The 144,179-nt window shown below is 39.2% G+C and overlaps 5 protein-coding genes across 8 annotated transcripts; 2 read left to right on the top strand and 3 right to left on the bottom strand.

The window, feature by feature from the left end:
• Window positions 1–650: 650 nt before the first annotated feature.
• Window positions 651–5,844, top strand: AGR2 (anterior gradient 2, protein disulphide isomerase family member). Its single transcript, XM_066318323.1, has 8 exons — window positions 651–695; window positions 2,375–2,512; window positions 2,817–2,880; window positions 2,953–3,005; window positions 3,912–3,985; window positions 4,363–4,426; window positions 4,841–4,924; window positions 5,522–5,844. The coding sequence occupies exons 2-8, from the start codon at window positions 2,383–2,385 to the stop codon at window positions 5,569–5,571; spliced, it is 519 nt and encodes a 172-aa protein (XP_066174420.1). The 5' UTR covers window positions 651–695; window positions 2,375–2,382; the 3' UTR covers window positions 5,572–5,844.
• A 4,600-nt stretch (window positions 5,845–10,444) lies between these two features.
• On the bottom strand, window positions 10,445–26,949 carry TSPAN13 (tetraspanin 13). The gene is made up of 6 exons (XM_066318308.1): window positions 26,829–26,949; window positions 14,800–14,967; window positions 13,667–13,747; window positions 12,742–12,855; window positions 12,298–12,408; window positions 10,445–11,150 (listed from the first exon to the last, which is right to left on the bottom strand). Exons 1-6 carry the CDS (start codon window positions 26,889–26,891, stop codon window positions 11,076–11,078), a joined length of 612 nt encoding a protein of 203 aa, XP_066174405.1. The 5' UTR covers window positions 26,892–26,949; the 3' UTR covers window positions 10,445–11,075.
• Window positions 26,950–45,335: 18,386 nt separating this feature from the next.
• BZW2 (basic leucine zipper and W2 domains 2) lies at window positions 45,336–102,620 on the bottom strand. 3 transcript variants are annotated; one of them, XM_066318274.1, is made up of 12 exons: window positions 102,602–102,620; window positions 82,199–82,263; window positions 76,037–76,213; window positions 74,872–74,975; window positions 71,706–71,771; window positions 64,801–64,936; window positions 60,732–60,841; window positions 58,744–58,914; window positions 58,207–58,353; window positions 53,920–54,058; window positions 47,518–47,640; window positions 45,336–45,795 (listed from the first exon to the last, which is right to left on the bottom strand). In XM_066318274.1, the coding sequence occupies exons 2-12, from the start codon at window positions 82,254–82,256 to the stop codon at window positions 45,767–45,769; spliced, it is 1,260 nt and encodes a 419-aa protein (XP_066174371.1). In that variant the 5' UTR covers window positions 82,257–82,263; window positions 102,602–102,620; the 3' UTR covers window positions 45,336–45,766. The 3 variants fall into 3 exon arrangements, with proteins under 3 accessions (XP_066174371.1, XP_066174380.1, XP_066174362.1); XM_066318283.1 differs by lacking the exon at window positions 102,602–102,620 and adding an exon at window positions 102,143–102,245; XM_066318265.1 differs by lacking the exon at window positions 102,602–102,620 and adding an exon at window positions 101,554–101,774.
• On the top strand, window positions 102,475–126,235 carry ANKMY2 (ankyrin repeat and MYND domain containing 2). Of its 2 annotated transcripts, none has more exons than XM_066318243.1 (10): window positions 102,475–102,685; window positions 105,907–105,971; window positions 113,300–113,438; window positions 115,261–115,359; window positions 117,422–117,582; window positions 118,699–118,913; window positions 120,029–120,164; window positions 121,843–121,971; window positions 122,386–122,527; window positions 124,725–126,235. In XM_066318243.1, exons 1-10 carry the CDS (start codon window positions 102,475–102,477, stop codon window positions 124,946–124,948), a joined length of 1,521 nt encoding a protein of 506 aa, XP_066174340.1. In that variant the 3' UTR covers window positions 124,949–126,235. The 2 variants fall into 2 exon arrangements, with proteins under 2 accessions (XP_066174340.1, XP_066174348.1); XM_066318251.1 differs by lacking the exon at window positions 124,725–126,235 and adding an exon at window positions 123,632–123,767 and having other exon boundaries at window positions 102,522–102,685.
• Window positions 126,236–126,971: 736 nt separating this feature from the next.
• On the bottom strand, window positions 126,972–143,488 carry LRRC72 (leucine rich repeat containing 72). The gene is made up of 8 exons (XM_066318296.1): window positions 143,418–143,488; window positions 139,854–139,923; window positions 137,678–137,759; window positions 136,899–137,012; window positions 132,103–132,192; window positions 130,025–130,186; window positions 128,804–128,831; window positions 126,972–127,336 (listed from the first exon to the last, which is right to left on the bottom strand). Exons 1-8 carry the CDS (start codon window positions 143,447–143,449, stop codon window positions 127,171–127,173), a joined length of 744 nt encoding a protein of 247 aa, XP_066174393.1. The 5' UTR covers window positions 143,450–143,488; the 3' UTR covers window positions 126,972–127,170.
• Between the last annotated feature and the right edge of the window lie 691 nt (window positions 143,489–144,179).

The following is a 144,179-nucleotide window of genomic DNA, read 5'->3' as shown; positions in this document are numbered from 1 at the left end:
TAAGGCAATTTGGGTTTATGTTGTAGTTAAAAATAAATGTCTACACCACCAATTAATCAAGGAAATTGAATTAAATGTTGGCTTAGATCTCTGCTTATGGACACAGGGTTTTTATTGTAGCTTCCAAATATGTTTTTGTGGAGACCTTTATAACTTTTTTTTTAGGTCTGATTACAATTCTATGTGCTGTTATACGTGAATGTGTGCACAAATATCTGTATAATGTGCATAGTTGTTTAACTAATTAACATCCACAATTCTGAGTCATCAATTTAACTTTTTCTAAGGAGTAAAAGAACAGCAACCCATACTGATTTTCCAACCAATCAAAAAAAGACAAATCACTCTTCAGGCAAATCAGGAGTCTTGACTTAAGCTTACCTGTACTTGGATCTTTGCCAATCTTTTAAAATCACCTTTCAAGAAATATCCCAAAAGTCTACAGAAATGTGCGTAAGCTTTGGATACATTATCTGACAGGAGACAGTAATGTTACTTAATTACAAAATAAACTCTGAACGTTTTGGTGGGGAAAAACTGGAAAAGTTTAGCTCTTTGAAAGTAGCATTCAAATTCAAAGCTTGTGGGTGGAGTTGGGGTGTGAAGGTGCATAAATAGGCAGTAGGAGCAGCAGCATTCACACTGAAACCAGGAACACCTTCCCATCCTGGCAGGGGCCTGGGCGAGTAAACAAGGTAAGGCACTGCACACTCCCTGCTGCAGGAGGTACCCGGGGGAGCTGTGAGACGAGCTAGCTGGGGATGGGGAGTCTGGTCACTGGAAAGAAAAGGCTGCCGCAAAGCAGGCACAGCAAAATGTCTAGAGAAATATTGGCTTTACAGGCTTAAAAAAAAAATAAAAATTAAAAAAAAAAAAATAAAAAAGCCAACCAGAACAAACAGAAGAGGGGTTATTGAGGGGTTATTTTGGAAAGCTTTTCAAAGGTGCACAGTCTTCCAGTGGCAAGGTTTGAAGGAGCAGATTTAACATACCTCTGTCTTTGCTTTCTGCATGTTGCCTCCACAACCTGATCTTCAGTGTGCCTGATCTTCAGTTTCCTGGTTGTCTCATAATTTTTTATTTTATTCTTTTTCTTTTGAAAGAAACATTACTTCCTCTATACAGCTGTAGCCAAAACAAGTCTTGAGGCAACCCTGACAATCCAGAGTTTAATTGAACTTCATGCCATTTTCCTCCTTACCAAGGAGACTTCTCTTGGAGCAGAAATGCAAAAGTTGTACGTCATACCACTGAAGCAGGGACTCTTTGGATGTTTGAGCTCTGTTGGACATCCCAGTAGCAAAAAGTATTGTATCACTCGTGGAAACTCAGCTAATATCTCCTCCTGCAGTTCCTACCTGGAAAAACACTTCTGTTTAGTTTTTATTGTCTGAACTTTAAAAACAGTCAGCCTGTTGTGGTGAGGGTTGTTTTGTGGGCTTGGTTTTTCTTTTTCTTTTTTTTTCTCTTTACTTTTTTTAATGGATCTCTTTTCAATGTTCTGTACTGCTTTTAGAGCATCTTAAATTTTCTTTTTGTACCCATTATACTGGTTCTAGTTTCTAGGAGGAAATGTAATGAGAAAATATATGGTCATGTTGCTGAAATGATTTTTCCCTTCAGCTGAAATGCTGAGGAGCTTTCCACCAGACCTGTCTCATCTCCAAGCCCCAGCCAGCATGGCTCAGGAAAAGTTCTTTGTTGTGTGCTGCTTCTACTCTCAAACTCCATTTCAGTTTTAACTGGGCCACACATCAGCTCCTCCCAAATCTTCCTGTTATACATTCTGCTGGGTTTAAGGGTTAGATTATATTTTTAAGGGAAAACACAGGATTGAAAGCTTCAACACCATTAAGCTGTGTATGTGCTAATGTTCACTATAAAGCCTAGCTTAAACATTCTGAGTTCTCATTTGAGTCGCTCCCACAGCAAAATGGGGGAAGAGCTGAGACAAATTAACGTTTTAGCACCTGTGGCTGGGTTACTCTAGCACTGAGAAATCAAAATAGAACTGTGAACTTATTAGGACTTGCAAGGACTTTTGGAATTGCTGTAACCCAGTTATTTTACTGAGCATGTTCAATATACGTAGAAAGAAGAGGGAGAAATTCACCGACGTGCCCATCCTAAAAGGGCCATAGCCCAATGGCTTGAACAGGGCAGTGGGGAGCAGGCGGGTCCCTCAGGGCGGTTTGCTGAGCAAACCTCACCTTCCGTGCCTGGAGCTGCTCCTTCCAGCCCTGACTCACCCCGCTGCATATTTGTGACTTGACCCGCTGCTTTACCGACCCTGTCCTTGTCTGCGGCCGGCCTCAGCGCCAGCGCCCACCTGGGAGGCGCCACACTGACCGGGGCTTTCTCTCACCCCTGCTAGGAGCAGCCATGGAGAAGAGTTTCGTGTCCATGCTCTTGCTGCTCATTGCCATCTCCTGTGCTCTGGCAAAGGATACAGGCAAGAAGGATTCAAAGGACACTACTGCTAAGCCAAAACTGCCTCAGACGCTCTCCAGAGGTAAAAAACAAACAATTGAAAAAAATAAAAAAACCCTCCACCATTTTTTTTAAAGCGCAATCTTGTGAATATTTCATCTACTATGCTGTTCGAAAAAATTAATTTTCTTGCAACTCATTCTGCAAAACCTTTTCTAGTATTTCCTTGCACCCTTTTCTCCTTCGTTGCTGATTTCCAGCGCCCTGGCAGCGGGTTTGCTCCAAGCCCCTCCCGGCAGAGGCGGCAGGGGCAGGACTCGCCCCGGGCTCCCAGCCCCGCTGGCCGGGCGCTGTCTGAGGGTGTGTGTGCCCTGTCCCTCCCACAGGCTGGGGAGACCAGCTCATCTGGACACAGACCTACGAGGAGGCGCTTTTCCGGGCCAAGCACAGGTACCCGCCCCGCCGCGCCCACCCCCAGCCCCCCGCGCCTCCCCGGTCCTAACCAGGGCTCTTCTTTTCCAGCCAGAAACCCCTGATGATCATCCACCACCTGGAAGACTGCCCACACAGCCAAGGTAATCCTTTTGCACTCGGGAGGGAAAAAAAAAGAAATAAATCTTGTTTTAATTTTCTGTAAAAACGCTGCTTTAAAAAAATCAGCCACCGTTCTGCTTTAAACCTTAGTGAAATACTAGCTTGCACTAGCATGGGGAGTGTTCTTCAAGTTACTGTACCACAAAGGTGTTTTCCAATGTGTAGAAATAAAATAAAAATGGTAATTCAGTGTTGCATGATACAGAAATGAGCACAGGTCAGTAGGGTTTGACCACTGACAAATCTGAATTTGGTTCACAGCACAGTCAGCCAAGATCAATAGGAAGACCAGTAGCAACAAATAACAATTTCTTGGAAAGACCATATTCAGCTCTTGATATCATCAGTGATTGAGACTGAACCCAGCCAGGGACTAAATCAATCCAGGCTGAAACTGAGCTATTCCAGGATTTCTGGTAACTGTTTATCTGAGGGCTCTCCTTCCTGCAAGTCAATCCACAGGCAAGATCTTTGCATCCATCCATAGCTCCAGTAACTCCAGAAGGCTCTACTTGTACAAGTATTTAAACCCTTCCAAACATTTTAGTCTGAAGCCCTACATGCTTAAGATCTGGGGCCAGAAACCACAATAGCAGAACAGGAGCTCTGAAGGGTCAAATGCTCAAATTCAAACCTAAGCAGACACATTTGAGAGCCAGCTGTACTTTCTGAAGGAAGAGGGGACATTTTGCAGTGTTGTAATTACTCTTTAATGCAGAATATAAATGAATGGATCATGTCCTAATGGAATGAACTGAAAATCTGTTTGCAGCAGCTGTAAACTGGAAATTCTAATTTTGTTTTATCAGTTTGCTTGAATTACTTTTTGGAGGACAATGTATTTCAAGGGCATCCATCCATTTCTTTCTCATTTGTTTCTACTCTAGCCCTGAAGAAGGTCTTTGCTGAACACAAAGATATACAGAAACTGGCTGAAAAATTCATTCTCCTGAACCTTGTGGTAAGTTTCCCAGTTATACTTAGTTAAGTGAAAGTGACAAAGTTCTGAATTTAATTATGGCTTCTCTAACTGAGTTTAATAGCTGAGGTTGGCTAGGAAAATGGCCACTGCTGAAGTGTAAGAGATTTCTTAGTAAGACTTTTTCATTTGTACCTATCACAAACACAGAATGTGAGGAAATGTAAAGTTTAATAATAACATGAACTGTTACCAACTTGCAATTCCAGATGTCAAAAAAGTGCATCCCATATGGTCAATCTCTTAAACTGAAATATGTAGTATTTGAGCTGTATTTCATAATACAAAATATAGCGAAGGAAAAAAATATTTATGTAACATGCCCTCCTTGACTAGGGACCTTCTCTGTTTTCTTTAAGTATGAAACCACAGACAAGAATCTTGCACCTGATGGCCAGTACGTCCCTCGGGTTTTGTTCATAGGTGAGTACTTCAAGCATCAAAGCTGATCTCGGAGCCCCTGCTGCATCATGCATCTCAAATCCTCAGGCTGATTAACAGGAATTTATTTCATGAGAAGTATAAAGTTCGAGTTGGTTTTGTGGATCAAATAATGACTCAATCCCACTCAGCTCCCCAGGTCCAGCATTGCTCCCTCAATGGCTGATCCCACAGCCACTGGAATAGGTAGCTCATCCCATTCCTAATAAACCTGCAAACACAACACTTAAAACTGAAACATCAGCAACCCTGTTAGAATAATCTCTTAGTCAGCAGAAGCAGACATGTCTCAGAGAAACATTTAGGAAGCAAGCAGGAGTGCAGAAAGCTTTATTTCCTTTGATTTCCTTCTGCTTGAAGGTTCACCTCAAATTCTCTCACCCTTTTTTCCCCCAGATCCTTCCCTGACTGTGAGAGCAGATATTACCGGAAGATACTCAAACCGTCTCTACGCATATGAGCCCTCTGACATTTCACTGCGTAAGTAGAGTGTTCCGACACATTCTGGAAATATTCTGAACGCGCTCACATTTTTCATGCGACAAGGAATAACACCAGGCATTACAGATTCTTGCCATCAGTACTTTCTGAGAGACATTTAACTGGGATTAAAATTAAACAGGATGCTAGACTTAAACCCAGAGAGATGAAGGAAATGATGGCAGAGCCCTGGAGCCTTAAGCATCCATCTGTTTTAAAAGCAAGAATACGTCAGTAGGAACTTGCATAATTCAGCAGCGTTCACTGCAAGCAGTGGTGAGAACTCATACATGGGTCCCAAACAGGGCAGGTCAGGAAACCTTCTGGGAGCAGGGAATGATGTTTGCTACAGCCATCCCTCACTATTGCACATCTCCAGTCTCTGCCCATGTGTTGGCATTAATGAATGTTCTCACCAGTAAAAATTAAACCCATGATGTTCACAAATTGCTTGGAAGAGCAAGCACATCTGAATCCCTATAGCAATAGGCATGTGATTAAAAGCTTTAATAATAATGACATTTTCTCTGCAGCATTTTTGGTTGCTGGCAGAGGAAGTTGCAGCAAAAATAACATGCATGAATATTTCATTTCTAGTGTATTCAAATATGCAGAAAGCGCTGAAGCTCCTGAAGACTGAACTGTAAGAAGAAGAAAGCCCTTAAATATTATGAAGTCTTATCTTCCATCTCTTCTCCACACCTTGATACTGGTGAAGAGACTATTTAGAGTGATATTTAGTGATGTGTAGTGATGGTTTCTATGCATAAACACTACAGTTTTACATTAGCACTTTTGTACTGGGAAGCATTTTTAAAAGCTGGAGGCTTTTATTTTAAGGCGTACAGAAGAATACTGTATGATTCAACTGTAAAAATGATTTTTTTAAAAATAAATTCATTTCAAGTGTTTACATACAAGACATTGCTGTTTTTTCTTATCTTCACCTAGCACTATTAGAGATAGTAAAATCACCATCTTGCTTGAGAGAACAGCTTGCATTTTACATTCAAGCACTTTGGAAGGAAGAAGGCTGTTGTGGATCAATCCCAGCCAGCAGCCTAGCCCTACAGAGCCACTTGCTCTCTCACTCCACTCCAGTGAGATGGGAGAGGGAATCAAAGTAAGAAAACTCATGAGTTCAGATAGTGACAGTTTAATAGGTAAAGCAAAAGATCTGTGCACAAGCAGAGCAAAACACAGGATTAATTCACTGCTTCCCACAGGCTGGCAGGTGTTCAGCCACCTCCAGGAGTGCAGGGCCTGCCAAATGTAATGGTTTGTCTTGGGAAGACAAACACCACCACTCCAAATGTGCCCCCTTTCCTCCTTCTTCCCCCAGTTTGGATGATGAGGATGGCATACCCTCTTATTCAGCTGGCGTCAGCTGTCTCAGCTTTGTCCCCTCCCCACTTCTGCAGCCCAGCTCTACTTGCTGGCAGGGCAGTGGGAGGGAGCAGCAATATGTGTCAGCAATCACAGAAAACAACCTTGTTATCAGCACCGTTCTGGCTGCAAATCCAAAGCACAGTACCACACAAGCTACTGTGATGAGAATCAACTTTACTCAGCCAAACCCAGCAGAGGAAAGCAGCTTTTTATCTCCAGTTTCAGCAGCTAGCTAAGCTCCCTATTACTCAGCCTAATTTATCTCCAATTATTTTCTAGTAGCACTAGCCTTTGTGGAGCTTTCATTAGCAGCCCTTTCTTTATAGCCAAGATAGCAAGAAGTGAAAATCTTTCACCGAAAGGTACTTGAGACTAGAGGATGGGATTATTTACATACATAGTTTGCATTGTTTTTCTTTTGAACTGGCTGTATTCTGAAGTGATTTAAGATATAACTTCTTCCCTTAAAAGGTCCCCGCTCACATCAGATTTCAGAAAAGCCCTGAGATGATTTGTAAAGGGATACCAGACTGACTATGTGGCTGGTTTCACTATTGCTTATTTTTGAGCCCAAAGAGACAAGAGAAGTCAGAACTAAAACAAATGCTGCAGCTGAACACCATGAGAGTGTACATTACATAAAAATTAAAGCAAAAAGGAGGATTTCCAGCCTCAAATATCTGCTGTCTCTAAACTCAGCAGCAGCATCAGTGAGAAACGCTTTGGCCAGGACCATGCCTTTATTGTTTCCTCAGCTCTTTGGCAATAACAGCATCTTCAGCACTTCTATTACCATTACTGTCACTAACAGTCATGGTACAAGAGGAAAATGCTTGAGAGGGCAGGACAGGTGAGGGAAGCAAGGGTTTCAGCTCAAGGGAATCTCTCAGCAAAATCAGAAGGGAGGTACTTGCTAATAGGTCTTTGGTAAGCTGTGTGAACCTTGCCTACCAGAAAACCTCAAGAGGTACCTGGAAAGGGTCCCAGTCATGGAATTCAGCATTCCTTCAGCACTTCAGTTAGATGTTACTTTCTATTGCAGCATCCAGAAGACAGAGGAAAAAGTGGTACCATGAGGGGAAGAAATAGTCTCTAGAATCATGTACCAGTCAAAGAAAGCAAAAAATGTGGTTGTATCACTTAGCAGAGGGATAGCATAGAGGGGGGCCAAAGCAGCTGGTTATCAGAATCATCTTTGCCTATTCATCCCAAAGTGTACTTGAGCTACATATAGAAGGTCAAAGCTTGCTAGAGCTATGTAACATAAAGGCTGTCTGTGGTATCACGTTAAAATGCTGTTTTTGTAACACTATGGAAGTAGCATCACTTTCTTAAGCAGAGCTACTGATGCTATGTCACATCCAATAATGCATATAATGTCTACTAATGTCTACTAATGTACATGCCTAGATGTAAATACACAAGTTAGTCCAGCCTGCAAGTATCAAGAAATATTTCTGAAACTGAAATTCTTCTTTTTTGCACTCAAGGCTATGCTTTTCTCATCTACTTTCCACTTTAACCAAATTTGTAAGAATCTTAATACATAAAATCCTGCTCTTTCAATTCTCTTCTCTAAATACAGATTTTTTTAGGATTACAGAAGCATCAAGCCAAGTTGAGATACCTAAAAAAAGCCTCTATTTCTTTGAAAAACCTGGGAAATCTTTGCTAAAATACATATGATTGTTAGATAACCCAAAGTACACAGGGTGGATAATGGGGTTTTAAGAATTCCAGTAGCATTCAGACAATCTTCTAATTAATTACATCTAAAATAGTAATGCAAGTTAAAAACATTAACACATTCCTATTCACTTGTCAGCTACAGCTTTTAAGGTGTGTTTTTACAGATATCACTTCAAGTTATCCAAGCTTTCCCTTTTCTAATAGTTACTTTCATGTGAAAGGTGGAAGATACAATGCAGTAGTACCAGGACATTGGTCAATATTTGGATTCACTTTCTCACATAGATGGAAAATAATTAGATTGTTTTGTAGCCAATTATTTTTATATGATGAAAATGTGTATGTGTTTTGAAAGAAGACATCTTTCTACATTTTTCCAGAATAACCAACTTGAAGAAAGCATTTCAACAAACTAAGGCCAAAAGTAAGGAGTAAGAATGTTCCAAGTGAAATTACTCCACTGCTTTGACACTGTGCTGCTGTAAATAGCTTCTAGAAAATCCAGTTACAATGAAGTCCAAACCTCACATCAGGTGAAAATTAAAATGCATCTCTAGAAAACAACAACAAAAAAATCATTGTGTGGTGAAAATGTTTTTCAAGAAGAGAAAGCAACAAAGTTCAATGAAAACCCACCAAGAATATGTATAAATAACTTTTTTAAGTGCTCTAGTTCGGCACGTCAGAATAGTATGGCATTTTTTTTTTGATACTCACATGTCATACTTTCTCTGAGGCAACATTCTTCACCTTTCAAAATCAAAGTCAAACTCGTTGTGTTTTACTGCCCCCTTCAGAATCAGACTTGGAAGGCAAATCCACACCTCTGACTGGGGATTTCAGTGTTAGTGTGGGTGGATGGGTTTGTTTAACCACAATCCCAAAGAGGTGATATATTTTCAATATGGTAAGTAAACTTTAATCATTCCATACAATCCACTGATCTGTCTTTTGACTAGTAAAACAAACTCACATTATGAGACATGAGAGTTTTGGAAATGGTAGTATTTTCAGTATTTTTGCACTGGTGCACATTTACACTCCAGTATAATCTACCATATTTATGAAACCAGATCCACCCAAAACTAGGCACTACAAAAACAACCAGGAAATAAGACAAAATTGAAGAAGCAATGTGGTATTATTTTAAGCTTCATTAACCCTCTCCATATGATAACTTCTTGTTACATTACAACTGTAATGCACAAAACACAGGGCCTGTCTAAACCTGGAAAATGATCTGTTCCTAAAGGCAGCCATGAGATCATCACTGCCCTCTTGACACATATTGGGAATGGTGGAGAGCAACTGGGGCAAACAGGACAGCAACTGGAGAAGAAAAGCACTGTGTATACATTTTATTTGACTTCAGCAGGCCTGAAGGCTCTTCAGGTGTTTCAGCACATGAATGGTTCTTACCCTGGATCTCCAGGTATGTGCTTGAGCCAGACACAGCAGCTGGGCAGGCACAGCAGCTCCCAGAGCAGCTCCAGAAGGTGCTGAACACAGATGCTGAAACCTCAGCTACAGCTAAAGAGATGGAGTTCTGTAGCAAGTTCATGACAGCCCTCTGCTTTCAGTTTCTGCTCTTCTCTTTCAAAACGTCAAGATAATTCCTTCTCCAGGAGCACTCAGCCCATGAAGTCTGAAAGTGCTTTGATGGACATGTTTCAATTTCTTTTCACCTCCTCTGCAGGACTAAGGAGGGATCTCTCTAGTAAAGGGTGACTCTATGAGCATCTGTCTCTGCTTCCAGACTTCCTTTTCACCTTGCTCAGATGCCGTACTCCTTGGCAGAGGCCCCTAATACTTTTCCCCTTTTCTTCCTGTAGACTTGTCTTTCAGGCTACCGCAACTGCCTACCCTGCCAGCAACAGCAAGTGAGTGAAGAATGAATGAAGAAAAGGTGCAGTGCAGATGTGCAATTTAGTATGATTAGAAACAAATGGAACATTATGCACCTTGGCTATGCTGTTGGGTATATGTCTGCTGTTTCAGCTGATGCAACACTTGTTTTATAGGCAGCAAGAGGGACCCATGCTTTCCTTCAGCTCAGACAATACTTTCTATATAGATATCATACCATTCTAACTTGAATTCTTTGTTTTCAGAAAACAAACTACTGAAAACTAAATTTTTTGTTGCTGTTTTTCTTTTTTTTTTTTTTACATGTCATTCAATTTCTCATTAAATCAAGACTGTTATCTGGATGACACAGAAATATACACTGCTGAGTTATTACAACAATGACTTTACACCATCTAAAAAAAATAGCTGTACAACAACTTTCCAGACATCAAGTTTCTTACATCAGAGATGACAGACACTGATTGTGCAAATACCAAACCTCATTCACTTTTCAAGGGAAAAAAGTTTCAAGTTAATCAGCTGCAGATTACATTCTCCTGGTTTTCTTCATTCATTGTTCTCATAATGACAATATTCATTAACATTGCTTTTATTCTCAACAAAATTCAAAAGCTACCAGAAAACTAAAACAAACAGGGAAAGGGAGGGGTGAAGACTACAGTAGTCATTAACATACACTTATGTGCACTACAGAAAATAACATCTCTAGCTTCTATTTTTACCTTAACAGGAAAGTGGGAGACAAAAAAATTTACTAGAGTACATCCTAAAACCTATGTAAATCATACCCAACCATCCACCATAAATTTGTATCATTTTAATGAGAATTCATGTGAATTTTTGTAATCAATGAATACAGCAGAAAATACCTCTGGGTTGTTTGGGTTTTTTTACATCAGATAACCCAGTAGCGCTATAAAATTCATTGTATAGAGTTCACCACATCAATTAACAAAGTCTTAACCAGCAGTTCAACTCTCCCAGCTACTGAGTGCACCCATCTACTTTAAGATAGAGATTCTTAGAAGAAAAATAGTAGAAATTAAATATGAAAACTACACCTTGCTTACAGAAATTTCTTACAGGACTTGAGTTTTATTTTAGGTACATGTAGAATACCTATTATGGAGAAATACCAAACTATGGAGAATCAGTATTTTTAAGTAGAGGGTGCAGAGAGAAGATTTAGTCCTTTACAAACTTATCAAATAAATGCACTAGGGTTTGCACGGGGATCCTTTTGGTTCCTGTATCTGTAAGTCAGCCAGACTCCCAGAATCTGAAAATAAAAACCAAATATATTATTAAACAGAGGGCCTCCATCCCAATCCTAGTTTTACAAAATTTGTTTTAAACATATAATCATGACAATGAATTTCCAGTATACAAGTTTAGGATATTTTACTGTTGCTAAAATTGTACAACCGCATTCCACCTTTCTTAATTAGAAAAATTAAGAGAACGCTCTTCTGAGAAAAATCATAACCTAGCAACAGAGAGAAAAACAAAAGAAAACTCACAAAACTACAAACAAAAGCCAAATCCATATTCAAAATGCAATAAAATTTTTCCCACTGTTATAACAAAAGTTAAATTATTCTTCTCCCCTTCCCAAATAAAGGTGCTTTCAGTAGAATAATAAAAAAATCCTCCAAATAGTTTCATTTTATTGACTATACAGCTTGAAAATTCTTGTGCATTTTCAAATCTTGCCATTCCCCCAGCTACCTTCCCCACTCCCAGCACCTTCACATTCTTAGCTGAAATGGTTGAGGTCAGCTCCATTCTGTTTAAGTTGCCGCATCTCTCTGGTTGCTGTCATATGTACGAACCTTCTAAAAACTGCACTAAGAGGCAGGAAGAGCATTTTCACATGCTCTGCTTTGGGATTAGAAAATACCTGCTCTGATGACTTTATACTCCAATCAATAAAGCAAGTTATGCATCTCATGGTACTAAAGCAAAGGGCCAAAAGACCTTTTTAATTTTAACCTAGTGTTTAAAATACAGTTCACTCCTCATGCAACTATCTTTGCACTACAGGTGGCACCAAAAAAACCCCTCAAAGACCTTAAGTGTGCTGGAGTGGGCAATAGGTGGGAAGAAGAGGGAACAAGGTAAAGTAACAGCACACTTTTTATTACTGTTGGAGGATGGTACACTCGAATAGCTAACTTTCTGAAAAGCCTGAACTTCGCAGCACCACATTTTAATGCTGATGTTTGTTGTCTAAATAACAAAATTGCAAGAAAAGTCTTCCAACAGCCTTAAGCAAGCTCATAGCTTTGAAAAATTTGGTCTACTTTATTATTTAACTCCTGAGACTGGACTGAGGTTTCCTACAATAAACCCTCTAAAACTGTGTTTCACAAAACAAAGCTTTAAAAGTGGGGAAAAAGCACTCAATTTTCCAACCACCCACTCACCTCTGTGAAACTGAAGAAGAGTCCTATCCCTCCGACAAATCTCAGCACCATTCCAGAATATTCTTCCATTATCGGTGCACATGGTCTACAGTGGAGAGTTCTAAGACAATCCTGCAGCAGACACAGAGAATCGCTTTCCATTTGCTGAATGACACTTGGTTGTTTGAAAGCATCTAGTTTGCTCTAGGAAAGACTGCTACCCAGGGACAAAACTCCAGCAGTTTTAAAGGACTCCAAGAGAGGACGTATACATCAATGACAATGGAGTACAAACTTTGCAGGGGGGCCTGTAATTGTCTTTCCAGTAAGTTAAGAGCAAAGCTCAGTATCACTGTAACAGGTACTTTACACACCTGTTAAAATGCTGCTTTCTGAAACTATGAAAACATTTTTGGACAAAGGCAGTGTGAAAAAGTGATGGATTTTCACACTTGAGGAACTTACAGCGGCGCAGGTTTCATTCGCGTAAAATACTCTGAATCCACAACAATTCAGATTTCTCTCGATATCTGTTCTTGCGCTGTTGGTGTTACTCCATCCCACCTCTAGGAGTTCACTCTAGAAGCCATAAGCAAATAAAAATTACATTAACTGAACTCTTTTACACTGCAAGCCAATATACAAAATCAAGTTGATAATGCCCTAACTGAAGCCTTCAGATCTTGATGCTTAACAGGAGAATATCAATGTACTTAAGAATGACTGGAGTGTCCAAAGAGGCTGTGTAGCTAATGAAACAACAGCACCTAACAGCAACACATTCACGGATATAATTCCTTTCCTTCCTTTATTTTTGCTTAACCCAAGATCACTAGTAAAGGGACATGTCACTAATCTAGCTGTGATTGCCCAGGCTATGCACAAAAAACACCCATACAATTATTTAGTCAGTGTGCCCTTACCCCCTTCTTATGCAGTAAGAACTGGTCTCCATTCCACATAGTAGACTGTTGTACTTTCACACATAACTGCCTAATGTAGTTATGACCAGTTATGCAAGAACAATTCAGTGACTTTATCAAATTTACACCATGATTACTGTTTATTTCATCACCTTATCTGAAATTGCTGAATACAAGATACATTCAAGATATCATACCGCTACACCTGTGACCATAAACCTAGAAAGGAAGTTTAAAAACAAATAAATTTTAAAAAAATTAATTTAGGACCCAAATGTATTTCTTTCTAGCTACTAGAGCCAAGCACTGATCAAGGTCTAGTCTTTAATAAATAGGACAATGCTGATTTTCTTAAAATATGCTCCCCCATTTTATGGAGGACTAAATACAAATACATGTGCCTGTGTACATTTATATTTATAGTGTTATGCTATAGATTAACTGAGAAGTCAGGAAACTTTTCTTACCTGCTGTTCCTCATTTAGTGCCAAACACGCACAGGAGACAGAAAACTGGACAATAAAGACTAGCAGAAGAATAATCATGTACTGGAAACAATCAATAGTTAAGGATATCCTCTCAAATTAATTTTGCTTTTATAACATATACACCTAATGGCATTCCTTATTTTACTGGGTAACAGTAAGTCCTTTAAAATAAAAGAACTATTGAAGCAAATTCTGACTGGATGTGTTCACTGGATGTGTGTAAATAATGTTCTCAAAACCAAATCATCATGTATTATCTCTTTTTGGCTACTACTATACAAAGCTGGTATTTCCGGGTTAGGTATTTCTTGCCTAGCAAGAAAATATGAGAAGAGAGGTTAACAAAAGGAGCTTTGAGAGAAAACTCTCCAGCCATTTTCTCCAACTTTAGGGACCCAAGTAATTTCAATATACTTCACTTAAATAAAGTAGTAGAGAAAATATTTTTCTGGGTATTGCATATTCAGATTACTTTTTTCCAATGGCAGAGTATTGTAACTAACTACAAAAATAGCGTTACCATAGATTAAATATTTAAAAAAAAGGTAAGAATTTGCTCTTCGAACACAACCTCACACACTTCTACATCTGAAAATGGTATAAAACAAAAAGAATAGAGTTTGATACTAAAGATCATGTTTTGAAAGTTGGGGAGTACTTTCAGAATTTGGCTGCTGTGTTCAGAGGTGGATACTTCACACAATTAAGCTGTTTGTAAAGGGGAGGTCAGTTCTTATTCACAGACCACGAAAGTTAAACATTAATAGTTCACCTACATTAGCTCCGTGTAGGGCTGAGCATACAGTAAGAGGCACCTGTGACACAGTGAAAAACCACTTTATCATAAAAAGCTCTCAAAGAATTAAAATAGTCTTATTTTTAAAAAGAGACGTGAATACTTCTATCTTGAGAGCACAAACAATGGAGGGGAAAAAGGAAACTGAAATGAAGTTAAATGGGAAGGAAGTCTAATTTTGACTGCACTTGACTAAAGTAAGATTATGAATTTCTGTCCTGTTTCTGAAGCACCTCCTCCAGCACTCAGCTGACAGAGGAGGTTGTTTACATGGCTGGAACCAGGCTGCAATCAATGTAATGCATCAGAAGGATACAAAGAATAGCAATACTTGATGATGTTTCACCGCACCAATCAATCCCACTAAGGCAATAAAGAAGAGGAAGACTCCTACTGCAATTACCACTCCAACAACTCTGAAACTAGAGATGAGGCCAAAGCCAATTCCCCATGCTGCAATTCCGATCAGCAGCAGGCTCACCAGCTGGAGGGAAGAGAAAACACAAAGTTAGACTGCATATTAAAACAGACTCACACACAAATAATTTTTTTACATTAAAGTTGTTTTTAGAAAGGTACAGTTTTCCTTTCTGGTGCAAAGAGAAGAAATACAACCCTAAACAAACCAATCCTTCACATCACTGTATAGGTAATTTCAACTGCAGATGTTTTGAGGCTTAACATATTCTTCCACACTGTCACTGTGGAACTGTTACAACTAAACTACCTGAAAGTCAAGCCATGCTGTACTATCAATGACAGACTAGAGACTGAACTGTAGATCATAACAAAATTGACAAATAAGCTAAAAATAATCAGCTTTAATTCAGAGTGGAATAACAACAAAAATTTCTGATGTTTTGTGAAACTCTAGCTGTGCATTTAAAGAAAATAGAATATATTTTCAGAGCTGCACAGCTCTGAACATGTAAAAAAGGCCACTTTGCCATAACTTACTGTAATTAATTCAGTAGTTAATTACAGTTAAAGCTGTATTAATTCATTAAAGTAGTTTCTACATATTTGAACATGTAATGCAACAGTTAACATGGTCACACAAAAATACATTTCGGATCTGAATTTCAATTTCTGGTCTGCAATTATGCAGTAAAACAAAAAAGGCATCCTGTATCCTCTGCATATTTCTTCAAGAAAATAGCTCCACTATTAGGTGAATCCCATTTTGATACCCAAAAACACTTGTTTCCTTCTTTTTAAACATGGTATTCAGGGAAGGCAGGCAGGAATCTGTCCCAGTTACTTCATAGAGATTTATTGTTTATATAGGCAGGAAGCTCCAGCCTTTCCTGTTTCCACACCAAAAAAACATAACCTTGAGAAAAAGCAATTCCAACATGAAATGCTGCAGAGAAATCTGTAATGAAGTCCAGCAGGAGAGAAGCAGCAGACAAAGCCAACCCAGACGTCCAAGGCACAAGACGCCCAAGACTCTCTGGTTTGAAACAGACCTATGTGTAACATCACTCATTACATTTTCTGTTAAATGACACCAATTCAACATGCAAGTTTTAACTTTCCAAAACTCTAATCTCACCAAAAAATACCAAGCTGTATACCTATTAAAAAAAAATCCAAACCAAAAATATAAAACAGTAGGCACTTAGTCTAGTCCAACTTCTTGGCTTTGTTCAACAGCAGGTATAGAGCTTGCACTTACACTTGCTCACCATTTCCATTCAAACAAGGCACATTATCATGACATTTTACTGCTTACTCAGAGACAAGAAAGATTAAAAAAAAAAAAAAGGTAATTTCCAACTTATCATTTTAGTATACTTACCCTATATAGCTGGGAATTCTTGTTGGTTTTAATGCCAAATACATTTGTATATTTTTTCCATTTAAGTACGTTCTAGAGGACTAATCTATGTAATTCAACTTTTGAAACATGGAAATCTAAGATAAAATCAAGACAGCTAATAAAACACTAGATATGCTCATCAAGATCAAAACACTGCAGGTGGATTTTTTTTTTGTGTGTTCACATACGAATACATCTTAAAAACCTTTTTACCAAAAGCCAGTAATCCACACAAGAAATTTAGGAGCCTGCAAGAAAAGCAGGATATTTGTCATACCTTCACTTCTCTCTTAACACATAAAGAGACAAAAAAAGATATGAAATTCAAAGGAATTGTTCAATACCAGCAGTTCTAGGATGATTTCACATTTGTCTTTGTTTCTCTTTAACAAAAAGCCTAAATAATCACATTTATTTAAAACCAAAAAAGCAGACGAAGGTGTAATGAATGAAATTTACAGAGAGGATTGAAGAAAAAACAAAATAAAACACTTTGGCTCTAACACCAACAAATTTTCTAAATCCCTGCTGCACAAGGCTATAAATTTCCTGATATCAGTACATTAAAAATTAGCCTTGCTAATCAGACAGTTTATTTCAACATCTACCTTTTCTAATCCATGCCCATTCACTTTATTTTACTGTCTCATTCCACTGGAAAGATTTATTTTTCCATGTAAGTATCAGAAGCAAATAATGAAAGAAACACCATAGCCCAATTTCCAATCAAAAAGTGCTGTCTGTCATCCCAGGCTCTGCATCAGCTTCTAACCCTGACCTCACACTGCCAGTACACAGGTCTTTAAAAAAAAATATCTCACAAGCTATGACAAATTTTAATTTATTTCATAAAGAAGAGCAGATGAAACTTTGTTTCTAATGATTTTCACCAATACTTTTCTGTCTGAGGGCAAATCTTTCACCAATTTGCCTCCAGGATACCAAAATGTGTGTTCTCTTCGCTCATTTCGTAAGAGGTCCAAAAGCATTAGATGAAATTAGTTTGTTCTCAAAATGCTGAAATCAAAACAAGAGACAAAATCTGTGCCTCTAAGACCTACTGGATAAACACAGTCTGTGAGTTGCAGGGTACCAGTTTTTTCTTACTGCCATTACTTATCTCATCTTACATAAATCTGATGATATATGCATAAAATTAGTTGCATGATGCTAGAAGTGTCCTGACATCCCGGCACAAAAAGCTTTTCTGGTAGAAACAGGCACATGTTGAATCTACAAAAGGTCTAGTTTTCAATCAAGTGGGGAAAAAAAATCCTCCCTGGATTTTAAACCCATTATTGAACTCCAGATATTCAGGAAATAACAGAAGATAGTTTAGTTTCCCATTTGATCACATTCAGGTTTTAGATTATCAATCTCATTTTTAAGTGTTACCTCTGTAATATTAAGGGTCTGTTTTCTTTCACTTGACGAAGTTGTCCACTGTCCAATTCCTCAAAACATCTGGAAATTCAGTGGGATCACAGATCCATGCTACTGGGCCCTGGCTGACAAACTATGAAAATGCTGTATCCAATCAGACAGATCCATCATCTGGATCAAAATCATTACAGGCTACTAGTATCTTGCCACTTGAAATCATGGAAAATTGACTCTCTTTCAAAACTGAAATGGAGACTACAGCTTTACTAACCACTCCAGAAACTGATTTAGTTTTAAGTTTCTCTCTCCTCCACATGTTTATTGAAAGATGAAATTACCATTATTCCTTCATATTCAGGTTTGGCACGGACTATCTGAATGAGAGGAATAACTCTATTTAGTTTTTTAGTGCTAAAATGCCAAAAACTAAAGTAAATGCACACTACTACAAAAAGGAAAAATAACTCAAGCTGTTTTGAGAAGATTTACAAATCTGTAAAACAATGCAAGGCTCATAGTGTTATGTACTGTTTAGCCACTAGAAATGACCACTTAATGGTGCTTATTCCAGTGTTTTTAGATGAAAAAATTTAAATGCAGTATTTCTAAAATTGAAGCTGTTATGGCTTTATAGTATAATGTCCTCGAAACAAAATTAGTGACCCTAACCACTTCAAATGAATAACATGAACATTCTAAACACACAAGCTTTATCTACATGCAAAAAGGCCATGTGTTTCTATTTCTGTTAAATAAAGAACGGACTCTCTACAGAACTTCTGAATGTCACATTTTATTTAACTGAGACCACATTTCACAGCAGCAGAAGTCTCCCGAAGTAAACAGTGTCATCCTTGGAAGACTGAGTCATCTGTGAAACTTCATTTTACCTATACAAATTTATGTACAAAAAGCAAGCTTAACTTAGTAATACTTCAAATATCTGCCTGATGTATGCACCAGAAATATCCAAAATCAAAGTCGAGATTTAGTGATTAGGGCTAATCCAGTTTCCCACCGAAGGCTTGGAGAAATGGCCTGTTAAACTGAATGGCCAAAGGCCAGACTGCTGAACTTGAAGGGCAGTAACTGATGGCTCAGCATCCAGCTGATAAGCATCAGCAGGTAAGCACCACCACAAAGGATACTGGATACTGATACTGGAGCCAATATCACACAGTATCTTCATCAACAACCTGATTATAACACAAAATGAATCCTCAAAAAATCTGTGGATGATACTAAACAAGGAAGAGTGGTTGACTTCCCAAAAAGAGATCTAACTCAGATATACCTTCATAAACCTGAGGAATAAGTCAACCATTGGAACCTTGCAAAGTGGAAAAACTGTGCTCCTGGGTGCTTCAATGAAGCCTATGATGGGACCAGTTAAACAACAGCCTTACTGAGATAGATATGGAGATCAAACTATTTGTCAGGTTGAATACAAGCCAGGTGTCAGTTCTCACTGTAAACAGGGAAAGCCAAGAGGAGTGCAACCAAAGGAAACACAATGCTGGTGAGACTGAAGCTCAAAACACTGTGTTGTATTTCAAGTCCCCCAGGTGGAAAAGGAATTTGAGAACCTGGTACCAGAGTCAGTAAAATGGCATGGAGCCTTGAGAACGTGAGGTTTGAGAAGAGGTGATGGATCTGGGTTTCTTTAGTGTGACAAAGAGGCTGTCCAGGGATAATCACATACTAACTAAAGCTGAAGGCACATTGCATAAACATGGGCAAACTCTTCTGGGTATCACAAGTAACAGCTTGGGAGGTTCAGACTGGACATTGGAAAATGCATCTGCAAGGTGGTTTGGTGATGATCTCAGGGTTTTCCAAGACCCCACAGACCAAGCCACAGACAGCAAGCTACTGTCATCCATAATCCCACTCTGAGCAGGCGCCTGGATTGATTAGCCCCAAAAATGCTTTCCAACCAAACTTTACAGCCAGCGCTTTGACCATGCCACTCTCTCCACACCAAAAATCAAAGTCTTAACAGGTAACTAAGAGATGGATTTAGCACTGACCAAGGAAGGACTTTTCTGCACCATCTAGCTCACTACATAGCTTCTAAACTGTCTATCAGCAAAACACTTTCTTACAAGCAGTAAGAAAGTCTCTCAAAAAAAGAGCAACAGATGACTCTTCAGAAGTACTTAAAAACACGAGCACAAGTCTTGTTCTCAAGAGTGATTTAAAAGGTCACATTCACTTAAGGCATGTTCACATAAAAGCCAACAAGCATTACAAGCAAAGAATTTGTAATAACCTTGAACTGGAGTAATTTGAGTACAGAATGATGCCATAAGCACACACTGCCCACAAACCAGAAAAACAATACAAAGCTGTGGAAAGTGTATACATGTGAACGGGTGACAGTATTTTGTATTTAATATCTTCACTTACTATATATTATCTTCTCCACCAATTCAAGCCCTAGCTACTTTACTTAAAAGGCACACACACAAATACAGGCTTAGATTAAGTAAATATATAAACTAGTAATTTTGAAATTAAGTAAATGCTTTACCAGAACAAACCTTTAGGTAGCACAAATCCTAAGTGAAGACCAATGTTTTCCCTATGAGATAAGAGCATTTCTATTTTGGAGTAAAAAATATTTTTAAAAAAATCAAGCATGCTGTCAAGTAGACAAAACATTACTCCAATGTCAGTATCTGTATAGGGAAAAATTTAGGGAAGACTTCAGTTCAAGATCAGTGGAAGAGATCAGACTCCAATTTAGGCAACTTCCCTTTTTTTATATACATATATATACACACATTTGAACTTCACAGATGTTCCAAAAATAACAGTTTCTCTGGCAAATCTCTTAATTTGCTCTCTTCTTTAAATCAAAGTTCTCTAGTGCACTTAGCTGCTCATTTTCCTCATTCCTGTATTGGAAAAAATGCATTTCTTTCCACAAGGACTACCCCTTCTGTACTTATGTGCAAGTTTATAGTCTACATTACAAAAAAGAAAAAAAAAGATACTGACAACCTATTTCTCTATACAATGCCATGAGAAACAATTCAAATGCTTAAACCACTTCCTCCTACCCACAAAAGCAAGCCACCAGCAAATCTGCTGTCTCAACTAACTGGCAACATTTTGGTATTTCAGCTAGCTTGGACTGCTGGCTAGGAAGGAAGTCATACAGAGAAGCTGGTATTCCCACTGCTTCCTTTTTGCCTCAGTACAAACAGAAGTTGGTAAAAACTACATTTCAGAATTTAAATTTCACAAACTACTGACTTATCATTCCCAGGCAAAGAGACTATATAGCATTTATACTCATATCAGCAAGGGAAATGTTTACAGAATAGCTGTCATGGTGGATATGGAACAGGAACTAAAACTAGAAAGATTACACAAATGATGAAATACATCCTCCCTAACCACTCTTTCTGCATTTAAAGTTCATATTCTACTACTTTTAAGGGTGCTTTAAAATTTAAATGTCAAGTGGCATATATACTGAAGGTAGAGGTATCCACCACTCTCCTCTTCAACTTCAGCAACCATTTCTGCACAGCCACAGAGAATCTAGAAGAAAATTCTGATTCCTGGCACTTCATTTAAAAAAACCACATTAAAACAACAGGTGGTACATAGTGGTGTAACCATAACCTTCAGCAAGTTAAAACAAAGCTAAATTGGTTTCTATCACAGCTGTAGGCTACACAACCTGTAAGTAACTTTATTTCCTTAAAGGATTACTTCAGCTTTATTGAGAGCAAAGGAAAGCTCTGGGTACCTCCAGAGAATTTCTAACAGAAAGCAAAATCTTCCACTTTTACATGACTTACTTAAATGGAGAGTGATCAGTTATCTTATTACTGAAGAGCCTTGAGACACCTAGTGTGGAACAAGCAATTTACGTGAAAGGCAGCACTCCTGACTCCTATCACAAAAGCCTGTTCTTTCAGTTTCAGGCCTCGTAAAGAGTTATTCACCTTATTGGCCATGTAACAAACTACTTACACACTAAAATGTCAGTTAGATTTAGCCCCTGCTTAATACTCTCTGGTCTTTGGAAATGGAAGCTTTCTGCTGTGCAGCAGGAACGATTATGTTCTAAAATGTTTACTTTTACTTGCATGTTTGTTCACTGTTTTTTAAGAGGTTATGAAATGCTTTCAACAAAGCCTGGTGAGCCCACAGATCCTTCTTCCACACATGGTATCTCCTTCAGCACAAAAACAAGAGCACAAAACCCCACAACTAATGATGTAAGCTAGAAGGCTCCTACAGGGCATTCAAAGATGTTCTCAATAATTGTGCTGGTTTTGAAGAACCCACCTGCACCACCAGGATAGCCGAAAAGATCAGCAGTATCAGAACACAGCATGTTTCACATACCCTCCTCCTCTGTGCCCTGTCATTCTCCTGCTGTTTCCCTAAGGCTGCCTTCCTAGCTCCAAATGCCACTGCACACTGTGCACAAGACAATGAAAAACCAAAACCCACTCCTGGCTGGTCTATGGACCCAGCATGAGCCTCAATTCTGACCGACCACCACCAAGCTGACACTTTGGCTATAAACTGACACACAGTATAGCCAAGGGCCTTTCCAAGCCCTAGAAAAACATCTTTAAATATCTGCCTGTACTTTTGCTGTACTCTTCTGTGTTCTCAAGCGTGCGCATAGAAACCTTCCCAAAATGCCAATGAAAACAAAAAGGCCACAAGATGGACATGACCAACATTACCTTCCTTGACTAATACCTGGGAGCTTCTGTACCAGTTTTATTTACATGTCAAGACTAGACAGACCAGCTTATATTGCCAATGTTCTTGAGAGCAACAGAAAGGGCTCCAAGGCAACCCATCCCATTTGCTGAGCATGCAGTCGTGGCAATGAGGGGGACCAGCACAGAACAGGCTGCTGCTGAGGCAAACTCTTGATGCTGCACAGCTAAATGCTGACAGCAGCCTGTCACACAGGGCAAGCAGCGGGTTATTTGCCTCTTACAGCTGAAAACAAACCACAGCAGAGCTGCACTCAAGAGATTGCAGGCTCACTCACCAATGTGAAAGAAACTGCCACCTGAGGCAAGAACTGTGCTTCTCTAACTCCTGCCTGCTTGTACCTGGCTCTGCGTAGCCACTACTCCAGTCAGGAAACATTAGAGAACATGAAGACACGTTCTCTTTGCTGATGAATATCCAAATGTTCACCCTGCCTCTAAAACCAAGTTTCCCCTATGCAGCAAAAAGATGAAGCAGACAGATTTGCATGGAAGATGCAACATTCCTCTGCATCAGGAACTCTGAAAGTAAGACAAACATTATTATAAAACACCTCAGTATTTAAAAACTCTCTTAAAATCTTCAAGGCCAGGTTGGCTGAGGCGTTGAACAACCTGGTCCAGTGGTAGGTGTCCACGTCCATGGCAGAGGGGTTGGACTTACCATTATTTTGAAGGTCCCTTCCAACCCAAATCATTCTAGGATACCAAGCACACACTGTCCAAATCTGAGAATTTCTATACTTATCTTTGCATACTTCCATAATACAGGGAAAACAAGTTTGATAAAGAGGGCAGAAAGTCCAAATGCACCTTCAATAATTATAGCACCCAGAGAACAAGAAACAGTGATAGGAAAAACAAAACAAGCCCCAAACACTCTTTCAAACACAATGCTTTGAAAATGAAGGCAAAAACTGAGACACTTAATAGGCAACCAAAAAAAGAGGTTGAGAGAATGAAGTAACACAATAAAATTAATTATTTTGATATGGTACTTTCTAGTGTTACAAGTAAGTCTGGATGCATTTATGGAATAAGCTTTGTGCTACTAAAAAAATACACACTTCTAATGGAAAAGGTATTATACGTTTTAACTGAAATCAAATGGCTGCTCTAGGTGTAAGAAAAACATAAAGCCTGCTCATCAAAATGTGAGATGTTTACATGCTGCCAACAAACATTTCATGTTTCCTACTGCAGCAATAATTAAGTAGTTGCTTGGGTGACAAAACCAGCACACACCACCCAAATGAACTCTTAGCTTTTTTTTTTTTAATTTGGAATATTTAATCTGGTGGCTCACCTACCACCTCAGCCTTTCACTGCTAGTTAGGAACTTCCCTTTCCTCTCCAAAAATCAGATTTGAACAAAGATATTGACTGTTTGCACTCCAACACAAACATTAAAGCCTTCCTCGGAAGCTTAAGTTTTAAGCTGCAGACACATCCCTGAATTTGGATTAATTCTGTGGACAGGCACTTTAAATAGTTTGTACGGATTCACCATTTGATGGGAAATGTAAATATGACTGACTAAATAAAAACTAAATAAGCCAGATACCCAAAATTAGTATTTTAAAGGTTCTCGTATTCAGCTCTTCCATGCAAGTCTTCATTCTGACAATATACATAATCATATACCCAGAGTCAATAAATAGTCTCCATTATTTTTTTCTACTCTTCCTCTACCCATAAGGAACCATACTGATGTCAGCAAGACTCAGCATAGATGCCAGAATTACTCATATAAAATAGATTGAAAAATAGAATCAGGGCCTAAGGACATTAACTTAGTCAGGAGAACAACCAAAAGTCATCAGCAAAGTAACATCTGAAAAGAACATTAAGTGAGCAATTAGGTTACTGGGTTTCTGGTTTCTTGCCTTAAACCAGTAACTAATTTATTACTGCCAGGACATATATTTTTCTTGGTGTACTACTACAAGAACTCAAAAAAGACAGTACTAAAAAATAAAAACAATAAATTAAGCTCCAATACAATATTTTATCTTGGAGTGTTTTAATGAAAGGCGGAACACAAACTGAAACCTCCAATATACAATTTTCAGGGTTAATTCATGTCATATAGAACACATCAGTGCTAGCTACAAAAATATCCAAGAAGTGTTACCTATCCATTCTTACTACCACTACTCCCTTCTCACCACTTACTTTTTATTAGTGAGTCAACACTATTTAAAAGAGATGATTATTAAGTTATTGCTCTGATTGTCTTCTGTATTTTTTTTCCAGCTGGGAGAAAGTAAGTCCATCATTCACTGTGCTGCTCCAACTCTTGTATTTCAGGTTTCTGTCTAACCAAGAAATGCAGAAGCCCACACATTTTACTGCATCAACTCCACCAGGCAAACTAAGCACCTTAAGTGTTATTTTTCCAACAATGGATTTAAAAGCATTACATCTTGTAACTTGTCTATAATTAATAAACAATACTAGCAATAACAATTGGATATTCTTGTAACTATCATTTAAAGACATCATTCCTTCCCTTCAGCAAAAACATATGTTCTATACAGGTCAAGTGACAGAAGACCAAGTGACACCCACAAAGTAAAGTCTACTCAAGGAGACACCAGAGCAGAGATTAAGTTTGTAAATACACTATACAGGTACCACAGTCCAAAAGTTCAACCCACCCTTGCTGAGGCCAGATATGCTCAAAAAGACCTACCAAATTCATTACATTTGGTTAATATATGGCTATATGACTGTAGAAATAAATGACAGAGTCATTAGGAAAAAAACCTGCTGTCCACATGACATCACAATAAGATTTGTGCATCCATCTGAGAATGGTTCAGATTTCTCTCACTCTTCTGTCACGCAAGGAATAATAGCAATATTAACAAAAGAAGTCTTGCATTAACTGAAAAGTGAAATTGGGATGGGATAATGCACCCATAACTCACCTTCTGGGACAGGAAAATCCCAGGAAAAGTTGACCACAATAATCTTCTGGCATCCCTTTCAACCTGAGCTACTTTATGATTCTAACTTAGCTCCATCATGGTACTCTACATACTTAACTTCCCTTCAACTACAGATACCAAACACCTATCTGCTCCCCTCTGTTCTGGCTATGTGTGGCCCAACAACATGAGGCATCACAGGGATCCAGGCTGACTTTCACAGTGGCAGCTGGGCTGCCTAAGCATGCTCCAGACTTTTTCAGGGACATATTTCACTCCTCAAGCTCCTCCAAGGACAGAGACCAAGTAATAGTGCAGCCTTTCCTATATAAAGGTTTCTCTTTTGCTCTTTTCTGAGGAAAGGGGTTGGATTGGGTCACCTTGTACACCCAAGAATATAGAATCAACCAACTCTAGCTTCAGCAGTGGTGCTTCCACATCCCTTCGTGCTCCATCCTGATGAGCACCATCAGGTCCAGTTACGGCCAGCTACTGTTTGTTCTGATGAACAGCGTTAGACCTGCTTGTTCTCCCGTCTTGCCTTCAGCAAAAAGCATGGCTACAACTGCCCACAAGCACTGGCTGACCCCAACTTCAGTCTGCTGAAAGTCACTCCCAAGCACAGTTGTTAACTTGAAATATTAGAGGACAATCTTCTACCTCCCCAGATATGCTGCGAGAGGAAGCCATTACACTTACTCCCGTTTCTTGCTATTTCTGAGCCCTTTAAAAATGGATAGTGAGGAAAAACATTCCCGTAGCTACACCACAATGGGAGATTTTATTCTTCTCTGTTGAATACTAGACCTCCAACATGCTGGAACAAAATCAGGCACCTGCCTGGAGCTCCCCAGCGAAGTCATTTATTTCAGTTTAACACCCTACTTTTTTCCCCCTGCTCACCTATGTCCCCACCACCCCGGGCAGCCCGACTCGGTAACTCCCTGGTGCAGCCCAGGGAACACCGGGGGTGCGGGGGGCCTCGTCATTGACCGAACTGCACTGATTTGGGCGCTGATCTTTGGCTGAAGAATAACAAAACAAACCCCTCCCTGCTTCACGCCTGGATTGATGCAGCGCCCTTTCGAGACGGAGAGAAAGGGCACCGGCGGGCCGGGCCCCGGGGCCGTTCGCTCCAGGAGATGGGCCAGCAGCCGCCGCCCCGGGCGAGCAGCGCTCCGGGACCGCCCTGGATTTTGATCCCGAGCAGCCACGTCCGCGCGGTGACAAAGCCCGGCCTCGCCGCTGTCACCTCCCCACCCCTCCCACCCCGTCCTCCCGAGCCGGAAGCCGCGACCGCCCGGCGGCCGCAGCGCGGACCCCCCCACCCCGCGGCCACATCCCGCCGGGGAGCGCCGCCACCTCCCCTGGCCGCCCCAGCGCGGCGCAGCCCAGCCGGCGGCGGGACGAGGCAGAGCCCGCGGGCGGGCCGAGCGCGGCGGGCACGCACCGTGTAGAGCAGGTTGAGGGCGCAGAGGCAGTTCTTGGAGCAGGCGAAGCCGCCGCACGCCATCGCTCCGCCGCCACCGCCGCCCCGCGCGGCAGCCGCTCCGCCAGGAGGCCGCGGCCCCGCCCCCGGCCGCGCGCGGGTGCGGCCGCAGCAGGTGAGCGGCGCCCGCTGATTGGCCGCCGCGGGGCGCAAAGGTAAATGGATGCAAATGACGGCTGTGACGTCGGCGCCGTCAGCCGCTGTCCGGCGGCTCGCGCTGTGCGGGCGGGTCCCGTTCCGCCGGCCCCGTTCCCCTCCTCTGTTTCTGTTTCCCCTCCTCTGTTTCCCGTTTCTCCGTTGCCGACGGCACGAGACCCGTTCCCCCTTCCCGGCTGCTGTGACGGCACGGTCCCGGGCCTCGGCCCCGCCCGCCGGACTCCGCCGCGGCACCGTTCTGTTCCCGCACGAGCGGCGGCGCCTGGCCGGTGACGGCGCGCCCTGTAATCCATAGCCTGTGTAATCCCTAGCAAAACATCCAGGCATTTACTTGCACAGACCGTGAAGGCATTCGGAGTGCAGGTAGTTTTACCGGAGCTTCATAGATTCATCTAGGTTAGAAGAGGCCATCAAGTTCAACCATGAACCCAGCACTGCTGCTGTCCTCTTTTTTCTATTTTTAAAGTATTTTATTGATTAAGGTATTTTTACTAAGTCATCGTTCTACTGCTCCTCCTTACATATTTCTGTATTTCCTTAGTATGAGGGTTAAATATTTTCAATTACAATTATTCTGCTTTACAAAACCTGTATCAATAATTTCCTGCTAGTTCAGGAGCTAGTTTTTATTAAATATTCGTCCTTGGTTTGAATGGTGTCCTGGTTCACTACAACCATCCGAAATCCTGTCTGTCTTCACAGTCCCCGTGGGCTGCAGCCTGCCCAATGATGCTTTGTGATAAATACAACAGATCTAATATCTGCCAGCTATTCCTGCGTGGACACGTGTTGAGGGATTAATGTCCAAGATAGTTCCTTATCTTTTTTCCTGGGCTTCACAAAGAGAAAGTGTGCTTGTTCCTCTCTTGCGATGCGTGTAAGGATACATGGCATAGTTCACTTTGTTACAGTAGTTTTACTTTTTCAGGTTTTGGTGCAGGAGAACTTGTGATGATCATTTCCTAGCAAGCAAAGGAAGCTGCATCTATTTTCTGATGAATTCATGACAAACCTTAACAGGAACTTGTCATCAAAACAGTTCAGGGAGGAAATTCCAAAAGCAATTTTTTTTTCTGTAATTTGGCTGGCCTTCATCTGCTTAGGAAGCCTCAGCAGGCAAATAATCCTTGCCAGCAGTGATATGTTGAACAGCAGCACGCTTTGTCTTTCCTAGTCTGTCACTCAGGTTTTTTCTTTTTCGTTTTAAACACTTTTCCCATGCTCTTTGCTATTTTACTAGACTTCTCCAATTAAATACAATACACAGGTTTTTTCTCAATCAATAGCAAAGACTTGTTGCTTTTCTATTGAGGTATTTCTACCTTTCAGCTGCTAGATGGACAACAGGTCCAAATTCTGCAATGTAATTCTGCAATGTTTGTGACCACAAATTAAATCTGGATGCTCAACAGCTGCTGAAACTATGTTTGTTTGTTTCTAAACTTGACATTCCTGCTGCTGTAGCTTTGTGAAGTGACAGCAAGTGTAAAAAATGTGTTGATTTTTTTTTCTCTAATAATTAAACTGGTTTAATGTTGTGACTAATTTGCCCTATTGGGAATGCAGGTTTTACTGACTGGAGCTACTGCCTTTACTGGGCTGTCCTTCTAATCCTTTGGGCCCAACTCTAGCAGAGCATAAACCCAGTATAAAGTAATTTGATTCAGTGTAATTTTTCTAGGAGCTTATAATTTTATTGTAAAGACTGCTATCAGAAATTGTCCACTTGATAGAAAAGTGTATTTTGGATGTATGCCCTTTCCTGAACACAAGCAACCATCAGCGTATCAAATGTTTTTGTTGGATTTTGTTGCAAATGCTAACATCTAAAGTTACTGTGCCATTGTTGCTTTGACTATGGTGCTGAATTATTCAATACAATCATCCACTGCCCTTCTTTTTAGAAGATCTCTTTCACTATTAATTATTAAAAGCTGTGCCTCCACTTTCTTAATTAATGCTGGTGTTTCTTACTAAAGGACCCAGCTCCTACAGCCTGTCATGGGTGGGAAATACCTTTTACACACTGCTTCATGTTCAGGTAGGCATCTAACCATGCATGCAACATGGTTCATACCCACCTCTGACCATAAACTCTGGGGCATAGTTCAGATGATGTAAGCACTCAAAGGCTTCATTAAATAAATAGATCTATGACAAATGTAGCAAGGGTCCTTCCTCCATCCCCCTTCCAATTTTGTTCACGAGCTATAGTGAAAACATGGAATAATATAGTTTGGATTTAAAATAACACTTTTGGTGATACAGCAGCTGGCTGTGCTGATGTGGATAAATTCTGATGGTGGTCAGGAGTGTGTGTGTGCTCCCATTTCACATCAGGTTTCAGCACTTAGTTTTGTATTCTGACTAGAACTAAATTGGCTCAATTCTTTTAAATGGCTAATTATGACTTGCTAGTTATGAAAAGACTCTCCTGCAGCTGGAGGGAAATCTGCCCCTCTTTGTAGGGAAAATATAGATTGTGATACTTCCATATTTTTTTTAAGATTGTTTAAGTACCTGGTCCAAGTGAGGATCCTAGGTATTTGTCTTCTCAGCTTTTGTATTTATAGGGGATAAATTCTGGACTCCCATCTGTTACACAAATCCAGAGCTGCTGGACATAACCAAGAGCAGAATAGGCCTTTTCCTTTTCTTTCCCTCCTTTTTTCTTTCTGGTGCTTATTCTCTGCTTCCCTGCACAGTCTTTGTTCTCCTGCCCTTCAATGGTGTGTTTCAATGGCACTGCTGGCAGCAGGAGGAGCTACAAACAGTGTGAATTAGTTTTTCTTTCATGGGAAACTGCCGTGGAAGGAGAGTACACTGGGCACTTGTAATGCTGCTGACGTGCACTTACAAGACAGTACAAAAAGTAAATGCTTCTGCAAAGGGAGAGGGGAGTGGAAACAGTTACGGGGGCTCAATGCTGGCACACTCCTTACTAGTCGAAAAAGCTTAAAATGAAGCTGTTTGGGTGGTTTACTGTTCATTTCCCAGTAAACTCATATCAGCTGGATTGTTTTCCAGAGAATTGCTTCATGAAGCCTTTTACTCTAACACACTAAATGAAAACTCAGCTTATAGGCAAATCTGTTCTATTTCTGTAGGCTGTGGCCTCACATGAGTGCTGCTGGTTTCTGTTACCTATTATGTGCCTGAAATCTAAAGGTCTGTGTCACTTCTGAGGCACAAATTTGAAAAGTGAAGGCTCAAGTATGTACAAAGTTCTCCTAAAGTCTATGCTATTGTCTTAAAATTAAGACAGTGTGACCTTTTTTGTTACTCTCTATTATTATGGAGTGCCTAAAATGTTGTGAGTGAAACATTGTTTGCAGAAATTGATTTTTATCGCTTTATTTTTCCCAAGTTTACAATAAGTCATTGACAGCACTTTAGGTATTTCATTTCACTCTTTACCTTGTTAAGTCATTTTTCTTCTCCTCTTTTGTATAAAGTCTCTCATGCACATCAAAGTCAGGGAGCGGGGAAATAGGGTTTAAGGAAACCAGGTGTTTCCAGGAGTAGTATTTATTGTGTACAGATGACATATTTAGATATTAGTCCTGAGGTGAATAGTGTATACGTACAACAAGACAAGGTTTCAGCTGGCTTTACTTGTAGTAAATAAAGTGCTTATCTTTCCTTGGCAGTTGACCATTAAAGCATGTTCCCATGCCAGTTAAGTATGCCTGAAGTTTGGTGACGACCATAGAATCTGTCAACAAAGTTTGTGAAGTAAAATCCCCTTTATCATCAATGGTGTTTCTCCATGGATGTAGTTTCCAATGTCATTTCTTGTGTCACTGGGCAGGAAAATCTGAGTCATCTCAATCACCTGAACTGCCCCAGCTATTGAGTCACATCAATTAGTCACCTCAGATGCCAGTAACCTGTGACTGAACATACAGAATCAATTAAACATACACTTTAAATGTTATCTGCTGTAACAATCAAGATTTTTTTCCCCCCTCAAATTCAACACAAATGTCCTGTGGACATACCCCAGTTATTTCCTGATGTGTTAGTAATGAATTGGCTGTGCTGTGGCATTTGCTTGCAGTCATGAAATCCTCCCTGCTTCCTGGAACAAAACCAGGTCCCAGCAGTGCTATTGCACTTGTGCCATTCCATTGCCAACCTTAAAGAAACCCTTTCTGGCACTTGGCAGTGAGGAATGGCACGAGTGGGCGTAGCTGTTGTATGGATCTTTTGCTGTCTTACAGGCTGACACACAAGGTGTTGGTGGTGCTGTTTCTTGTCAATGATCATTATGAGTCAGACACAGTATAGAGGCGAGCCTGGTACACAGAATAAATTTATCTGTGTTCTTTGGATCAGAGAGTCTTCTCTGCAGAGAAAAAAAAATACAAAACTGTTTGGCATTTTTATTTATTTCTTTAGTGAAGTGGAGCATTGTAGATAGAGAAAGGGAATTTGGGACAGGAAAATAGGTCGTTAAAGTACTGTGGCTAGAGCAACCCACAACTAGGTCAGAAATTAGCTCCTCCAAAGGCACAAAGACGTAGCTCCTGTTCATTTTAATAAATCTAACAAGTGGTTACAAAGGAAATAATGGTTTGTTCATTTATTCTCTTGGAGAGACAGCTAACAAGTGTAGTCTTTGACAAACTTTCTGACCAAAATCCAAATGGCATAAAGCTCTTGGATTGAGCCTGGGAAGCTAAATTGCTATTAGGAAACTACCTAGAATGGAGACTTACTCAAGCAGAAGCAGCTACAGGCAAGTGCAAAACTGTTGTCCTTGATGGAGCAGCTGTATGCCCAGCCTCACTTTTTGAGCCATTCTTTGTGATTCCCACCAGATATACCATGCAGTGGTGAAAATAACATTGGAGTGTAACAATAACATGTCTCCTTGTTAACTCAGTTGATGCCCGTGTCTTTTGAATTGTCTCATGAATAGCGCTTGCCAGAGAAGATAGGCTTGGTGAAATTTGTCCCTCTAAAGTTTGTAGACAGGTGAAGGGGGGAAAAGAAGCAAAACAACACAATAAAGAACTTAAATAGCCCCAGAACACAGACCTTAAAGGGCAAGTGTATTTCAGAGGCCAGCCTGCTAAAACTAGTAAGATGCAAATACTTGTAAGTTCAGAAGCTATGTCTTGGGATTTCTAAAGATCTTAACTGTAAGAATCACCTTTCATCACATTTAAAATCCATTCTGAATTAAGCAGATAGAGGATTAGGATAAAGACAGTTTGTTACATTTACTGTAATAAAGAAACAACCAGAAGCTGAAAATAGCAGTATAATGGTATTTTGAATAGTAGTACATAAAAGGCTTGACCGAAAGCCAGTCCTGCTGTTCAGGACCAGGATTCAGAAATGTTCTGAAATTGGGTTGCTTTTAGTTAAGCCTGGAAGAGAAAAAGTCAGAATTCTAGATCCTGGAAGTGAAGTGGTCCATGGCTTCCTTCAGACAAATCCAAACTTACTTGGCCTGTTATGTAAAAGGCACTTGAGTGTCTCTAGAGAGGTGGATAACCAGCAGGAAAGTAGAGGAAAGCCTCTTGGAGACTGTGTTTATCATACTTTGTTTCCATGGGAAGGGAATCATGGCAACAGGCTGGTACCTGACCCAGTGCCACATCTGTTCTTCAGGTCTGAAATAAAGCCAGCAAACTTCAACGGCAAATATAAGTTAATGACTCTGTGATTAACAGGGCATTTTAATGCTTGTGGACTAACACTGGGCTGTAAGCCTTGGGAGAGTAAATGGCTTTCAGATCAATTGCAGCTTGTATTTGGTTTATGTTATGTCTGCTGTGAGTTCTCATTAACATTGCATCCAGAAGGATTCCTATTTATCACATTCAGGTGGAAACTGTCATGAATGTTTAAAGTTAGCCCTTTTTAGCTATAAGGGTATAGATATATATCTTGTAAGTTTTGTTTCCATTCATAACTTTGTACGGGTTTGTCACAAATGTTTATGTATCTTACAAGTTCATTGCCATTTGTAACTTTGTACAGGTTGTTACTGCAAGTTTTGTATAGTTGTGATTGCAAGTTTGTATAATTGTCACTACAAGTTCTGAATAGTTAGGAGTGTAAGAAGTTACAGTTGAAGGGTTGCTGGTGTATTTACAATGCTGATACCAGAGAGAGAGAGAGAGAAGGGAAAGGGGCAATCTTTCTTCCTCCACAGAAGGCTCCAAATCAGAACATCACTCCGGACCATGACTGGTGGACACAACTGACCAACCATTCAAAGGCGGGAAAGATTGGTCCAGAAGAGCTCCTGCCAATCCTGTCGAGGATCCTGAATCCACCAAGCAAGAAGAGGACAGAGGATATAAAGAGAGAATGAGGGGCTGAGGGGGGCCTTTTCCCTGAGGAATACTGTTTCCTGGAGGGGGAAGAGCCCCTATAGAACTATACGTATTTTGTTACTCTGGCTTGTTGTAAAGGGTTCGGGACTAGCCTGATCCTTTTGCTGTTCTAGTAGTCATTTTGTTACAATAAATGATTGGCCATTTTTTATTAACACCAGATCTACAGCCTCGTTTATAACAGAAACCATCACCCCTTCAAGGGAACATACATATACCATCTCCTGAATGCTCTTCCAGGTGATTCCTTGAGAGAGTTCCAAGAAATTCTAAGAAGCAGAAATCCTAAGTCTTTATAAATACATAGCACAGCAGAAGAGGATGGTTTGACCAGGACCTTATATGGTGAAATTGTAAGGGTGGGAGGAAAAGCTGGGTGTCGCGAAGGAAGTTTGAGCACCAAGGTTCTGATGTGAGTTGATTTGCTAAGTGGCCAGCACCAGGTGTGTGTGTTGGCTGTGTCACTGTTCTTCCTGTGCATGTGAGCTGTGTGATGATGCTGTGTTGTGCCCCTCACAGAACCATGGAGAACACAGGTTATAGAGGACTCCTGGGGTTTGTCTGATTCAACATTCAGCTTAAAAGCCAAAGCAGTTTTCCCAGAGACATTCAGTCAAATTTTGAATGTCTCTAAGGATGAAGGGCAACACCAACTTGTCCCAGTTGTTGAGTACTCTCACTCTAAAAACTTTTCCTTTATCAGAATTAACCTTGTTGCAACTTGTGGCCATTGTCTTGCTCTTTTGCTACCTTAAATGAGAAGTTTGGCTCTGACTTCATTCTAACTCCTTTCTGGAGGTAGAAGAGTCTTCCACTTTCTGGAGCGGAAGACTGCAGCAAGATCTACCCCCAGACTTCTTCTGTGTAGACTAAATAAACACAATCCCATTGTCATTCCTACGTCATTTTCCAGGAGCCAGCACAGTAATTTTTTTTCCTTGTGATATCATGACTGGTACTTTCCTTTGATATCCTGCTAAAGAACAGAAGAGACAGAGAGATAGAAACATTTCATCCAAATCAGCAAACCCCCAGTGAAACAAATTCACAGGGCAAAGAGAAAGGCAGAATGCCAAGTTGTGGTGTACCTGTTATTTTCTTCTGTGATTTCTGTAAAGCACAGTCAGTGTTCTCACCCTGCTGTATTAACGTGGCTTGGCTGTGGTAAAGTTATCTTCTGTGCTCCTTTGGTTCGGTAAGAACTTTTCAGAAGCAGGCAGTTTGGTCATGAGCACAACCTTGAAATCATGAACAGTAAATGGCTCAAAATTCCAAAGTTAAGTTTAAAGAACCCTGTTTCTTTCCTAATACCAAATCTTAAACAAGTGTCATAACTAATTTAAATACCTGACATACATTTTGAAGCAGTTGAAAATGCTATATGCCTCTAGCCAGTCATCTTTCTTTAATATAGCTCATTAGAATAGCCTAGCTTCTTTTCTTGCAAACAGAAGACCTATAGCTGTGAGCTGCCAGTAATGTGAATTCAGCACTCCTGAGCACGCATGAGGAGCATATAGAAAAAGCTATGTCTCTTTAGTTAGGAGAACAACCTGCTGCTGCCAGCCAGTTCTGCTGCATCACCACCATCATCTGTGTGCAAGCTGGGAAGCAATTTCATCATGTGGTCTTTTCCCTTGATGGCACTAAAAGCATACCAGGTCCTCACATAAAAATTTAAAGCAAGAAGAGTGCTCAGGACTGTGTTCATTTATAAGAACAGCTCTTTTTTTTCCAGGAGTCTTCTACTGGAAGCAGATGACACTAACAGCAGAATGGGTATCCAGTACATGGAAATAGAAGAAACAAACCTTGTTTGTTACGTGAAGTGTCAGATGGCAACCCAGAGTTTGACAGTGAAACCCTGAAGTCTCATGCTTATTCTGAATTCTCTGCTTTGCTCTTGAGCTATATAAATCCAGCTCCAGTACAGTGGCAGACATATCACTGTGAAAATCAGCCTGTTTGTATTGGTGTGGAGTGCATTTCTGGCCTTATGTAAGCTAAGCAGTATATAGGCTTACACATTTAAACTTAGTTTCCTGTTTTATCCTACAAGTTAGCTGCTTATGGAGTCTACTGTCACTGCTTTTTGCTATCAGTGCCCAAACATCTGCATTAGGGACATTACACAAGCTGACAGACACTGGTATCTGCAATAAGTATATAATCCCTTAAGTACACAGGAATTTTCTGTCAGTCGAATTGTCTTTGTACAATTTCTCCAGAAGAAAGATAAAGCTGATAGGTCACCGCTTATCTTTTGCTGAAGTTTCTTCTTGGCGTCACAAGATTTATCTCTTTTTACCCTCTGGCTTCCCAGGCTGCAATCCCAGTTTAGGGTTTGCCCTTTTGAAACTGTGGGTTTGTATCAGTGCTGATCAGAGCAGCCATCAGTTGAAAAAGGTTCTATATTAATTAGCCAGGTATTAGCTTTGGTTTGTTCTTTTTTTTTTTTTTATATGCAGTTGTTTTTTGCTATACAGCTTACACTGACAAAGAGAAGTGTTCTGCCAATGTGCTAATACAATTTCCATTTAATTGTGTACTTTATATAGGCTAAGAACCTTTCTGCAAGAGTGTAAGAGAAGCAAACAGTTAGGAAAAAAGGAAGAATAAAGTGAGTTTTATACTGTTCTATTTTTTTTTTTAAGGAAGTAACTGAAGAATCCAAAAATTGAGTATTTGCAGTTACTATGCTTTACAGAATGTACACTGAAATCTATGCAAATCCAAAGGTAAATCTGAATTAATTCTGCAGACAATTTTAAATGATGGTGGATTTTCAAGTTTAAAATAAATACTTTCCTTCTTAGTATCAGCTGGAAGGTGTTTTTTACACCATCTTGTGTTTTATTTCCACCTTCTATGTATGAGTGAGAGATGGCAGCTTGAGAAGCTGCCAGCCTGTTGCCACAGGAGTGGCTTTTCTCCTAGAGGTATATTGAAACTTTTTGGCATGGTTTCTCTAGAGCAGCCCAAGTCATGGCAGCTGGCAGCACTCTTGGTGCTGCTTCCTTGTTGATGCCACTGAGACAGACACAGCAGCTGACAAAGCAATAACTGGGGTGTTGATGGAAAACAAGGCTATTATTTTAAATATGAAGCAATCTTTTTAGAGGATCTAGCTTTAAATTAATATGTACTCTGAATAAAGTGCTCTTGAAGGCTACTTTTCCCCAGGAAATATTTCTTCCCATGATTTAGGGAGAGCAAGCAGTCATGTTAGGAGTGGAGAGATCTGGAGCACTGGCACCTCTGGGTGCACTGTGGTGCTGCCTTGCACCTGTTCAGTGGGATTACTGGCATGAGGGATTAAAGATTGCTATCAGGTATTACAAGTGATGATAGAAGCAGGCTGTGGAACAGACTTTATGGCCCTCTTCTCAGCAGCAGCAGGCCAGGGCTTGTTTCTAGTCTCCATTCTGGCTATGGGTGCAAAATTTTTCTTTGAGAAACCTAGGAATGGACTAGAGGTCTCTTACTTGTTTCTCATTACCGTACCTATGCTGGGGCTGAGACAGCACCGCTTCAGCCTGCTAAGTCTCTGCTGTCAGAACTCATCCAGCATTTACAGGCATCTTAATTTCTTCCTTAAGTGTCATCTCCATTTCTGAGTCAAATGACAGTAAGGTCACAGGTCTGACAGAACAAAGAAGAAGATCCCTTAAAAGATTTACTCCCAATGCTGGGTAAATCCTTAACTACTAAGACAGTTCTTCATTTCATTATTTTATTTGACACTCTTGTGTCAAAGGCATGTGCCCTTGACTAATCAAATGCCGCACTAACCAAGGCACCTCTGCCTTTGGGGAGTAGAGCACACTTAATATTTTTATTCAGCAGTCAGGTTTTTTTTCCCAGTGCTTTATCACTTTATCTGTTTATTATTATTTTCCTGAGCTGGGTGGTTTCTTGGGGTATTTGCCTCTGAAAAATATTATTCTGTCCATTACAGACTAACACAGCAGTAAAAAGTGGTTGGTGAGAGGTGTATATATCAGTAATATAATGATACTGTCTCCAAACACCTTCTCCAAACAGGAGGGTGTCTCTGGCTGTGATGAGAGAATCTTGTTCATCTTGGAAGTTATCTGGATTCTTCCATTTTATGGGCTGGACTAAGGCCCCTCGGGAATTCAGAATATCTCTGGGTTTCTGGTATTTTGAGCGACTTCTGGTGAGAAAAGTTAACATGAATTTCAGTATGGAAACAAAATTCCAGCTTAAATGTCATCTGCAGCATGATTCAGACCTCTCACTGCTGCAGGACTGGCAGGTTGTTGCTCTGCTGTCTGTTACGTTTGTAGAAGGCCATGCTTTTGTGATTTTCCTCTAGTTTTCATTCAGGTTCCTATCTATACTATTAAAATTGTCCCTAGTGGATTCTTCCTTTGATATGGGCAGATTCTGTCCTATTGCTTCCTCTCTGAGGATTAGTGTTCCCCAGAAGACCACACTTTTTCTCTGTGCTTTTCTCATTTTAAAACCCCAGGGTTGCTCTACAGCATCAGCACCATCATATGTCTCTCTTCAGTCAGTTGCCCATACAGCTTTCAGACCTCTCCCACACCCTGTTGAAGCCATTTGGAGTTTGGGGTCATGAGAACCAGTTGCTTTAGGACTTCTCTGGTAAATATATCCATGTCTTTGATTTATCCATGATGATTCTTCTTGCCTACATCTGATTCTTGCATTTCATCTATCCTACTCAAGTTTACTAATGCATAAACCTAAAGTTGCACACAGGCAGGGCATAAATAAGTTTGGGTTTTTAGTACTTGAAGGGAGGATAGTTTTATTCAGTTTAAATAAATCATCCAGAGGTGTGCCTTATCATCTGAGCTGCATTTTGCCTGAAGTTTAAAGGATTACCATGAGCTGCTGTTTCAAATAAGTTCCTTAAAAAAGGAATAAGTTGCTGTAATAGTCACTAAATTATAACTTAATATTACACAAGTGCTACAAAAATCACGAAAATTATAGCTGGTTATTATAAAAATACCAAAACTCACCCCCACAAACCAAAAAAAAGGTAAAGAGAACTGTGGATGTGATTATGCAAAAAGTGTTGTTAAAAGCTGAAATAGAAAAAAAATAGAAATAAAGCTGTCTGCTCATCAGTAAAAGGGATCTGGTCTGACTATAAGAGGGGCAACACATGGGAGTGTTACATAAGTGCTGTTTTGTGCAAGAAGAGACAACACATAACCTTGAATGATGCAGGTATTCTGAATTCTCTTTCTGTCCTGTTTTTTGTGTCCTATACTTCTCTTGGGACTGCTACTTCTCTCTCTCTCTGTCCTCTCTTTCTCTCTCCTCTCTGTCTTTGGAGCATTTGCTGGCATTTCCCCTGACAAGCTACTGGCCTATTTGGGAATCTCTTGGGACTGCATCCCTACAAATCTGGCTGCTGTGATTATTTCAGTACTCATCGCACATTTCCCTGAGGAGCAGCGGAACTGTGCCAGATGTGGTTCATGGGCTTTGCTTCCCCTGGGCCCGGCAGGGAGGCTTTGTGCCAGCTGGAGGGACACCAAGAGGGGGCTGGAGCAGTGGCATTGGGGCCTGCCTTAGCCCCTGGGAAAGGGGGATCCCTTTTCCTTCCTGCAAAGGAGGGGCTGCAGGACGTGTCTCTGCACAGGCTCTTCAGCAGCGTGGGAGAGCAGACAGCTCTGACTGCAGGTCCAGAAGTTTAGCTGAGTGTGACAAAATGCTTTCCCAGTCTTTCTGGAAATCTGAGCCAACCTGTGAGGTTGAGGAAGGTGAGAAACCACAGTAAGTGAGAGGTGATCTGTCAGGGAGCAGAAGACATTTCCATGTTGTATTTATTGAATTATGTGTGGTTTGTGATGGAGAGAGAAATCAGGAGTTTCTTAGCTGGGCACATGATGAGATACCCTTTGATTAGAAATCAGCATTAATGGGTTCTTCTGTAACAGCTTTACAGGTTCAGTTTTCTGTATTCACTGATTTCTTAAACTCAAGGCAAAATGCAGAAGATACAATGAATAATAATAAAAAAGGTTGTTTCTATTAATCCCAGAGTATCATCGGTCTTGACAAAATCACAGAAAACTGGGGTTTATTTTCAAAAGGTGGGAAAAGTATAATTTTCCAGGTCCTCCACTGCTTCCATTTCCTGACACCAGAAAAATTTATGGTAGTGAAAGTAGAGGGTCATCTATCCCCAGGCTCTTTCATGAGATGTCTTTGCCTTGCTGTTATCCCAAGGGTCTGGATTGTAGGGACTGAAAGGAACAGAGGTGATGTAGGGATGGGCAGCAAGCCTCATGATAAGTTCACCTTCTCTGTCATCAGTAAAAGAGAGATTCTGTGACAATTTTTTAAACTTTTCTTTCACTGACTGTCCCACTTATTCCACAAACTGTGAATGATCTGCCTTCTCATTTCCCTTTAGAATCTCCTTCAGTATCACAGATACCATCTATTTTCTCTCAGGTGGTCTTACTGATACAGATCTAACTAAATTTTAGATCAGTTTTTCTCAGTTGGTTTTTATTTTTTCAAGGCTGCTCCTGCTATTTTGGACCTGGAGAAGGAAATGTAGTTGAAAGCTTATTGATTTTTTTTCCCAGCTAGACTACTGGGTTTAATAACATAGGTCTGGCTAAAAACCTTGTTTTGATCATATCCTGGGATACATCAACAATACTGTTTTGTTATTTCTTCTAGCATAATTTAGGGCTGTCAGTGCTATGCAAATATCACAACAATAAGTAGTAATGATACAGAGAGTGTAACATTAACCCATTTCATCAAGGAAAAATTAACAGAAAAATCTCAGGCAACTGATGCACTTTGAAAAATTGCCACACAAATGTATCTTCTTGCTATGAAGTTGCCATAGTACAGTCTTTTTTTTTTTTTTTTTTAACTGTAATTTTTTAACTTTAATTTTTTTTAAATTCTTGGGTGTTTCTAAATCAGCAACATTTGGTGTTCAGGGTGTGTTTCTCCCTGCTGCTGACGTTCCAGAGCAGTTTGCAGTTTCCCTGCAGTCCTGCGGGGTGCAGGGTGCTGAGCAGCATGGAAGCAGACACTCGGATCTTGTCACACCATCAGCAGAAGAGCTGTGGTGAGCGTAGGACACAGTAAGCAGCTGTTAACACTAAACTCTTATATGAGACACTAGGGCTGAGGCAATTGAGTTTCTGGCAGCCATGGGAGGGACAGATCCAAGTACCAAAATGTTACCTGTCAGGCTGCAGCTGCTCCAGCACTGGCCTCTTCCCTTGTGCTTGGCATATACAGCTCAGCAATGCCTCTCCCACGGGCAGGCGACACGTCCTGTATGTCTGCAAAACACAGCCATGCTTGCTGAGCACCGAGACTGACAGGTGCGTTTCTCTCCTGCATCCGTGTGGGAGAGGCAGCGGGAAAACAAGCACGTACCCTTCCCTCTCCTAATCCGGATCTCCCCAGATGAGTGCTCAGGACACTGTCCTCCCAGCACAGCCTCTGGGCCCCGGGCAGCAGAGAGCCGTGGTGAGCTGAGACTCCAACCTGCACCGCTCCTGTGGAGTTTCCTGGGGTTCTGTAAGCTCAGGACTTCTTTCTCATCGGGGAACAACGTTGGTGAACTAGAAAGGAGCACCTGAACCCCCTGCTAGTGTGTGATGTGACGTGAGCTACCAGGCCTCCGTGGGAGGAAACTGAGGCTGTCACCGTGGTGTTAATCAGATTCCTGCCAGGAAAAAATAGCAAGTGAGCTATTTTAGTCCTCCAGGACACCAGTGCAGTGGATCTGTGACATGGACCAAATATAGGTTACATGCAGAGCCCAGGAGTGCTCGCCTGCCTGAATTATGTTTTCTGCAGTTGTTGGCATAACTTCCCCTCCTGCGATTTGTTTTCATTTGCATGAAGCTGTAAAGGCCCATGTCGCTCGTAAGGAGCAAGAATTAATTTTTGCTTGTATCATAGCAAAAACAAAACCAAAAGTTTGGTGGAAAAGTGGAAGAAGTCAACCCTTGCTTTTTTTCCCCTTCAAAATCAAAAGATGTGGCTTTTTTTTTTTTTTTTTAATATGTACTTACGTAATTTGCCCTAATTTTTGTTCTTAATAACCAGCACAGCTCAGTGAGAGCTGAATCGTTGCTGCAATTAAACCATGTAACGTTATTTGTGGCTCTTTTTGAGAAAGGACTGGTTTGTCACAGCCCACAAGACTTATATTTTAGATAATCACCATTTTCATGTGCAAATGTGACTTTAAAGGTAGTTATTCTTGTCCATGAACCTGACAAGAGCTTAAAAGCCTTTGAGATGCCAAAAGAGACCTGTTAGAACTACCAGGCAGTTTAGTGGTGCCTCAGTTAAGGGCATGCTTGAGAGCAACAGGTTTTATTCTCCAAACGCTGTTTAGAATAACCTGGCACAAGTGATTCACCATGTGCCCCCCATCTGCAACCACTTAGGCTGAACCCACTGGTTCTGGTAGGTCACATTTTGAAGAAGGGGTTCAAAGCAGAAATCAGAGTTCAGCAACCCTGCACCCTTACATTAGCAAACGTAAGGGATTGGGCCTTTTCTTGCCCCGTGGCTTGCCTTGAAGTGCTGGCTTGTCATTGCTGAAGTGCACAAGCTGCCCCGAAATAAAGCTGTGCTGCGCAAATACAGACACGAAGAAGCTTTTTTCTTGCTGCTAGTGAAATACCAAAGCTGCTTGTTGGTGCCCTGACCCAGGCACCAGCCCTGGGGAGCTGTGCTGGGAGCAGGAACCTCACGAAGAGCTGCCCCAGACACCCCCAGCCCGAGTGTTACCTGGAGTGTTACCTGGGAGGAAGGGCCTCCAACATTCCTCAGTCCATCAGTCCCTCAGTGCTGCTCACTCTGTGCATGGGTGCTTGTTCTGATCAGAGCTCTGCCTCTTAAACTGTGGATTATGACAGCATTGTAGGAAAACATGACTCTCACACCCACCCATTTATGAGGCATTGTTTAACACTACCTTGTCACTAAATGGACTGGGGAGGGGGAAGGCTTTTAAAGACTTGAGAAAATGGCTCTATATTGCTTGAAGAGCCACTTTAGTGGAAAAATCTTAATTGTGCACACACACAAGACCACCTACATATCCCTCCATCTCCCAAGTATGGTCATAAAGTGGACCCTGGGATCTTGTAGGGGATCTCACCTGGCAGATACTGGTTTCTCTGGGTGTTAAATGCTTTCCTTGCTCTTCCTTGCAGCCTACAGCTGCCACAGGGATGAGGTTGGGGAGTTTTCCATCACTCCTTTTGGCACGGGTCTGGCTGCTGAGTTTGGGATGAAGCAGAAAGGGGGGAAGCTGGCACAGCAGGTCATCACCTACTTGGGGGTAAATCTTTATCAGCCAAAGCATAGTAATGGTGAAGCAGGGTTGCTGTTGAAAACAATGCAGGGAGTGTCAGCTCGACGATGGTTTGTGATCTGTGGGATTACAGACTGCAGTGGGCTGGAAACTCCCTTTGCACAGGGCTCGACATAGTTAGACAAGCCTGCAATGCTATTAAGCAGTTGGAACAGCAAGAAATAGGAACTGTGTCAGCCCCTTTCAGATTCATAACCAGCCCTTTATCCAACCTCACTGTTGCATCCCAAGGATGATGTGGTCTCTCTCCTGGAGTGCACTTGTACACCAGAGGAATGTTTTAAAGAAATATAACTGGCTTTCTTAGTTAAAACCTCAGCATGATTTCAGAAGGGAGAGGCCAAAACAGAAGAATCACCTTCAAATTCAGCAATCTCCATTTTAAAATGCACCCTATTGCAATTTATTGTAAAGTAAAAGATGCATAGTTCTGACATTAAGATTGCAGTTTCAAAATTGAATGCAATATATTATATAAAGCACATTTTCTATGAAGTATCTTTTTATTTTTACAAGACACATGATTCCATATTTAAAACATGTACTTGCTTGCTGACTGTAGCTTTCATTTCTCTAGCAGAGAAACACTAATTCAGGAGCTGTGTTGAAGAAATGCCTTGGGTTGGGAACATTTTTAACTGAAATGCAGACACTCTGAAGGCTTCAAGGGAAGGGCACTTTGCCTGAAGGGAGTCACATCAAAAGCTCTGCCCAGCTTCTAATCTACAGGTTTCCTGAAAAACCTTATCATTACACACTTTTGTACTGACATTCAGTCTGATGCAAACCAGATCTACTTGTATTTGTGCTCCTACCTAGTTCAGTTACCGGCATAATATATGCAAAATGCTAGATGAAAAAAACACACATGTATGTTCCCATCTAAACTGATCTCAGAGATTAAGTGGGAAAACCTGAAAACTAGATTCAGAAACTGTTAGTGCCTAATAATTCTCCTACAGGAGGGCAGGCTGAGGGGCTCGCAGGAGCTACACATTAGGCATGATAAGAACACAGAAGATGTAGGGCTTTGGGCATTGTGTGACTGAAAAGTGAACAACTCCTGTCAGCCCAGAGTGCAACTCCTCACCCTGCTCCAAATCACAAGTCTCAACTTGGCCAGCAGCCCTGTGCTAAAAACACCCATTTCTCTCTCCAACACAATGTCTATAAATGGAGCTAGGACAACTGTGTCAGCAATCACAGAGTATCTCAGCTTGGCGGGGACCTGAAACAATCATCAGGTGCAGCTTGGGTGCCTGGCTTAGAAGCACCTGGACTCCAGTGCAGTGGATCCACTCAGCTTTACCTGTACCTGCAGTGTGCTGGGGGTACAGTTGCAGCAGGCACCCCAGAGCTGCTGCCTTTAGTCTCACAGTGCCTCTTGCAGCTGATGATTTTTGTCTCCAGCAGATGGCCCAGCCAGCCCACAGCCAGCCGTGCCTGGCTCTCCCTGGCAGTCTCACTGCAGGGAAATGGAATTGTGATCTCTGCCTATTACTTGAGATTGGCACCTTCAAAATCAACCTAAGTTTAAGATTATAGTGGGGTTTTGTACACCAAACTAAATATCCTTTAGTATCTCAGGAAACAGCAATTTTGAATTTAAGACGTTTTTAGCAATAGTGGCTGCATATCAATGACTCATTACTACCACACCACAGCTGCAGAGTTTTGTGTATGTGTTTTCATGCCCAGCAAATTTATTTTCTGTAATAACAAGGACAAAATGGCAAGTATGCAGCTAATGCATCAGTTCTGCTTTTTAATATGACTGACTCTGTTCTTCTCAAACTTACTGGAAACATCATCATGACATATTTCCCCTTCCAAAAGATCTATACCAGTTAGGAAAATAAATGCTGTAATAGATGGAAAGCTGGCACTCAACAGCACTTGATTTCCACTTGCTATTAGTTGCTTACAGTAAAGCTAGATACATACCGAGACACAACACACTCATATCATCTGTGGTTTGGTTTATATGAACTGTTGACTTTCCCTCAGAAAAACCTGTATTATCTGCTATCATATTGGTTTCTAATTACAAAATACACTGCTTCATTAATTGATTATGCTGTCCACTTTTCCCCTGTAAGAATATATGCCTGGCTTTTCTAAACCTGATGCAAATAAATTTCAGATTTCACACGTAATGACTTCTAGTCATGCATGTTTTGAAGCTAGTTCTTCTAAAATAAGACAATTTCTCTTTCGAAATTCAGCAATCACCAATAACTGAGTGTAGTTCAAACTGAGTAGAGCATATTATTCTATATACCATTTGCCTAAACTGTACCTGCAAAATTGGGACTCCACAGACTTGTTCCTGTACATTTTCTTTGAATTAAGGAACAGAATGAATCAATATTTGCTATGGAATATGGCTAATCTGTCCAAAGTTGTATGTAGGGATAGGAATAAAGATTTGACAGTGATCCCTATAACAGTTAACTACAGCTGCTGGTTTTTTGGGGAAGAAGTATGAAAATGGTCTGTTGGCATTGTTACGTAATTTTTACTTGCCAAAGTTTTTATGATTCTTCAAGCCAGAACTTTACATACACACTAATACCACAAAACTAAGATATAAAAGCCATTTATTCAAAAAAATGTGGTGGTGTCAAATCACATACACAAGCCAATATTGAGCTACAAACACAGACCAAACAGTTCTATAAACAGAAATTGGAGTGTTCATATACCATAGTACCTGAAAAAGACCGTTAATAAAAAGGAGTCCATAAGTATTATTTCATGTCACTTTTTCTATATGGCTCCTTGCTGAATGTCTTTGCCTAAGTTAGTGTACACTGAGCCAGAGGTAGAGTCCCAAGTAATGCATCTAATGCCTCAGGGCTCCATTAAAAACCTTTATTCTTCTAAACAAAAGGAAAGTCTAGTCTATAATTTTCTGTATGACACTGAAGTAAAGCCTCTTTGCTTGAACAGTACGGCATTCCCAAGCGCATTTGGCATTAACCTAGATTGAGACTGTGCTTTGTGGAACCACCTCAGTTCTCCTCCCCTTCGGACTCCGACTCTACAAGAGAAGAGAAGAGAATAAAACACTTCACGTAGGTTGCACAAGGACACTGATGTCAGTAATTCTGTAAAAAACAAGTTATCTTTCCAAAATGAAAATGAAAATTTTTACCACACCTCGTAGTTCCTTGGAAAGGTTGGCACATCAAACAGAGCAAGAAAGAAACACATAGCTTCAGGAGATGAAGGTTTACTCTGCTGCTCTCCATGGTGGAGCTCTTAATTTATGGATCTGTTATTAAAATTTTCACCATGTTGCTATGAATGATTCTGGTCCTCATCTACAGAGCCACACAATGTGTACCTGAGCTGAGTTTAATAAAGGATCAGCATTATTTACTCATGCTTCTAATCTCTATGAGTAGACTGTACTGCTCTCATCCAGGAAGCACCCTCAAAACTATTTGCTTTGCAAGTATCAATCAGCATCACCATCCAGCCTATGTAGAAAGGCTAAGTGGTGTTACCTTACAGGAGGTACGAAACATGTACAAACCAAATTTTTAAATTATTTTTATAGCATAGATAAAGTTCATTTAATAATAGAAGCAGAAGAGGTAGGAAGTAACCTAGAAGCAGGAATACACATGCTGGTTTTGTAACCTAAAACTACTTTGCATCATATTGTATTTCTGTGTTCACCTGACAGGAAAGGGCTCACTGCCAACAAATATTACACCACAGATCAGATTTCTGAGAGCAAACATGGTCTGCGTGTTCTTACAGAAACATTTTGTCTCCGTTTGTACTGGACTTTGTAATTAAGGACATCTGGCAGAGGGGACATGCAGGAAAGGATAAAAATAAAGAGCAGCCGAGGCATACAAGCAGAAAATTAAAAAGGGGAGGAAAAAAAAAAGCAGCTTAATTAGACCAAGCTTGCCCATCCAAAATTTCAAGTGTGAAAGCAGTTGAAAAAAAAAGTTTAATTAGACCAAGCTTGCCCGTCCAAAATCTCAAGTGTGAAAGCAGCTGCCATTTTTACACTGCTACCTGAACATGTGAGTTGCTGCTAAGATTTATCTGGTCCTTGTCACTAGTACATATTCCCGCCAAGTTTATAAAATTAATTATATTAAATGGATGCAAATGAACCCTAATAATGCTATCCCTACCTATTACACATGGATTTATCTTCCCAAGTGATGAGGAATTCTTTTTCCATGGAAAAAAAGATAACTTACTTATTAAGTAGAAGTATTTTCCTATCAAGAACATGAGGAGAACCAAGTTAGGGATTAAAGAAACCAGTTCCCCTTCTAAATAACAATTTTAAAGCAGCAAATACAGATCACATAACGTTAACCTGACCATTCAGCTAAAGCCAGTTTCAAGAGCCAGGGCACAGGCAAGCTCATACTATGTGCATTAAACATGACAATAACTAAAAAGGTAGTGAGACAGAAAATTGTGTGGCTGCAGGTGTTAGCACCAAGGCAACTTCATGCTGTCATCAGTGCAGAGTTCCTGCCTGCAGAAGCTAGAAGAGTTTATCTATAGACAAGTGGCACCCAATGAATAAAGGACTTCACAGGAACACCATAATCACTAACAAAGCAGCAACTGTTGTTAAGTTTAGGCATGCCAGAAAGCAACAGAGATGGTCATGCCTGCTGGTTTGTATTTTGAGTCCTGAATCTTCAGATCCTAGTAAAACTAAAACATGAAAAAAAAAAAGTTTTGTAAAGAGATTACCATAGTTCTTCAAATGAACCCATACCTTCTTCAGCGTTTTGCAGCCACTCCACAAATTTCTTCATCTGGTCAAGGAAAACACTTTTGCCTTTAGCAACATGTGCTTCTTTATACCACTTGAGGATAGCTTCTTCACTCAGAACATCAGCTGAAATATAGATCAGTGTTTGTAAAAAAACAATGTATTTTTTAGAGATTGGCAGATTTTGAAAGATATTTTAAAGGCTGAATAAAGCTAATATGACTGCAGTGAAACAAACTTTGCATGATCTATATTAGGCTACAAATAGAGAATATTTGATGCATATAATGGGTTCCAGATGCAATAAAATGTGTAATGTATTAGGCCTAAAATAAAGTATCAAACATTGTGCTTCTGTCAAGAAGAGTTCTTTACTCATCTGTTTTAAATATACCACATAAGATTGCTGGATAAAAGAAATATAATAATCAGCCTGCACATCTTGGAAGTTACCACAATAAGAATTACCATGATTTTCTTGCTGTTGTATCGCAGAATTGTGATACAATTCTAAAACTCTGAAGTGACAGATATCTCCTGACTGAACACTTAAAAAACAGCCAGTAGGGATTTTTTGCAATAATTTTCCCCTAAAGTTTTTATACTGTTTTTAGCTACTAAGTTTTAAGGTCACTATTCAGACCATCCATTTAATTGGCTTGGATGGACAGCACATTTGACATTTTTATGTCAAGCATCAGAAAAAAAATAGTTATCAGTTAGGACATGTGAGGCTGAGTGCAATTCAGAATAAAGAAATACTAATAAATAGCAAGGACACTTATTGTTACCAACATATGCAAATTTAGGTCTAGCAACAGGCCTCTAGCTCCAGGACAAAGCTCCTGTGATCCAGCCAAGCCAAGTATCTCAGTAATTGATGGCTGTAGAGGCAAAATTTGGGATCCACAATGGCATTTTGGCAGTTATGTAATACAAGAGGCAAGAACAAACAACAACAACAAAAAAATCAAACTGTATTTGTTCTATAAAAAGACTAAAGACAGCTTTCTACACCTCATTAAAATTTCCATTCTTTTTGTCTTTGAACAAACTACCCTCCCTGCTCAAAATCAACACATTTATGTACTTCATTGCTTCCCTGAGCTTCTTGGTGCCATCCCACCCACTGGGTATTTGCTTGCCAAGGCACCGACCCTGACCATCACCTTCTGCTTCAGCCTAAAGTTAGAGCAGATGTGGAAGGGAAGAAGACAAACTGAAATAAATGACACTAAAACCCCAAAGCATCTGATCAAATGAGACAGAGGAGACACATTTCACATATGCTGTTGAATAACAAACAGATGGAAGCAACCAGGGATACGTTTGAACTTAATCAAAACTATTCCAAGACATTCAACAGTAACTGAATATGAAATCTCCCTGAAAATTAGGGATTTAGTAAGTGCATGTGACTGGCAATTACCTTGTCTATCAGGTACATTTCCAAATTAAAGCCTGTTCGGCAGTTTACTGCAGCTGACAGTAATGCTGAGAAAATGCAGGGAAAACAGGACTGAGCCAGCTCCAGGCTTTTTTCCTTACATATTGTGCTTAGGGAAATTACAAGAGGCACAAAAATCCACCATCTTCCTGAAATCACAGCCTGTCACAATGAACATTTTCTCCAATGTTACAGAAATGCTGGAGACAAGAAAGAGGTTTTGAACATGTGCATTAAGTACTAGCTTACAGTCCTTAGCAGCAGCTCAAAGGCATTACAGTATTTAATGAATCTGGATTTTAATTTAGCATATCTGAAAATATTTTATGTGGACTCATGAACCTGCAGTTTAATGTTGAAGTGCATGTGAAAAGATTACATTTACCTTGAAGTCCTGAAGTTCACCAACTACATCTGAAAAATTACTCAGGGTATGACACATAACAACAGGCAAAGAAAATCAGGAGAGATTTCAGGAAAAAAAACAGCAACCGAAAAAAAAACCCAAGAAGAGCAGCTCTGTCCCCAGCTCAAGCTCTGGGGCTCTGTGGGCATTCACAAGTATGAAGCTGTTGTACAGAAGCGCTGAAGCCTGTTGCTGCATGACAGGTCACATTATGATACTGTACAAGGAAGCACCTCCAGGTAGGCACATAGCTCAGTTTAAAGTAATAGGGCTTAAGTCTGGTTTTTTTTTATTTGAAGCCTGTAAGCTCAATGGTTTTGCTTTGGGGGAAGTCCAATTTCTCCCTCCCTTCCCAAAACCCCAGTCTAATAAAAGCAGCAAGTCTCACTGTGTGCCTCAAAGATTAAAACATTTGCAAGGCTGGAAGATGAAAAATTTGCCTGTATTTAACTCCATGGCAATAAACCTCCTACCCTAACAGAGGAGAACAAAATGCCCTGAACTACAAAAAGGACAACTGCAATGCCCTTTTAATTTCTAAGAAATATTATGTGCAATACAGTCATGCCTCCAGTGCTCATAAGGGATGGCATTCTCCCACCAGCACAAAGATGCTCAATTCAACAATCATGCAGGATAGCGTGTAGTTAATCAGACCTCTAAGTTGCTTTGAAGCAGTGGGAAGGGAAAATGGAAGGAGGATGAAGGGAATGACTCATTTTGTGTATATATAGTTATTCCTCATTAAAGCTGATTATAGATATATTTTAATGGCTGGAGCTGAGCACTGCAGTTTGTGGGCGTGTGCACATCATTCTCACTGCAGTCCCAGGTGATGTCAGCCCCGGAGAGCTGCTTTTCCTGCAGGTGCAGCCAACTGCCACTCAAACCACCCACGGCCAGAGCCTCCAGGGACGTCCCTCATGAAAGGGAGAAGCTGCAGAGCAGAGAGACTGAACAGCCCAGAGCCCAGCCTCTTTTCTTCAGGGTTCACTGGAGAGTTACTTGAAGTTCAGGTCTCAGCTTTGCACTCAATCACCCGGTTCAAATGAATTTTTGCTTTTAACTCAAACCACATAGCCACAGGCAGTAAAGGGAAAAGCACACCCTGGCAGCTGCCAACACAGTCAATCAATCTGAAAAATTCAACTTTATTGCAGCTAACTCAGCTGGGAGAACAGAGCCTTCAGACAAGGGTTCTTTCAATGCAAGGAATGTCCCCCACAGTACAGTTAAGGCCTTGCTGGTTTGTTTTGGGTTTTTCCCAGGAAAATTTTGCATCAAGTACCACAAAAACTACTTGCATAATGAAGATATTTAAAGATAATTGTGATCCATCAAAAAACAAAACCCCTGTATGAAGTGAAACTTGAAGATTCCATTCTTCTAATTGTTTCCTGCAGAGTTTGAGAACCTCTGTCAGTCTGCATCATTTGGTTGCTGTATCTGCAAAAGAATATCTCTGAGGCCAATTATGCCTCAAACCAGAGCTGTACATCACATGTACTTGCAATCAGCTATTTCTTCTTGTACTTTTAAAATGTTGTCTTGAATTCTAATGAAAAAAGTACACAGAGGCTTTGTGTTTGCTGTTCAAAGGGTGAAATTCTGATCCTCATTAAAGGAAGGATCATTAATTTCAACAGTGTCATGATTTCACATCTGAAATTTCAAGGACGGACACAAACTAAAAGAAAGGGGATCAATAGCTGAATATGATATACAGCATCTATTCCAATAACAACAGTGCTAATTTTACCAACAGTTAAGGGACACACTGCAACACAGAAGGAACTAACAAACAACATACATTTTACAATGCTAGCAAGGAAACCAGCAAACTTACTGAGTGCCACTCAGAATTCAGCAAATCTTATTCTGCAACTGGCTTTTAGATCTTGGTCAAAATGCAGCTGTCAGATTAAAAACTGTACTGGCTTTAAATGAAAAGCAAAGAAGCAAGATCATAGCCAGGGATCAGTATAGAACTGGACAGCTTATTTTTCACTATATTGTCTCAGAAACACAAGGGTAGAGTATTAATATTAATAATGATGTCCAGAAGCTTTAACCAACTACAGGACCACTTTTGCAAATTATACCGACAAGCTGGTAAGTAGCTGCTGCTACTTAAGGGAAAATAGGGCTTGGGTTTACATTGGGGAAAAAATGGATGCTCCTTGTTTAGAGACAGAATAATAAATAAAAAAATCAGCACCACAGACTTTCAAGGTCTTCTAGGTGCTAATGAGCCCCAGCTGTCAACATGTTCAGGTATTTCCAGATAATTCACAAGAAAGTAATCCAAGGGCTATTTTGTGATGGGAATATGGAAAGCATTGAGATGCAAGATGTTGGACATGCTGATGAGAGTAGTCATAGAACTAAATTAGTCAAAGCGTGACTGGCATTAGGTGTCTATCATCATCACTGCTGACTATTTTTATGCCCAGGAAGCACCCCCTCATAATGAGTAACAAGCAACAAACTGTCCACATTCATACTGGTACAAAGCTGCATTTTTATCTGCCCATTCACAGTAATTCAGATACCTTTATTTGTCACTAGATGAAGTTCATCAGGGACCCTAAAACCTCTCCAGATCTTGTGCATGTTACACTTAACAACAGAAAGGGGAACAAAGGTGTCTGCTGTTCCCTCACCACTGACACAGCCAGTAACAGCTTTAGGGGGCTTTTTTCCTCAGCTATTGGGAAACAGAAGATATGCTGTCATTGGGAAGTTATCTAAATAAAGTGTATGTCTCTAAAAAGACTTGATGGTTTGTTTTTAGTAGATAGATATGAACTGGGGAGAAGGAGAGGGTGAAATCTACCAGCACTGAAACAAAGAAGAGGCAGGCAGCATGGCACTGGACAAGCCACACCATGAACCATAAAAGCTCAGTATAGTCATGTAGAAGTAACAGGAATTGAAGGCCTAGTCCTCCCAGAATCTTCCCTGGTTGACAAAGCAGCATGTCCTCACCTAATGGACACTGTTTAACTCCAAAGCTCCCAAAATCAGATGGAGCTGATGCTCCCTGTATCCAGCATCCAGAAGGGCTCTATGGCAGTAGCTCTAAGGTCAGGCAAGCAGTTGGCAGTAGGTCTGTCAAACAGGGCAGATTCAGCTTCAGCCTAAACGGGGCCAGGGAGGGCTGGTAGCTGTGCTGCCCCATGACTGCATCAGATGGCAGAGGCAGGTGCTGCAGCATGCCCACCCCAGATTTTCCAAGCAGGAATGCAGGCATAGCAAATATTGGACAGACCATAAGGTAGCTCCAAACACTCCTCTAGACATCCTGTGAATCCTAAATAGTATTGTGGCACCTGTAGTGCTGAGGCTGAAGTCTTCTCAGTGCTCCAAACAGGCCTACCCAAGTAATCTGAAGTGTCAGAACAAGAGCACATGGGGTGAGCCAAGTAGATGGGAACTAGGTTCTTCAAGCATGTTAAGTTTAATGTACAATTCAGTGACTTATTTTCTTTTTAATTTTTAAATGCTTCGGCATGTCAGGTTTGCTCTTGCAGGCTAACACAGTAATGAATCTACAAAAATTCTGAAGGCAATCCTACACAAGACTATTTCTGGTTCGACCATCAGTTATGCTCTGAGTACACAGCAATTACGCCTCTCATTCACCATGTCCGGAGCAAATGTTCTTTCCAAAGAAAACTGAATCAAGTGATTGCTGCAGCTTACAGCTTCAAGTTGTTCTACAGTCATTAATGGTATTTACAAATTGTAGAATTTGAGGGCAGAAGGACAAGGTGCATTACTTTTTCATTCATCATTGAGGCCATGCTATATTGAAAGGATAGAAATAAATCCACATGACTCACTTCCTTCTGCAACCATGAAATTATTTTAACAGTTGGAACTCATTTGCCTTGAACACGTACCTGGACTCAACAGGGTGAACAAAGATTAGCATTAGGTTTCTACTCCTGCTGATTTTTCTCCTTCAACTATTTATACCCAGAACGTCAGAACAAACTGTTTGGCACCCACCCATCACACACGGTGCAAGACCATTAGTCTCTATGACAACCTGATCAGAATAAACTTGTGAAGAAGTCAATTTCACAATAAAAATGAAATCCATCAAAACTATGGCACCTGCAGAAATTTGGCAGGAAAAGAAGAATAAGAAAAGCTCCTTCGGGTAGAGAGTGAGTAAAAAAACCCACCAACTCCAAATGCCTGAAAAATCTGCCTGCTAAGAGGGTTTGCACTTTCAAGGTTTCCTAAAAACCAAGCTCTGAAATCTGCCAGAAATTTATAGAAATGTCTTCCTAAACTGCACTTGAAGTGACTGGACAGTGCTTGATCCTGCTCATGCTTCTTGAATATGAGATGAAAGCAACAGAGGGAGAGAAGGGCTTGTTTTGGCTTTTCCTGCTGCCACATACTCCTTTGAACTATTAAGGTATTCCAGTTCAACATCAACACAGTCTTTTCATATGCACTACCTGGTGAAACATCATAGGAGAGTGGCTGACACTGAGAATCCAAGCAGAGAATACAACAGTGGATTATTCACTATTACCTTTATAAAAGAGTACCACTATCTTCTGAAAGGCTTTCATGAAGTGAATGTTGTCATAACAGTACTCCTGCACTTTCTGGAGTAGGATCAACTCTGACTGGCCTTGAGTGCTGAACACAGCAAGCAGGGGGGCATATTGCTGGAAAGAAGAGAGGGTAAAAGTCAAAATGCATGTCAGTATACTCAAAAATAAATAAGCTTTTTTAGAATAAACATAATGAACTTCATCCTTGAAAATGTTTCACTGAAACTTTAGATTTACTTGCACACTGCACATCCTAAAACATCTACAATGCATATACACAGATATCCACGATTTTTTGTAGCATGTCCTGCATGCTGTAAACTAAAATTCAGTACCACTTAGTTACTGAATTCTGTAAAATCAATTTATTAAGCCCACAATCTGGCATTACTTCTGTCATACATTTCACAATGCAGTATTCTGTTCATGCAGGAGTGATGCTTTACAGATGTTCATAACGTAAGACATCCCAGGATGAAATACATGAAAAAAAATCTCTAGTTTCACAGGGGTTTTAGAAGTCCCAGGAAACTGAAATAAAGTAAATTATTCCAAGTTAACTATGATCAACTGTCCTTATTTTTTCTCATTACCACAATCAAGAACATCATGACACTCTGGTAAATGGCAACATTTTCCAAGCACAGTATTAACTGCTAATGTTACTCTGACAAGACAGTAGTGGTACATTTTATTGTCTTTTCCTGGAGTTAATGAATATAATAAAAAATAAAGCAAAAACTTACTTGTTATGCAATTTTCCACTCTTATTTCAGATCTTAAAACTAAAACTTACACTGAAGAACCACCTCTTTCCTTAAAACCCAGCGTTTATATCCATATCTCTCCAATTTCATCTTAGCCTGTGATAAGTCTAGCTAAGACTGCAATCTTAAATTTAAGGTAATATTATGAAGATTTTTCAGAGATGAAGTTAAATTACCTTTGATCTTCAGAGACCCTAGCCAAATACACACTGCATGTTACTATTTCATCTGCTCTTGCACTAATCAGCACAGCCTGTCTTCCAAGCCTTCAGTAACCCCAGTTTGGGATTCTCCAGCTGGATTTGCAATGACCTGATATCACAGAGTTCTGGTCTGAGTGACCAAGGCTGCTGCTGGTCTGAGTCAGGTGACAAACCACCCATCACCACAGCACTGATGGGCATGTTTAAAAATACACTTCAGCACCTCTCTGCAAGGGGCTAAATCCTGACACTTTTACCCAGTATGGTCCATGGAAATAATTACTAAAACACACAAAAATCAACTGAAATTTGACAGGTTGTTCCAAAATGTGTTTTGCAATAATTATCAGCTATTTAAAAGAGCACGAATTCACAATAGCAACAAGCAGCTCAGCAGGCTGATCGTATTTAGTACTTTTGGAAGAAACTCCCTTAAAACAGCTAGATAATAGCTAACACCAGAGGCCAAGTTTTTCCATCCTGATAGGTATAGCCACATTAGAAACAACATCAGTGCTTTGATAAGAGCACTGAAAATCTTGTGCAGGCTGTAAGTAGCTCTTTTTCCCTTTTTAGCCCTTGTAGCATCTAGCTGGTATCTTGGCAAACTGCAGGGAGGCAGGGCAATATACAGTGCAGTTTATATAATACCCTCAGCAGAACTCACCCCCATACACATGTTTGTGAAGTGCTGCTGTATATGAACATTGATAACTTCTAATAAAAATCCTATGTTTTCAGTTTGGAAGTAAATTGTCTTAATTTTGCTACATCTGACTTTACCCCCTTCACGTTCCTCCCTCACTTCTCAACTGGTACAGGCTCATAGTTATGAGTTTCACAAATGTCTGACTTAGGAACCTTCTTTTCTTTGCTGGCTGAGCAAGTGGCATTATTTTCCATTTGCATCATGTTAGGACGCAGGGGTTCAGCACCCACACTGCTCTAAAGCTTACCAGAGCCTTGCCTCCAGTGAGAATAGTCTGGAAGATTCTCCTCACTCATGCAGAACATCTCTTCTCTGCACTGGAGGCAGCCTAGGCACTAAGCCCCCGTGTCACAGTGAGGTTACTGGGACAATGAGGAGCTTATTCTGTGAGATGCAGGGTTGAACAGCTTGCCCTGTCTCCTCCTGAGGTCAGCTCCTGCTGGTGCTGCCATATGGATGGCACACATGACTTTTACTGCACTGCCTGAGTATGCTGGTTCATGGCTGCCCGCCTCAACCCTGCCATTAGGTAGCTACCCACCCAGCAAGGATTTTTGAGACTTGTAAACTAGGTCAATACCTTGTGTTCTGACACAACTTTTCAGGGGTGCCCTGTGTACAACTTATGGGAACAATCTGGTAAGTTAGAGACTGGTATTGAGATGTCAAAGCTCTGGCAACGTGCTTTGTGAAAGTTACCTGTCAGCTAGAGCTATACAAGAATAAATCCCACCATCTGACATGTCACACATCAAGTATGTATTTATACACATCCCAATAACAGCACCAGGTCAAGGCAACTCCCTGACTGTTTCCTGGGACATTGACACACAGGAGGGCACAGTACTGAGCTTTGTATCATCCTAACACTGTTAATCCACTTTCTAGAGTTAGCTCATACATTGAGCTAGCTGAGAGCCCTAAGAGAAGGATCCAAGATCTGTCTCCACCTGTTCTAAGAGGAAGGATGTGAAAAATTCTGTTTCATTTTTGAAGACCAAACTGTGAACTGTATCAAAGTCTAAACTGCTATTTTTATTGCTTCTATTAAAATCTTACCCCCTGAGTGCAAATAGTAAATATCCCATACAAGTTTTTCTCACTTTTAGAAAGTGGATGTACCTAGAAAGATGCCTATCTTATATAGGCAGGACGCCTTACCTAATTCATTGGGGATACATACATAGCTAGATGGATTGGGTCAGTGAGATGCATAGGACTAAACATCCAGTCAAACAGGATTTGTACAAAACCAGCTATGTTTCTCTTTTCCCAGAGTTCAAATATTCCAGAAAGTGTTTGTTAATTTGCCCTGCAGTACTAAACAATAAATCTCAATGGATACTTTGTTACAACTCAAAGAGAGATAATCAAATTTTACATCAAAAGAACAAGAAAAACAATGTCTCTCCTCCTTCTGGAAACTATCCTGTCCTTCTCCTGCTATTTGAGCCACTTGAGAAAACTTGAAGGCGGTCAGTCTTACCAAAGACTACACAATATCCCAAGTGACTACATTTCTAGGACTACTGATTGGGAAACTAAATTCAGACAAAAGGACAGCTACAGCAGGAGCTAAACCAACACGGGAACACCCAAGTATCGAGTGACACCCAATATGAAGAAATATCTACTTTACCATAAAGAATGTTTACCCAGACTGTTTCTGTTCCGAGGCAAACCTTGGAAGCCCTGGCTATGAGGGAGTATTCTCCTGGTCATAGATTACCAGCTTAAAAGGACTAAGTCTGCTGAAAAGCCTTTGCTGTCAGATCCAGTGTCTTGCACTGCACAGTGACTTCAGACTTAGACGAGGAACACAAATGATGGCAGTGATTGATGCCTCTGCATTGGTTTTGTGCTTCTTTTCTATCCCAAGTCCTTTAGAGTTTTTGTATCAACATGCAATGGTGGTACTGCAATATTGCAGCCTGTCTTACTATTCATTCAGTTCCCTCATCCTCAAGGACAGTAGCTGGATCAGAGAGCAACCACACTGTATGTACACACAGCCCCAAACCAGCTCCTGGCTTATCACTTGACAAGTCACTGAGTGTTCAGCTACCACAGCCAACATCAGCAACAACCGATTCACAGATTCTGGCCTCAGCATTCCTGCCTGGATCTATCCAGGCCTCTGCACAGCCAGCACAGGTGCTGCCTTATCATGCTCCCAAAACGTCTTTGCTTCTGGCAAAGACATTGCAACAGCAGTTCCTGCAGGCTTACTAGTCAGGTTTACTAGTCAAGTCTGAGTAGGCTGAGCTCCAGGAGTTGCGTAGCCCTGTCTCAGTGCAAGGAGCCTCTCAGGGATCTGTCACCCTGGGAAAGCACAAGGAAGAGGTGCTCAGACTGACCACCTTGGCTCACCCTGGCACTGTGGGACTCAGAGCACTCAGTGATCTGAACTCAGTTTTGCATCCATTTGACTGAAGTCAGACTACACAAGACTTGATATCCTCAGCATCAACCTTCTAAAACCTAAATCTCTTGGATTTAAACAGGTAAAAACTTGACAGCCAAAGAAGGCATTCAGTGAATTCTTGAAGACAGCTTTCTTCTTGTCTTCACCCATGTAGGTACCTTCAGATGTTTGAGGGCCTGCTCTGCAACCAGCTCCTCTTTCTTGTTCCATTCTACAGCATTCATGACACAGGTCCAAAGGAGACCAATCACTGCTGGCTCTGGCAGCTCATTTCTTTTCATTTCCTCTTTTACATAAAGTACTACCTGCAGAAGGAAATAAGCGACATTTCCAGTGAACCACAAATGATGCTGACTTTCTAAATACTTGCAGTCATTTACAACACAATGGCGTAGAAGTATTAAGAAATAAAATTAGAACAAGATTTTGTCCCTCTTCTCTAGCCTAACAGTTAATGCAGTTAAAGAAAATACATTTTCAAGGATAAATGACGGAGAACCTCCCCATCCCCCAGATAACTACACTTGGAAATCCAGAGGATATTTGGTTGCTTTGTCTTAAGCACATGGTGACCTGAGGGATAAATAAAAATAGTTTAAAGAAAAACAGAGGCGATCTGTTCCTCTCTACCTAATGTTGATTTAAATCTTTGATTATGATTCAATAAACAGAAAGTTGTAAAAAACCACTTTTACCTCCTTAATTGGGCATTCCTGAGAGAGACGTTCTTGTAGTTCTTTTTGAAGTTCTTTACGAGTCCCCAGAGACTGCTGAACTCTAAGGAAATCTGAGAGCTCTTTTAGACCTGCTTCAGTAAAATACTTGGCAAAATGGTCCACATTCTGCCGGTTGGCTGGAAATAGTTCCTAAAAAGACAGGAATGCTCTTGGTTAAATAATCAACTATGACTCTTGACAGAATGGAAAGAACATTTTTTAAGAATGAACAGTAGGAATAACCTGCTACTTCACTTAAAACACTGCTTGTATCCTGGAAAACACTGGAAAAGTCAACACTTCATTCATATTGCAGTGTTTCACTGCAGTGGAGGGAAAAAATTATGTCCAGTTACACAAATAATCTAACACTCACTCCATATGAAGTGCATGTACTTATGAGTAGCCATGAGCCACACATCGCTCAAAACAGTCCTAAGAGGAACCATACTTTTTCCAGATTCCAAGAGTCTTGTAGGGAAAGTACAAAGGAATGATGGCAAAACCATTATAGGCAAAGCACATTTATCACACTCTCCCAGCACATCCCCACGTTTAAGAAAAACACATTCAATAATACGTAAGTGGCCCAGGCATGCTGGCCTACCACTAACGCATCATTTAACAAAAATCACAATTTCCACTATGTACTGTTAACATTAACTCCTGTAGACATTCCTAATTATAAGGCACCATCATTTTATGGAGGTTCAGCTACTTAGAAAAGTTAAAATTATTATTAAAAATCACTATAGCAAATGCCCCATCTTGGAAAGCATTCAATGGCATTTGCTTACTGTCCATTCTGGGTGTCTTAACAATGATCTATGATCCTGGGATCAATAACCCTTCTTTTTAACAAAGAAGCTAGAGACTGTCCATCTATTTACTTACTGACTAATGAAATTAAGAAGAAACTTTCATAAAGGCATCTATGCTAGGCAACACCATCTGATACTTTACAGTTGTTTAATAGAGCAGAGTAATGAGAGCAAACAGCTGAAAGTTTAAGTCAGTCAAGCTTGAAATAGAAATAAGATGCACTTTTCTTCCCTGCCCTCTCCCCACAATAAACAGTGTAATTAGCCATTTCCCAGCTTAATGGCAAATTATTTATGACTTGGACACTTAAAATCAAGCACAAATTGAAGAGATGGAGGAGCATGGGAGGCTCCTTACTTTTGAAAGATACTTGCTTAATTATATATCACTGAGGTAGAAACAGGAAATACTGCTGAGTCTCCAGGCAGTGCTACACGGGACGTGTATTTGACTGCATTATCACAGCAGCAATCTTTCTGAGGATTGAAAAGCCCCAAATGATCTTCAGAAACACACTGGGAGAAAACGGCACATGAAATTGCTGCATATGCATATATTCTCTGAACACCTTACCAGGAACCAGACTACAGGTTCTGAGTCCTAAGGCTGAAAGCACCCTGCACTGTACCTACTAGGTCTGCTGTAACCACTGCAGGACCATTTATGCTACCTAGATTGTTACTGCTGCAGAAAATTACCTTACTATTCATTTACTATACTATTAAACACTGCTGCTTCAGAAACTTACATTCCAATCATAATTCCTTATACTTTATATACCATTTACAAAAGGAAAATGTGTTTAAAGAAACAGAGCTTCTCACAACCATTTGCTGGTATGTTTTGTTAGCAGTAGTTAGAAAAGAAAACCCCATTTACTTAATTCTCAAGCCTCATTTATACAGTCTCTCAGGAGGCATCTGACTACAGGAAAAAGAGACAGAATGTAAAAACGTGATACTTAATATTCCTGAACCTGTATCAATGCTACAGCCGTAACAATATTGCTGTGTTTCAAAACATTTTAGAAACGCTAACAGAGTCTGAGGGGGAGTTAACATGCTTACAGCAAACTACCATCTGCATTTCATTTCCTTCTTTTTCCCTGGGAGAGATAAAGATTATTGAAAATATATTGTACTTACTAGCAATCTCTTATCGAGGTTGGCTTTTCTCAAAGCAGAGGTAACAGAATTGGCATCTTTCTCTGCCATCCATGCTTTAAAAAGCTTTACAGCGAAAGAGGCTGCAATCCCTATTAGAGAAAAGCACAAAACATGTTTCAGCAATTTTCAACATAAATTAGAGTTGACGATAAGAAGTTCAAGGTTACAAAAAAGTTACAAGACTGTGGAATGAAAATACATTTATGACAACAGAAACAAACACATAGAGCTAAAATGCCTATTTTTTTCTTTAATGCAAAATTAGTCTTCTGAATTATGCTAGATTGTTTGAAAAGCTTTTCATTTGGCATTGCCCATCACCATTCAGTTGCTCAAAGATTTTCTTTGCAATTATTTTCCCTACATTCCCAATTCACAGACTGAGTGAATGCAAAAGGAAAAATTATGCATTAAATGGATAGGAAACAAAGGCACAAAACAATAAAGGATAATCAAGAACAAGAACTAAGAAAACATATCTTCAATTTTTTAGCAAATTCTGGAATAGGGTTAAATAACTTTGGACCTTCAAGGTGACTGATTGTACTATGTCCTCTAGGAGCCATTTAGTAGCCAGTTGTACCAGGCATGAACACTATTTTAAGTGAAAAAACTCCTTCCTTGAGGCACAACTTAGTATTGTGTGTATTAAATCAAACAAACTCTACCTCCACTAGCTGTGGATTTCCCAGAGGAGTTAATAAACCATTAAGTTCACACCTTCTATTTCCTACAGCTGCACCACCACCACAACTGCTCCAGATTCTCCACTGCAAGTGCAGGGAGCTGAAGGAAGCTGAAAGGCCTCAGAAACGGAGCTCATCATTGAGGAAGGTCGCCTGTAGGTCAGTTATGATTCTCCATACTACACTGATACCAACATCAGGGCTACTGAAGGTAGTGATGATAATGCATAATGAAAAGCACAATGCCATGCTACAGCTGGCCACTGTAGTTTTCTGTCTCACCTCCAGATAGTCCAGAAGCTCTTAGAACTACATGGAACCTACTGGTGAGAAGGAGCTTCATCACTCTTAGCCACTTTATAGATATTCATTATTTTTATTTCTAGCATACTTTCACTAAATGCGTCACCAAACAAGAACAGAAGAGATTATTCCTAGACCACTGTAAAATTCACTGACAGTCTTTACACATCTTGACTGTTATGGCAGTTTTGGCAAGCTTATTTCAGGAGCTCAGTCATAAGACATGATCCTTAGATAAGTACTTGTACAGAACCAGGGATGCACAATGCCATGCCAAGACATGCCTGCAAATACTTCTTTGGGCTTGTTTTACATTTTGGACATGATGCAGCAATCTTAAGTGCTGCAAGCAGACTAATCAAGATTCACAAAGCCTGGTCAACCAGTAGGTGACTAAGGCATAACTTCCACCTGCAAACACACTTCAGCATATCCATGTTCTTATGTGATCAATACCAAAATTTAATGGAATGCTCTCTGTCACCAAGCATTGTCCCAGTACACATATCCTAGATAAAATTTGTAGTTTTAGCTTAAAACAAAGTAAGTTTTATGCCAGTCTTAGTATTAGAGGGTATGCTGTTTTCAGCTGGGTAGAGTTAATTTTTTTCACAGTGGCAGTATTGGGCTGTATTTTGGATTTATGCTGAATAGAGGGTTGATTATACAGACATTTTTGTTATTGCTGAGCAGGGCTTACACAGAGCCAAGACCTTTTCTTGGCTTGAAACCTTGAGACCTTGTCCAACTGCCACTCTGGCAAGGAAGTTGGGAGGAGACACAGCCAGGTGACTCCAACAGACCACAGGGATATTCCAGACTGTATGACATCATGCTCAGTATATGAAGTGAGGGGAAGAAGCAAGAAGGGGGGAATATTTTAAACGGCAGCTTTTGTCACCCTAAGTACCCATTATGTGTGATGCAGCCCTGCTCTCCTGGAGGTGGCAGAACATCTCCATGGGAAGCAGTGAACTAATGCATTGTTTTGCTTTGTGTGTGCAACTTCTGCTTTCCCCATTAAACTGTCTTTATCTCAACCCATGAATTCTCCTGCTTTTGCTCTTCCCATTCTCTCCTCATCCTGCTGGTGTGGGAGTGAGCCAGAGGCTGTGTGGGGCTTGCCTGCAGGCTGGGATTACACCATGACAGAGGTGGGTTGTTCCATGGCTTCACTACCCACATATTTCAAACTTCTCATTTACAGCCCAAATTTATCACTGGCCTGTGCCTATACTCTATGCATGTGCTGCCATTCTTTTGTTTTAAATAGCTCTTCTCTTTTTATTTGCTTTGGGCTTTTTCCCCCTTATTCGCAGAAAGTAATTCTAGCCATTTATATTCTTGACTAATCCCATTAGCTGCTTTTTGCATTTCCACTACTTTGCCAGCACAGTGGACAAGAAGGATACACTCAACCCTGACAAGATTCCATCACCACCTAGACCTTTCTCTGTCTCTCCTACAAGTACGTCAGCAATCTATGAAAGAATATTTTGTCTTCTATCTATATATAACAGTGAAAGTAATGACAACACTGAAATAAGGTAATCTAAAATTAAAGCAGGTATTTGCACTCAAACTTGATACATCTCCTATCTACCCAACTTCTCTTATCTCACTTTCAGCCATCTCTTAGCCAGTGTTACAAGTCCCATGCTGATCAACAACTCCCTCAGCTTACCTAATTGTTTCCTCATGTATTTTAACTTCACCGCCTGCAGCATTTTTTTTGTAAATCAAAGAAATCTTTGAGTTTATTCATGTATGATCTACTTCTTTTGCCTTGCTATGTCCTCCATTTTTAAACTATCTTTGCATCTTCAATTATTCTTGCATAAAATATTTACTCCAGGATACTGACTGAACAATCTTTTCTCAAATGCTGTCACAGGTGCATTTTTAGTATATACAAACCAAGAACTAGAAGTATATATAAGCTCTGACAAATTTTAGGGCTCCTAGAAACATAAGTTCATAATGCAAATAAGAATTGTATTCTTAAAATGCTGATTTAAAATATAAGTTTCTATGATTTTTAAAAACTTGGGTTTTCCAATGCCTCTTGTCTTCACATAACTAGGACGAATTTTATTTAAACACATTGCAGACAATCACCCTAAAAACATGGATTAGTGCTTTTGTTTGAGATGTTTCCTAGTTTAATTTTGATTCCAAAAGCTGTGAGTGATGACAGAGCAAAGCTGCAGCTGTGCCTTTTCTTTCTGCAGCATTTAGAAAACAAATGTAATGGTTAGCATGCTGCAAATAAGAATATGAAGTTAGAATAATTTTTTTAAATGAAAATTAGAATACATTTTAGCTAATTCATAACTCAAACAAAATCAAAAAAAGGTCATGAAAACTAAAACTGCCAGCATCCTTGTAATCATGCCAGGTAGTCAGAACTCTCAGAGAAAGTGTTGAGCAAGCAGTTGCAAAATCAGGACTCCATGGTAGACAGCTATAAATATAAAACAAAAATCCTTTTATAAAAGTAATCTCAAAAACTCATTGTACCTTAAGACTGAAAGAACTCGTTTACTCATCATATAATAAACACAAATTCATGAGAATGTTTATCAGTCACTGATCACTACTAGTATGAAGGCAAAATGAGGGATTGATTTTTCTCCTGTAATATCCCACTGGCCTGCATGGGATCACTATCCCACTTCTCACTCACAAGACATTAGCAACACTTGAAGAAATGCCAGCAGATCTATCTCAGGAATAGATATACTTCACACCTCTATAGTACCACAATAATACATTAATTCTACAATTTTGCACACACAAGTATGACTTCCAAAAAACCATAAATCCTTTGGGGTTTGTTTTTGTTTTGTGGCTTTTTTTCTGTCTGATTGGCATCTTACAAGATTTCACAAAGTATGTTAGGCACTGCTGTCCGTATATGCTTCTGCTTTAAAATACTGATTTCTGTTGTACAGTCACAAGTTTCCAACTTTCATTTTATTGCAACATGCATCATACATTGCAATAAAATACATCTCCTTTAGAAAAGCTAAGAGAAGAAAAAATACATGGAAAATTACCTTCTTTGACTATATTGTCAGTGAAGAGGCTTGTTAAAATTGTAGCAGGAAGAGTCCCATTGGCTAACAGGATGCCAGAAAGCATTGCCAGTTTTGTCTGCTCCGTCTCAGTAAAGGCTTTAAGAAACAACAGGAGCTGTTGGCCAGACAAGGAAAAAGAGTATTTATTTGAGACATAGGTAGACAATAGACAGAAATTACTAACAGTTTTATTTCTTGCTTCTTGAGAAGCCTCAATGCAAATTACAGCAATTACATCAAAATCTATCTAGAAGCATGACAGTGCCATTTTACTGACCCTTTGTAATTTCACTTTCTCTAAGAACACAAGACAGTACCTGAAGGGAGCCTACAAACAAGATGTAGAGAGATTATTTACAAGAGCAGCTACTGACAGGAAAGAGGGAAATGGCTTCAAACTGAAACAAAGTTGCTTTAGATTAGATATTAGAAAGAAATCTTTACTGTGAGGATGGCAAGGCTTTGGGATAGGTTGCCCAGAGAAGCTGTGGATATCCTACCCTTGACAGTGTTCAAGGCCAGGTTAGATGGAGCTCTGAGCAACCTGGTCTAGTAAAAGACCCCATGGCAGGGGGTTTGGAGTTAGAAGATCTTTAAGACCCCTTCCAACCCAAAACATTCTATCATTCTGTGATTCTCTGGGGATATGGCCTTAGTCAGGTATAAAACACTTGTCTTCTCCAAATATATATATATATATACATACATACATATATATATATATATACAAATATATATATATACACACATATGTATAAAGGTAAAAGTACTTGCCACAGGCTTAAGACACACAGAAATTACAGGATCACAGACAGGAGCCTGCCTATTCACATCTTCAGACTTCCAGCTAAGCAACACAGTGTTGCAGTTTGTTTTCTAGCTTTTGAAAACTATTGCTCATGCAAACAATAAAAGGATGGGAAATTTTCATGGTTTTCTTTTAGGGAAAGGAATATAGCACAACTACAACAGATTTTTTACTGGCTAAAATAAGAAATATATTTCAAGTTCAGACATTCTTGATAAAGTTGACAAAGGACAGACAGGAACACAGGCTGATTTAAGACCTTGCCAGTACTAATTACAAGAGAAAACAAACATCTTGAGAAAAAAATACAAATCTCACCATCTTGGAAGATCTGAACTACATATAGACCTTTTAATTCTAAAACTGGCAATTAAGTCTGTTAAGGCAATTAAAATTTTAAAATTTTACTTTCACATGTTAAAATTATTGACTTGAGAGCATATTGATGAAGCACATTATGCCCTTTTCCCTTTATATCAGAAAAAAAAAGTTATGCAGAATCAGATTTTGTCAATGACATTATTGCTAACAATAATGTTTTCTTAATGTGTGGTTAATGAGTAATAATATGGGTGATGGGATAAAAGATGAGACAATAAAGGACAGCTTCATTCAATGCAAAAAGCTGCTGATTCCATCAAATGCTAGCTTACAAATTTACCATTACCTCAGAAGAATGGGGAAAAAAAAGTACTGCAAATACAATTTTCTGCAGTAAAGAGTACTCATTTTTTTCTTCATAAGGAAGAACAAATGGCACCCCTTCAAAAGGATGTCGTGACCTTCTGCTGTCAGGACACCCTTTTTTTCTTTTCTAAATGAGCAACAAATGCAATCAAAGCAAAACAGTTTGTTTTGATAGAAAATTCTCACCAGTTTTGCACATTGAGGGTATTTCTCAATTACCAGATTCCACTCCTACAAAGGGACAGAATATAATACATGTCTCTGTTCTTGTTTGTTACCATGGGCAGTGAAAGATCTTCTCTGAGATATCTAAGCAGCTTATCAACAACTGTAAAGCTTTCTGAATGCAGTGATGTTCTAAAAATCCAGGTACCTAATGAAGTTATTAAATCTCATGCAGTGTTTTATGAATGTTCTGCTCTGCATCAGTGAACAGAACTGAAAAAAACCTCATTCATACGGTAGTACTTACATAATAACATCAGCTTTAAATTACAGCTTACACAGGACTGAATGACTCAGCCACAGACAAATCACTCAGAATTTTTTTCAGTGGGCTTCAGCCAAAAGACTGCAACATACACTTTCAGCTTAAAAGAACAATTATGAAACTACCAAATCTCAAGGTGTAATTTTATTTCAGCAAACTGTGACTCAACCACAAAACGCATGAAAATCTGGGATGCAGAAGAATGGAGTTATTATTTCTAAATATATGAATGAGAAACAAATAGTGTGCTGTATTCCCAAATGCAGCAACTAACTGGTGTGTATAATGGTGTAGGGAAAGGAACTCCAGGGCTACATTTAATAGAAAACAGAGTACTTTTGCAGAATTTCAATATAATCCTAGTGCAATCCTAGTGTTTACTGGAAGCCTGTGGATTAAAGCTTTCTTTCTCAATAATACCGTACTAAAATTAAAATCTGCACAAGAAAAAAAATCAGAATTAGACCTCTTTTTTGGAAGTACTGAGACTGTTAATAAAGAGGAAACAGAATCAGATTTCTGTGTACCCCACTTAAATATTTTTTCTTTTGCTTCTATATAAACAATAGATGAGGGTTTTGATTAGAAAGTGGTCGCGCTGACCACTTTAACATTACAGGCTAGGTTTTGACATACTTCTGAGCTCTAACCTCCATCCTTTTATCAGTAATGTGGAGATCATGAACAGTTATACCCATTCATGTTAAAATGAACAGTTATGTCCCATTCATGTTAAATTTGAGCCAGGAAAGCAAGAACCCAGCTGCAAAGCCAAAATTATAGCTGCAGTCCAAGATGAAGACAGATTCCATGAGAGGGACACCCAAAAATTCATCAACTCTAATTTTGAGAAATCTGTATTTGTTCAAATATTTTGGAAGGTCTGAAACCACGTCTGTGGAGTTTGCAGCCTCATCTTCTTCCTCTTCCTCTGAAACATGCTCCTTGCAAGGCTCTCAGAATTTATGTGGTTACTGGTGTTCTTGAACTGCATCCCACTGCAGCATGTATGAAACAGTACCCTCATCTTCTACACATCCCTCTCTACATAAAGTACTGTTGGTGCTACTAGCCCAATTTTTGTTTTACTAGTATTTTTCAAAAGCAGCTCAAATCTAGACTAGTCCTTTCCTGCTGTTTAAGGACACTATTCTATACTTGCCAGCAATTTAAAAATATAGTTTAGGGGGAAACTGGGTGATAGGAAACCCCAAAACCTCTCATAAACCCGTTTTAAAAATGATAAAAGAGAACCTAAATTTCAGTTCAAAGTTGTTACTTCAGATTTCTATTGCTGATTAATTTAAGCACTCTTCTTTTACCATCACAATTACAAACCTCAGTAGGGAAGTCACAAAACGTCCAAGACACTTCAGAATAGTTCCCAACCACCCACAGAACATTCCCCAAGCTAATGCCTCCCTGCTGTCAGCCAAGCACAGACATTACTGCTTTTGCTAGACACAAACTGCTTCCAGGCATAAAAAGGGCAGCTCTGGCTTACAATTTTGTATTGCTATGGTATCTGTAAGAAATCTCAACTATTTAAGCAGAAATTCAGAATACCTAATAAGCACCAGACCAGACCTAATGTGATGTTCTGCATTGTTTTTGTCATTAAAGTCTTTTAAGCACAATTTCTGGGCAGAGAAGATGTGCACAAGCAAACATTAAAAAACACTAAAAATGTGTGCATCATTAAAAAAGAAAACGTAAGATAAATAAGTGTTTCTGATAACCTCTTGTGATCCAGAAATCTTAAATGGTGAAAATTTAGGAACTCTACCCACACAGGGAGTGTCGCATTGTTTTATATCTTCATTATCTGAACTGGTCTGTTGCTGATAGTTTGTCACATCTGCAGACAGCACTGAATTGTCAGCAATGGAGAAGGCAGCTAATATAGCAACAGATATCTGCTGACTGAGTCTTGCCTTTCGCTTAGCTGACTTAAAGCATTTCTGCTAATTCCCTATTCAATCTCAGAATGTTATTCTCTCATTTCCTAATTCCTAGCTTAATTTAAAGTCTTTCATCAGGAAATAGCAGATGTCCCAACATCTCCCAGCACTTCAGACATCCTCTCATGACTCAGTAATATTTACCACAGTTAAGACAAAAAAAAATTATCTGTACTTTATCCTGCTTTTGGTATTAAGAAGTTCATATAGAAAATTACCTAAACATGTAAACATACTAGACAGATAACAACTGCATTCTTCATCCACAGAAATACATGGAGAAAGACAAACATATTTGGAATCTAGAATTTTTGAAATATCTATGAATTTGAGCGTGGCCTATGTCAGTACATTGGGCCATGCTCATATGAACTTAAGCTGCCTACATCCAAACACAGAAAGTGAGCAATGCATCTAAACATCTTTGTCTTCTGTTGAAATTGCTTGCACAAAACAATTTAGATGTAAAACTTTAGATATATGGTTTGCTTATGCCATGAGAAAAATGAGTAACTGGCAATTCTGAGGAGAGAGAGTTAAGAAATAAAACAACTGAAAGCTAGAAGCAGACAAAAAGCGGAAAGGAGGTAGAAAATAATGTCCTAATGACAAAGTTGTGATCTAAACGACATAAAGCAAATACTTATGCAAATACTGCTATCTAAGATAATCTCTCTTGAAAGAAAAGTCCCACTGACACCATCTGCTTCTTTAGTGTGAAACTGCTAGTACTGCCTTGGCTTTTTTGGCATGCCTTTTTCTACAGGAAGAGCTAATTTTCCCCCAAGTGCTCTATCTGCCTAATGAGTGCCAGAAACATCACTTCCATTGCTTGGGACCATGACCCAAAAAACCACCAAACAACCCCCCCGCCAAAAAACCCAAAAAACCACCCCCCACCCCCCCAACCCCCCCCCCCAAAAAAAACCAAAAACAAACAACAAAACACCCAACCAAAAATCAATGAGTCACTCTCTTACTTATCTAACCAACTAACTGCAGCAGTCTTTGGTCTAGCAGAAACACCTTCTGGAAATACAAATGTATCTATCTTCTGGCCCTCCATGGGCAGCTACTCCTGTACAAATTACAGCATGCAGGGATTAAAGGATTAAGTGGTTAAAAACCCTGCAGCCTCATAAAATGAGAAAACAGTCACTTTGTGGGTTCACACAAGCAGGGGGAGGGGGAATATAAGCCAAAGGCACCTACAAGTAGTCCCCAAGGATTTTAAGGGCAATGGGAGGTGCATTACAAGGCCCAAACACCCTCACAGCCACCATTCTATTTCCTATTTTCTAAATCTCTAAAAACTGGATTAACTGAGGAGAAGGATAGACACTGCATCCCCAGGAGCCACACCAAGATTCACACCAGCACCATGGGTGGTGATGGAAGGGCAGATGGAAAGATTTCCCCAACAGCCTAGGACCACTGTGCAAACCTCACCTCATGATTTGTCATACAAGATGTAATCTGACGCTGAAAACTATCCAAAAAGCACATACATAAAATTAAAGTTTCCAGCCTGCAAGATGAACAAGCCTGCTCTGATCCTACACTGGCACGGCTAGGATGTTTCCAACGGCTTTCAGTGAGTAGCTTGGCTCCAGTCACACTGCACCTCAAATGACAGCTTTCTCTCAAGCTGGCACGTGCCTAAACTTTACGTCAGAGGCACCTGCTCCTTTACTAAGAGTTAAATTATTATGTATTAGCCATAGTCTCCTCTTGTCACTAAGAGCACAAAGTGAATTTTTGGAAGCCTAAGAGGATGCAAAGCCAAGCAAGTTACAGAGATGAGCAGAGGCGGCTTGAATTGACATGGCATTTGATTAATATGCTGAGCACTCTCTGAAACTTGAATGCTGTGAGTCAGCGCTTCTCATGTCAGTGATTACAGTAATTAACAGCAGGAACATTAGATTTGTGTGGGGATAGAGGTAAATTTAGGTCTTTAGAATGATGTACTGAGTAATCAGCATCAGTTGATAGGCATGCTGGCCACAAGTATAAAAATAATTTCCTGTATTAGCAAGAATGTATAAATGAGAGCCAAATTAATTCAGGCACAAGAAGTGTTGGTGAGGTATCAAGCTACAAATTTGCCCTCATTTGACCCTTACAGCAACCTTTCTAATGTTTAAATAATATGGAAATGCATTTTTATGTTTAACAAACACGATACTTTACTCATGGGGGCAGGTTTTGCCACTACCAGCATGCCTGTTAAGTTACATGATAGTACAGTGTTTATTATTCATTCAGGCTGTTAGAAAAAGATATTTACATTTGTTACTAGGAACTCAGAATAGACAAAATCAATCTGTACACTGCTTTTCAAACATTTTTACCCTGGCTTTTCCTATCTCCTGAGAATTCAGTATCACAAAACAGTATCCACAAATAGCCACTAGAGTCTAATGGGCAAATGCTGAGCACTGTGCCACTGATGAGCACCTTCTCTTACACATATCTGTGGCCTCAAACACAAAAAACTTGTGGTTAGGACTCATTCCACAGTGCAGGAGTGGTTTAATACTCATACATCAAGAGACATTCTGCACAGCAGATCTGCATTTATTTTTTGGAAAAAACAGAGTTATGTTCTATTTGCAGGACAGTAATACCACTTCTCATTAAGAGGTATATCTCAAAGTGTACCAAACCTCTGCACAAAAAAGTCTGTAATAAGAAAGGGAGTTTGGCCGGAGTGACCAAAGGAACCATTAATTCAGAAATACTCTACATAAGTGCTTCCTGCAGTATTCCCAAAGAGCTGAATTTGCAGAGGAAAGCTGCCTCCTGTAGATTCCACCCCTTTTCCAGTAGAGCTAATAAATAAAATATCTAACAGCACCACATATGTATATATATAATTATATTAGAAATACAGTAAAAATATTAGCATTCCAGTAAAGACTGCTATCAACATTACCTTTTTGATTTCATCTTCAAATGCTTTCTCCAGATATTTGTATCTCCTGATAAGTTTATTGAAGACCTAAAGATAAACACAGATTAATTTTATAAGTGTAACAATTACAGCCATCTTTCTTTACAAAAAAGAAAGTAAAAGGAAATAAGCAGCTTGCAGAATGATATTTCTCTAGTGTTGCCACATGGAGAGCATGAAACACCCTTCTCTCAATTCTGTGATTCTTGCTTCGTTGAGCAATGCTTGCATCGGAGAATTCATTGCAGCTTGAATCTTTTCGTATTTCTCAACAGATTTCCTTCTCTACTTTTCACCCTATCCACAGATAAAAGGGAGAGGAGGAGAAGGAGAATAACTGCACCCTTCCCCCAGTAAGGCAGCACTGGGGAAGCTCTCAGCTGTAGGCTGATGGAGTGAGGCAGTCAGGATGCTGGGCATCTTCAATGGAGGCAGTATCTTGGCAAATCAACTAACATAAATGTTTACAACAAAACACACTGTTGTCAAAGAAAGAGGAAGAACATTTGCCAAAGCTTCTACAACAATTATGTTATTGGAACCACTCGTTCTGCAGTTTTGATCGGTTGTTTCCCATCATGTGACCACATTTTATGAAACCAGAAGCAGGACAGGTGCAGAGTTCATTCAAGGTCAAGAAGGAAGAGATAAGAAATTAAATAAACAAATCATCGCTTGCACTGCTGTACAAAGGCACAAAGCATATGACTCACTGTCACAGGTAAAAAGGCTTATGTGGGGAACAAATGACATTATTGCCACACTGGATGGGGGAGGAAGGGAAATTAGGTTTAGAAAGCTTCAATTCACTTTCCAGAATATAAAATACAACCTAACTGGTAGTATTTTGGCTCAGAAAAAGAAGAAAATCAAGTGTGGTTATGCTGAGAAGTAGAGACACACAGGATCCTAGTAAAATATAAGATGAAAATGTAAGATTCTTGTTAATATTTCAAAACAAAATTCTGCATATTTTTTAAGCCACTGTAAATGACAGAAACATGACTTCATATGCAAATCATCTGCTAAAATATCAGTACTAACTTCAGTCTTTTGACTTGAAGACTCTTGACTTCTAATTATTTCCATAACTAAATCCACAATAAACCAGCCACGCTACTGGTTCATTTGGGAGACAGAGTAAGAAATTACCTTCTAGGTATCTTCTAGATAAAACGAGATCTAAATACTATTTTAGACTAACTCCACATTTGCATAATGCAGTAAGAGCTCTATTTTTCATTATGCATGAAAAAATGGCAAGATCAATAAAAAAGACACATCTCTTCAGGCATTAATTACAAAATGTTGATTTATTTTGGTGGCTTTTGGTTTGAAGTGCAGAGACTCCACAGAAAATCCCACTCTTCAAAACCCTGAAGCCAAGCCTTCCTTTCCATCTTCCAATATGCAATATTTTACTTTAAATTTCTCCTTGGAGGACTGGCACTGCCAATTTTTGTCCAAAAGATCATTAAAATACTGGAATTCAAGAAGACTGAATCAACGCCTTTACTGATAACAGAGATTTTCCTGAAGCAGAGTACCCTGTTTTTAAGAGATGCTAAGGCTGATGCATAAGAAATACTGACTCCCTTTCCAAAAACAAGTATATTTCATTAATTTAGATTATTAAAGATGTTTTTTAAAGGAGCTTTCTGCTATTAAGCAAACATTTTTTACCAATGCAGAATGTGATCCCAGCACTATTTAAATCAACCATGCACCTTTCCAGGAACTTATCACCCTAGACACCTTAGCAGGGAAAGCAGCTTTTTATGCTTTTAGTTGCAGTCTCCAGCATTCCATTAGTACCCAGCAATTTAAAAAGATTAATACATACTTAATTAACAATAGAGTTTTGACATATGGGAGTTGCAAGAGTATTGCATTTTTATGCAATCCTACTGGTATCCAGAACTGCATGGTGGCCTTGAATTTTCCATAGAATTCTTACTGTACTTTCTCATATAATTACTACCTTCCATTAAGGAGTTATGCAAAGTAAGCTTTTTTTCAAGAATGTCTTAGGGTTCACCGGTTTTTTGTATTAACTTCACATAGCCCTATTTATGCAAGCCTTATTCCTGCAGGAAGAAATTATACATCCCATATGTAGGAGAAATGAAAGCCTCTGGAATATATGCCCAACTCCTTACTAGTTATGCAACTAAAGGTTGGAGGCGTGAGCTTTATATTTTTTGTCATTCATGCACTTCACAAAATTGGAAAATACCTTTAGAATCACAGAGTCCAACTGTTAACCCAGCAGTGCCAAGTGCCACTAAACCATGGCCCTAGGCTACCATGTCTACAGATCTCTTAAATACCTCCAAGACTGGTGACTCCACCATTTTTCTAGGCAACCTACTACAATGTTTGACAACTCTTTCAGTGAATAAATTTTTCCTAATATCCATCTAAACCTCACCTGGCACAACTTGAGGCCATCTCCTCTCATTCTGTCACTTGTTACATGGGAAAAGAGACCAACCCCCATCTGGCCACAGCCCCCTTTCAGGGAATTACAGAGAGCAATAAGGCCTCCCCCGAGCCCCCTTTCCTCCAGGCTGAACATCCCCAGCTCCCTCAGCTCTCCTCACAGTGCTTGTGCTTCAGACCTTCTCCAGCTCCCTTGCCCTTCTCTGGACAATCTCCACCACCTCAGTGTCTTTCTTGTAGTGAGGCCCTCAAAACTGAACACAGGATTTGAGGTGTGGTCTCACCAGTGCTGAGTACAGGGAAATGTACACTGCCCTGGTCCTGCTGGCCACACCATTGCTTATAAAAGCTCAATTTCTGATACAGTTCATGTGTTTCTCAAAATATGGTCATGTAAATATTTCAGCCTGCACACAGAAAAGGTCAACAAATTTAATAAGGGTGGTATCTAAAAAGAGACTCAACCAAACAGACTGTGATAAGCAAGACTGCTTTTTGTAACGAAAGCATTGTCAACTGTGATCAGATTGTTTTAGACATCCTATTTTCTTACCTAAAATGTGTACATTAGGGTAGATTAATGATTAACTGGATTTTCAATTGGTCTGTAGCTAGCCTAGTGCAGCTTAGACAGTCTGCAGATGTTCCACTATAATCTCTTTTGACACATAAATGGAAAAGAGTAATCAGCTATGCCTTTACTGACCTGAGCATAATTTCGGATGGCATCATGATCTTCATCTGCAAAAAATACACAGTGGTTGGTCATCTTGGTCTTGTCATTGTCATCTATGCGTGTCCCTCCAGGAGCTGTAAGAAAGCAGAAAAAAAATGCAAGGAATTATTTCCTACTTTAAGGAATATGAGATTTAATAAGTCTAGTAAGTCTTACATTAATATCACTGAGGCAAAAGGCCACAGTTACAGTTAGCAGGGAAGAGGGAGAAACAGAGACAGACCAAGCTTCGCTAAGATGTGGTGGCACCTGACAGAAGAGACACCTGGCTGATATGCTGCACCATAGATCACACCGTCCTCACAGGACTGAGCGATTCAGTTCACCCTAAGGAATCTCCAGTGGTCTGGAGAGCACTGAGAGTGATCAAATAAATATGGGTTGAAGCACAACCCTTACCCATTATTTTAACTCTTAATAATGTAAATCCTTTCCAAAGAGAAAAGTATTAGCACTGTCTAAGTAATTGGAGTACTTGGAACACCCTGCTAACCCCTCTAATACTCACCAGGCTCATGTAAACATTCAAAACACCGGCTTATTTTTTTCCTAGGTATTTCCACAGCTGCTCATTCCTGCATTACCTCTTACAAAAGTCTTACAAAACCATCTTTTCTTCTTAAATACCAAAGAGCAGGAAGGAGGTCTCAGAGCAACGTGATCAGTAAAAGATAACTTACTCAAAATAAAGAGGAAAGTGAAAAGTATGTTTTTGCCAGAAGCTGCCACTGATATCTGGCAGAAATATCCCATGAACATCCACAGAGCACACCTCACTATCCTTCCCTGAACTACCTTTTGTTGCAACATCTACAAAGCAAGATTTGCAGCAGCTCTTAACCTGGAGTGCACCTTTTTATGCTAATAAATCCTTCCGTTTCCCCTAGTTAGCACCTCTCTCATTCTCTTTGCTGTTGCAATTATATGCTGGTTTAGCTCAGACTGAAGGCTTCTCAAAGCAGTATCCAGAAAGTACTGAGGTGTTACTGCATTACAAATAACAAACAGTGATATGAGATGCAAGCAGTGAAACTGTAATACAGGTTATAATTTCCACTATAGAAGAAAATAGCATCTTAAAAGGAGCAAGCAAGGCTGATCCTTAGAATTCTCTGTCAGATACTCTGCAAGTTACCTAACATGCTGCCAGCTACCAAAATATCAAAGAGTGTGTCAGCATAGCGGCGATAATCAAGTCGTGAGCCTGCTGCATCCAGAAACTTGGCTATAGCCTCCAAGTCATTCCCAGCTTCATTGAGGCCTTGGACAATTGTATCCCTGAAGACTGTGGGTTCAAATTTCTCCTTTTCATCTGAAACACAGAGAAAGAAGAAGGAGAGAGAGTGTCAGTTTTAAAACTTGTTAAAATCCTGTATCAGTCAGCAATTGAAAGGACCATGGCACCTAATATACTCTTCTCATTCTGGTCAACACACCAAAAGTGTGTCTGACTTGTATAATTTCTGGGAATTCTGCAGTGTTTACTCTTGCTTCCCCTCTTCTCCTCATCTCCCAACACCAAAACACACACAAACATACAGGAATAAATAAACGGAGGAAAAGCAACTATTGAAACTGTTTTCAAACTTCATACTCTTTTCTTGCTGAGGATATTATCCCATGCGTGTAGCACTGTGCATTGCTAAATTTGAGAGCAGAATAAAGGGAATGCCAAGCTATAATATCTCACTGTATGAACATTTCACTTTTCATATCTTGCTATTTTTATTTTAGTAACTATGGTCACATAACTAAAATGCTTTCAAAAAGACCAGTCTTCAGGGAAAAAAGGAGATTGAGTTATTAATAAAATTAGTTTTTGAATAAACACTTAAGGCAACACAATGTAACCAAGAATTTATGTTTTATATTCACAGACCTGTGCAGCACTAGGAACACAGCACTCACATTGCCTTTTTCACAGCTGTCCCTTGTTGAATTCAATTAAGGCACAGCCTGACCCTCAACGTCCCTGTGTCAAGGTCATTAGTCACAACAGAAACAACTGCAAGGTCCAGGTAACTCTTATGTAGATTTACCCACAGCTCCTGCTGCCTTTTTGCACATGCAGTTAACAGCTTACCACAGCCACTTGAAGCTTTGCAAGACAACTTGCCCTGGCTCTACGTAAGGGCACAAATAAAATGCCTGTTACTGTTAAAATAACTTTGAACTCTAAGAAACAAAATTGCAAGCTGTTCTGTGCACTCAAACCCTGGGTTCTAATCATCCGCTGACCTGAACACTGATACAAGTTCTTGAAAAACTGGAAAATATTACATCCAGATGATAAATCCAGACATTCTTACTTAATAAGATAAATGAGGATTGGTTAAATTTCTGTCTAAACATGTGCTAATGCAGTCTGAAACAGGCCAGCTGCAACTCTTGCAGGCTTTTTGTGACAAGAGGTTCTGGCCTTTATGCATCCTCTGTCTGCAGGCTTCTGTTTCCTGCTTCTCATAGTGCAGCTTTTCATACCAGGCCTTAAACAAGAGACCTTGGTTTTTAACAGCCTCTCTTTCCTAATCTCTTCCCTCCTGCCACAGTACTTTCATGGCAATTAAATAACTATTTTACAGACAATTCCCACTTTCAATAGCTTTTCTATTTCTTATAGAGAAAAGTTCTCTCTCCTCTGCTGCATGTACCCGGGGTGCATTCATTCTCGCTCCTTCAGTACATCACTCGCACTTTTTCCTCCTCTTCCAATGCATCCCCTTCTTCCATAGCAATTGTACCTGGAAGGCATAAAGCAGTCCCTTCCACTCTGTCCCAGGCCACTGGAAAGCTCAGGGGACTAGTCCACTTGTCCTTCCAAGGAGCCTGGCAGCACACAGCCAGCTGCAGTTCAAGGACTGTCTCTCAAGCACTAAGCACTGGAAAACTATAGCATCCCCTTATTTTCCAGAAGTCCTGTGCCATGCCTAGCTTTTCGTGACTTAATCTGTCTACTAGCGATCTCCATATGGATTGCTTCCCCATCCCCAAAATCTGATCTCCTCAGACCAAAACTGAGACAACTCCATGGACACTCATATATACGCTCATGCTCATATATCTGCTCCCAACTCTGGCTCATCCTGAAGTGATGCACACAAACGTAGCGCCAACTTAAATTCTCCACTACAACGCTCTCATCACCCCAATACACTACTCAATATACCCCTCCTCTGGACTGCAAATGACTTCTTCCCAGGCTTTTACTTCACACCAGACCCTGGAGATGTTCAGACTCTCAGCCATGTTACCTTGATTTTGGCTGTGATAAAAACCTGAAGACTTTGTTCTGAGGAACCACCTCTCTTAGCTGCAGGGCACAGCCATCAGGGATAAACCAAAAGGTTGAGAGGGGAACTGAAGTACATGTCTTTGCTCCAGGGAAATGCCCACAGAGAAGCATATTAATGGAATCCCATCCACCAGACCTGTGACCAAACACTCAGTTGCAGCTGTCCTCCACCTTGAAGTACAAAAACCAACCCAAAATAAAGAACAAATCAGCCAACCAAGCCACAAACACACCAGTCTTGGACTGAGATAAGTACTTCAGTATGTGTACTTCAGGCAGTTTTAATGGTGCACAGAAACAGTTCCACCCATAAACAAGCATCTGAGTATAATTATTCTCTTTGTATTGCTAAATAAGTATTTATTATTTGAAGAAGAAGAAAAAAAAATAAAAGCTTGATGACATCTCAACCAGCAAGAAGACAGACTTTTGTCTTAAGAGTTAAAAAAAAATCCAGTTTTACTTTTTCAAATGTATTTTGCCTAAAATTTAAGATGTTCCCATCTAAACTGGAAAGTATTATATGCTTGGTATCATAAGTACACAGTGCTCAGTACAAACACAAATACCATGATTATATTTCTTAGCTATTTTAAATAGATTCTTCCCTATCCCAGAAGTCCTCCTCTCATCTGTAGTACCCTACTCTTTTCTTGTCTATCACAATCTAAAAATTTGCACAGGAACAGAAGGTGAATTCATTGCATGAAAAATGATTTATAATTTTATTGAAACATTTTCCTACCAAGCTAATTACTGAAGAGGAATATGCTGATGTAGTACAATAGGGTGAGTAAGAAGCCATCACCAACAAGGGGTGACAGTCTGTTGAGCTGTCAAGGGCACAATTACTGAACAAGCACAGCTCCAAACATGGGCTAGCAGAGGCAGGTGTAGCTTGCAGATGTGATGCACATAATATCCACTGCAGCAGTGCTATACACAGCTTTTCATTTTCAGCATGTTCCCAGATCCTTATGTCCTATCTTTTGCTTCCAAGAAAATCACAAAGGATGTTCATAGCCCTGTCCTTAATTAAGTTTATCACTTCAACAGAAGGCCCACAACTGTAATTCTGTGGAAGAAAAAAGAGAACATGAGGTAAGAAAAGGGGTCAAACAAGGTAACATAAAGGTGTTAATATTGACTTGTTATTAGATAATTTTCTTATCTCCATAAACACAGGTATTGGCCAACTACTGCTGACCCTCACTGAAAAAGGAATATTCAATGGGTACAGAGATTACACCAAGAACTAGTCAAACTATTTTATTTGCCTAGATTGACAGGAACTGTGAGATGTCTCCTTCTCATGGCAGGTTCTCCCCTTAACAGCATCATTTTTCTTCCTTCCATCTTTTTAAAGTGATTTGAATGTCTGCCACTACATATGATGCATGCAAGCCCTATTTCTTTCATTTGGTTAATCAATACAACTAGAAAGAGTGAGATTTACAAGCTCCTCCTTCACAGTTCTCTCTAAAAGGTATTTCACACACTAAGCATACTTTCAAGGTTTAAATTGAAAAAGACTGTATTACTCTTTTGTGCTCTCTGAAAGCTCGTAAGTTGTTCACAACCTGAGATTAGCTGCAGCTAGCTGACTAGCGATAAGAGTTCACATATGCAATTAATTTTTTGGATGCCTGACTGCAGTGTCATATCTTGCAGAGATGGCAGTGCTGCAGGGATCTGCAGAAGGGAAAAAGGAGTATCATGGGACACAAAGGGGTAAAAACAAGCAGCTCACTGTCCCAGCATGTGCATGTTTCAGAACCCCAACCTGCCTGCCTGTTACACACCACAGTCCAGTCTCCAAAAACTGAAATGTCATGGTCAAACCACAGCTACTGCACTCTGTCCTATATCTGGGTGACATTTCAGGACTCCCCAGTATACTGAAAGTCAGCATAAAAAACCCCCTAATAACAGTATCATTTACTCTCAAGTCAAAGACATAACAACCTGTGACACAGCTGTGATACAAAAGTATAGGCAAACCAAAGGGAATAAACATACTTGGAAGCCATTTCTCTTCCTCAAACACTCTTCCTCTAGAAAGGAGCAAGTATCTAAAAATTTCTAAGCAGGATATTAAAATATTAAGGCAACCAGGATGACACTACTTTTGAAGAGATTTTATGCTTTAAGTACAAAAAGCGTTTGCATGTTAAAATTTCTATATTAAAACCACTTAATATCCAAAATACTACTTAAGTAACCTTTTTCAAAAGAAAAACCCTAACCAATCTTTCAGACCACCCCCAATCTCTCTTCTTTCTTCCATGTAGTAGTGAGTGAGTCACCTAGGGCTACTTTCAATCACTGTAAACAGAAATCCAAGGGATAAGCACAGAATTCCAAAACAAATATCATTATTTATTCTAATTATTGCTTGCATTAAATAGGAGCCAAAGACCAAATCTGTATTAGGACAGATTATGCCAAACTCAGTGGAAAATGTAAGGTAAAAGTCTCTATGACAGAGAGAGAGAAAGAATATTTTCTAAGACAAGTTTATCAAATAACATATTTACCACAACTGACTGACCTTGACTGAAAAATACATGGGATCAATCCAGCAGTGTGCATATCTGAGCGCTTTTACTGGCTGCTCTGACAGACGGATTTCTTTAGGGATTGTTAAATCCACTCCTCTGGCTACATCGATATGGTCGTGAGTTAATGCAGTGTATAGCTCCCACTGCATAATGCTCTCGACCATGCTGAGAGAAAGTTAATCCCACTAATTACTGGAGCACCATGGTATTTAATTACAAACAATACTGGTTTCTTTTTTAATTAGTTAGCCTTACAAATGTTTTTTATGTGCACCATAGGAAAGACATATTGCATTTAAGAGACTGTACTAGTGAAACAAATTGAAGAAGTGCTGGGTGAAAGAGAGAAAAGACAAGAGAAAGCTGGCACTGCTTTTTAACATGACTGAAACTAAACTATTTTCCAACCCCTACCTAAGATTTGTGATCATCCTAGTTCTCTAGACACTCATCATTCAGCTCTTCAGACTTGTGATAGAATTCGAAATTTTCTGAGAAAGGTTACCAACTCTTTTTGTTTCTCTCATCCACACTAACAAAATGCTAATATTTACATTTTCTGTCACAAGACATTTAGATAAGATGTTAGTTTTTGATCAGAAACAGGAAAGTCAAGATGGAAAATGTCTGTTTCATGACAGATAGGAACTCCACCTGTGTCTGCTGTAATAAACCTATTATTATACCACCAAAAAATGTGATCCTTCTTTTCACAAACCAGACTTTTGGTTTTGGTTTTTTGGTGGGGGAGCAGGAAGGGAATAAAATAGTTAATTATATATATATATATATACACACACATATTGTCTCTCTGCCTCAAACTGTTGGGCAAAAAAGAAGATTCTGACCTCCTTCTGACCTGAAAATAGGGCCAGTGAGATGATCTGACCATCTCATGGAAAAGGAAGGTGAGAAAACTCCTTTTTAGATATGAAAAGTCCACTTACAAACATGCCATTAATTTGAGCCAAAGAAGTAACAATGAAAATCAAATCAAAAAAGCGCAGATAATTTTCTTATACAACTTTTAAACAAAAGCTAGTATTTTGCCTTCTTAGTTGAAAAGGGCATTTTAAGAAACACCCAAAACAAGTATAAACATATATAAATATAAACATATATAAATATAAACATATATAAATATAAACATATATAAATATAAACATATATAAATACACTGTAAATTCATTTATCACCTAATCTTTAACTGAAGCCTCCACAGGACTTCATAGCCAATAAACTCAAATTTTAAGTAAAGTCCTAGGGTATATAGTGAAAATAATAGAATTCATACAGCTTAGTTAAAAGTAACATCTTTAATCTCAACATGGCTGAAAAGAAGGGGAGAAAAATCCTTTAGTTCAACTTTCAACTATTCCATCTGATCTGTTTCTAGTAATTTTAACAAAGAATAAAAGAAAGCAAAAAATGTAATGCAACCTACCCCTCTTCCTAGTTTTGAACCGCTGGCCTGTTAGCACCGGCTTCTGATTCTTATTCATAAAATTTCTGGAGAAAGAAAAAAAGGGAAAAATATTTATACTCCAGCATTTACAGCAGCAGTTTAATCTAAAAGCAAAAAAAAAAAAAGACTCAGTGTAGCAAAATCCCAACATATGAAAGGTAAAGAAAGTTCTTAACACATATTCCACGAGTAATTCACATTATCTTTAAGATGAAGAGCACTACAATCCAAGGATCACTCCAATGAGTGGTTTTCTTAAAACCTGGCTGTTGGCATGTCTGTAAAAAACCGTGAAGATTCAAAACTGAACAGGAAGGTGATGAAGTCACAACCCTTACTCCTGGGGCAAGGCTACAGCACCACTGCCCATGCAGCTCATGGGGATGCTGGGGGCACAGAAGCCACTAAGGCAGAGCACTGGGAACCATCCTGGTGAGGCTCAGCATGGCACAGTCACCAGGCAGATGGATGCCCAGGGTTATGCACTGTCCAGCCTAAGACAAGATTTTGTGGTCTAACCATCAAGACAGTGCTTTAACCATCAAATTCTAATCAAACATTTCTTATGAGCATCACTGTATCTTAGCAACTTTTAGTTCTGAAAAGCAAGTGGGTGTTGGAGAAGTAAAAGAAGATAAACAAATCCCTCATCCCATTAACTCCAAGCGTAAATACAGAGTTAAGGACCTACATGGCACATTATACAACAGTAAAAAATTCTGGGCTTGTATTACTTCAGACTTTTACAGCAAATCTCAACACATAATGTCAAAAAATTGGGAGGTGATAATATATTAATGTTATTTTATCTAAAGCAAACAAAACTATTTTAAAGCTTTGGATATAATCAGTTTCATGGCACAAAACATGGCTTATGCAAAGAGCAGCTAAACCAAGAGCTGAATGCAAACAGCAGCAATTAAAAGGAAGCTTTGCAGCACATAAGAATCACCACAGGTCATCACCTTGTCCTGCCCACAGCATGTGCCAGTCCTGACACTTAGAGGCCACCTACTTCACACCCTGCAGGCCATTAGGTCACTGTTACTTATGAGCTGCTTGTCCAAACTAAAGCTTTCTCATGCAAGACTTTGAGCTCTGAGTGTGTTCTTCTAGTAACTTTAGTTTTACGGAAATCTGTATTTGTATTTCTTCATTGTGGAAGAATTCTTCTGCAGGTCTAGTTTAGGAGTACACAGATGTGCCAACATGCTTCCTACCACAAATGAAAAGAAACTCAAGCTTCATGGCTGAGAAAGAAGCCATCAATCCCATGTTAGTATCCAAGAAGTGTTTTCTCTACCCCTGAAAGTTCATTTAATTCTCTTAACAATGCTCCAGCTATACAATATCTTCCCATTCACCAGACCTCTAGTGGCAGCATCTCTACCTGGCCACTTTTGCAGCATTTCAAACATTTTACTTGGCAAACCACTTCCTTCTAGTCTAGGTTTACCCCTTATCTACATTCAAAAACTCTGCAGGCAGGCACATGAAGTGAAAATAGTCAGTAAAGTTCAGAGTCAAGACTGAATGTGCTTCCTATAGGTGACAAAACCACAGATACGCACAGAAGAAGCAGTTCAACTGAGATTCGTACTCATCACTGAGATTTCAAGCTGCAGTTGTAACAGACCAAGGAGCATTTCGAAACAACACTTAACAGCCTTCTGGAAAAACGTTCTGCTCATCTGCAAAGAAAGTAAAACATGGCAAAACCATGGTATCATGGGATCCCTCAAAGTGCTGTAGAATCCAAGAGTGCCTTCACAGCAGAGCTCAAAAGGCTCTTTCCCCTGATGAGACAGCTCAGTGTTAGAGGAACAGGAGGTGCTTTACAAGTTAATTAGGCAGATAATCTAAAAGTCTACAAGGATAAGCAACAGCCCAGCCTCTAGCCAGTGACTGGCTACATTTGACATACTGATCTGCTTTGTCTTCCTGACCTCCAGTTATTTGTAAAGAGAATGACCTATAACATTCATTTTTGACTTGTGTTTATGTTTTGTCTGGACACCTTACAGCTTATTCTAAAAATGTTCATTTCAAGAGATGGCAAGAGAAGCCCAAGAGGTTTGCAAAGCAGCAAGCCACACAGCAGGTAAGAACTGTAAGAATTCACTTTTTTTTTATTTGTGCACTTCGAGAGCACAAATATGCTGTCAGGCTGGGATCGACAGTGCCCACTTCCTTAAGGAACACACAAAAGCCTTCAAGCCAGCACTGGTAAAGTTTCCAGTTTCTGTAGAAGACAGAAATGCACACGCTACGTTTCTAACACCAGACTTATTTCTTTCCTTGCATGTAGTATATTTCTAAGCTGCAAAAAAACTTGCATCCATCTGCAGCTTGACTATGGATTTTAACTGTTTCTGTGAACATAAAATACGTCCTTTAAGACAGCTGGGAAAAAAGATTTTTAAAAAAAGCAGTTAAAGCAGGATTCACAACTTGTAGCAGATTTAATGACTAGAGGTTCAGTGCAACAGAACAGGCTCTTGAATAGTTAATTACTAGGAACACAGGATATGCCTTCTTCTATATTTAGCTTAAATGTACTGTGCTTTAATCTGCTCAAGTGAGGGTCTGGCTTTATAAGGCACTGCCTCAAGCACTGGCCCAGGATCCTTCATTAAGAAACATTAAGACTGAGCAAAATCAACCCAGTGATCTATACAACAATCCAGAACAGCATCAGCTCCTAAAAATGAGATTTTTAAAGTGCTGTTGCTACCACAATAGATGTCTATGTAATAGTTTAAAATTTACAAAAGTGAATGCAATGCAAAAACTTTTTTTTTTTTTTTTTTTTTAATCAAGAAGAAACCAACAACAACACAAAAGTGGTGGCTGAAGGTTGTGAATTCAGGGTGGCAGCATATAAACTTGCACAGCACATTGATTGCATCAGAGTGCAATCTGCCTCCCAGGTGTCAGATAGCTGTAAACCTACAAATCACTTAAGACCTTGAACTATTACATATATTCTCCATCTTGAAAGGTACAGCAGCTGGGTGGCTCAAGGCCAACAGCCAATTTTGAAATGGCAGCTAGAGAAGTCATAATGGTTTCAATGATCTTAAGGATAGATGTAGGCAGGAAGGGAAGAGCCTCCAAAAGAAAACCCAAACCACCATTCAAACTTTTATCTTGCAGCCTGACATCCTCCAGGATTCATATCAATTGTCAGCACGAAAGCAAGCAAAGAGATACGGAAATGGCACCTCACTCCTTTCACACACTCCTCTTCACCAGAGGATGGGATAGGCTCAGCAACAGAAACTTTATTCTCAATTTACTGCTCAGTACTCAAGCAGATGTCAGAGCAGTACAGAACCTGGCACTATGCTCCACAACTGGTTCATTTTCCACAGAAACCACAAAATGTCTAAGCCTGCTAATTACTAACTTGCAGCTACAAAATTAATCAGAAAAATAAAAAGAATGCATGACTTCAAAATTTACCAAATTCCACTCCCACTCTTGTTAAGAGGCTTTTATAAAACAGATTCATACTTTAAAAATTCATAAATTGGTGAGTTGGCACATTCTCCTGAGACTGCTTGAAGTCCAGGAGCTAAGCTTTCTCTACAGCTGCTCTTCATTTTCAAGCTAAAGACTCTAAACAGTTAAAACAAAACTGAGGGACATCTACAGTTGTAGCTATCCAGACATAGTATACATCAATTACTCTAATTAACCAATCCTTCTCACACAATTAATAAAAATTGTAACAGTTTTAATTAATAAATCCAGCATTAATTAATAAAATTAATTTACAAAACCTGCAATAGACAAAGTAAAAGCTTCTTCACTGCTTCAACAAGTATGAATTCGCTTATTAAGTTAGAAAAATGCAGTCTTTTATCCACAAAGGGAAATTCTTATGATGATTAACTCCTAAATTATTTAAAGCCTTGGTAAGGCTGAAGTTTCTATCATTTGTTCTTGGAAACATTTTGCTCAAAATGAAAAAAATGTACTGAAAACCTTTATTCAAAGCAACGCTATTTTTCTAAGCATCATTTTACACTTCTTTTGACCAAAATATCAGAATCATCTGAGGTTCTTCAAACATTAACATGCCCAGATGAATCTGGGAACAGTTGCTCCACAGCAGTGAAACTTCACTGCTCTAGTTACAGAGAGAAGGGAATCAATGCCAGACAGCATAAGAGAAAGAACTTTTTAATAAAAACCCCAAGAGTTTATGGCTCTGTGTGTGCAGGGCACAAAATACAGCACCCAGGGCAGGCAGTGACCCTCTGGGCAGCCCACTGGATTGGAGAGGGAGGTCAAGCAGCACTGCTTCACAGGACGCTGCTTCTGCTGTGGGGACTGGCACCGATGGCGTTTGACTGACAGGGCGATGCAGAGAGCTGCCAGAACACCACCAACACAGCACCACCAGCTTTCACAGGAACAGATGCTTGGCAGGAACTATTTCCATCTCCTTCCATTGCTGAGATATCATGTAAGACAGGGGCACTCATCACAAAGGCAAATAAAATAGAAGCATAAATGGGTACAGTTGGTATGAAGGAAACAACCCAACACACATATCAAGGGCAATCTTTCCCCCATAGAATATCCAGGACATTAAAAGGTTTACTGAGTCTTTTTTATCCAGCAACATTATTGTGTGTTTTCATCCTCTCACAGTTACAGTTCCAGACTTGGGGAAAAGAGGGTTTTCCACCCCTTTCAGCGGCAAGCCAAGAATTCACATTAAATGCAAATTACTGAATTTGAGCAGCACAGAGGAAGAGCTGCCCTTGCACTTTTGCCAGAGAGGAAACATGTCAGCATGCAGCCAGCAGCTGTCTCTGCTCTCTGAAAAGCAGCAGACAGCTAGATTATGAGCTAACAAAATCTGTAGGTGGAAAACTTATAAATCATTACCAGTAGAGAGGAACAGAGCAATGTAAGGGGACAAGAAGACAGAGCAGATGAAATACAGATACAGGTTCTTAACAAACCTCTATCAGGCTTCCCACTTCCCACTGGGACACTGTGTTCTTTGTTCCTAAAACATAGGGATTTTTTTAAATACGTGACTAACAAGCTGGAGGTCTGTAAATTCAACCATGGCACAAATCACCAGGAAGTGCAGCACTGGCAACCAGGTTTATCTTGCAGACTTGCCACAGAGGCACCAGCACAGCTGCCATGTTTATAAAACCTTTAACCCAAAGGTGCTGTTCATTAGGAACAATAAAGCCAAAGCCAGGCTCTTGCCACATTAAAATCCTTTCCCTGATTTTATAGCCTCAACGGCAACATGCAGGGACAAAACAGTAACATAAGAATCTGCAGGGTAAATACAATCAACATGGGGTTTTAATGTTTACATGAAATACGAATATTGCTGGACCACATGCCCTGTCTTTCCCTAAAGGGCCTTCCAGAAGCTCTCAAGGCACTTAAATTTTTTTAAATGTTTATTTTTTAATCACAGTACTGGCCCACAGTAAAAACTATATCTACTTCAATAAAAGTATTTGTCCCTTATTACCATGCCTAGTGGGATAGACAAAACAGAGATGAAACAAAAGGGATTGATTTAATTCCATAGCAAGTAGAAACAAATACCTGAAGAGAACGAAACTTACGACACATTAAACAATAAATAAAAACCTGAGTTCATGCAAGATTCTCCAGGGATGAATTGGGCATGCAACTTGTGAAGAGTTCTCCTGGAGAAGAAGGAGGGGGAAGGGAAGACCTTACTGCTCTTTGCAGCCACCTGAAAGGAGGTCAGAGCCAGGTGGGGCTGGTCTCTTCCAAGTAATGAGCAGTAAGACAAGAGGAAATGGCCTCATGTTATGTCAGGAGAGGTTTAAATTGGGTAGGAGGAAGATTTTCTTCAGTGAAAGCATTGTGAAGCATTAGAATAGGCTACCCAGGGAAGTGGTAGAGTCACTGTTACTGGAAGTATTTAAAATACATGTAGATGGACTTGGCAGACATGCAGATGGCACTTAAGGACATGATAAACCCAGAAATAATGAGAAGACAAACTCAATGAAGTCTGCACCATAAAGCACAACACCCAACAGCTAAACTGCGATGCACAGGAAGATGTTTCTTGAAAAACAGTCAGAAAAACGCCAGTTCCCACTGCAACCAATGAAATGTACAATCACACACTGCATTAGAGATCCACCTCACCGTACTTATTTCAGGAGAGTGGGTATATCTTAGGTCACTAACCAGGAATTCCTATAGAAGTGGCTCAGATGAGTAACACTACAGAAGCACTTTCAATGCACTTCACAGTGTCAAGAGAACTGTCAACTGAGCACCAAAGACAATGGACTTCTCTGTCGTGTCATCAGGAGCCATATAAAAATGCATGAGTCATGGCACAGTCAGTGAAAGAAAAAAAAAAGGTAAAAAATTCCTAATAATTGACATAAGGTAGAAACACAAGTTAAGAAAATCAAATCACACACTCAGGCTGACACACAAAAAATGCTGACTTTCAGTAACAAGATTTCTTCCAGCAACTAAAGAAGAGGAATTAGATGTAATTCTTTAAGAACAAGGTATTAGCAGGAGCTTTTCTCACTGTTGAAAGCTCTCTGAGATGCTGTACTCTTATCTGGAATAGGCTGCAATAATGGAGATGATGTATTGCTACAGATCAGTTCATATCCAATTAACATTAATTTTAAGGTAAAATGCCAACTTCAAGCTTGCATACCTTGCCAACTGGAAAAAAGAAGGGGATAAAAGAGATCAGGCAGAGACTGGGGTCAGGTGAACTGAGAAAACAGGTGGAAGAAAGATAGAACTCTTCCAAAGCTAACGAAGTTTTCTCCTCACACAAGGCACCACTTTCAATGGACAGTGTAAATGTTAAAACAGGGTTTTTGAATTTGGAGACACTGAATTTCCTGATCATCCTGAAAAATACAACTGTCTTAGTAATTGCCACAGAGATGACTTTTTAATAGGAAAAATGGTGTAGCTAAAATTCTGCAAAAACATGACTGTAAAGGTACTGCAGCAATTTAGCTCAATCCTTCATTAAGCTTTGGGGGAGGACTGTAGTAGCCACTGTTCACAGTACATTTGCAAGAAATCGTTAATGGAGTTACTTTATAGGGTTCCCTTGAACAAGTCTCTAATAAACCAATAAATACAGGTATTTGGAAGAAAATGTGTTAAAAAGAATACCAGAGAGGCTTCATTTCCAGGAACCAAGCTTGTAAGACACAAGACAACATAATAACAGCTCAGTAATGAAGGCAGGAAGATCAGCTTTCTCATGTAGAGTACCATTCCTCCATCCAAGTCCATTCTGCTTCTGTGTTTTTTTTTTTTTTAAATGTATCAGCCCACTGGAAATTTTTACAATGTTGACCCTACTCACACAATTTCAGTATCAACAATAAAATCATAAGATGTGCCTCTTCCGTTCTTCTTGCTACCTCAAAGCTCTGAGAAGCAGCAAAAGCATGGATATCACTAGTGCCTCCAGGACACAGCACTGCAGCACTTGAAAACCAATAAACTAAGGGGCTATGGTTAAAAATAAAAATAAATAAATACAATCTGTGCATTCTCCAGAAAGCAATGCCAGCAGATGCCAGCAGTTCATTATTTCATGAACTAAATACAGTAATGGGAGGAGGGATCTATTAATAGCCAGCACCTCCTACACACCTGCAACTGGTGAAGGTCTTGATTTTAACAGAACAACTGCTTTAACCATTAAAGCAAGTTTCAATTCAGAACTCCCTAATTATTTCGTCAAAGCATATGCAAGGAGTTCACCAAGACAATGCATGGGGTTTTTTACCTTCGAGAAAGTGAATAAGCTTCCAGACATCTGAATTCTCATCTTTCTGGCACAAAGGGCCAGCAGTGAAAACATACAACACTTTGCACCATATCAAGTATTCCAAACATACCAGCATACCAGCTAACATCAATTACGCTGTTAGCAGTATTCACTTGGACAAAAAAAAAAGAATTCTGTAACTGACTTGTGTCACTCTGTATCCCAAGCAGTCCTACATTCCCTGTGGCTGCTTCTTCCTCCTCAGAGCAGGTGAAAATTTTGACAGAACACACTAGTTCTGGTAAATAAATTCCTGGAGTGGGGAATGAAGTGTCAATGCTTGGACTGCTTCAACCTGCAAACAATTATTTTCTAGGCAATGGTGGGTACAACTCCTCTCAGATCAAGCTAATAGATACTGATTCACATCCAAGGTATGTGTTGGGAGAAAAAAAAGAAATAAAGCCTCCCATGGGGTGTCTACACAAGCAACTGTTATGCTAGGTGAGTCAGAAAAATAGCTATTCCCGACTGAGCAGATGCTATTCTACCCACTGCTTGGCAGCTCCCATACCAGCACTCTCAGCCTTACTTCAGAATGGCATTTCTTCACCTCAACTCTTCACCTGAAAGCTCTTAGATTTAATTCATGGAAGAAGTGTCTATCAAGGGCTATTAAGCACATGAATGATACAACCTTCTAAGCTTGAATATTGCTGTGAGTTTCACAGGACATGAAAGAGAAATGTAGCACTCCCTTTTATCTATATCGTTGGTGGTTTGTTTTTGGGGTTTTTTTTCCCCGTTTTTCTCTTCTCACCTACCAACACTACAGGCCACTTCCAGAGATGAGACTATAGACCCAAGGCAAATTTCTCCCAGTAAGCCAAGCTTTGTTATAAGAAGGCTGTCTCTTAAACCCACAAACACACAAGACAAGCATCACTTACCCATGACAGCATACCTCACCTGAGAGTACTATGACAACAGCACTGAGAGCTGGGTGGCACCTGAGTAAGGTCAGGGTAGGAGGAGAAGTAAACAAAAATCCCAAGAGGACTATCCTGGGTCAGCTTGTTGTATTACTAACTTTGCAGGAGGACATCAAGTTGCTTTTTGTAAGATAAGGGAAAACATTCAAACCAGTTTTCTTCTGAGAGAAAAAAATCTTCGAGACAAATTGTGATTCAAGCCATGTATTTCTTCCCAGAAACAGGGGATGTCCAGAGAATATTGTCAAGACTGGTAATGGGAATCACATTGGTATTGTGATTGAATTGTTATCCCAACTGCTTTACTTTGTTATGGGTCATTTACAACTGCATGACATTCTCAGTATAATCTGTATTACTCTGCTAAATCAGAAATCCCACATAATATCCACTACCTTCAGGTGGGGAAATAAGATATTAAACATCATACCTTCCACATGTAGAATATCTAAAAGATGCTGATCATAGAGTATTGGACTCCAGCACTATTCACATATCAGAACTGGGAGATCAGTTTTGGTTTGGTAACCCAAAGCTCAAATGCCAAGCAATCATGTACGGCAAAGTCTCCCTTATTTTGGAATATCATACACAGACACAATCCTGAAAATTTTTCAAAGCACTGAGTCTTCTCTCAATTTTGACAGTTTAACCTTGCTTCTCTTAATCTTCTTCTTCCATCCTGTATCTAAACATAAATGACATTAAATGCAAGATTTATCTGAAAATATACATGTATATAACCAAGAATATGTCTTTGATGGTAATCTATATTCAGGAGACTTTGAAATACATCAAACTGAACCCAAAGAATTCACAGTCTATCTATAAACACAGCACTGCAAGCAATGGCTATTACGAATGCTTCTTAAGCTTCGCTTCTCAAGAAGTGGTAATTATATGCAATTTTGATCATAATTGCAATCAGATGAAAACTTGGTTTTCAAAAATGCATTTATATACACAGGTGGCACATATATATTCAGAACTAAGAAACATCGCCACAAAAGGAAGTCAAATAAAGCAACAACATAAATCACTCAAGGTAGGAAAAAAAAAAAATAGAGCAACTAGCCTGTTGTGTCACAAATTTGTATCTATTTTCCAGTATTAGCGTCATCTCCTAAAAGCTTATTCACATCAGTTATTGAGACATCTGCTTCACACAGATGCAGATCAGAGCAGGTATATAATATTTTACCCCACTCCACCCCAGCGGCAGAGGCAATGCTGAATGCACTGCAGTGCTTTGTGCCCACACACTGGTAATGGAAGCACAGAGAGCTGTGAGTCAGCTCAGTTCAATGCAAAACCCAGAAATTTAATTGATACTACTGGTTGTGAGGACCACTCCCTGTTTCACTGTCGACCATTTTAGAAGGCAATCAGCTAAACCAAAACCCCTATCGACTTTTCTTGACTAAACAGCCAACTGTCAGACCCCAAATATGGGGTGCATTTGACTTGCCTTTAAAAATGAATGATGACACCTAGTCTGTCCCTGCAATTCTTGCCTATTTTCACCATAAGGAGAAACATAAACATTTCAAGAAAATAGCTTATCTAAAACATTCCGCTTGCCCATCTTAAGAGCGAGATAGGTGAACAGCTTCACAGCCTCAGATTTAAAGCACTTCTTAGGTATCCGGATCAGACCAAACTTCACACCTGCAGATTTGCCATCTGTGTGAAAGTCTATAGCTCAGCAGTACCTATGAACATCTCAGAATTAGGAATTTAGTTAGCCACCCAAAATTAACAATAAGGCAATTACTATTTGTATACTATTCAGTTCTATAGTTAATTCAGTAGACCTGCTTGTTTATCTTTCTGAAATAATTCACAGAACTTTCATTGTTGGCTGAGAAGTTTCAAAATCCAGTGAGCCACAGATATGTTGAGAGCACAGTCTCAGCATCAGACCACAGCCATCCACCCACTCCCAACCCAGTTTCTGAAGCCAAGCATTACTGCAGGAGTTATGGATTTCTAATCAGAATATGTTTAGTATCTTTTTTAAAGGGCATAAAGCATCACTATGCCAGACAGCCTTGCTTCCTTCAGAGAAAGCATGCATCCACTTTGTGGTGGTTTGGCCTATGTCAATGTCAGCTTGGCACAATGATATTTGATACTATTAATAGGGAAATCTATTTTCTTGTTTACAACATCACTGTTCATGCACTGGAAAGACCAATATCAGCAACCTACTTCCATAGATAACCTAATAAGGGTTCCACAGAATGTATATCTGTAGGTGTATGCATACATATATATGTACAAGAGACAAAAACACCAGTAAAAGCTACATTAGATTTCGACAACTCACTTCCTATGAGGAAACTATGAATAATTTAAAAGGGTTTACTAATGAGGTAGCTAAATGATTTTTCTTTTTTTGCTGGACTGAGAAACCACAATGAAAGGCTTGGCTCGTCCCTCTGAGGCTTCAGAAAGATATGGCAGCTAACCTAGCTAAACTCCAGAACATGGAGCAGTTCACTCACTGGACACAGCCAAACCCTCCAAGTCAGTGACCTGACTGCTGAAGGCCATGCCAACCAACACAGCTGTATATCACCTCTAATGCTGCTCTGCATAGTTTGATACACTCTGTAGAGCTGAATAACTAGTAAAATTAGCATATGTTCTTTGCTAAGGGAGGATAAAAATGCAAAGGTTGAAGTGAAAACCTAAATGATTTTTTTCTTCAATTCTAAAACAGAAGAGAGCAGATATTCAACATGACTATCAATTGGAGGCTTTGCAATAACTGGAATTTTTATGCTATTCTTGACAATGCTTTAAAAATAAAGCTGATACTCAGATAAAAGTATGTCAATATGAACCTTTACTAACAAAGTGTTAGGAATATGAATTAAGCTACTCAGCCTGGTTTTCAACATAAATTAAGTAATTTATACAAAATAAATGGGCCTACAGTTCTTGTCCCCACCAAGATCTTGCTCTCTCTCAGCTTCAAAAGACTTCATATTGTCTCCTCATAACATAACACTGCTTTTGCAGTGCTGATACCTACTAAAAAGGTCAACAATTGTTTAAACTGACAGGACAAAAGAAAATGGAGAAGGAACGCGGCCTCCCTATATCTCAACAAAGTACAGCCTAGGGAGGGCACTGAGATACTAAACTAATCCTAGCATCAAACAGGCTACCCATGAAATGCTTTGCCTTGACATATTTGGTTTCAGTGAGCTGGGAACCACTGCTCACAGGTAAAAGTTCAAGAATCACAAAACTCTCTCACGGGAGAGACCTGGGAATCTGATGCCTTGACAATTTAGCAGTGTGACTCACCAACAAACCAGTCCACTGGCATCAGGAAGAATCTTGGAGGCACAACAGCAATGCAAATTGACGTACCGATGGCAGAGTACATTGGGAAAAAGGCACTTTTCAGCACACACCAATAAACAATTTAACGGGAATAAAACAACTGACAAAATAAAGCCCTTCCCCTGTCTCTTCTAGAGAATTATGTGCATCCTTTCCTTCTAATTCAAGAAGCCTTTTAACAAGGCTCCACAAAACAAGACAGCCAAAGTCAAAACCTGGCAAAAGACCTCAGGCATATGCTTGAGCATAGAAATAGGTGTTTCCTCATAGTGGGAAGGGAGCTGAGATGTATTGGCAGGATGATAAATTTGAAGGGCAGAGCCAAGGATTCACATGGTCCTGGGGGCACACTGACTGGGGCCCCTTTTCATACAAGATGTAGAGAAAGAAACCTACAAACATCTTGGCAGAATATGGTATTCAACAGCACAGCCCTGGGTTTCCATAGCACTGGGTGATGATTTTGGGATCCTCAGGTCTCTCTGTTTTAAGAAAATATAGTCAAAGCAGACCTAAGACAAAAAAGACTTAACAGAGGCTTCAGAAAGGTGCAGAAACATGGAAAAAAAAGCAACCAGACCCAAACCAAACTCACATCAATATTGGTGCATACACAGAAGGCTGCAGATTGAAAAGAAACTTACCATCCCCTCTTCGAAAGGGCTGACTTCTCCTCAAGCATTTAAAAGAAATAAATACCTTGTTTTTCTAATTTCCTGTTGCTCAAGGCATGAAATGATAGTGAAAATAAGTGACAAGCCCTGTACCTAATGCTCAGTAGTATCCTCCCAAGATCTCACCGCTGTGTCTCATCAGAAGAAAATGACTAACGTATAACTTGAATGCACTAAAGGTATCTTCCCCCTTAAAAAGCATTTCTAGAGAACTAGAGGATTTTATTTATGGAAACAAAACCTAAAATGAAAGGATCACTTTAGCTGCAAATTACAAACCGTTGAACTGCTTAGACTTCTTTTCTGCATGAAAACACATCTAAGGAAAATACATGAGACAGTAGTTATTACGAGCAAGTACAACCCCAAAGCCATATTTAATTGTTCTGCCTGCAGTAATTGAAGGACTTGTAGAAGGGTGTAACTTGCTGAGATTCAAGACATCACAGAAGATGCTTCTTTCCAACGTCCCTGGCCAACCTCTGTCTCAAGAGTGTGTCTAGCATTTCCTTTGCCTGGCCTGTCTGTCCTCAGCCCTAATTCTCACTAGAGGTAATCCACCGTCTTACAGACTGAATAAAAGCAGTAATCTCTGTCTGCAACTATGAGTCTGCAAAAATTGTAAGTGATCTCTACACAAAACTTCTCCACCCTAAGTAAAGCTCAGATTTTTTCAGAGCAATCCTTATACAGAATGCAAAAACACATGTATGAATGAAAGACTCAGGGAATTTTAAAATTCACTCTATAGTTTCTGTAGTAGGAAAAAAACCACATTTGTAATTTCAAAAGCTCTTAGACACATAGCAACTAAAAGCTCTCACAGACAAAGTAGGTATTACTACTGATTTACATCCTGGAAGTATTTTCCTGGCTTGCTGTAATTTAAAAACCAAAACAAGTAACCCAACATTGATTATTTGTTTTATATGGCACATGTGAGGAAGACTTTTTACTTTATTAAAACCAGCTTAGCCAACAAAAATGTATCTAAAGATGGAGTGAGAATAGTCCTGCAATCTGATCCACATGAGTTGCCACACTTGGACTTAACCATCCCCATAGCAAACAGCGATCCAAGTCGGAAGTTTTACCAGCAAATTGTTACAAACATAGGAGTTCCCTGTATTATGCTTGCCCTATACAGCCACACTTTACAGAAGCTCTTAAACTCTGAAACTCCAAGAGTTTAATTCTGCTCTCAGCTGTCCAGCATGTAAGAATGGTAAAGAGCACTACAGTGCAGTAAAATGGCCACCACACCACTGCACGTGCGTACTGGACTCTGTCTGGTTTTTTATTTTGACTTCTGCAGTCTCTTACAAGATTTACAGCTACATTTAAGAACTATGGTACGGCAAGTTCAAAAGCACTTTCAGGCATGGCAGATTATTATTGCACTCCACAGACTTCTCTCTAGGGAGAAAAAAATAGATTTTTTCCATTTGTCAATTTTTCTCTCACACACCAGCATTACACAGGAGTGATCCTTGAGCATTTTATTTATCTTTGAACAGATAGTTAACACTTTAACATATAAGTACTGTTGCAGTTAAGGGGAAGAGTCATTTTTAATCAACACTAGATCACATAGAAATAGAAACTGTTTCAGAAATCAAATCTACAGTTTAATGGGCAACCATTGCAGTTCACAGGTGAATTATTTCTCATAAAATATCAAAATGGAATTACTTCACCTGTAAGCTCAGGCAGAGAGATGTGGGTGACAGCCTATTGCCTTATGAGCAACACAGACACAGGAATTCTTGAATTTGCACAGGAGAAATGAGGACAGGAAATAAGGAAATATGAGGAATAAAAGATTGCTCTTAAAGCAATCTCAACAGCACATATCCATTCAACGCATGATCTAATTCTTCTGTCCTAAACAATAACCTTAAGTCTACAAAGAGGTACATATATCTGCACACAACTCTATGCAGTTTAAATAATCCTGTCTGGAGGTAAAAAAAAATTACTCGCTAATTAGATCTAATTAAGTGTTTAACCCAAGTGCCTTGACCATTCTTCACCAAAAAAACAGTTGATTGTCACTGACTAAATGCTGCTAACACTGTTTTTCACAGTATTGCACTCATGAATCCCTAAAACCAGTACAAATTCTCTGTGTGTTGTAGTTTTTCAGTCTCCTTCTACATGCAGATATATTTCCCTTGCAGCTTTACATAATTTAATTTGCTTTAGATCTCTGAAATTTTGTATTTATTTTAGGAACGGCCATCTGAAAAGCCATTGTGACCAAGTCTTACAGAAGCTGTGCCATTGCTACCACCTGCAAAGTTTAAGTGGGAAAGAACTTAGTCTTGCAAAGGTGCTCAGGCATACTCTGACACACATTGCTCTGCTGTCACTAAATACATTTCAGTCTTTAACAGCAAAAATCTACTTACATGCCATCACTTCCAAAAAATGCAAGCATCTACTTATGTGGAATTCATAGGCATGAACAATTTGTTTAAAGCTTAGATTTCTTTTAATTCAATAAAACCACAGTGAGTTAGAGCTACACATGAAAAGCACAAAATATGTATTGTCTGAGCCAGCAGCCCATACTAGAACCACCTAGAAGAAACAATTAAGAGAATGTGAACTCAATCTGCAAAAGAACAATTTATTTTTTTCTTATGCTGGGGATATAAAAGAAGAAAGAGGTACACATATCTGATTTTATTGTGAAAGCAATGATGACTTTTTCAAAGGAAGCTTTTAACCACGTAGTACAAGTGCACATTAATCTAAGGCACTTACATTACCCATGATCATCATCACAATACCAAAGCACCTCGAAATTTCTTCTTTGCTCTGTTAATCCTCACTCCCTGCGAGAAGATTCTGGTTGCCCTGGCATGATTAGCAGTAAAAGACACAAAAATAAAAGCATATGCTCAAAAATGCACTTTGCAACATATACAAATAAACTTGTGAATAGTTTTCTTAGAAGAAAATTCTACATATGACTGCTATTCTGTATATATTTTTGGTACAAAACCACCAAAGCTGGCTGTGCTCAATCAGGTCAAGTCTTGGAGCAAAGCAACACCCCAGTTAAATCAGACTATTAAGCTCAGACAGGAATTCCTTACCATTATACAGACGTTCAAGCCTCGAACTGCAACTTTCACACTGCTCTGACCTGTATTTCCTGCTGGAGAACACTGCTCACCTCAACCATGCTCATCCTATAGTCTGGATCAGGCAATCTTTTGGAAGATACTTTGGTGTCCTGTCCCATATATAAGAATCCTTCAAGTCAGGATTCAAGAGAAGATGAAAGAAGCATAAACCTCATCTCACCAGATTACTGGGTAAAGCTACAGTCAAGTCCTGAGGTTTGCTCCTAAAGTACAAAGTGTAGAGAAAGCCTAACTTTGTGCAAGGTCTCAAAAGGAATTGGTAGCAAGCGCAGATCTCTATCAAGGTCTTAGATTAGCACCTTAGCTACAGGAATACCCTGTATGCAGCTACTGTGGATACGCCAATTGTGTTCAAAAATACATATTAACGCTCACCAGTTTCAGTTATTTTTCTGTGGTTTTAAAAATCAACCCTCTAGTACAAAACAGGCCTTAGCAACCTTGACAGATCATAGCAAAGACCAAGTGGCTGTTTGGAGATCCAGAAACAGATTAAAGTTGAAAAAATATCCTTAAAAAAGTCAAAGAGTTATACAATGCCAATCAACTGGGCTGGGGGGGAATATGGCGAGGGGAAGTAACTTATCTACAGATTGCTATTTGTGAGCTCTGAGAGGAAAAAACAGAGGATGTTTCTAAGCAGTAAAAACCCCTTGACCTTGCATGAACTTGAATTGATCTAAATGAATAATCCTATTAGGTCCTCTCAACTTTGGCCAGGATATAATTACAAGGATTGGAGACAGCAGGACCAAAACCCAGTGGGGGTCTGTCTGCAAGGCTCAGCTCCACTTGACGGAGATTTCCTATTGCCCAGGGCATGCAGGAAGACAGAGCTAGTTTACAAAAACATGCTTGGCAACAATATTAAATGGATTTTACGTAGGAATGACTCAATACACCTAAAACTTCAGCTGGGCAAAAAGACAATGGCAGGGGACACCACAGGTCTGTCAAGGCATGATTGCTGAACAGGAAACAATTCTTCATCGGCTCCCAAAACAGGAACTGGGGGCTGGGGATTCAAGAAAACCATGAAACAACAGGTTCAAAAACAGGAAAGAAGTGTCCTCTTTCAAGCAGTCATGAAAGTTATAATCATGGGGTGCTGCATACACACAATTTACCTGAATTTAAAAAGCCTACCAGCCTACTTAGACTGTCAAATATAAAGGTAAACACAAAGACACCACTTCTTGATGAGGAAATCCTGAGCTGAACCAGTGAGATGGGAGTTAGGATATATGTCACACAACTGTGAGTACTGGTTTGACCTACTATTTTATTTTCCCCTAGACAAAATGTAGTGGGTCAGACAGGTTTCTGAGTCTGCCAGACCCAGGCACTGAAAGAGGCTATGGGATCTTTGACCTCTGGAGAGTACATGCCCAGAATTCAGGCAACCTTGCAAGACAGAAGTGAAGGTAAGAAGTCATTTAAGAGAAAACAGTGAAACCAGTTCAGCATTTCTTTTCCTTCTCTTCCATGTCCAAAGACTGAGAGTTTCATGGTGCACTCTCCAAGGCATAGGGCAGTCTCTTCTCCCCAAACTGACCCAAGAAAAAGGTTATTGCTCTGTACATTCTCCCAAAATGAACATTACTTAATTAAAGAAATCCTTGTTATCTTCTTGCATGAATCCTACTCCTGACAATGGCACACAGGCACTTAGGATCACCTATACACTGCTACCAACAGCTATCACAAATCCCCATGAGCACACCTCCATGAAGTAAAACCAGCAAACCACTGGGGAAAAATGTCACCACTAGTTGCTGCTTCGCAAATCACAAGCACCAGATGTATCACCTGATGAGGAAATAGAGGATTTTTAATATGTAAACATATTATTCAAAATCTAAAAAATATTCTGAATCACAGTGAGGTTAACATTTCCTTCTCCCTCTGTAATACCCAAAATATAAATTATTAATTACCAAGCAGTAATACACACATCTTAAATATGTGAAACAAACATATGCAGCAGATAAAAGGAAATGCATTAAGGGGCAAGACACAAAGACACAGAACCTACATTTTCATGTTCCAGTTCCCTGCTCTGACACCAACTGCCTACACTGCCTTGAAGAAAAATCATTTGTTGCCTCCACGCTTCAAATTATGTTCATAAAATGGAGACAATGTCACTTCATCACGATCCCACAAGGATAAACTGAAGATTGTGAAATTCCTGCATATTACAGGATTAAAGGTCATACAGAAGCCAGGTAAGAGTGAGAAACATGTTTTAACTAGCACTGAAATTACTTTATTACCCTTCCAGATGGAGCACTCCTGTAGCCTTAGTCACCAAGTGAGATCCAGTGAGGCTGCCAAGGAAAAACTGTGTGTGCCTGTTCACTCTGTGAACAAGGGTGGGATGGCAAAAATGACATTCTCATATTAAAGAAAAGGAATGTAATATGCATACTTTTGTGTGCTGAATGCCCAACAGGTTTAGAGCTGATTTGTATGAAAGCAAAAGGAAGCTTGAAGTTATTTAACATTGCCACAGAGATTATCAGGGCACTGTTGTATCACAAAATTTGTTCACAGCAGGTAAAATAACGCCCTGCAGTGAACCAACAAAAGACCACTTAAACCCTAATTTGAGCCTTCATGGTTGAGCCAGTGACATACTTCTGTTAGCACTACATGGGGATCATTTTTTGGATCAGAATATCAAAAGCACTTGTGCTTCAACGACATTTTCTTCAAGACATTTTTGGTTTCCCACAAAAAAAGTCAAGGGAATATGTTACAATCTGAACTCCAAACCAATCACTTGCTGATGTAAGTAAATACTTATTTACACTTGCTGATGCAAGTAAAACCAGATGGTAGTACACCCCTGTATTTCCATGATTTTTAAAATCATGGAAACGTACACGATTTGGCTGTTCAGTTAAAACAAAACTGTATCAATTTTTTTCCCCAAATAGTTACAAAGATACACTACATTTAGAGAGGATTCTCTTCTCTGAGAGAGACTTCACCATTTCTGAAAGTCAGTCAACACAGTCATCAACAGGTATCAAAATAGAGAACAAGATTAGTATTAGAAAGAGAAATTTCAATATGTAAGTAAACATTAGATGACCTGCAAGTACTAAGGAAAGGAAAAAATAGGCTTGCTAATAAATCCATGCCATCAAAAATCAGTTACACGAAAAAAAAAAAAAAAGGATTCCTTAAAAGGAAAGACACAAAAAACATACACTGAAGAGTAGGGCAAAGGAGGGTAAAAGTCAGCACCAAGTACCAAGATCCTGCTCTTTCTCTGGTATAAACACAGGCAAAAATCAAGGATTTTAAACCTCAGTCTCTATCCCTTGGAGGGAATCTGCATGATCGTCCCTGTGCCTACCGAGCTTCCGCTGGAATAGTGGAAAGTTGGATCTGTAACAAAGATTATTTTTCCACCAAGAGTTTAATTTTAGAAAGGCGCCAACAAAAGGCACCGCTCCGAACACCCCGAGCGCGCTCCTTCCCCTCCCGATCCATCAGCGCCCGGTCCTCCTGGAGACACGATGCCGTGATACAACCACGGCTCCATTCCGCCGCTTTAGCCAAACAAAACGCTCTTCCTGCCTGGAAAGAATAAAACAACAAAAAGCCCAACCACCCCCAAACGATGCCATAAAAAGGCAGGAAAGTAGGAACACGGAAGGAAGGGCCAGCGTGCACAAGAGCCCGCACCGCCGCCCTCCCGCAGCGGACACGGAGGCACCGGTGCTCCGCGAACCCGCGAACGGCGGCATTTCCGAACCCGCGGTCCGGCACCAACACCGGGGCTGCGACGCCGCCGCCCGCCCTGCCCCGCCATGGCCGCCGCGCCCGCCCGCCCGGCCGGAGCTGCCCCACAGCAGCCGCGGTCGCCTGGGCAGCGCGGCCGCGAGGCTCCGGCGGGGCTCCGGCACAGCTCCCGCCCGGCGCTCTCCCCGGCCCGGCCGCACCTGTCGGGTGGTTGCGCGGTCCGGGGCGGGGAGGGCGAGCGAGCGCGACGGCAGCGGCGACGGCGGGAGACAATGGAGGAGTGAAGGACGGACACATTGACACACGGGCGCCTCCGCCCGCCCGCACCACTCCCGGCACCTCCCCGGGGGTGGAGGAAAACGAAGGAGCCGCGGAGAAGGCAAAAAGGGAAGATAAAAGAAAAGCAGAACGTATTTCTCAACTTGAAAACCAGTGACAAGAGCGGACAGGAGCCTTCTCTCCGGCAGCACCGGGTGGGAAGCTGGCGGAAGGCGAGAGGCCGGCACGCAGTGACCCCCATGCCTGGGCGGGAATGGTTCGCCCCGCAGCCGGCCCCGGCAGGGCGGGGCTGCGGGCGGAAGGCTCCGTGAGGAGCGGGGCGGGGGCGGTGCCGCGGGCGGAGGAGCTGCGGGCGCCGTCCCGGGCTGATCCCGCCTTACCGTGCGCGGGGACCGCGATGGCTCCCCCCAGGAAAGGCGACCTGAGCGCGGAGGAGAAGGACTTGCTGGCAGTGATCGCCACAGGTGAGCCCTCCCGGCCCTCGCCGCTCGCGGCCCCGGGCCGCAGCTCCCACGGGCCGCGCTGGCCGTGCCCCGGGAGGGATTTCGTGTCCCCGCACGTTGGGGCGGCGGGTGAGGCGCCGTTACCGGCCGCTCGCCGCGGGCTCCCCTCGCCCCGGGCCGCGCTCCTCCGGTCACGGCGCTGAGGGCCGCCTGCCTTCCCGCCCCGCCTCCGGGCCGTCACGCTGGTCCCTGCCGGGGAGAGGGGCTGTTCCCGTGGGTTGCGGCCCTCTCGGGCAGGCCCGCCTCACCGGGGACGCGTTGCGGTGAAATCGGGCTGGGGCGGCTCAACGGGGCGGGTCTAACTCTGCCAAGGAAAGCTTGCATCTTATTGGCAATGTTTATTGGCTTTTCCCTAATTATTAGTGTTGTGTCCACTGCCAAAAACGAGAAAAGTTTTCTTGGGGGTAATCCAATCTTCTGGCGTGCTATAAGGTTTTCCTCATGTGCTCTTGCCAGACCAGGGCCTCTTTGCAGACACTTTATTCTCACATTGCCAGGACTTGAGCTTGTTTGGGGTCTTGTGCACCTTTTATCCCTTATAATATTCTATTTTACTATCCCTTATACTATCTTACACTGTTCTCTTAGAGAGAGGAGAGGGGATCAATATCTGTCTGGAGGAAGGGTGTCAAGAGGATGGAGCCAGGCTTTTCCCGGTGGTGCCATGCAACAGGACACAAGGCAATGGGCAGAAACTGATGCACAGAAAATTCCATCTGAATAAGAGGAAGAACTTCTTTCTTGTGCAGTTGATCGTGCACTGGAACAGATTAACCAGAGAAGTTGTGGAGTCTCCCTCACTGGAGACACTCAAGAACTGTCTAGATGCAATTCTGTCTGGATGCCGTGTGCTCTAGGATGAGCCTGCTTGAGAGCAGGGAGGCTGGGCCAGATAACCAGACTACTGTGGTCCCTTCTAACCTGACCCATTCTGTGATTTTGCATTTCACGTGAGTGTCGCAGTTTCATTGCACTGTCTGGCACACTTGCTTGTTGCCAGGGGAAACTTCTGTCATTTGGGTTTCCTGGACCAGCAGTGTGTATTTCATAATCCCAACTAAGTAGTTACCCTCCAACTTTTACTTTAAAAATTATGAGCAACATTCGTTAGCTGGAGGCAAAATGAAACCACTTTCTGTGCTATGCATTTCTATATGTAGTTTCTAGGCAATTTGACCTCATGAAAGTTTTCCTACAGTTCTGGTGCTTCACTCTTAGCTGTATTAAAATGTTCCTCTGTGTCAGAGACACAAGTGTAGGACAGTCAGCAGCAAATTTATTGTGGACCAAAACCAGTTTGATCAACTCGCTTTGATAAGAGTTTCAGACCTTGATCTCGCAGACACCTCTGTCTAACTTACCTTATGCTTCTGATTAGGGTCATGAGGTAACTCAGGTTGGAAGAGGCCTCAGAAGGTCTCTAAGCCTGCTGTTCAGGGCTTTATCCCATCAGGTCTTGAAAACTTCCAAAGATGAAGGCTGCACAGTGTCTCTGGGCAACCTCTTTGCCTTACTGGGTTCATAGTGAAAGTGGTTTTCCTTGTACCCAGTCTGAAGCTTCCTTTTATTTCAGCTTCTGCCTGTTACCCCTTGGCTTCCTACCATGCCACCACTATGAGGAGCCTGGCTCCAACTTTTAGCTCTGGCCAGTTCTAGAAGTCTGACTTCCAGCAGTTTAATGTCTTGTTTGAAAATCCTTCAATGTTTTGTCCTACAGAACTCTGAGTTTTACGTGCACCTTTGCTTTGTAAATGCACCTTTGCTTTGCTTGTATTGAAATTTACTTGAAGATCACCCCTTGAAGACTTTCTCTTACTGATGTTTGTTCTTTGGCTGGGATATTCTTCTGAAAACTGATCCAGTTCTTAAGAAGTTTCTAACATGTTTAGAATATATGTGTGTCTGGGGGAATAAGTTAGTTGATGGTTCGTGACTGTCAGCCAGGGGTCTTTATCAAGTGTGTGAGATGACTCAGGTGATAGTCTTTTTTTCCTTAAATTAATGAATTAAAAGAAAAATGGTAAAAGCTCCTGTGGTGTAGTTAAACCACACCAGAAAGCCTTATGCGAAGATATTATACGTAGTATTTTAATGGGATTTTCAGCCAAAACTGAAGCTGCAAGAGCTGTTTGGCTGAAAAATTGCTGGATGACCACCTCCTTCTGAAAGAGTGAAGATAAACATGAAAAACATTCAAATAAGTGATGCAGTGTTTATTTTTATTAAGCACATCACTGCTGTAGGAGCTTTGCTTATGATTGAATCAGTAATTAGAAGTTTCTGTTAATTTGCCATAAATATTCTCCAAATTCAGACTCTTGGAATGTTCTTTCATTTCTATTTGTTTGTGCCTGTAGAAGCTGCATGTGCAATATCTGAATAGTCCTCCAATGGGCTTTAAATCAGGTTCTTTGACCTGTGGCTTAGCCAAAAGGATTTTGGTAAGGGATTGAAAAATAGTAGGACAGTAGAATTGAAAAACAGGTGTAGCCTGTTTTTCCTATCACTTTTTTTTTTCCAGACTTCAGTCTGCTTATGTATTTGGCAGTTTTTAGAAATGTCAACAATCAAGCTACCTGGGTCTTTGTCCTTTCTATCTCTATTCTCTATTACCAAAAGGAAATTCATTCAACTCCTGTGAATGTGATACGTTGTAAATTTGAAATTGGACAGGAAAAATGATGTGAGTAAATGATAAAGCATGTTTCATTCAAACCAAAATGTCTTTGAAGTGAGGCAATTCCCTTTTTAAAGAATGTAGACAGCTCTTTTAGACAAAAGATGCTCCAAAAGAGATGAAAGTACAAAAGGTGTTAAAATGCTCAGTATCATTATACTCCTTCAGAGCCGTTCGTGTGCTGTTTATGGTGAGACATGTGAGTATCCCATTCTTGTGTGTGTAGATCAGTTACATCACTGGATGTTTACTTGAAGTTCATGCTTTCCAACTGCTCTTTGATGTGAGTTCTTGGTTTTTAGCTTCTGGGACATAATACTGTTCATTCCTGCACTTCTTCACTAAGTGCAATTAAATTATTGGTGGTTAATCTACATCCCAAGCAGTTAACGTACAAAGATTTTGATTCTAATGAGAAATGGAAACTACCATTTTCCTCCAGATTCTCAGTTTATTCTATTTCTCACCCCTTTTTCTCTCTGTCTGTTTTTATTTTTAATCAAAGGAAACACTGAGGAGGCTGGAAGGCTGCTGGGGAGCAAGAATGTCCGTGTCAATTGCCTGGATGAGGTACTGCAAAACTGTGCAAGCATTATGTTGAGTTTAATAAGGAAAATGCTGGGTCTGAAGGCCTTCATGTTGTTAAATAACATTTCTCTAACAGAAATTACTGCCTTGAAAATCAGAGTTACTCTCAAGATATTTCTAGCCTGCAGCTGGATAATAAACCTTTGAAGAGTTCTTGCTGTTTTTTTAAGAAAGTTTAAAGATCAATGTTACTTAAAGTACTGCACTGTATTTTGTCTCAAGGTCCAGCATGAGCTTTGTCTGTAAGGTGAGGTAAACACTGCAGCAAAAACACGTGGGAGCGCTCCCTGACTTCTTATCACCTTCACAGGCAGTTGTCCCTCTGCTTGTCCCCCTGTGGGCAGACTCAGCGCCTGTCCCCATCCCATGCTTGGGTCTCATTGCCCAAAGCCCTGTTCTTGCCAAGCCATAAACATACCTTCAGGGTGAGTAGCTCGATCAGAAACGGAATTAGAGCCTTTTATACAGGTGGATGGGGTAAACATGTAGAAGATTAAATCCTGAAGTGCTTCCTGAAGATGGGAATAAGTTTGTGGAAAAAGGAACTTTCTGTGATGTTCATGTTTCCTCCTCTTTTTCTTTTTACAATGTTTTTCTAAAGCATGCAGCATTAATAAAACTGTAACATGCAAGCAAAACTACTTCCCCATCCTGCTTGTTAAATCCATGTGTAATTTATCAATTTAAATGTTAATTTGTGGTTTTTTCACAGCTTTATAATTTTATAGGAATCACTGGGAAATTCTGGGGATGTGTCTAGTTCAACCTCTGGCTCAAAGAACCTTCACCTCCAGGGTCAGATGAGATTGCTCTGAGTTTTGACCTGTCTGACCTTGTAAATCTCTAAGGATGGAGACTGCACAATATTTCTGGGCAACTTGTTCTAATATCTTCCTTTGATTTTGGTGAAAAAGTGTTTCACTTACATCTGAACCTCAGCTTAAGCTCAGTGTCTCTTGCCCTCCTACCACCATAAGTGAAGAGTTTGTCTTCTCAATGATCTCCCTGTCAGCTCTGGCAGGCTGCTGTTGGGTCCCACCAAAGCCATTTCTTCTCCAGGCTGAGCAAGCCCAGCTCCTGCAGCCTTTCTTCACTGCACAGGTGCTCAGGTTCCTGTCCTGTAGTGGTGATACTCCATTGATTTTGTTGCAGTTTATCCATGTCTTCATTGCACTGGAAGGCTCAAAATGGGACAGGGTGTATTGTAGATGTGGTCTTATGAATGATAAATGGAGAAAAATTGCCACTTCTTCTACCAGATATCTTCATGGAATATCGTTAGCCTTTTTTTTGGCCAACAGATCCATTTTCTGGTTGTTCTTAAGTTAAATACTAAACCTGAATTTCTATTGCATGAGTTTCAACAAATTTCTGTAAAACTAGTAAAACTAAACTTTAGGTGAACTTTAGGAACTCAAGACACAATATAAATATGCTTGCAAGTGTGCTTTATTGTATGGACATCAAAAGGTTTTCCTAAAGTGTAATTGCTGAAGTAGTGTTGCAGCCTCACTGCAGTATTAGTGCACCATCCAGGATTAGTGTTGAAAGGATGTGGCTTACTCAAAGAAACCACATCTGAGTTATGCCTCAGGCTGTTGTTGTTGAAGAAATAGTATTAACAGTATTTGCCTAAGGCTCACATCTGACAAAATACACATAAGGCTCATCAAACACTAAAAGTTTATGCAATGGACTTCTTGCAGACTCCTTTTTGTCCCCAAGAAGGGTGTGTAGTCATGTGTATTAAACAGGAGAGGGTTCAGGTTTGTTTAGGTTTCTTAAAGTCATCAGCTATGTCAGCTTTACAATTTTTCTTTAATAACCCATTTTGCCTCCTATATGTTGTTCTAAAATTTATACATAAGTAAAGGTGTGAAATCCCAGTTAAACATCAGCTTCATCTGCTATTTATTGTTGCCACAGCTGGAGACTGCTCTCAGTGTATCAGGTCTTATTTTTTTCTCTCTTGCCTTAGTTGCTTATCCTGAAATTCACATTTATATTACTACTGTTCTTATTTTATTAATAAGAAGATGAAATGCTTAGGTATTGAAGTGGGAGCTCAATTCAGTTAGGAACTCATTTCCATCCTTGAAGACTTTTTTACGTGAGAGAATGCAGAGAATGAGCATAGGTTTAATGTAATTCTGTCTTCTAGCTGTGATACAGCAAGCATGCAATCACAATTTAATAATTTCAGGGTGAAGAATTCACAGAAGGGTGTTATATCGTGCACTTCCTAATTTAAAAAAAAAATCATACATAATCTGTTCCTTTCATTTTTGGTTTGACCATATATTCTAACTGCTTGGATCCGCCTTCCTGTAGATTAAAACCTACTAACAATCAGCTGTCTTTTCTCTATATCTTTAGACAAGGACCAAGTCACATTTTAACATCTTCCAGATGCAGTGACCTTTTAAGTATATTGCCTAAAGTTATGTTCTTGCAGTAAGTGATCTATATTTGTGGCTCTTTTTCAAATCCTTTCCAGTTGTTTTGGCTTCTTACTTTAAAAATATGTATATAAGCTGGATGCAGTATTTCAGCATTGCTTCTGCTGTTGGTACATGTATTCAAAAATAAAAAAAATACTCCTCTAAATCTACTTGCTTTTCCTGCCCTTGTTCCAAGACTCCCTCACACCCTTCACCTCCTGCTGTCTGCCAAGCTCTGCTGGGAGTGTCAGCAGAGTAAGATCCCTTCACTCAAATGAGTTTTCTGGATGCCCATCTTCCAGAAGGTTGGAGATATCCAGTAGATCCAGTCCTGTTTTTTCTCGGCACCCTTTCTGACCAAATAAATTGTTTTGTTGTGACTTTGTGGATTTAGGTAGATGAAGAAAGGAAGGATATTTAGGCTTGATCACTGTCATTATGAAAACAAAGAAGTCCAATGGCTTTTCTGCAAAACTGGTCTTTAACAGTTTGGCAGCTTTAAAACTTCAGGGACATTTAAGTTCATGTGTCCTCAAACATTAGGACATATAGATGGGCTGTAGAAATGGATGTAAAATAAACACAAATATATTAAATGCACACTGCTTAGTAATTTTTGTCCCATTTTAAATGGAGTGGTTGCTAATTCGGAAATTTAGTATGGGAGAAAATGTTCAGGACTTTTCTTTCCCCTGAGAAGTGCAGAGCTTGTAAATATTGTGACTTTTTGTCTGCACTTTGTTGACTTGAACTCCATCTCAGCATGTCGCTAAAATATTTTAGATTGTTATATAAAGGCAAGCTCAAGGAAGCACATGGGCTTTCCAATTGTGGAAGTTTCCCCTGTTAGTAGTTAAAGCTGCAAAGGAGCACTGTAGTACTATATCGCCTATTTTGTGCAGATCATGCCAACAGACTTGACCTGAAAAGTCCATAATTCTTCTCTATTTAAAATAACTGTAAGGTTGTTCATAATCTCCTTACGTACAGAACTATCATTTGGCATTAGCAGCATTACATTTTCCCTCTGGTTTGGTAATTCAGCTGTTCAGTTCAGTAATACTGCATTTAGAAACAGTGCCCTTCTCTGTGCTACAGGACCAAACACTTCTTGGGAATTCCAGCAGCAGCCTGCTTATTCATGGCTGAGATGTGTGTAGCTTCACTCATACTGAGTGTGTTCAATGGAGGGTTCTTCAGGTAATCTGACCTGCTGTTCTAGTGTTAACATTTTATGCTAGCAGAAAATGCCCAGGTCCTTGGCCTTTTTTGAGGAGGAAGTGTTTTGTCTTTTGATGTTTTTTACACAGTGCTTCAAAATACACAAATCAAAGAAAATTCCACTGCTAGTAAGAATTATCTGGTTTCAGTTCAGGTTGCTGATTGATGTAGGCTTTAACTTTTCAGCACTGCAGATGAACTGGAAGATCATCAGAGGAATCTAATGTGTTACATATGTGAAACCAACAGCTGAGCAGGATGACTATAAAAAAGGAGTATAGCTGTGATCGACACTTACTGAACAGTATTTCATATTCTAATTAGTCCATACTTAGCTGCAGCTAAAATTAGTTCTGCATGTAACTGTTGACCTCCTTCCAAATCCTGCTTTTAGGAAATTTAAGATGTGTAAGGGCAGTCTTATTCAAAAGCTCGAAGGGTGAAATTTCTAAAGGCTTTCATCCAAGGAAGAATCAAGTTGTATTTCTAGACCAGCAGCATTCATTACTAGAGAGTTGATTTTGAAGATAGACATCAACAAGTATTTCTGACTTTTAGCACCTGTTCTTTTACATCATTTTTAGTAATGTGCCTAATACTGTCTCAAGGAAAAGCCAAACCTAGAGTTGTGTGTTTTGTTTATAATTTTCTGAATTGAACTGTTGCCTGAATTTAAAGGGTAAAATAAGACACTCTTTCTTTGTTCATGTGTGGCTGGGTTCCTCATTGGAAAATGATCTGGGAAAGAGAGAGGTGAATGCTTTAATATTGCTGCCGTACAAGTGTCTACAGCAGTTTTTCAGCTAGGGTTTTGACAGCCCTTTCCCCTTCTTTTTTTTTACTTTTCCCGCTCTATTTAAATAGCTGGTACTCACATGTGCAATGTCTTAGTGTACCCCAGTACCTGCTGAGGGACTGCTCGTTTTTGATCCAGCCTGTTTGCCACACCTTGACACCGTTCCATGGTTGAGAAGAAGAGTGAAGTGAGCGTGGGAATGTTGGGAGCACTTGGATTGTGCTGTTCACTCGAGTAACCTAGGCTTCTGTGGGTGTTTCGGTGGTGAATTGTCTCTGTGTTATCCACAGAACAATACACACATGATGTCTGTGCTCCTACACAGTCAGCGTGAGTGTTTAAATGTTCACAAAACGGAGACATTTTGTGCCAAATATGCACATGTCACTGGACTGGGAGCTAGTCTGTGTGTTGTTTGTTTGTCCCACTTCTTGTTCCCTAGCTCTCCTGTGTTTCCCTGTTCCTCTGGCTGATGAAGGTTGGGCAGGAGTTTTGTTGGAAACTTCCTTTGTAGTTCCTAGGAGGTAGAAGGTTGCTTTTCCAGTCTATTATCTTCATAAATTTGTTTTTATTCATCCTGTTCAAGCACATCTCAGCTGGGTGCTGAAGAGAGATTGAGCCACTTTCTTCTTCCTCTGTGTCTGGTGGTCCAGCCCCTCCCCAGTTCTGGTCCTCATCTGCCTGCTCCTCCACTGACCCCATAGTTCGTTGTTTAGGTTTTTTCATCAATAGGCTTCCCCACCATGGCAGCAGTTCTTGGAATCCCAATCCTCAGTCTGCTTTTGGGTTGTTTTCAACATGAGGAACTGGGAAGGATGGTCTGTAATGGCCTTGTTGGTTGGTGAGCTGGAGAACCCAGTCAAGAGAAGTGCCAGGTAGTTTTTAGAGACGCTGCAAACTCTATTCCTCTTGTTTGGTGAGACATACAGAGAATAGTTACAGCCCTACAGAAGAGAAGAGATATTTCCTTGTAACATACCTGCAAAAAAAAAGAGAACTGGTAGGATTCATTTTTGTCCTGGGGAATAAGATTAATAAATCTCGATTTTTTTGGTCAGAAGAGTGTTGCATGGTAACAGCTGAAAAAAAGGATCCTTCATCTGATGTTTTGTAGTGGAACAAAACTTTGTTTCATCTGTTTGCTTAATAAACCATCTGCAAGTTTTGTCTTTCAAGGACATTGTATTGACAATCCAAATGTCATCCGTGAGAAAACAGACTGTTGCTGGACCTTTGACATTCAGGCTGTGAAAAGTATTTGCAGTCAAGCCAGTTTCAGTCTAGGGACATAATACAGGATCCCAGACATTTCCAGATAAACTTCTGTCCAGCCTGACCCCCTTTTGTTTGCTGTGAATGTGAAAAACTCATATTAATGTGACTTTAAATCAAATTTTATAGCAACTGTTCACATATTTTCTGCCTGATATGTTTTTTTGATCCACACCACAACCTGACACTTCCAAAATTTAATCAAAGGATTTAAAAACAGTTTTCTGGGAGGAGAGGATAAAACAAACCCAATTCTTTACTTTGTCATATAATCTTCAGATCTTAATTGAAACAACTGGCTTTCAAGATATAACCAAACTTAAAAGTCATTGTTTTCTAAAACTTCTTTCTCCCATCAAAAACCGTGCTGTGTTTATATTCCCTTACTGCAGTACCTTTCTGTGCTGCTAAAGGAGACAAATCCCTACTGTGACTCCAGACTGGGATTGGCCTGTAAAATTACTTTTGATGTAACATTATGAAATGTAATATAATAAAATGTACTTTATATAGTAGGACAGAAAGTCTTTATTCAACATTTGTGACACCCCAATTGAAATCTAGCAAAAGCAGTCTGTTTTGTATTCATGAAATGATATCTTTAGGTATTTTTTTCTTCATTGGCAGTTTATATTGCAGTTTACTAAACTATGTGGGTTACTAAAATATAATGCATCAAATAAGCAGTTTTTATTATTTTCAGTTAGGATAGAAAGTAATGAAACTGTCATACCTTAAAATTATTATACTTCTAACTTTTCCAATTTACCTCACCTTTAGAAACTTTTTGAAAATTATGCTGGTAAATTAAACTTACTTAGGTTTCACTCAGTCATAGATTGAAACAAAAAATGCATTAAGGCTCAAACTGACAATTATGTTATTTCACAGTATCAGCTCGCCAGGCATTTACAGAGCTGCAGTAATGGTGCATGTGAAGGTACTCAAGCACACAGCCGTGTCTGGGAAAGGAAGGAACAGAATGCCATTTTGATTTCCTGCAGGGACAAACTAAAGCTCTCTCCCCAGCATACGGTGTTGGAAGGTGTTCTTGGGCAGTTAAAGTCTCTTGACTGATAACATGAATCCTGACCTGATGTTAAGTGAAAATAAACAGCACATTGGAAAAAGCATACTATATTCTGAAAATGGAGTGTTGTGCAATTTTCTCAAACAGCAGCATGCTTCTCCCTGCCCTTGAAGAGGGAGAGAGCCTGCACTAACAGTTCACCCTAGTTCTGAAAATTTCCTCTGGGGTTTGCCCAGCTTTACATTTATAATCACACCTCAGTCCTCCCATGCTGAAGCAAATCCTTTTTGTATGGGGGCAGTTGATCAAACCAGCCAGGTTTGCTGAAGAGCTGTGTGTCTTTATGAGGTTTTCACAAGAGCTGTGTGTCTTTATGAGGCTTTCAGAGCTCTGGCTGATCATGGACACAATGCCAAAAGGGTGGAGAAGTGGGAGAGAGGCTTTGGTAGTTATACTGAATATATATATATAGCCAAGTAAAAAAAAGTATGAAGATCAAGAGATGTACCATTCTTTTTTGGATGCTACTGCTTCTCCTTTCTTTTGCCAGCATGGCATGACACCTCTGATGCACGCAGCTTACAAAGGGAAGGTGGACATGTGCAGATTGCTCTTGAGACATGGAGCTGATGTAAACTGCAATGAGCATGAGCATGGATACACTGCCTTAATGTTTGCTGGACTTTCAGGTAACTTCTTATTAAACTCAGATCATTGATTCTTATGATATCCATGGGTAAAATTTGCTGTAAGTTAATAATTTGAAAGTAACTGCGGACATGCTTTATTGTTTAGGTTTGCTGTTATTTGTGTGACCCATACAACTGTGTCACGACCAGTAGAATCCTGTAGGTAGTGCTACAAGAGAGCCTCTGTTGGGGCGCATATAAAAATATTTTTTTTTATATGTTCAGCATTTTGTTCAGCATTTTGAGGCATGCAGTCTATTTGTCCTGTACCTACCTTGTCCTGTTTGTTAGAGATCTCAACATTCACTTTCGTGTGATGGTTTTCTTGTGTAGTGGGATAAATTCTGTTTACTTAGACTGTGTTACACCGAAAATGACGCTGCATCAGTAGCTTTTGGTAATATTTAAGGCTTCTCAATCCAGTATTTTACAAATTTTGTCTTTCTCCTGCGTTATGTTTCCAAATATCGTGTGGGCTTTTAAAAATGTATTTAGTAAGTTTTAAAAACATGTTTTCCCACAATAATTTTCACTTTCCTCTTACATTTTTTTTTTCATCAGAGTGCATATAGCTGTATATATATCTTCTCCTGTCTCAAATGGTGGTTTGCAGCTTTCCTCTTGCTGTTCTTTTTCCCTGATGGCAGGAGCAGTAATTTCCTTGAGTGGAAAAAAGACACTACATTAAAACATTGTTCCTTCTGGGGAAAAGATTCGATTTGGGAATATTAGATTATTTTAAGTATCTTCTTTACTAGGCCATTTATGTCTTCCCAAAAATGAGATTCTAGGAGAGTCAGGTTCCTCAACAGGTAGAGTTTAAACTGCCTTCTTTCATTGTAAGTATATTTTTAAAAAGGCTTATTGTGTATGTGAACCTTAACTATATCATCAGATTGTTTTCCAGCTACAACTTCAGTAAAAAGATTTGGAAAATTCCAGTGTTCTGGTATTGAGCAATATCACAGCTGCAGCAGATAGATGAGAACAAACTCTTAGAGGCTGTTAAACAGCTGCAGCTTTATGGAAAATGCTGGATTTTTACCATTTTCTTCACAGCTGAGCTTTTAACCTGTCATCCTGGGTGTGAAAGCTTCTGAATGTTGACTTTAGGGTCTGTTATCTGTGAGCAGAAAGGGTACATGAGCACTACTGATGCAGTGACTTTGTTTTTAAACACCAATTTTCATCCACCATCCCCTTTTTGTATTCACTCTTCTGTACTTAGCATCTGCACAAAAACTGATAAAAGGAAGAGAATACCTTTGAAAGCAGTACCAGCAGGAGTGGTGACAAATGTCCTTTTTTAGTCTCTGAAGGGCACCAATTAAGTCATCTAATCTTCCCATCAAATTTTAGCTTCATTTTACTTGGTATTTAGCCCAGTCTGAACACCCAGTTTGCACTGTGGAGAAAGGAACAATCTGTTCTATTCACCGTGTTCCTGCTACATCATAGTCCTGAATGTGTTTTTCTTCTTTGAATAGCAAATGTTGAACTGTTAAACTAGACTAGTAGAATTGTACTCTGTACTGCTTTCCAGAGGGACCAAGCTCTAGTGTAGCTACATGAGTATGACTCCCATAAGCTCCATGGGAAGCTGAATGTGCATTGCAGAGAGCAGAGTTACACCTGCTGGAACTCTAAATAAGTGCATGCATTTCTCTTAAGCCATGCTTAAAGTTAGGACATTAAGAACATTCCTTTTCCTCAGTGTTGTTCCTGGTCTTTAAGAAATTCAGTACATATTTTTCTGAAGTGTAGAAAATTACAAGTTCTGATTTGTCCTTGCTCATTCCCCATATCTTTACTGCAAATTCAGGAAATAAAGAAATCACCTGGATGATGTTAGAGGCTGGAGCAGAAACTGATGTTGTCAACTCTGTTGGAAGGACAGCTGCTCAGATGGCTGCTTTTGTGGGTAAGATGAAAATTATTATCATTTCTTAAAGAAGTAAGGTGTTAGATTCTGATGCTTTTTGTTGGGGAAACATGACTAGTTCTGAACTGGCATGTTGTTGAGCTTTGTTTTCCACATCTCATTATGTAAGAGACAATTTGTGTTCTATTCCCATGTTTGATTTCCTAAAAACACAGATGATCTTACTGTGAAAACAGGTGATACTGTTCAAGTGTGTAAGTTCTTGCAATGTCACCACTTTGGAAATAGTAAGAGGAAGCTGGTTACATTGGAGGGGTCCAAGCGCTAATTGGAGCTTCTCTTGTGGGAAAGGAGGAGCCAGGAGTCAGGAACTCAGCTGAGCTTTGCAGCTGTGTGCTGGCAGTGAGCCACCCCCTGCTCTTCTCCCCGGCTTGGGAGAGGGAGAAGTCTTGGAACCTCTCCTGAGGTAGTCACTGACCTGAACTTCACTAGAATGAGATAAAGATTTGTCATTCAGCATATGGAATTATCCCTGGCAAATCATGCAACAGGCTTTTTTGCTATTGTTGTGTTTCTCTTTTTTTTTGGTCTTTTTATTTGTTTTTATGAGCTCTTTTAATATCTTTTACCCTCCTTACCTGTCCAAGGACAGGTTCCTGTCTTAATGTTCCACTTTTTCTATAGCAAGGAGAATTGGTAAAATATTATGAGGTTAAGTGGAGTCATTTTAAACGGCACAGCTGCTGCTTCCCAAAAACCAAAAATGAGGACCTGTACCTTCTTTCAAACACAACCCTCTCATGGTGTTTAAATGCCTGAGAATTCCCTTTCAAGTCCTTTTGGTGTTCTGAATTCAAGCCTACTTTGCCATTTAGATTCATTTCCTTGAATAGTGATTTAGTGCTAAGTTTCAGATTTTATTTTATCTCATTTTGCTGTTTTTAAGAAGAAAAGGTTGACATTGCTCACTAGAGGTTTGAGCAGAAAACCCTTAACTATTCACTTAATATCAGAGAAGTCTACTTCTATTAATTGTCCTTTGGATTTGGAGAGTCTTTTACAATGTGATGCTGTATGGAGTGAATGGGGAATATTATATCCAACATAATTTTTGAGAATTCTTGTTTAAAATCTCATCCCATCACCAAGGTAGCATAAATATTTTCAGGCATACTGAGATACACTCTTCTGTAAAAGTCTGCACATTGGAACATTGGAATCTATTCCTGTTCCTTTTTTGTTCTTTGTCCAATCAACATTAATTCATCTGCCTGTGTGTGGGAAGTGAGGATACTTCTTCCCCTGTCATTTGTCTTACACTGTGCTCTATTAGCTCAGAGCTGTCTCTTCTAAAACAGTGGAGGATTATAAATGCTGGAACTTGGTTGGCTCTGTCTTCTACTGATTATAGGATTAGTGCCAAGACAAATCAATCAATTTAAAGAATGCTGTCCTGAACTAGAAAAGATAAGTTTTACTTTCCCTTTAGTCAAGTAATCCATTGTATTGTCAGATGTAGAAAACAAGAAGAGGGTGTAACTTTTCTCATCTTGTTACTTTCATTACAGTCCTTTTATTTTTGGTAAACTTAAAGCACATTCTGTTCTTATAACTTCTTCCACCTTAGGTTAATATTGTAATATCTGCTTCAGGTCGGAAAACTTACAAGTCTCAGTGCAAATGTAATTAATTTTAAAAGTTCAGTAGAAAAATCTTATCTTGAAAAATTGTAACACAAGTATGAGACTGCAAGTATAGTACAATTTGAGGGAGAAACATCTATTCTCTTAGTTGTGGCTTACCATGGAAAGAGGATGCCTGAAGGGGCCGGGATATTCAAAATGAATTTGCGTGAGGGCATTCCCTGCTGGGAGTCAGTAAGTTAGTAACACTTACAAAGATGAAAGTAACACACAAGAGAATTAGAAGAGTTGCCTCTTTGCAGTGCAAAATGTATCATACAAAGCTCCTTTTCACGTGGGTAACTCTTACTTGTATTGCTTATATTAGATTTAGGTTTGTGGGTGGTTTTTTGGGTTTTTGTTTGGTTGTTGTTGTTGTTGTTTATTTCACTGGTGAATTTTTTCTTTTGTGCTTTTAGGTCAACATGACTGCGTGACTGTCATCAACAACTTCTTTCCACGTGAAAGGCTGGACTACTATACTAAACCACAAGGTTTAGACAAAGAACCAAAACTTCCAGTAAAATTAGCTGGGCCTCTGCATAAAATTATTACTACTACCAACATGCATCCTGTTAAGGTGGAGTAATACGTAAATTGTATGTGTTTGTTGGTATGGGAGCTGTTTCTGTGTCAGAAATCATTTGCATCTTCTGCAAGTTCACCTAAGATCAAAAGCATTATCTGGTAATTCAGCTACTTCTGAAAATAAGGAAGAATCAGGCTCAACGTTTAGATATGCTTAAAAAATCATTTCACTGTTTGTATACATCAGAATCTGGAACTAATGCCTTTAAATGGAGAGATTCTTACCTCTTAGATCAGTAACCATAGATAGCTGTCTTTTTTGGCTTTATTTCTCAGCCCCACTTGAAGTGGAAACATAGAACAATTTCCTATCTTAACAAAATCTCATTGTTCTCTCAATGCTTTTCTCAGCATGTATCTTCCTACCTTCATCACTGGTTCGCAACAGTAACATCTACCACTGCTGATGTTTCTGAAAGTATGTGCAAGAGAATGTTTATTTTACTTCCCAGGATATTGCTGACAATAATGTCTTTTATGGTTTGCTCCTCCAGTGTCATTCAGAGAAATGAATTAACCGAAATTCAAATACAAATTCCTTAGCTTGCCAATCAAAGTCCAAAATTTTTTAAGTTTCCAGCCAGGTATCTGCAGTGCACAGAGACAGTAGTGCAGCGTCAGCTAATTGAATGAGTAGAGCATACAGTTTCCTCTTAGAACATTTTATTCAGTGCTTTACTAGGCTACAGGAAGTACTCCACGATTATGTGAGGTTGATATGTTCTGTGAAACTGCTTAAATCATACAAGTCCAGTTTATTTTAGTGTTCAAAAGGAAAGAGATTTTAGGATAGTGTATGGTAGTTTCTGTAACTTGCATTAGAAGTAGTTCTGATTTTTCAGGTTCTTATTCTAGAAAACCCCAAACAATCTTGCTATTTTTAATACCAGTCTTAGTTTAAAGTGTTTTCTTCTATGGAGAGTGTGAATTACAGTATACTGAATAATAATGCTAAATAATGACTGGAAAAAGAAAGAGAAGACTACATAAGAAGGAAGTAGAAGAATATTAGAAACTCCACTGAAATTTAGCTACAATGAGCTATATAAGCTTTAATGCCAATGTACAGGTCTTGAGTGGATTACATTTTCTTCACTCTTTCTCCTAGATCGTGTTGCTGGTGAAAGAGAACCCTCTGTTGGCTGAAGTGGAAGCATTGCAGAAATGTTACAGGGTTTTGGATCTCATTTGTGAGAAATGCATGAAGCAGAAGGACATGAATGAAGTTCTTGCTATGAAAATGCACTACATTAGTTGCATCTTCCAAAAATGTATTACATTTTTAAAAGAGCGAGAGGATAAACTAGATGGGTTTATCAAAAGGTGAGCATTTCTACAGAGAGGTCTGAAAGCACACGTATGCCCTGGCATTACAGATACCAGGAAAAAGATAATGAAGAAATGGATTGGATTGGCTTGGATAAAGGTTGTGACAAATAACCTTTTAAATAATCCTAGCTGCATTTACTTCAGGGTGGCACTGATTCACTTTTTTCTCTGTTTGAAGTGACACTGTCCTTTCCTGGGTACAAAGGAAAATTTCCTAGAATTTCAGCTCTGCTGGAACTGGTTAGAACTTGGCATTTACATATACACCAGGAAGCAGCACATAGCAATGTGTGATGGAAAAAAAAGAGGAGTGATAAGCTTGAAAAAAGAATTTGTCTGTGTCCAATATGGTTCATCTGGGAACATTTCTTATGATGTTCTGCTCCCCAGCAGTCATATAGGTTGAGATTCTTTTTCAAAAACACTTTAGCAAGTGAGAACTGCAAATCCCACAGACTCTGGATGAAACTTAGACTGTTAATTCACTTAGATATATCTTCAAAATGTACTGAGTTACAAACCAGCTGCCTGATCTTGCATATCAAAGGAAGTGTCCTGGCTTTTAGAATGATCACGTTCCCCATACACCTGTGTGGATTTTTAATGAAAATAAATTATGAAGTCAGCTTTCACATAATGAAATTGAATAGTTCATCAGTGATCCATATAAAAATATAGTAGCCAAAGGGGTGTAAGGACTACAACGTGCTATTAAACATAACAAAGTGGAATTTGTGTTTTAAGGTATTGTTCATTTAATAGTGTTTATTGTTACAGTGGTTGTTTTAACAGCACAAAGCATTTTGATATTTTAGTCAGATGCAAACAGTAGATAGTTTACCTATAGATGATTATTTTTCTCTGTGGCTGAATTAGTATGTCCTGGTTTCAGAGCATACATTTATATATTGTGTTTCATAATGATTGTGCATCAGAATAAAAACACTTTCATTTGCATTTTAACATAAGAACTTAACATATGAAGTTGCCAAATAATTATGAATTCTTCTCAAAAATCTCAAAGGGGACAAAGAAGAGCATGGTGTATATTATGTTCTTGAATATTCACTATGTGATTTCTTATTTCACATACATTTTTAAAACTTTAGCCTCTTGAAAGGGAGAGAGAAAGATGGTTTCCCTGTGTATCAAGAGAAGCTCATTCGAGAAAGTATCCGGAAGTTTCCTTACTGTGAAGCTACGTTACTCCAGCAGCTTGTGAGAAGTATTGCTCCTGTTGAAATAGTGAGTTTTTCCTGTCAAGAAAATCCTTTCTCAGTAACTTGCAATAGTAAATCCAGTTTAAGACATCTTTCTGTCCTCAGCTTCTGCAATATATTATATTAAGCAAAGAGTTTGGATGTCTCTAAATTCTCTGGAGCTGGATTTTACATATTGCAGGAAAATGCTCTAAAATACTTGAACAAGTGTTTTTTTCATGTGCCCATAACGGATGCTTAAACATCTCAGCTTTTAAAGAAAACTGATGCAATTTTTTCTTGTCTCTGAGCTTCCTTTTCCTCCTCTGGGATGTCTATTCAGTTTTTCAATGGCAGTTTATCTATTGAAGTGGTAGAATCAGCCAAAATTAAGCTTAATTTACACTCTGTTTTCACAATGTCTAAATTCCGTTTAAGACAATAATTTCCTAGATTTAATGCATTGATTTGTTCCATTGTACACAAGAAGTTGGTAATAAATGATGATAGAAAAAGGAGAAATGTGAGGTTCCTTTTATCACAGAGAGGGAGAGGCAAGATGATGCAATGTGCAGCAAAATTTATATCTAAATTAGGAAATCAAAATTACAAGTTAAAAATCTAACCTCAGTTGTCCTCTTATGTCTTTCCTAACACTCTCTTCATTTTAGGACTATTTATTGCTTCAAAATAAATTTTACAGGAGAGTGGCTGTTCTTTTTTAAGCATGTTCTCTCTGGTCTTTGAGAGCGAGATGGTGAATGCACAAACACTGGGGAATTGGAACAATCTTGTGACGTGTTTGGATTATTCAGAGCCAATTAAAAATAGCCTCCATCTTAAGTGGCTCCAGGTCTGCTAAAATGTCCTGAGGCTTAGTGTAATCTCTACTGTTTGTCTAAGCCAGGAAGATAAACACAGTGTGAAAACATAAGCCATTGAGATGCATTACAACTTGCTTTAGGGTAAACATTTTCTTTATGGTTGCTTTTTTCTAGGGAGAGCCTGCAGTCTTTTCTGTCTTTACAGTAATGACAGTTTATTCCATTGGTTTCTGTCCGTTCTGGAAAGGAGGAGATGCTATAATTTTTATTTATGTGATTTATCAATGACAATTGACCATTGTCATTGCACAATTACTTGAGTTCAGTCTGGGTATCTCAGTGTTGTCACAGTATATGATTGTACATATTACATGGTAGTATTTTTTCTTCAAATATTTACATAATGGCCCAAAAGAGTATTTTTAATGCATGGTTACCTAAACCTTACTGCTTGCATTGCATGGGAAGGATGCTGCAAATAACATCTAAAGAGTAATATGCAAATAAGTGAAAATTTCAAGTTCTGACCATAGCATCTACATGTACTGACAACAAAAGTGACAAATGAAGTATTTTTTGTGTGCCAGCACAGAGAGTGAGCCGCAAAAATCTGCTGCATAGGATCTGTAGATGTAAAGAATGTGGAGTTTATTAATAACTTAGAGAGGAAATACTACAGAAGCTCAGGGTTTAAGTTAACTTCATATACAAAAGTTTATCTAAAGATTAATCTAAAGTTGTGCATGTTAGTTGAAGTTCTGTGATTTGGTTTTATGTTTCTACTGCTGCAGCAGCTTCCATGAGACCGACACTTGTGTTAATCATTTCTGGTTTTCCCTTGTGCGTCCCTCTCTGCACCAGTGCTGGGTTTTAATCTCATTACCACCTCTTGTCTTTCAGGGCTCTGACCCCACAGCTTTTTCTGTGCTTACACAAGCCATTACTGGCCAAGTGGGTTTTGTGGATGCTGAATTCTGTACAACTTGCGGGGGAAAGGGAGCAGACAAAAGATGCTCAGTATGTAAAATGGTAAGAATAAAAAAAAAAAAAGTTCCAATGAGATGCTGAGGATTTTGAATGCTTCCCTGTTTACTCTGTAGACATAGGAGAAATGGCATGCATGCCTGCACTGAAGACATTGAAGCCATCTACTTCTGGGGAAGATGCCTGAAATTTTCAAGTAGGAAAGAACACTTGGATTTTAAAGTGTGTACGCTTAAGAATGAAGAAAGAGTAAAATTTCTGTATGTTTACAATTAATAAAAAACTGCTCTTCATAGATTCTTATATAGGTTAGAATCACTCCATATGACCTTACAAATTGCTTAAAAAATACCATTAAGTGCTATACATAGACATATAACTTGCTGCACTAAGAAATGCAAGGAAATTGTCTGTTCTTTTAGTACATGCAAATGAATTGACAACTCTGGTAACTTTCAGGTGATGTACTGTGACCAGAACTGCCAGAAAATACACTGGTTTACCCACAAAAAAGTCTGCAAGATCCTGAAGGAAATTCATGAGAAACAAGAACTAGAAGCTGCCAAAGAGAAAAGGAAACTAGAAAAGAAGCAAAAGAAAGGTTAGAATCTGTTGTTCCCTTGCTGAAACTAATGCTATGATAACTGCATCACAAAGAGCTATTTAACAGGTCTTAAAACTCTAACAGCTGAGGTTGGGAGAAAAATCTTTGATGAAACATAACAGCAAGGCTGAGTTTGTTGGGATTCTGGCCTTTCAGTTTACAAAGGCTGTATACTTTCCAAATGCAGTTTTTAATGATGGAGTTACACAGATTTCTATAATAAAAGCATTCTGATTTATACTACACTGTTTCAAAATCCAGATCTTTAATCAAGCTGATGTAGAGCTTTAATGCTGCTCTACGTTTTGTTGGAGGTGTTAGGACAAGCTGAGTAATAAGCAAGCAAATCTGCTCCTTCCAGTTGTAAAGGTTAATGTAGGTGTTAAATCTCCCATAATACTTCTCTTGATAATCACAGTATCAAGTTGTGTCGTGTGCTTTGAGTGTGAGGAAAGCAAGCAGGAGTCTTCAGACTGCTCATGGTGGTTTTCTCCCTTCAAGAAACAAGTAACTAAAACATAATAACTGAATAAACACTGTGTTGTCCCTTCCCACATTTCTCCAAGTGAAATAATAGGAAAATAGGAGATGAAATCACCTTTTCTCTTTTACAATTTACTGGATTTCCCTTCCTTTGTTTTAGGGATTGTAGAAGTGCACTGCACAACTCATGGTTGCCTTACAATGGCTGTACTCGCTTCAGCTTTACTCAAAATAGCAGGATATAAATCAGTAATAAATCAATAATAATTGAAGTTTTCAACAGTTTCTTCTGTTGATCTTGTTACAAGAGCTGCTGTTGCACAGGATCAGGATGACTGTGGAAGTTGAAAGCAAGGATGTTACAACTCCCTGGATATTTTGTGTGCCAGTACAACAAAACATAATGAGCTGTGAGCAGTGATGCCTCACACTGGTGCCAAACACACGCCCTTGCAGGTTCATGTTTACTGAAGGAGTCAGTGGCCAGTTCTTTTCAGAGGGAGAGGAAGGATCTTGGTGGATGGCTCGTCTCCCTCTCTGCCTATAAATGGGAAGCTAACATTTTTTGTTATGTTTCTACTCCACTATCTACATGTTAATCTTCATTAACTGATTCAGGTACAGGACCAGCATGGCCAGACTTTATCAGATTGTGCACTGTTAGCAAGACACTGAAGTCATCTGAGCTTCAGGTCACCTTGTGAGTGGTGTTGTATCAGAGCATTTTATATCAACAGCAATTTTATTTCACAAAGTTAGCAATACCCTCTACAAATCCTGTTCATCAGGCAAGTAATAATTAAAAAAAACAAGTGTGACAGCTACAACTGCAAGCAAACCCAAGAGTTTAAGTGTTTCCACGGTATTGGGAGAGTGTCAAGGAAGTCCACGCTTCAGCTTGTACTGAAGGCTGTTTGTTCACTGCCACATAAGACGTTGGCAGGCTTGTGGCTGTGACTGGTTTTTACTGGCTGTCAGTCACAACAGAGAACAAGAAACCAAGCTTCAACTACTGCTCCCACCTAGGATTTCCCCTCATTCTTTTCAGAATTCCTAGCATGCAAGCCCTACTTAGGAGAATGAGGGGGAAAAAAGTTACCCAACAACTTTCTTTCTCAGAAAACATTGCTTGAAGAGTAAAGGTGCACTAGCTGATGCTGTTCCATGCAGTCAAATTACAAATTTTAGGATGACTCATTTTAACCAAAGTTTGTTGGTTTTAAGGACATAATTTCTTCAGTCTGTTTTATGCAGAAATGCTTCCTTATATAGTTGTGTCCATGCCTTTTTGATTTAAAACAAACCCCACCTGTTCTTGGTGTTTAACTGGCTTGCAGCCATTCCTTGAAAAGCTGGTGATAAGAATAGTGTCAATAAAGCATGTTTGAATTGAAAGTTCCAATAACTGTAGTGGCCTACTCCTGATCCTCTCTATATTTAAAAAAAAAAAAAAAAAACAAAACAAAACAACAGTCTGGCAAAATGGAAGATAAATTAATGAGAGCTTTTTTATAGGGTTAGTTCCAGAGCAACCTTATACCAAGTTAAGCAAAGCTTTAGTATTTTGGGTTTTTTTCAATGAAGATTTTCTAAATTAATCACTATTGTAATTGATGCAAAGTATCCTAGTGTTATTGTTCTTCAACAATAAAAATGTTTGCTTGCAGAGGAGTTCAGTGTTTATTAATTGTGTGATTTCTCCTTTGTTTAGATGAAATGCAACTAGTAGAAGGTAGTTCTACAAGTGAACAACAGTCAGATACTGGTCTAGATCCTACAAAAGAAGTGGATCCAAGTCATCCTACTGATGGAACAGAAGAACCTGAATTAACCAAAGAGATGGAGGCACTAGCCCTGCAACCTGAACATCCACCGGAAAGTGAAACTGCCTTAGATGACATTAATGTTCAAAAAATTCAAGATTCTGAGGAGTAAGAAGAGGGTAGGAAGGGACTGAGAGTTCTTAAGGGTACTAAACAATTTTTTATGCTGACCATGTCTGAGTTCTTGGAGCATGGCTTATGCAAGACTCCCTTTAAAAGACAGAATGTCTCTGTTCATCAAGAAATAGAATGCTGGCTACTTTATAAATACTCCAGGTTTTGTTGTAAATTGTCAAAATAGATATTTATTATCTGCTAAAAATTAGTGGCATAGATCCATCTGTGTGTATACCAACAACAAGCCTAGTGAAACTCTGAGTTTCTGTGGTTCATGAACCACTTAGCAAAAAATGAACAGCATTTGATTTGGATTATTCATGTTTTCCAAACTTAAAACATATTTTGATCATAATTTAATTTTTTTTTCCTGCTAGTACATAGACCTGTTGTTAAGAGCACTGGAAGGCCAACTTTTAAATTGCTTTTTTTTCAGCACTTTATGAAGCTTCATCTGAAGGAATTCAGTAGCAATCGAGTTTCTGAAGATACTCATCTGAACTCTCAACTTTACATGACATTACTGTAAATATTTTTTGACTAGTGAGAGCACAACAATGTCTATTTTGTGGCAGTTGTAGTAAATGAAACTGCTTTTTCAGGTATCTCAAGCTGATGGTGAAATGTGTATTTCACTATTGGTTTGGTTAGAAATATTCCAAAGTCTAATGAAGGGAAGACCAGAATGACACACAATATTTTGACTGACAAGTGTAACGCATTCTAAATCATTTTTCAGGTAAAGATGCCTTAGAGCACAGTGGAATGATGCTTATGAATTATTTCATAAACAAAAAATGCTTAATATTTTTCATGCTGAACTGGTCACAATGAATTAGATGAGAAAATTCATGTGTGCATTGATACAACTGGGATTTCACTTTGGCTTTCAACTTAATACCAGATCTAGAAAATAGCTTCCCTCAACTTTGTTTTTCACTCAGATTTATTTCTGTCTCATGAAATCAGTGGGAATGCCACAACTGAAAATATCACTTGCTGTATAAGGATGGCAGAATTGGAGACTGTCCTATTGTCAGCTGAATCACTGGTATTTTAAACACAGCAGTATCCTTCAAATTAGAGGAGTAAGGACCATTCTCAAAACAGAGGGAAAACGCTATTAATTTTTTTACTATTTAATATATTGAAAGTTTTTGTTTAATATTCTAAAAACTGTAAGAGTGAGGATACATAAGTGCACCCGTGCAGGGAATGTACCTGTGTTTTAATTTCAAGAATTGGCAGATTGAGAATAATAAAGGGAATTTTTTTAAAAGAAGGGGGCTATGTGGCAATTCTGTTTCCTGCGTCTGTAACAGGGTGACATTCTCATGTGACATGCAGGGGCCTCCTGTAGGTTGAGTACACAAGTTTAACTTCATGACAATTGGCAAGCAAGAGATGCCTGCCTGGAACTCAGATCTGTAGTCCTGCTCTAGTCACTCTCCACTCTGAGGCCTGGGAATGCAGAAGTGCTGCTGCCTCCCTGTTCCACTCACAGCGTTTGGGGCTCACAGGGATGTGTTGCTCTTCAAGGATTCTCTGAAAATGCTTCAAGGATTCTCTGAAAATGCCATCCCTTCAAGGCAGAAGGGTCAGGGTTCTGGAAGTGTGCTAAAATCCCCAGCCCCAATCCTGCTTTCATTCTCCTAATGGTGGTGCCTTGCTCATTGGAAATCTTTGGTTCCCCCTAACAGGCCACCAGACAACCTCATCTCCAACCTGCTTCCAACAGAAAGGTTGGACTAGATAAGCTCTAGAGATCTTGGCCACACTGTCTTGTGGCTCTGTGCTAACTTTAGGGAGAAGGAAGGAACTCAGAAGACAAGCTACAACCTGAAAGAAGGGCTGATATGTTTAGAAAGCATTGTTGACTTTAAGCCTTGACAGAATGGAAGGAGAAATATGTGGGAAGTGTATTGTAAGAAATAAAAATATTTATACTTAGTTTTCTAAAAATTAGTGTGCAGTTTAGTACTTTTGGATAACAAAATTATGGTAAGAATTGCATTTCAAGCAACTTTTATTATAACATTGCCCCTGTTTATCATTTGTTATCTTAATTTCTTCACTCACTATGCTACATATGATAAGTGTAACATTTTTTTTCTGGAAATTCACTTAATTAGATGCATTTAATTAGATGTGTTCTTGTTTTATTGAGCTGTTAACCTACTTATGGACTTAATATTAGAGAGAAGAATAGGTTTTTTCTCATCTAAACTGGACTGTCAGCTTCTCAAGGGGCTCTTCTGCTTTGTCTTTGAGCCGTCTTTCTTGACAGGTGGCTACTTTGTTCCAGTCCACAGAGGAAAATTCCATTAGAGATCTTGTCATTGCCCGTACTAAAACTGCATCTTCGGGGTCCTCAAATGGTACTCTGCAAAAAGAGCAAAGCAAGTCCATTACCTGAACATTTCCAAACCACTTCAGAACTCATTTACAACACACACTCTCTGGAAAGTGAAAGTAGCAATCATGATGGCACTAACAGGGAGGATTTAAAATTTTTACATTTTCAGAAGGTTTTCTTCTACCAAATTTAAGAAACAAAATGAGGAAAGGTCAGAGTCATGTGATTCTACTTGAAAAAATCATGCTATTAGTTATTTAAAAAACATTCATAGTAGATTTAAAAATGTTCCTTTATTTTCAATTTTTCCCCCACAAAAGTTATAATTGTATACTTTTAATGCTCTGATTTGATAGACATGATTCAAGTGATTTGGTACACATTAATGGAAACACATTTATTTCACTGTGGCTCTCTTAACTAGCCCAACAGCAAATACCCATTCTCCAAGCTCTGAATGCAGATGACTGAGCTTGTGTTCATGTGACCTCCTGCCACAGCTGCAGTCTGGGAGAGAAAAGCTGCAGATTCACAACATCAAAGCAGCACTGACAAGGAACAAAAACCTTCCAACACACATACAGTGTTAAAACTTTATCTTTTTGGAACTAATTTCTTAAAGATGTCCCTGTAGTAACACATCTCATATAAGCCACAGGACTATGCCCACTGAGTATAATGCATTTTGTCACAAAAAGGCACCTTGCAAAGCCTCAGCATTTCCATAAAGACTCCAGGCAGCTGTACATACATTCTATCAATGAGGACAGCTAACTGCACTGAAGGCAGGTAAGAATTAATTTTTCAGCAGAAATTAACTTGATTTTTAAAGAGCTGTGCTCAGAGTACTGTTAAAGGATATCATATCTAGGCTCTTATTATTTCCTTTAATGCATTTTTCAAACCATGTGTAAAGCTAGAAAGTAGAGCCAAGCCTGACTACATAAAGTTTGTAAATCTACTCTTACAAAGTTTGCATCTGAAATGTCATCACATTAAAATGAAACCTTTCTCCTGTCTCAATCCAGACACTGAGATAAAAGTTTTACATTTATTTCCATGATTTTGAAAGTGAACAGAATAAAAATAACATCACATCCACACTAAAAGAGTTTCATCCTACAAGTCATAATATTTTCCAGAGAGTGTATTTTGGAACAGCTAGTCAGGAGAACATTTTCTGGGACATAATACAGAACAGCTATTCTGATACTCTAATACTTTGAGCATGCTTTTTCTAGTGATCAGTGTTTGATCTAACAAATAAATGGCATTTTTATGTATCCATTTCCAAATGTGGAATACCTTTCAATACTAAATTTTAGACAAACTCATGTAGAGATGCAGCTATATTGAATACAAAGGCCTGAAACTATTTAAAAAGCTCATTTTTACTGGATATTTTACTGGATATCAGGGTATTTTTAGGCATGGGAAGAGAGCTTAAATGCTGCAGAGATGCAAAAGGAAGAAGACACTGAAAACATTACTTACTTATTTGTGTTATTTCCAAATTCATAACCTGTAACAGAAAGTTCAGATTTTGACATTAATGGCAGTGCAGCAATTTAAGTAGCTGAGAATTGATTGCCATCCTGATCCTAAATTTCTTGTTCAAATTAATTGAAAAGTAGCACATGATTTGAAATGTTTAAGATAATATTTTATTAAATTACTATGGAAGCAAGTATTTGCTGGGTTTTAAGTGTATGTAATTTTAAGTTTCTTGTATTTTATTTCCTATAGACATACACATTCAGGCTTTTTTTTCTTTCAAAGAAAATGATGCCACTGTATATGTGTATGATTGCAGGGTAGAGATAAAGACAGCTGTCTGGCTGCTTTGATAATCATCAGCAAAACAAATTATTGAATATACTTAAACTATCCTCTTTCTCAACCTCTTCAAAATCATTGTTAAATACAGTGCTTTCAGTTTTACTGTTGTACATGTATTTAAAAAAACTCGCAGGTATTTGATTACTTTCTAAACTTCCATCTACACCATTTAAAATGCTACAATTTCAGTTATCTGTGCACAATGGTGGTTTTAATCTTTAAGACATCAAAAAAGCTGACAAGATTGTGTGGGGTTTCAAAGTTGGTTCTGGATTGTGATACAAGTCTCATGGTTCCAGGTGATATTCACCTGCTTTCTTGGGCCAAGATCATGCTGTCTTCCAGAGCTGAATGTTTTAAGAACTCTAAAAATTGCTTTATATGCTATTATAAGACATCATTAAAATATTCTCAGATTGGAAAGCATAAAGAGGAATCTCCTTACAAAACCAGGCAATATACGTAAAATTTAGAACACCAGAAGAAAATATTTCTTCAGATTATCTTGTAAAAGCACTAGAGGGCATCAAAACTCTATCATGCTGAGCACTGAGAGTCAGAAGTGTATTGAGATGCTTTAAATATAAGTAAAACTAAACACAAGACTCATACTGACAAAAAAAAATTCAGTTATCTTTAAAGACAATTCTGTAACTACAGGGTGTGACTAGAATTTATCTGCCACAATATTCTCAGTAGAAGGATGTGTTCCCTGCTGCTGCTACAGCTACTTACTTTATGAAGCAAACCAGCTGAGCTCTTGATGCATTTATATTTTACTACTAAAACAAATAATTTTTATCAGATGAATGAGAAAAACTGTTTCTAATTCAAATGACCTAGAAATGTATGCCTTCCTTCAAGTGTTATAAATACCTGAGGGCATTATTAGTCTTCTGGCTGGTTGAGTGCATCTGCCAGATCCCACTGTAGTCCCCAGGGATGTATCTCTCTTCCCAAAAGCTGTAGACTGCATGACCCAAGCCCTTTTGGGGTTACAGAGATGAAGGGCTGTCTCCCTTTCTCTTGGTGTAACTACTGTTAAAAGGGATAGAAAAAAAAATAGGTTAATTTCTATCTGTTGAAAAGGCAGCATACAAAAGGTGATTCGTATATTTTCTGTGCAGTTTTTAAAGTGATGTTAATTACACAATTTCATGGCAATTCAAAGAGGGAACATGGAGTGATACTTTCTAAGGCTTTAGGGTGAAGCCCTGTACAACAAAGTGTTTTCTTCTGAGTGCAGTAGGATCAGACGTTTTAAATGAAGATGCTAGAAAACAAGACTTTTTGTACTGCTTAAATGAGATCTCCTGCAGAAGTCAGTAAAGATTCAGAAGTGTCTTTACCAACAGCAAAAACAAGTCCTGATTTAAGGACAGTTCAATTCCCATTGGTCAATTACAGATAAAACCCTAGGACTGCAATCAAAATAAAATTAAATTTTTTTCTGCTTTGCACTTTTAGAAAAATAACTTTTATTTTTAAACAAATAGTTTGAGGCTGTTAAATCAAATTGGGGATGCTAGCTTCAGTTTTATGAACCTTATACTAATCTAGTACTTCAGCTATGGAACAGAAGTCAGCTAAACTTTTAGAACAAGTAACTGGCAGAAGCATTTTCAGTTCAGGCAAGTTTTAGAGTCATGGTGTCTAGGGGACCAATTAGGAAGGAACTGCAATAGTCATGTCTAAAGGTAACAAAACATGAGCACATGTGTTGTGTGCAGGAGACAGCCAGGACCATGCTGGCCATGTTCGACAGATGGTGAAGAAGCTTTGTAATATTTTACAGAAATAGTTCACTAAATAGGAAGTCCAGGATATAGCTTGATAAAAATTACTGCCCCAAGTCTTAATTCAGGACTCACTACAGTAGAACTGCATTTAGGAGATGAAGTCCAGGAAATTTTCTAGACATGTAAATACAACACGCATTTTTCAGCACATTAAGCTTCAGTCATCACTCCCCAGTCAAAAAGTGATGTTTAATAACAGCCTGACAGATGTGTTAAGCACAAGTGTAACACAAGAGCAAGTGCTCAGGAGAGTGGAGGTACCTGTGCAAAATGACTGTGTGAGCAAATGGGCACCTGGTCAGATACAGCAATTCCTCATCAAGCTCTGGCACCTGCTGGGGCCCATCCAGCAGCTTTCCTTCAGGACGACTGCACAGCCTCCCAGCACCTGCACATGTCCTGCATCTGCCTTGCTCAGTCCCCTCTCAAGGAGGTGCTGGCTTTTCCTTGCTACTTTCTAACAGAGCTGAGGTAGGAATCAGCTACTTTCTCAGTGCTCTGATTTTCAGTCTTGTCAGTCAAGTTCTCCAAACAGTTCTCCAAACACAGAGACAAAAATCACCAAAGGTGATTTTCTGGGTACACTGCAGCATGTTTATAGATTCACTGATTTAAAATCTGGCTATTTTTAAGACAATTTTTTTTCCTGTAGAATTTACAGTAGACAAGCTATGAAAGATCTCTTGATAGCTTCTGAATATTAATTATATTTGAAAGCTTGGTCTGTGTTTACTTTATCAAGAAATGTGTATATAGATACTTAAACTGTACAGAAACATGCAGATAGCTCAGGATAGTATCCAAACCTAAGTAAGCACAGTCACTCATGTGAATGTACCAGTCTGAATGCACAGAGGTAGGCACATGTTTCTAAGCACAAGCTTTTATATTTACCCAAACAGACCAAGATACAAGAAAAGCCAACACAATTTAAAAAGAAAAAGAAACCAAAAACATTTGACAAAGTGTTTATGCCACGCAAACTCTTTTTGCTTGATAAAGCTTACAAAAATCAGGTATCTTGTTCATTAGTTCTCTTTCTCTATCAACAAATGCATGTAAAAGGACAGAGAGGATATTTTCACCTATTTTTCCAAACTGGTTAGAATGAAAAGCAACTGTCAGTGCTTTGTGAGAGAGCAAAGCAATCCTTACACTTCCTGTCAAGGAGCTGAACGGAAGGAAGGAAGTATATCACATAAAGCCGGTAGTCTGGATCATATGCCAGAGGGTTTTGGAATAGGTCTGCAAAACATAAACAGAAAATAAACAGTCACATAAAACAGTCACATAAAACCAAACCCAGCAAAACAACAACTTTGCAAGGCCAGGCAAATTAAAGGTCACTAGGAGGGAAAGATTTTGTACAAAATATCAAGTTCAAATTGTTCTTAGGATGGGTAAACAAAGCAGTCTCTACACATGTGAAATTACTCATCTAAACATGGACTGCAGGAACTGACTTACTGGAGAGTATGCAAAATATCATAGGCAAGAACTGAGTAAAAGTGTCATCATGCACTCCAAACCTTTAAAGTTTTTTTCTATTTTTTAAGTTCCACAGGGGGAAAAAAAAAACAACACACTGAAGTGTTCACCTTTGATTTTCTTGCATATTGTTAGGTAATGCCTATTTTAAACAGCAATGGTCCTTTAGGTGTGACAGCTTAAATGTAAGACACATATTTTGTAGGAGGATGGAATTTTTAATATCAGATGAGTTTTAGGACACCTAAGACTTTATCAGAGCTGATAAAAGGTTGTATCCCACAGATGCAATATAAAATGCAAATACACAGCCTTCTGATATTTTGACAGATGATAGGTTTGAAAAAATCAAGAAATGTAAGAGAAAATAGTTTCAGAGGGCCTAAATTCCTGAGAACTTGGGTCCCTGTTGCTTTCTTTGAGATTGGAGATACCAAAACTTGGCTAAAATTCTTATGTTCAGCTTTACATTACCTGTATAACCAAACCTTTGCAACACAGGTAACAACCCTGTGCTTCTGCTTTGCCGGGTGTGGAACATTAGCCTAGCTTATATGCCAGATCAGTTGGTTTAGTGACAGTGATATCTGAGGCATACTGAAATAGAAACTGGCTCATTCACAGGTGAGCTAATAAACAAGTGTTGTGGAGTGGGCCTCTTTTCTAAATAAAAAACATAATACTTTTTATCTCCTTATAGAGATGCTGTTCTTCCAACACGGAAAAAATAATCAGGAGGCTGTCACTTTGAGACCACAGCAGAAAAAAAAAAAACTTAATAATTTTTACAACTACTGCTACTGGCTGCAGTCATCTGTTTTTCTGAGGAGAGGCTGTGGCTAATACTTGCTCTAGGGTAGAAAAATTATGTCATTTTAGCAGTGAGGGAGAGGAAGATGGTATTACAGAAGCAAGTAAGAGATAGTAGAAGAAAAAAGTCTGAAAATACTTCACACAGATTTGTAAACTACAAGATGCAATTTCATGTTCCTCAGGACAAATGACTGCTGAGAGGGGTCAGTGCTTAATGGGGTTTAGCCGGTATTTTGAAGATGCAACAAGACTGGAATGAGAAGTTGTCCTCTCCTACACCTGTTTATGTGTTCAGGGGAGAATTTTAAATTTTAATTCTTTAACAATATTTTAAAAATCGCTCTATTTAAAATTAGTAAAACACCACAAGGTGGCAGCAAAAGAAAGTTCTATTTTAAGTGAACGATTTTTTTTTTTTCCCTAGAAAGTGTTAATCAGAAAGACTATTATGTATGTATCTGATAAGTCTGTTCTTGAGTCAAGAAAATATAGTATAGCACTCCAAAGAAAAAAATGTTTCAAAAAGATCTCGAAAAACAGGTATGTTTGGCAGTGGAATAGAATAAATATTCAAGAGAGATTTTTCCAAGGCACAAATCTTGGAAATTCCAGCCACAGGGTGGCTGGAAACCTATCCTGTGCCTCACACTTCTGCTCAGAACACCATCCTAAGCCTTAAAAAGCAAGTCCTGTAAAAACATAATACCCCTGAGAGGATTGATTCAAACAACAAAACTCATTTCAAAAATGGCCTTATCAATGCCTGAGCTAAAAAACATAGCATTAAATAAGTATACCACATCCCCTACCATGCACTAGCTGCTGGGAAAGTGAAAAAATACAATAAAGTGTCAAAAACCACTTTAAAAGCATTGAATAAAAAATTACCAAAAATTAAGAGTAATATCTATCAAAAACCACCTAGTTAATTACCACCCCAAGTTCCACCAACAAAGCAAATCCTGCCCAGTCTGAGTTCCTGCACAGAGTAAAAAAAAAAAAAAAAAAAATCCCTGTAATGCATGGGATGTTAAACACTTGTGAATGTGGATGCTCCTTGGACTACATCCCTGCTCAACAACACTGATTTGTAGGTTTGTTTTAGAGAATGTGCATTTTTCTACTACTCATTTTTACAATAAATTCAACTGTTGTACAGATCAAGATGGTTTTGTTTTACAGAACATCTGGGATCAATTCCTCGCTGAGCTATCTACTTTCTTGTCAAGGTCATGTAATTTTAGTTCTACAAATTAGGATAATGCTTTCTTCCTCCACAGTTTTGTCTGTTTTTTCTATTTGGAGTGTAGCAAAACAGTGTGCCTCTGCCACATGGGGCAGAAACATGGTGAACAAGAGAGTTTTCTGAGGTCGAGCAGCAGGATGTTATCAGCTGCGGACAATAAATCAGTTGAGGCAATTTACAGAGTCCACAACAAAAATCTTGGATTCCAAAAGGGAGATGTGAGCACAAGGTGAGCCCATAAAGAAACACTCAGAATCTCCCAAAAGGCTCCAGTTGTAAGCAGCATGTGCAGTAAATCTTTTCAAGCTGAGTGTCTTCTCAAGACACCTGATGAAGGATGGTTGTTGTGCTACACATCCAGTGCAGGGCAGTGGCTAAAATCATGAGAGAGCCTTCAGGAAGAGAAATGCAACATTTTGGCAGCTGAATGCTACTCCTGAAGCAAACAATAATAGTGTGTTTTAATAGTTCTATTGTCCCCAAGAGCTACAGAATAATAAAATGCTGTTAAGCATCCAGGAGCTCTATTGAAGGCTAGCAAGGTTTGTTTGTTTTTTTGTTTGTTGTTGTTGTTGTTGTTGTTTTTAAATCAGATTGGCAATAAGAAAGATCTACCTCATAACAGTGAGAAGTCTCACTGGTCTTGTTTTATAAAAGTGAGTTATGGGCACAGCCATTTTCAAAGCTACATGATGCAAATTCTGCACCTATTTAATATTTATTAATATTGAAAGAAGGTAGATAAATTACATAGTAATATGATATATAGGATATTACTTTTAAAATTTATTTTGTTCATTTACTGATTTAATTTATTTCAAATATGACAGGGCATTTTATTAAACCAATAGAGATCTGTTAATTCGAGAATTCATTATTATGAAATCCCCTTGAAGCAAACACATTGACAATTTTTTTCATGACTGCAAAGGTCAAGAAGGAATAACTTTGAAGTTATGGTTATTAAGGTTGTTAATAACCTATGGTTAATAAGGTTGTTAATCAGTTTCTTCCACTGATTACTGTTTACTCTTGTACAAATCTTTGAACTTAAAAACAATTTTTTTTTTTAATTAGGGTAGATCAGTATATTATATATATTGTCTGATTGTTCTTTCAAACACTTCCTTTTCTATGGTGCTAGCCAGTCCAATTTGCATTCAATTTTCACTGTGGCCTTTGTAACTGCCATTTGTAATAACTCAGCAGCTTTAACTTTAACTATCTGCTATGTATTTCCCACAGATGATTGCGACAAGTACAACAAACTTCCTGTGCTTGTTGTAGCTCCTTATTAATTTGTAGAGCTAACATTAAATTCAAGTGACTGCACCATTCATACATAGGATGTCTCTCCAGACACCGCCTAATCACTTCAAACAACTGCATTCTTAAATGGACTATTTTTTCTATCTTGCATATAATGAAAAGAATTTCAATAGTTTGGCTGGCATGTTGTCTTCCTAAACACTTGATTTGTTTTTCTTAGTTTTGGTCCAGGGTCAAGTTCAATGAAAAGTTTATTTTTTCATTCCTATTTTCCTTTCCCACTATCACATATTCAGTTTTCTGAATGCTTAAGGAGGTGTTAGGGCCTGGTGACATTCTGACATTCACCACCTTAACCATGTCACCAAGGCACAAAACTTGTTTACTGTCTTACTCAAATATGAAGCATTTGGCATGACCTATCTTGGCATTCCTTTAGGAATCATGGAAAAAAGACTTATATTTTCACTTCCAATATGTTAAATACCATATTATTCTACCTTCCCTGGAGGCTAATTCTTACATTGTAACTTAGTGGTGCCAACACTGTCCTGTATAACTTCATTTGAAATTTCAGAGATGGTGCTGTTTTCATTTTCAGCCAGTGTATCAGAAAGTATGCTCCTTAACAGACATTGTTATGAATAATACGTGAAGTACATTTATTCTTAGACTCTAGAAATCCACAGTCTGCCAAAAAGATGCAGAAAGGAAGCTCTACAAGCAAGAATTATTGAGGCAGGAATTTGCGTTCTATAACCTATCACTCACAATCTCCACAGCAACAGCACCCATTTTTCAACTCCTTTCACCTCTGTGATAATCTCACCATACTCCTGTGTTCCATTACAAAGGGGCAGCAGTAAACTGCTTAGACACCCTCCAAGCTATTCAGCCAAGCTACTGGCAGGCAGCAGCCAGAAGGTTAACTCCTCAACTCAGCTTTTCCTCAGTTGAAGTACTCTTTGTGGAATTTTCATGTCTTACAGATCTCTTTCTTCTGGCAAATTTGGCTGAAATTGCTAATTAGCTTCAAAACTTATTGGCAAATGATGCAGAAATAGACAAGAAACATCCTGATAAGAAACTAAAAAGTTACTACTTGCTGTTCTGCCAAATAAAAACAAGGTATTACTTAGAGTCTTCAAGCTTATCATTCCTTTCAATTCCTTCACTGTTTTGTCAAGTTTTTTTAGCTCGTTGTTGTGAAGAAAAAGAGTCTGTAATGAACATAAGTGTTTCAGAGCACCTGAAATAAAATGAAATATAATTAATCATTCTAACCATAGCTGCCTTTATTAGAACATTATTTTGTTATGCTGTACACTGATTTTGGTATTTTAGTTATCTATCTTTGCCTATGGTTTGGTAACACATTGCCTGAGATGTTAATTAAAACTATAAATTAAAGATATTTCAATATCCTTTTCACCTTTTTAGTCACATCCTTTAAACACGTCTATCTGATTTTCAGCTTTGGCCTGCTCATTCACAAACTTACAAGTCTGATAAAGCTATTTTCATCTACAAATGCAAGCAAAACTAAAATAGAAGTATAAGACAGATGCCTTTTTAAAATAAACCAAGTTTGGCACTAACTTTGCAAAATACTTCTGGTTATAAATTCTCAATATTAAATATGGTCATGTAAGATCAAAAAATATTTCAAAATTGCCTGACAGAATGTGAATGACATTTCATCCCTTAGACCAGAATAAACACATCACCTTATTGCCACTCAAGTATGCTGGAAAAATTAAATATCTAATAGTTAACATGTATTAATTACGCAGACATAGGAGCTTTCAACCAGTAAGTTACTTGCTGTCATCCAGTTTCATAAATTTGAATGCCAATACAGAAAAAAGAAAGTATAGGCCTCTGCTCAACAACTTAAAATGGGAAGATTGGTACCTGATATATCTGTCAGCTCATTATTGTTGAGATAGAGTTCAGTCAAGGAATAGTTTTTGATCAAGAAGGTTAAATCTTGGATCTGAAATTAGAGTTAGGCAAATTGTTATACATCACTCTGAATGTAGTGCTGGGGAATTATAAAGGTGGCCCCTTGAAAACTGTTTAACCACAGGTAGTTTCTCATATTTCTGTTTAAGATTCTTAAGGAGGTTTAAGGATACTCTTGACAGCTGAACCTTCATTAGAAATACTAATTATAAATCAAATACAAGCAGTACTTAGTACTTAGTACTAAGTACTAAGTACAAGCCTTAACTAATTTTTTGAATTACAGATTTAACATTTGTATTTGGAAACAGATTTCCTCGAATGACTGATATCCACATTTTCTCTTCCTTCTATTTATATTTGAAATCATTTTTATTGCCAGAAGATCTTTGTAGAGCATAGTAATTCTATGGTGATTTAAGAATATTTCTGAAATATATGATTGGAATAAACCTGGCATCTTGTTTTTAAATTATATTTTCACCAGCAGGTTCAAAGGGCAAAAATTTGTTCTAATTTACCAGAAATGCCACCTAATAGTATTTACACAATCAATTAGAGTTACAGATAAAAAAATCAGTATGTTTATGAGTATTCTCAATAAAGAGTTATCTTCAGTCCCTATGGAATTACACCTCCTTATTTGGAGAAGCTCAGTACCAACACACTTTTGACTCCAGTGCAAGGTAAAGCATCTGCAGTGGGATAGCAAGCTGACCTTTATAATCACTGCCAACTGGGAGTACTAATGGTGCTGAAGATTTTATCCTACAGTTTAAATACAAGAAAAGCAAACAGAATTTTATTCTTGACTCTTTAATTCTGTGATGGAAAGTAATTTGTTAGGAAAGGAATTCTTTCAGTCCTTGAATTTTGCCACTGACTCCAAAATAAATGTGTTTTGTTCTGTGCATTAATAGTATCTAAAAGCTGGAAGGAAGAGCAGAAGACAGAAGTTTTTCCACTCCCTTGTACAGTGGTTTTCCCTATTTTTGGCAAATCTTGTTTTCAGAACCATACAAAGGTTGCTTTTTTCCTGAAAAAATTATTGAGTCCAGAAAAATATGCTCCTCCTATTGAGGCATTTAAGTGAGACTTTTCCTTTGAAAAGCCACTGAGTGACTATTCCACACAAGTTATACAGAAAAACAAAAAAATGTTCTTTTTTACTGCTCACATAGGAAAGTGAGAGTTGTGCAAAACTCCAATTTATTTATCTTTTTTGATCAGCAAGATCAGTTCTGCTTAGTCATTAGGCCTTTTCTTCTTTCCCTTTAATATCCTTTAGCTATACAAGGAAAAGTCTTATTATACCTGTTATTTTAGTTCAACATTTTAATATATCTATACAGGTTGGAGTTTTTTTCAAAAATAGTTAGTAAAGTAGAGATCTTTTGAAGAATTGGACATAAGATGCCATATAACTGATACTAGCCTGGGGCAGCAGATATACATGCGCTCTGAAGTGACATGGAATGTAAATTTATTTTTTCTGCCGCTCACAGATTTACTTACTTATCTGAGCAAGCAATTCTGGAGATTTAAGAATTGGGCTCACTGTGGAAGTCATGTAAATTACTGTAGAGTAAAATATTCATACCCCATCATCCCTAGAACTGCAGTGCTGCTTCCTGTGCACAGGGAGAAGCTAATTTCACAGAGTTTTATGTCACTCTTGGGTGCATGACATCAAAAAGGAGCCTCACCTCGACCACCAGCCTGCCAGGAAAGAAACTATGCATGTCTGCAAGAATATAGAAGAAGAGCCATGCATTTCCTGCAATCCACTCCTCTCCTTCAGCCTCATCACCTCTCAGTCTGTACCAAGAACTGCCCCCTCTAGCTACACTGGGAACTCAGGAATTAGCACAAAACCTCAGCTTCTTAAATACACAAAATTTACAAATCTGATGTGAATCTGAAGGAAAATATATTAACTTATGCTCTGGGAAAAAAATAAGTTTTCTTCCAATCTGTTACATTCAGCAGTTAAATTAGCTTGGAAATTAAAAATAATTTATTAGTTTGACAATTATATAATATTTTATGTTGGAAAAAAACGCTCAAAATAATAATCAGGGAGTATAGATGCATTGTTCTGCTCTTTAAAGGACTATCTTATTACCTTATTGTCATTAATCCACAAATACCTTAATCTGCGAAACTGTGATAGACTTGGGATATTTCTTAGTCCTCTGGTGTACAAAAAAAAAAAAAAAAAAAAAAAAGTAACAAATTCTTAACATTAATAGTGCTTAGGAATTTTATAAATATTTAAATTTTCCATAAATAACATTATACAAGAGTTAGAGAGGCACACTTAGAATTTATAACAGAGAAAGACACAAAGAAAAGATGGCAGAGACAGTGTAAGCACTCTGCACACCTGCAAGCATAACAGGGCAGCAGGTGGTAAAGAAACAGGAACAAAATAAGTGATACATTAATTGCTTTTCCATAACAGCATGAGTTATGAGTCTGAGTTACATGCACTTTGCAGTTTGTAGAAATCCTGCTCAGAACACAGGAGGCAAAGTTTGGCACCCTGGGGACATGAAGCTAAAAGGAAAACTGCTTTGAAGGTGCAGCGGGGAATGTCCAGCCACAGTGCCAGAGAAGCCAACAGAAGACAGAGATCAAGCACTTCAATGTGCACTTTTTATTATTTTTTTGTATTAGTGTATATTATGAAATATTTTGCCTCTTTTCCATTCTTGTCCTATTCTCATAGAAACTTAGTACATCCACTGAGGCTGAAATGACCCTCCATGTGCTAGTATGGTTTTATGTTTAATTGTGTATCTCCCACTTTGAGTTATAGTGTACTATAAGTACAAAATACCTACCGATCAGAAATTATTAGTGAGCTGCCAAGTGATTTTAAATAATTGCTCTTCTTTATTTTCGTTGCTATAAATAAATGTTCTTAATTTCCACTAGAAAAATTATAGATTACTTTTACCAAATAATTTTTAATTGCCGCAATAAAAATTCCCTTGTGGATTTTAATGTGTTGCAAGATGAAGGCCAGTGTTTCAGAAAGTAACAAGACTGATAAAAATTAACCTCACAGCATCAGGCTAAAGGCATGTTTGTTTCCCAACTGTGAAGTCTGGTCTTTCCATGTTGTCTTTTTATTTCTCGGTTTTTTTTTTTTTTTTCAAAACACACCCTCCAGGTACAGACAAAGGGAGGGTGGATGCCTTTCCTCATCTTGATTTTGCAAAAGAAAAGTCTGTCAAGAGCAAACTCTACAAAGTGGAGGTGCTGTACTTTTAGTCCCTTGTATTACTGAAAATCAGATTATCCTCTCGTGTTGTTACTTTAAACTGTTTATTTGGCTTCCTCAGATAAGCCATAAAAACCAACCCTGCAAACGCATACTCAATGTGTCTACTGTCACAAGTAATAGAAAAAGACATTACTGTAAGCAGTAGGGAAGGCCAGATGGCTGTTGATAAAGAGCTCCTACAGAGCTCCTGTCTAATTCTCCTGTGCATCCCTGAACTACATTTCAGGTAGCAAAGCCAAAAATTTTTATATTCTTGGTCACTGCCATTCTTTACATTTAATTACAGCTTTACATTTAATTGGCTTTATTGCCTGTCTAGTAACAGCCTCATCTTGACTATCTCCAAGCCTCAATCTGTTAGTTTTTTGGTTTTAGTTTGTTTTGTTGGTTTGGTGTTAGGTTTTTGTTGGTTGTTTTTTTTTGTTTTGTTTTGGGGTTTTTGGTTTTTTGTGGTTTTTTTGGTTTTTTTGTTTTTTTTTTTTTTTTTTTTTTCATATTAAGGCATTTAATTTGCCCACGTAAAGCTTAATTCCTCTAATATTTTAAAAGAGCCTGTCCTTTTCTAGATGCCTTCCAGGCTTTGTATGTCTTTCATAAACTGTTCCTTTTTGGCCTGTAGCACTCCTTTTTAACCTACCGCTAAGTTAATCAGTTTTCCTGGGATGACAGCTTTCAGTGTCCAAAATACTGTTTCATATCCCTTTAATAGTAGTGATTTAAAAATATAAACTCATTCCCTCTTATTTGATTGACTTTAATTTTTTTTTTCCGTTTTCTTATTTCAGCTAGCAGAAAAATATGTCAAACCAACAGTAAAGGAGGCACGATCTGATCCTGAGGCTGGGTGGGGTTCAAGTGTATATAAATTGATACAGAATAAAAGGAGTTCACTTTTATCCAATCATGAAAGAATCCATCTTGCATCATCCTTATCAAAATGGTTTCATGGGAAGACAGATCACTACTGTATCTGCCATGTGAACATTTCTTTTCATTCTATACCAAAAAAATACTTGAAAGCCAGTGAAGGCACACATTTAAGCATTTAAACACAGAAAATATGCCTATTAGGACTGTATATACTGTCTTAATTCTTTACATGTGTGGTATAATAATTCTATTGTTTAGAAAGTATGTATATATATGCACCTTGTAATTTTCTCATTATTTAAACTTCTCCCTTAAATTTTACCTTTTTTCTTCTTTCTAAAATGCACATTTCAAAAAATTTGACAGTAACTATATGGTTTACCTCACAAAGCATCAAGTACTCTCTCAGTATAAATCAGGAGATGTTATAAGGAATTTAACCATATTAGTGAGGACATTTAGATTTTAAAGACCATATGCTTTCCACTAAAAACAGACTGGACAACACTGAAATCCCTTAATCCTGTAACACTTTTTTGTTTTGTTTTGTTTTTAAACTCAGTGGACCAAGAGACCTTGAAAACCTTCTCCCTGAATTATTAAACTACAATAGCTTTTCTATATGCTATCAGCCATGTGAGCAGTGGATGCAGTTGTGAGGCTGCAGACAGGTATGCAACACTTGGAATTGTGCCCTGGCCAGAAATTCAAAGCATGCTTCCCCAAAACTTTGAAGTATGTCCTGTCATGTATCCATCCCTCTATGGCAGCCTCTCAGCATGTTCATGCTACAACATACACCTCTATCAACCTAGATCACCCACAGGTTCATGAAAGCTTTGCCTTCCTTCACTTAGCACGTCTTCTTCTCCTCATCTGCCCTACATCTCAAGCTGTTTCATAAAGCTCTCAGAGGAGATCAGCTCTCTCATCAGTACTGCCTGCCCAAAATAAGTGTTCTTGTGCTTGTGTTCACTTAGCGTTGCCCTGCCCTCCCTTCCGTTCTCAGCAATACAGATGCAGGTAATTTTCAAGGTGGTACGACTGAGTTTTGCTATTGCAGTAACACATTTCTTCGGGGAGGTCAGATATTTGGCAGTACTTAAACTGGGCAGGTCCCATGTTCTTTCATTTGCCTTCTTGATACTCCTTCCACCCAGCCTTAGGAGCCTGTTAGAACAGGCAGAGATCAGCCCATCAAGTCTCACTCCTCTGCTCCCCATGGCAGAAATTCATGTACAACTCTGTGAACTCATAGACCCTCAAGCAACTCTGGGATGCTGGAGACAGATTGTGTATCTGGGGATGAGGCTGCTGGCTGTGAGCACAGTGCTGCTGTGTGTGTCAGCACACCTTCACCATTTCTTCACTCACTACATGTATGGAACATGTAAGAATATGATTTACTGGTATTTCACATATAAATGATGTTCAGAAAGGTTCTGATACAGAAAGCACAATGAAAGGTTACCATTTACTGCGTGCTCTACTTTTAGTAAAAGTCAAAACAAGAAATATTTTACTTACTGTCTAGCCAGGTACAGTGCTAGGACATCCATATTGCTCTTGTAGCCACAGATCTTCAGCTGCTTTTCTATTGCCTGACAGTATATGGTACCTTTGTCAGTATAGCATGCTGCATCACTACAGATTCATTACATTGTAACATATGTAAACTCAGTGTTTAAAGTAACATGCAGACCAGAAATAATACATGTATCACAGCACCCTGCAAACTGTTACATAGTCTAAGAGAGATAAAGACGTATTAAATTTCCAGTCTCTATTTTAAATTGATAAAAATACTCTAGTGATTAGGCTACACTTAACTAATTTTCTTTTCCTATGGAGAATCATAGTTGGTAGGCATGAAGTGAGAAATTAATGTATGTTAGCTGGAGAATGGGCTTCTCACTCAGGTCAGCTAACCCAGTACTTGTGACGAAAAAGGGAACTGCTACTTTGCATTACAGTGGCAACTTTCTTTTATGCAGCTTTACTTTAAAAATGACCTTTTTGAACTACGCATCTAGAAAACTCTGCTTGTACATTTAACACTGAAAAATGCAGACGATTTTTTATTTTCAGAGTATGTTACTGATGTGTCATAACTTGCAAAAGCAACAAACCCCATTAACATAAGAATTATGGATCTGTCTTACTAGTGGTTGATAAAAACTAAAACGTGCATCAGAAAAAAAATGGGCTTAATAAACGAGCTATTGTGCCCAACATCACTGTGATCACTATTGTTTGAAACACAAAATTGATACAACTTTACAAGTACAA

The sequence above is a fragment of the Sylvia atricapilla genome, chromosome 1 (assembly GCF_009819655.1).
Source record: "Sylvia atricapilla isolate bSylAtr1 chromosome 1, bSylAtr1.pri, whole genome shotgun sequence".
NCBI lineage: Eukaryota > Metazoa > Chordata > Aves > Passeriformes > Sylviidae > Sylvia > Sylvia atricapilla.
Note: the sequence above shows the minus strand (reverse complement) of the source record. Positions and strands in the feature narration are given on the sequence as shown.

Coding starts and splice junctions, on each gene's coding strand:
- AGR2 (XM_066318323.1), top strand. CDS start 2,383: ATGGAGAAGAGTTTCGTGTCCATGCTCTTGCTGCTCATTGCCATCTCC. Junction 2,881..2,952: donor CTTTTCCGGGCCAAGCACAG/GTACCCGCCCCG, acceptor CTTCTTTTCCAG/CCAGAAACCCCTGATGATCA. Junction 3,006..3,911: donor AGACTGCCCACACAGCCAAG/GTAATCCTTTTG, acceptor TTTCTACTCTAG/CCCTGAAGAAGGTCTTTGCT.
- TSPAN13 (XM_066318308.1), bottom strand. CDS start 26,891: ATGGCGTGCGGCGGCTTCGCCTGCTCCAAGAACTGCCTCTGCGCCCTC. Junction 13,748..14,799: donor ATCAAGTATTGCTATTCTTT/GTATCCTTCTGA, acceptor GATTGTTTCCAG/TACATGATTATTCTTCTGCT. Junction 12,409..12,741: donor CGAATGAAACCTGCGCCGCT/GTAAGTTCCTCA, acceptor TGTCTGCTGCAG/GATTGTCTTAGAACTCTCCA.
- BZW2 (XM_066318274.1), bottom strand. CDS start 82,256: ATGAATAAGAATCAGAAGCCGGTGCTAACAGGCCAGCGGTTCAAAACT. Junction 76,214..82,198: donor GTTCAAAACTAGGAAGAGGG/GTAGGTTGCATT, acceptor TCTGTGTTTCAG/ATGAAAAGGAGAAATTTGAA. Junction 47,641..53,919: donor AGTGGTACTCTTTTATAAAG/GTAATAGTGAAT, acceptor TCTATATTTCAG/CTGATGTTCTGAGTGAAGAA.
- ANKMY2 (XM_066318243.1), top strand. CDS start 102,475: ATGGTTCGCCCCGCAGCCGGCCCCGGCAGGGCGGGGCTGCGGGCGGAA. Junction 102,686..105,906: donor GCTGGCAGTGATCGCCACAG/GTGAGCCCTCCC, acceptor TTTTAATCAAAG/GAAACACTGAGGAGGCTGGA. Junction 118,914..120,028: donor CTAGATGGGTTTATCAAAAG/GTGAGCATTTCT, acceptor TTAAAACTTTAG/CCTCTTGAAAGGGAGAGAGA.
- LRRC72 (XM_066318296.1), bottom strand. CDS start 143,449: ATGGATGTCCTAGCACTGTACCTGGCTAGACA. Junction 139,924..143,417: donor GCACTGTACCTGGCTAGACA/GTAAGTAAAATA, acceptor TTTGTACACCAG/AGGACTAAGAAATATCCCAA. Junction 128,832..130,024: donor AAGACTAATAATGCCCTCAG/GTATTTATAACA, acceptor TTTCTGTTACAG/GTTATGAATTTGGAAATAAC.